This window comes from Patagioenas fasciata, chromosome 4, assembly GCF_037038585.1.
Source record: "Patagioenas fasciata isolate bPatFas1 chromosome 4, bPatFas1.hap1, whole genome shotgun sequence".
Lineage (NCBI taxonomy): Eukaryota > Metazoa > Chordata > Aves > Columbiformes > Columbidae > Patagioenas > Patagioenas fasciata.
This window is the reverse complement of record NC_092523.1, coordinates 9752807-9858222: the sequence shown is the minus strand read 5'-3', so window position 1 is coordinate 9858222 and position 105416 is coordinate 9752807. Positions and strand designations below refer to the sequence as shown.

General features: G+C 38.1%; 1 protein-coding gene across 1 annotated transcript; it reads left to right on the top strand.

Annotated features, from left to right (window-relative positions):
- Positions 1-880: 880 nt before the first annotated feature.
- POLN (DNA polymerase nu) lies at positions 881-87929 on the top strand. The gene is made up of 20 exons (XM_071808487.1): positions 881-2053; positions 3781-3938; positions 8053-8121; positions 9562-9622; positions 9823-9887; positions 10667-10750; positions 11182-11271; positions 13368-13424; positions 14262-14315; positions 14545-14610; positions 30991-31048; positions 33023-33137; positions 52877-52959; positions 57051-57182; positions 60431-60541; positions 64073-64151; positions 74848-74915; positions 84901-84962; positions 85858-86254; positions 87848-87929. The coding sequence occupies exons 1-19, from the start codon at positions 1870-1872 to the stop codon at positions 85978-85980; spliced, it is 1719 nt and encodes a 572-aa protein (XP_071664588.1). The 5' UTR covers positions 881-1869; the 3' UTR covers positions 85981-86254; positions 87848-87929.
- Positions 87930-105416: the final 17487 nt, after the last annotated feature.

Sequence of the window (105416 nt, the reverse complement as noted above, 5' to 3'; positions counted from 1 at the left end):
AATCAGACCGATTACCCTTGCCCTCCCAGTTACTCTTCAACTGACTGTACTTGGAATGCTGCTAATGAAGATGATAAATTAATTTATTTAAAAACTGAATGGTCATCTCCTTGGGAACAAGAACAACAGGCTCACAAGAAATTTGCTTGGTGAGAGTATGTAGGAAAAAATACTATTTTGCTTTACGTATGCATTTAGCAACAGTGGTGTTGGTTACATGGCACAGACTTAATCTCCTTATACATCAAGCTCATTGAATTTCATATTAACTGTATTAGTTCTGTGTCAAGCCTGGGCTAATATAAGCCAAATAAGAATAGACTGTTCATTTGGGTCAGCATATTACTAACTGCAGTCCTGCAGAACTAGGTTGGAATTCTGGTAGAAGCTGTTTACATTCACCTAGAAATCCTTTATCAACAGCTTACAGCTATATGGCACCAAAAAACATTATTTTTCCAGGTAGATCTTTCTTGTGTCTTCCCTTTCCCGAACTGCACTTCTTATCTAGTATGCTTTTGGTGGACATTATTACAGTAAATATCTTTTTCTTTTTTGAGCACAACAGGTTTTTTTCTAATGGCCTTTGAGATCCTGAATGACATTTTCCTAATATTGAGTAATAATGTTACAAATTGAATTTTTAAAGTAAATTATTTCTGCATCTGTTTAGTGGTTGGACTAAATTTAAAAAGTTGGATTATGTTTTAAACTTCCAGTTAGTATAAACAAAATCCATTTTTATTCCGTACTATTAACTTTGAAATAGTGTCCCATAAAGAGAGAAATGAGAACTGAAACTGATACTTAGATATCATAGCTGCATGTTAAAACTTCATTAGAAAATTTTATGGCTTTCAGTAATAACAGCTTTATTGTAAACTGCTGAATTGGATTATTAAGTTCCAAAGCATTCATTTTCGAGATGTTACACTTGATTTTTAGTTTCATCTCTGCCACTGCTCCACTGTGACTTGAAACAAATTACTTAACTTACCTGCACTTACCCAGCTCTAATATTGGAGTTATATGACAACTCATTTAATATTATTAACTTGAATATAGATTGTTCTGAATTGAGAATAAAATATGAATAAAGCATGCATATATGAACAGTATAAATTCAATAATAAACAAGTTGAGTAAGTGTATTAGCATTTAGATAAAACCTATAGGAAATTATTTATTGTAAGAATAGTGCAGTTGTTTAATAGTGGATCTACACTGCATACATCAGTACCTTATGGTCTGCACCATTTCTAATATGTCCAAAAAACTGAAAACTTGGTACTATGGTTGCATACTGTCCAAGATAGATAGACTTGAAAGCTCTATAATAATTATTTTTCTATATTACCCAAAATAGAGCTTATAAATCATTACACAAATAATTAGTAAAATCTATATACTAATATATATAATTGGTAAATCTATTTAAACCAGCATCAATTTGGGAACTATAGACACTTTCAAGAGGAATGGAAAAATGTGACAAAGATGAAGTGTACTAGATTTAAATAGCAGCATAACACTAGGCAATTATGGAAATTTAGATTGCCTAGTAACTTTGAAATCATTATTTTACAATACTACATTAATTCAGAAGCCTCTGTGATCCTATTTCGGTATATTAAAGCATTATGGGGATGCCAGTTGCTGTTTCAGATAAAGACTGCATTTAATTTTGAGTGTCAAATAAGGATTTGTTTTCTTTATGGATGCATGATAAGGCCTCTCTGCTACAATGTTTCGTTCATTATAGAATGAGGCTTCAGGTATTATTGAGCTGAGAATTTAATATTCAAATACGGTATTCTGGTCTTACAGGAATAAAGAAATGTGTTAACTGTAGTATTAGGTGCTAATTAAATGTATAAAGTAAATAGATTCACTAAATCTAGTAGCAGTATAGTGTGTGTTAATGAACTACTTCTGTGCAGGCAAGTGTTGTCTCAAATGCTACATTGCAAAGTTCCGATTATTTGCTTCAATGCAAAAGATTTCCTAAGGACTCTACTTCAAGTTTATGGTAATGAAATGAGCTGGAAACAAGGTAACTATCTAATCTATGATTTAATCCTAAAATCTCTGTGCTTTTGATGTTTCTGTTAAAGTCACTAGATGTACAAGTAACTAGATAGGTGGTTAAATAATATATTGGAAAACAGAGTTTTAGTACCGTGGAAAAGAACACCCTTCTTGGGGAACGTTGTGACCAGAGGCTTGGCATGTCAAGATGATGTATTTCTTCTGAGAGTAGGAATCCAAATAATTGAATAATTTAAGGATAGCATCCAGTGGAAACAAAAGCTGTCAACACAGTCCTGGCTATAGCTGAAAAGATCAAACTGCTTCATATTTCATGTTCCCTAGAAAAACTTTCTCTGCTCAAGGGAAAAGGCTAAAATAAATTCCAGAGGTGCTTGTTGTCAGAATTAGGAATTGCTTGAGTAAATGGGTCCTTGTTTTATTGATAGGAACAAATAAGTCACTTTTGTATGGATTTAAAAGCAACTACAATAAGAAAAATTAAGATGTAAATATATAATTTTTTTTTCCCTTGGTTCTATATATTGGTTTACTGCTGAGTGAATTACAAAAATGTGTGACCTTTCAGGAAGGACTCCCTATACGGAGAGTCTTCAGCTTGTGTTCAGCATCTGAAAAGTTTCATCAATAAATCACAGTAAACCAATGATAATTTAGAATCTGGTGCAAAGATCTACACAAAAGACACTTAGCCCTGGGAGTGCAAAGTGCAGGAAAAAATGTTGTGATATTGACCCTAGTGACAGTTTTGTAACCTGTACATACAGTAAATACTAGATTTAGATTATATCTTGTCTGATGAGTAGGATTTACATCTGAAGTTTCTAGTATCCAAAAGAATTCTTTTTCTAAACTTTGGAAGTCGATGCTTCTTCACCTATTATTTCTGCTATGGTAAAAAACCAACCAACCAACCAAAACCACCAAAAAACCCCAACAAAAATAAACCAACAACAACGAAACACAAACTCCCTGCCTTTTTTAAGGTAAAAAGTCCCATCATTGTAAATCCAGCAAACACTGAAATTTGTGTCTACGTCATTTACTCCAATCACTTGAATGACTGATCTCATTCTCAAACTAGTGTCCTAACTGGTACCAGTAAAATATGGCATGCTTTGCCATTGGGATTCACTAATGTTTCAGAGTAGAAGGTCAGGACTTGAGAACAATCTCACAATCTTGAGGAAAGCACGCTTTTATCAGCAGACTCTTCCATTCACTTCATCCCAGCTTGAGCTGGTTTTGCTTCACTCCTTCCAGCTTTGTTCTGTCTCAGTTCCATGTGTCCCTCCTCATCTTGAAGGTGTCACAAGAAAAACTGCAGTTTGAAATTTTTCAGTGTTGAGAGAAAGAAGCTTTTACAGTTTATCTTAAGAATGAAAGGTTTACTTATGTCTTAATACTTGTAAAAACAAAACCATGCAAAACCTCCCCAAAACCCAAAGAAAACCAAAATAATAATAAAAAATAAAGTAAAACCAAAACCACCCCCAAAAGCTCCCACAAAAGATGCTCTTCAAAAATACTCAATATTGAACTTAATGCTATACAGTTATGATATTGACTGTTTGTTCCAGCTGTGAATTCAATGTTTAGCATTTTCATAATGTAAACGCTTGTCTATTTACGATGTATGTCTGCAGGAAAGATGGGCAAAATTTTAGAGGGATTTCTCAGTATGGGAGCTAATTTAAATATTCTGACTGTCAGAAATAACTTTTTTTGTAGTTGCTGATAGTGTTGTATTAGATCCCAGGATTGCAGCGTGGCTGATAAACCCAAGTGACACAGTTCCCTCTTTTGAATGCTTAATACAGAAATATTTTGGAAAGCCTTTTTCTATGGAAACAGTAAATACGGATACAGCCCCTTTGAGAAACACATCAGTAAGTAGTTTGTTTGAAATGGTGGTTGGGTTAAAAGGGGAAGGAAATGGTGACATAATTGCTTTTGCTTACGAAATATTGCAAAAAAATTACAGATAATGCTTTTCTGATGGAAGAAAATTATTATATTAATGCTACTTTTTGGAGATCTAATTTTAAAGAAAGGGGAGAAAGGAAGGGTTCATTGCATTCTACCAAGATGAGATCATATTCTCCAGGAACAGCTGTGAAACTCTACTTCAAAACCATGAAATTCAATAACAATTGATATATAATCTGATCTTTTTTCTTTCCACCTTCCTGCTAACTGATTTCCAGCTTTTCTTTGCAAAACTGACAATGCCTTGTTCTCTAATTCCTGTGAACTTCTAGCCTATACTTAGTTAATTGTTATTAATAATTTTGCTGAATTTTATATCTCTTAAAGATAATACATGGTAGGCTGAGGAACAGTAGGGAGTCAAATATGAAAAATGTGTGAATTTTTGTTCTCAATAAGAGAGAATGCTTAATGATTTTTTGAGAAGTTATTCCCGCCACTATAGGAATGTCTTAATATCTGTTCAAACTTGTATACTGTTATAAATGTCGGCATTTGTATTTTGGGCGATGGTGATCTATTCTGTCTGCATTAGCCTTCGGAGGTCATTTGAATGATAAAAATAGATTTGCAGCTACCTGACAGGTGTTTTTTTTTAAAAACTTTTCACTTTTCAGAGGCCTTGGCTGTTCAGACACAAGTATTGTAATATGATGATAGGGCTTCTAGGATACAAATCCACTGATGTCCAGTGGGCTTTAAGCGTGGTCAGTTGTATCAGCATATACACACATTTCTGAGAAAAAACAGCCTATTTACTGTAAAACACCAGATGTAAACTGCAGTTGTTCATGAATTAAGCTATTGGTGTAGGGAACAGACAGGCAAACAGGCAGGAACTATGAACTTGTTGTATGTGATATCCCCTCCTGTGAGTCAGCATCCTTAATCTTGTCTCTTCCCTTAACTTGACTTTAGTCTTTTGTTCTTCATATATCACATCTATTCTTAGTTATCATTTCTTAACTTCGCCATCCTGATTCCCAGCTCTGAGTTAAATAGTGAAATCTTATTTCCTTCCCACCCTGTTTCAGGTCTAGTTTGTTTCCTTGCCCCAGTCATCTCCAGAGCCTTTATGCTGACTTGTTCACCCAAGTCCTGGTTAACACCTCCCCCTAACATCCTGTGTTTATTCCTCCCCATTCCTTATGCAATTAATTTGTTCCCTGGACTCTTCCACTTTCTTTTTGGCTTCTCGGTTTGCTCAGCAAGTCCCAGGTCTTTCTGTGACTCCTAGCTCTTTGCCAGATTTATCCCTTCAGCCTTCTTACTCTGACTTTACTGGTAGGTTCCTCACAGTTGTCTGTACTCCCAGAGGGTTCCAGGCCAGGTGATATATGTCTTGTGCCCCACCACGTCAGTTAAGCTCCCTCTGTATTGTCCTAGTCTTGTCCACCCAGCATAGTACTTGGAATGACTGCTGGTTTTTTCTGTGTTTGCTGCTCACCCGCACACCCCTCTAGCACAGAATAGACGCTACTTGCTGTATATTTGGTGCTGTGCCACAAGGCTCTGTGAAAGAGGTCATAGTACATATACCTTGAAACCTTTGCTGAAACAGGTGCTAAACATCATGCTGCTCTTGTCATGGGTGCATTTGCTGATGAGGAATCTTGGTGTCAATTGAAGACTGTCGTTGGGCTCACTTCTGCCGCTAGAGTGGGATCAAATGAATTCTCTGCTGAGAGTGTAGTATTTCACAGGCAGCTACTTTGTTCCAGAACCAGTGGGTATGGACAATGTTTACTGGAGACAGGTTGATGGCTTTTCACTGCAGTATGGCCCTGCTTAAATTAACCTGCCTGGGGTAGAGAGAAATCCTCACTGACAGGACTAGACTGTTATAAACCAAGGATGATCTCCAGTGGATCTAGATATTTCAGCTTTAAAGATAACTTTCTGCGTCCTACCTTCAAGGGCTGACTGTTCCTCAGTCTTGCAGTGTTCAAGCCTGCTGTAGGCAGAGAGAAAGCTTGTGCAGTGTCTGTATTGTCTGCTCACAAATGACCAACACGAACAGTGCTGAAATTCTATGGACTAACAGCTCTTGAGCAGGTGGAGGACCTGCATGGGCTGTCAGGGGGATTCATTACCCTGCTGTAACTCTTTTCTGCTGCTGAGGCTGTGCTGGGATGTGCTTCCCACTAGCAGACATCAGCTGATGTCAAATCTATTTAGTTTTGTCTGCTATTATCCTGAGTAATATGGTCATTTCAAGATAAAAACAACTATGGTCCAGGCCTAAGTGTGTTCTGAAAGACTGCAACACTAGTGCCCTCGTTGTTTTATGATATGTGGTAGGAAAATGTATCTGCAGCAAATATTACCCCAGAAGTGGGGTAATTCTGGTTTTAGCATGAAACATAACTTCCTGTAGCTATTGTCTCCCACACTTCCGTTACGCTCCGTACTTCTCCTCTTCTCCTAAAAATTAGTTGGACCAATATGATCAAGTTCCTATGATGGTTCTTCCCCAGCTGTATGCCAGAATGCTTGCCTTAGTAGCAATAATGTGTTATAATTTGTCCTAATAGAAACTAATTTTCAGTCAGTTCTGGTTCTATTGTGTTTGTGCAACAGCAAGTAATTTGGATTCCTTTTGCATTCTGTTTGGATCGAATAATGGCTGAAGTATTGCTCTTGACAGTCTGCATCTGTGGTAATGCTTTGGTTCCAGACTTCTGTTTTTCTTGAGATAATAGGGCTGTTTTGCAAACAGTAGGCCAAAATTGTGAGTTTTGTATAGAAGGCAGATTTTTATACAGTTTGGAGAATGAATTATGTTTATGTGTTGATTTACAGCTGACTTTTCCACTGTGAGGGAACTGGATTAAGTGTCTACATATGCTTGTGTCTCAGTCCGTGCCTGCACTCACTCCCTAGAAACACAACCAGGAGGTTCTAAGAGTCATCCTGAAGACAAGGAGGAGATAATGGCATCCAGCTCAGGGAGTAATTCCTGAAGAAGACCCTATTCAGCTGGAAAAAGATCTCCAGAGATCCCTTCTCACAAACTCAGAAGGGTTCTTACCTCCCTGAGGAGAGAGGAAGATCCTCCCCTGTCCGTTAATTTTGATATTAATTTGTTTTTATTTTAGAAAAACCTTTAATTTGAAAGATCTCTTTAGACTGTATAGATCTTCCTGTAGGAAGGATTTTGTAGATTTTTCCAACCACTTTGACTATTCTTAGCTGCTTTTGTTTCAAAACAAAATGCTGTTCTGGCCGGGCAGATTGAGAGCCCTGGAGGACCATAATGTTCTGACATCAGACCTGTTCTTAAGAAAATGTTCTTGGCAACAATTTCAATGGCAATCTTTCTGGTTTAGGCCATAATTCGTAGCTTAATGACATCCAGTGTAGCAGAGTGACATCACATCTAGATACATTGCATATACTCTACTGGATGATAGAGTCTTCATTTTGTTCTTTCCAAAGTATTTCTTTGAGGCTCAGGCATTGCCTTCATTTTCTATGCAATCTTAGAGGGGAGAGTAGACCTGATAACAAGTAGAAACTTCCCTTTTGTTTAGTGATCGTGTTCTTGGAGCTAAAAACTGTGTTCTCAGTGTCTCTACACATTTCAAAATGGTGTTCTAGCCAACGGAATGAGGTGGTGTGGCTGTGTGCAGAACGCCTCTAGAACTGAAGGGAAGGGAATAGTTCAGGCGCAGGAGGGCAGTGCTGGTAGGAGAAAGAAAACAGCAAGGAATTTTTCTACATTTTACAAGTAGTAGTAGAATTCTGACTTCAGTGTTGAAGGCAGTGTAGTGATACTATTTCTTCACACTCAAACTGTACAAAAGGCTAGAGAAAATCTTGAATATTAATGATCTGTGCTGCTCTGTTCATTAATTGTTTGCAGAGGTCTAAGAACATTAGTAAAATGTTAAATATAGCATGAGACACACAGAAAAATGTACTTATAGAGTTTAATCCCTTTAAAAATATATAACAAATATTTTTGTTAGCATTAACACTTGACTTTTTTTTTTTAAATTTATTTATAATCAGTATCAAAACTTAGGTGTCAACTTGGAGAAGCTTTATAATGTAATGATGGACCTTGCTCATGACTTACAGGTAAGACAGAGGAAGTAATTACTCAGATATAACTTCTGAATTATAATTAATTATAGAGAGTTAGTGATGTGCTTCTCATTCAGATCAGAATCTCTACTCAAGTTAAACAGAAGGCTTCAGTCCTTATGGGTTTACAGTGCTGGTCAACATTTAAAATAAAGTTGTTGATCAAATTTGCCATTTTTCCCAGCAGGAAGAAATAATTAGTCTGAAGGTTAATCTTGACAGGAAACTTTTCCTCTATAATAGTTAACTAAATATTTAAATGAAGAGTCAAATAATGGGAAATATTGGGAATATTGTGACTTTTGGTATTTTAAAGCTGTATGAAACTGTCAATGAAAGTGTTAACAGAGTTAAGACAGAGTGTAGCTGAGGTTTTTTTCGATGTATTCCTCAGGTACAGAAGCTCTCAGCACATCTATTGCTCTAGGTTATATTAGCCCAGTGCTGGCCAAACACTGGCACAGACTTCCCAGAGGGGTGGTCGGTGTCCCAAGCTTGTCAGGGTTTAAGAGACATTTGGACAATGTTTTAACTTTTGGTCATTCCTAAAATGGTCAGGCAGTTGGACTAGATAATCATTGTAGGTCCCTTCTGACTGAAATATATTCTGTTCTAGGCCTCATTGCAGTTCAGAGCACATCTCAAGATTTTTGTGTGTGTGTGTGTTTATTTTCTCCCTGTAATCACATACCTGGAAAAGTGTCAGAATTCAGGGACATGGAATTCTGGTGGAAGGTACATCACAGGATCAGAGGGGTTTTCTTTCAGATTGGTGGTATCAAGTGTAGGACTTAGGCCATTAGTTGATGGAGCCACATTAATCTGGATACCTAACTGGCCCAGCAGAGTGATGAAACAATGTGGGAAGGCAACAGGGAAGCACCAAAAGCACAGAGACACCAAGAGCCTGTTTATGGGAGGAGATTTTAGACAATTGTTACTGTCTGATTGCTTCAGTGGTTGGAGAAAAAACATGCTTGTTCTTGGTAACTGAATTATGTATATAGCCCCGTCATCATTCATTTTCTTCCTAATGAAAACAAAATTGTGAATTCCAAATGGTTCCTTAATTGTTCAAGTGAAGAAAGAGGGATAACTGTATTTTCTATTATAATGGAGCTTGCTCTGAAAATAAACTGTTTAGAAAAATTAGTTGTGTATTTCTTTATTACTATTCCTGTACAAAAATTATTACTATTACAAAATGTATTGCTATTCCACACAAAATGAAGTGATAATGAGCTACAGCATTTAGATATTATAATTCACACAAAGTAGTATTTCATTCCACAAACATTCTTGACATATAAAAAGGGATTGTACAAAAAGTGAAATACTGCTTTCTGGAAAATAGATCCACATAATGACACTACTATATGTTTGCAGGTTGAAATTGGCCGATACTGAAGAATTTGTTTGTATCTTGCTTTACAGGTTCAAGGTTTGTGGAAATTATTTTGCACATTAGAGCTTCCGCTTATCAAAATTCTGGCAGGTAAGAGATTTCAGTTCAAAATTTGAATCTTCACCATTTTTATGCAGCTAATGACTATGCTCAAGTAGAATGTTATACCTAACAATACTAAATGTTATTGTAGCCTCATAACGGTTTGAATTTCCATTTTACAGCCTAAGAAACATGTAAGATTGAAATTGTCAGTTTTAAGTGTTCTCAATATATAATTTTATTTACAGTGATGGAAACACACAAAATACATGTGAACAAACAAGAACTGAAAAAAACATCAGAGGTTCTAGGGGTAAATTGTGCCTTTATTTTTCTTTTGGAAATTACATAGCATCATCTTTCTCCTTTTACTGAGTACAACGGATTAAAAAGAGGAGGAATCTGTTTTATTAAGTTTTACATGACCGTTTGGGGTTTCTAGTATTTTTGTTATTATAAATATAATTAATGCTATTTACATTTTAGGATACTTCTGTGTTTATTTAGAGACATTTAAAAAGAGACCTTTGCTTCTTTAGCCTTGCCTCAAAACTGAAATTGCTTTGCAAAATGCACAGGTCCTTTTGGGTTGTGTGTTGTAAAGGTTGTAACGACCCTTCTTGAGTAACTCTGTCTCTCTCTGTAAATAAAACACTCTTTACAATTTATGTGTTCTGAGAGTTCAAGGTTTGCCATTTCCCTATTGATAAAAATAGCTACAAGAGAACCCTATTTTGTAGCATAAAGTCTGACTAGATAATCATAGTGCTTTGGAGATTATGAGTTTATCAGAATAGTTTATGTAGGTCTGTTTCTTGCAGGTCTCTATAGTATTCAGTAACCTAAATTATTTTCCCAGAAATTTTGGTTCTTTTTACTGCAGTAAACCCCCTTCCCAGATAATGAAGAAATGTAGATTAAAGAGTATATAAGCAGTCTATTAAAAGAAATGTTGGTAGTTAGTGATGACTGCACATTATCAAGTACCCAATACTGAAGTATAAGTCAAATATACTTGTTAACCCAGGAAGTAGCAGAATATTAAAGAAAATAACAATGTAAACAGAATAATTCCGATGTACTAATTTATAGTTGCGACTCAAAGAGCTTGAGCAGGAAGCTCATCAAGTTGCTGGAGAACGATTCCTTTTGACCAGCAGTCATCAACTGAGAGAGGTAATGTTTATACTACTGATAGTATGTAAGTTGTCAGTTCTGTAAATTGTTATTGATATAGAAGAATTATAAAACATATAACATAGTTCTTACAATTTCAGAATTCTTTTTCTTTCATAATAATTATCTCATTTTCTGATCTGAATGGAGGACATACCAGTTTTCCATGAATCTGGCAGTGTTGGATAATCTCTATTTGAATGGATTTACATAAGTTATGCGCTTGCTTTTAGTCAAAACGCTACTTTGTCAATAGCTCAAAACTAAAGATCTCGTCTTTTCAATTCTGTGTTAGTTCTCTTTACCATAGCATGCTCTGTTTTCCTTTAAATCTGTTTTTAGACTTAAGTGCAGGCACCAAATAATTTTCCTTTCTCTTTTAGCACTTGAAACACGGAAACATTTGTCTTATGGGCTTTTTCTTACTCTAGGTACTATTTGAAAAGTTAAAGCTGCACATGCTGTGCGAGAAAGTTCACAGAACTGAAATACAACAACTCGTGTCCACCTCGGAAGTTGTGGTGAGATGGAGAGGGGGTTTAAAACCTTCTGCAAGATTTAGCAAAACTTTTAAGTTACATTCCAGTGAAATTGTCATTTGTCTAGAGTTTTCCTAACACTCTTGATTTATTTTTCTATTGTACTAATCACGCTTCATTTACTTATGCCTGGAATGGAAGTTGCACTCCATGATGGGAAAAACAAACTAGCTACTGAGGCTAAACTTCAATTAAAAATTAGGGTTAAAAACCCTGGCCTGTATGACCATCCTTGTACAAGAAATCAAGTGTATCTTCAGATTCAGCACAATAAATATTGTGCATATGAAGCTTCTCCACTTCTTTCTTCTGTTAGTGTTGGAGCAGATAATTTTCAGCAATGCAGATGTTCATGTGTGATCCTCCACAAATGCAGAAACCTGCCAAAAAACATTTATCTAAAAATGATGAAGTCAAGACCGAGCTGCAGACTTCTTAGTAACTTGAGGCAAATGTGGATGCCCCTTTTCATAGAATTATAGAATCATTTAGGTTGAAGAAGACCTTTAAGATCATCAAGTCCAACCATACACTTAACACTGCCAAGTCCACTGTTAAACCATGTCCCTAAACACCACATCTACAAATATTTTAAATGCTGTCAGGGATGGTGACTCCACCACTTCCCTATGCAGCCTGTTCCAGTGCTTCCCAAGCCTCTCTGTGAATAAATTTTTCCGAATACCCAATTTATACCTCCCCTGGTGCAACTTGAGGCCATTTCCTCTTGTCCTGTCACTTCCTACTTGGGAGAAGAGACCAGCCCCCTCCAGCTACAACCTCCTTTCAGGCAGTTGCAGACAGTGATAAGGTCTCCCCTCAGCCTCCTTTTCTCCGGGCTGAACAGCCCCAGTTCCCTCAGCTGCTCCTCATCACACTTGTTCTTCAGACCTCTCCCAGCTTCGTTGCCCTTCTCTGAACTCCCTCCAGCACCTCAATGCCTTTCTTGTCCTGAGGGGCCCAAAACTGAACACAGGATTCAAGGTGAGGCCTCACCAGCGCTGTGTACAGGGGGACGATCGCTTCTCTAGTCCTGCTGAGGTAATATCAACAGTATAACCATAAAACCCACATGCTGCTCAAAGAGAAGGAGGTTTCATAGATCAAACGTAATCTTGGAGAGTGACAGAGAGCCTTGGGAGATGGAAGGGGTCAGTGAAATAGAATGCATGTCATCTTTTTGTGGGAACGTAAGATTTGTTGCTGTAATCAAAGCTTTTATCTGGTCCAGTCCTCTCTTTCTAACAAATGCTGAGACTGGGTTATTTAGGAAAAGGTAGCCTGAAACTTTCCAATAGATAAATACTAGATGATTAATCTTAATATTTTGTCTCTCCCTGGTAGCAAGAGAAAAACCTATGCTTTTAAATCTCTGTTTTGGTACAGTTGTGTCTGTTTTTTCACTCTGAACTGATGTAATTCCAGATATTTTTGTTGAATTTATAAATAACCAATCTCTATTTTATTATTTTCATTCTTTTTCTTAACAAAGTTTTATGGCAGTTTACAATCAAATAATCAGAAATGTGCTTTGTTTTATTGCTTTTGGATTTGACAATTTCAATTTTTGTTAAAGGTCTCCTGGAACTTGTATTAGGGGATGTACAGGAGAAATTATTCTGTTGGATTTCATGTGTGTGTATAAATACGTGTGTGTGTATATATGTATTATTTTGTATACTTCTATCATGTTCTTTCTTGCTTTGGTGCTGTTTAGCACAAAGAACAAACAAAGGACCATAAATAACTCCTTCCCCTCTCTTCCCCTCTCCCATGCCCCAGTGTTTTTAAAGCTGTTGTGGAAAAGTTTTTGTGTCTGCATATTTTTTTTGTCCTTGTCTGGGGCAGGAAGGGAAATGAAATGGGGAGAGGTCATTTCCAACCCTCCTGCTGAAAGCAGGAAAGAATGGAGGTTTTCTTGGGCCTAGGGTGAGATTGCTTGAAGCACATTATTCTTTAGCCACTATTTTGTCCATTCAGCTTGGCAAGAAAAAGTCTTCCTCCAAAACTGATTAAGATTGTTAAATAATATAACATAGCAGAAAAGTAACCAGAAATTCACATTATTTATTTTGCAGCTAAATAAATTGCGAGATCTTCATCCTTTGCCTAAGATAATCTTAGAATACCGTCAGGTGAGCTGATATTTTTCACTTAATGTAGTTGCACTGAAGGAAAATTAGCAAGAAAGATAACATATTCACAGCTAAATACATTTTAAAAAGTTGACTCTAATGTAAATTCATTCAATTTTTCATTTAAATTTTGAACTTGTAGGTATTCAGTGTTTTCAAATGTCATGTTTATACTTCTGTTTTGCACTATGTTAGATTCTAGCTAGCAAAAAACTTTCTTGCAAAAACAATTAGAAAACTTCACTGTTAAATTTCTTTGGTGCTATAAAACAAAGTCTTAGGGCAAAACATTTATTTTTTTAGTTTTGAGGAAATACTCTGCAGAAAATAAAGGACATATAACTAGCGGTGGTTTTTCTAAGGTGACGAGCCTCCTGAAAATACCAAATGACCTAGTTAGTTTGCGTTCACACATAATGTTTGGGTTTTCAGTGAACAAATATTCAAGATTTAAAAGAAATAATGAAGTGGTGGTGGACTTTTTGATGTTTTTTGTTGTTGTTGTTCTTTTTGGTTTGGTTTTTGTGTATGTGGCTTTTTTTGTGTAGTTTATTGACCTGGGGATATAAGATGTAAACCAATAAATTCCAGTAGTTAATTTATTAGTAACTGCAAACACTTGGCTTTAGTGTATAACACATGGCTTTAGCACCTACCTTACTTATGCTACTAGATCAAGCTATTAGTTAGTAGACATCCATTATTTACTAAGATAAAACTGTCTTTAAAAAAAAGGCTGCAAAACAAGTTAATATGCATTTGGAAATAAAGATCTGTAATCTGAAAAATCTGTTATTTTTATAAATGAGCATTTACCTACATTTTTATGGAATTTAGGTCCATAAGATGAAATCAACTTACGTGGATGGACTGCGAACATGCATGAGAAAGGTAGAAATATAAAAAGCAACCTGTAAAGTATGGTAGTTCAAATAAATCATAAAAGGATGTGAAATGATTGCAGTGTTTGCAGTTTAAGAACTTCTATGCATGGAAGATTATAAAGTATTTATTTTTGATTGCAGTGAGTTTATGTTACTGATACTTACATTAAGTAAAATTTAGATGCATACATTCATTTTTTTTTTTTTTTTTAATTCTGTACTTTACTTGACTACAGGGTTTTATTTCTTCCACGTGGAATCAAACAGGAACTGCGACTGGCAGACTTTCAGCCAAACATCCAGTAAGTGAGACTAATAAAAGATTTACATTTTAATTAGAATTAGAATCATAGAATGTCCTGAGTTGGAAGGGACCCACAAGGATCATCGAGTCCAACTGCTGTCCCTGCATAGAACAACCCCACAGTTCACACCATGTGTCTGAGGGTGGAGTAATATTACTTATTAAAGATTGATATTACTTCTATAAAATATGTAATATTTTAACACATGAAATGTTTGTTTTCATTGAAGTCTAGCAATTATATTGTATGGAAATGGTGGACCTAAGAAGCTTATTAAATGGATGTTTTACTCTAGAACATTTATTCTTATGAATATTTTCTGTTATCTGTGGAACAGAATTTAATATTTTTACCTGAAGCAGAGGGCTAGAATTGCGAGCCACGCATGTACCCTCTAGACTTCCACTGAGTACTTGGTAATGAATTCCTGGTGGTCATGAACCACTCCTTGTCAAGGATTGGTGAGCCCTGGAAGGTACCCTGGGGATTGTGGAAAAAAAGGAAATACTTTTCTTTTGGAATTTGGCTTCAGGCCTCAGAGCAGCAAAGGGCTGAGCTGGTTTAGGCTGTTGCTCTGGAAGCCTCGCTTCTGTGGCTGTGACACTTCAGCTCTTTGTGCTTCCCCTCTTGTCTTTGGCTATAATCATTTCCATGTACCCACTCGTGGCTGGAATGTGTTTTATTTGACTTTTTGGACTGCTAGAGGCTTTTTTTTTTCCATCAAAGTGACCTTTTAAAGGGCACATTTGAATATGTTTTATTGTACCATTTTACTTGGACTTCAGGATGAAGCATACTGACCTTTGACTGTAGGGACTGGTGAGGACTTTTGAGTTCCACTCCTGTCGCAGCCCGCAGCTGCATGGGTGAGCATGTGGAACCTGCAGGATCCAGTGTGAGAGGGTTGGGCTTGCTGGCTGCTTCAGGGGCTCAAGTCAAGGCACAGGTGAGGGAATAGCAGTGACTGCCTACCTGTGGAGATGTTCTGCTTGGTTTAATCATGGCCTTTCTTAGCAAAACCTCGCCTCTGGCCCTGTGGAGGAGTGGGAATAGATGCAGAAGTGGGACATGGCTCCTGAAGGCTAGAGGGAATCCACAAGGCCGCTGTCCTTTAGCTTGTGCCCAAAAGTACTGTCAGTTCTGATCCACGCAGGCTTGAGTGCTGCTTACCTGTCTGTGCAGGTACTAGTCTGGAACTTCGTGGGTACAAATGGCATTAGAAGCTTTCTGCAGTCTTGGGAGGAAGATCATGGTCTTTCAGAGCTCTGTGTAGGAACAGAGATGTCAAACATAATGGTTGTGTTGTGACCACCTTGCACAGGTGGCCTCATGTGGGTCACCATGACTGGATGGTAACCTTTGGAGTTCTGGCAGAAACCTGTCCTGGGAGGTTCTCATCCTCACAGTGCTGGTGACTTCCTTAGCTCTTCTTTTACCTGTCACAGTTCAGGTTTCCTTTATATCTTCCTACCCTCATGGTACGTACTTCCATACAATTCATCACCAAACAATTTATAGGAAGTGCTTGTGCTTTTTGCTGAGTGAAAAGCAGTGTCTAGGATTCTGAATTAACAGCAGAATGCAGCAGTATCACTGCTGCTCCCACTTTTCATGCACTCAGATGGGGGAAAGCGATGGGGGAGAATGGAAAAGGTGATCATGAAGGTCACAGTTTGCTAAATATTCTGTTGTGGTGTGCAGGCATTTACGAGTCAGAGCTGAACAGGCAGCTGTCTTGAACAACCCCATACAACACAAGGTGACCTTTGGCCCATCATGCTAAAAATGGCATGAAATCTACTTTTCTTAAAGGTTGTTTTTCTCCAAAATAATACTGCTAAAGTTAGCACCCGGGGTTGCTTAAGGCTGACTTTTCCTTATAAGGAAAAACATTGGCATGTTTTTTTTTGTGTGCAATATTTATGAAACTTATACCATCTGTTTTTGAATCATTTATTGATATAGGAGATATACTGCAGTGCCCAGTCACTTTACTAAGTGTTAAAGGATTGGGAAGATTCTTGCCAGGAATCATAAATATTGTAGATGTTTTTGCAATTACTATGATGTTATGTCAAATTTTAGCTGAATATTTGCTGAAGTACTTTATTTTTAACTGTGTTTTAAAATGCTTCAAGGACTGATTAAAGCAAAAGAGAAGTGTAAATCAGATAAAGTGAGAATTCAAATAGGAAAAAAAAAAATCCCATTTGCTGCAGTGCTTGTGGGAGAGGAGGTTCCAAACAAGGGTTTCTTTACCTTTCATTTATTTTGTAAAGGTAGGGGATCTATCTGTCCTCTTTTCTTTCAGGCATTAAATGGAGTCAAGGAAGGATTTACTTGTAGGTTTAAGGGGAAATGATCAGACATTGAGCACAGAAAGGGATTTCTTTTTCAGATAAATCCTTCTGTGATTTGTCTTTCAGACAAATCCACCTCTGATGTATGGATGGTGTATATTTTTGGCTTTATGTGGGTTTCTCTCAATAGATAAGCTCATTCACATGAATTTTTGTGACTTCTGTGTTGCAGCAACTTAGAAGGGGTTTCTTGGTAGAACTTTACTTCAGTGCCTCTTGATGTGTGCATCTATTTTAGTTTAACTGTGCACTTGATTTCTTCTCATTTGGCTGCTGCTTCTGTAATACGTGTGTCGCATCATTAATGCCTTTTTCACAAATAACAAAGTGTTAGATAATAATGTACTGCATCATTAAACAGGGACACATTTGAAAATGTAGTCTCCTGCTATGGCATTGTAACCGCTACTCCGTGAGAACCTGTGTATCTGAAACCTAAAAGTAAATCTAAACACTAGAATTCTTCAGTAAAATTAGTTTGTGATATATATGTAGGCTAGTTTTCTACTTGATGATGGATTGCTTTTGACTCTTAAGGGAAATTAATTAGGTTTATTATTTGAAGATTTTTTAAATTAATTTTTGTATAGATATGTTAATCTTGTCTACATCAGGATACACCTTTATTATATTGCTCATAATATATATTATATATATATTATACATACATTTACTACATTCATAAAGACTTGTTTATGTTCTCCAAACCTACCTTGAAATACCACTTTCCAGCCTCTCACCTTTTAAAGCAAAAATAAGTCATGACAGAAGTAGAAAGGCATAAAGCCAATTAAGATCAAGCCTCTTTTAGAATGAATAGAGAGAAATCCTAACTCAAGATATAAAGATTCATATAATTGGATGTTATAATTTGTTTTAAGATGTAAACTTCAGTGCTTATTCTATTTATTCTATTACTCTGTCTTATTCAGATATTCTGTATTAATTTTTCTCTCCCCCAGGCTCCTTCAGCAGAGAGAACCAAAATGCCATTAATGAGTTTACACTTCTATACCTCAGAAGACATTTGTATCATTAAGCTAAAAAGCATGAAGTGTTGGGCTTCAGGGGGCATTTCTTTCCTTTTAGTAACAAAAAGTTATGTTGAAGATAAATAATTTTTTTCCCTTCTCAGACTAAGTGAAAAAAAAAAAAACAAAATCCTGTTTCTCCCCAGGAAAAATTATTTTAGCAGCTTCTCCAAAAATGCAAAGAAATAAGATAATTTGATCTGTCATTCAAAGGAGCATGTTAGCCTTTAATTTGGAAAGCAGGAATGTAATTTGAAGGCAAAACTAATGAGGGTATGTTGGATGTTAAAGCACTCAAAGAAGCACCATAAAAAAACTGATATATTGAATACACCTCAGTCTATCCAACAGATATAAGTAATATTTTATGATAGTGAATGTATGACAGAGAATTGCATGTGTGTTACTAATAGTGTTTGCAATATGAATAACAAATTATTATACTCATCTGGTTTTCATTATAATGGGAGAGCCAGTCTCCTGAAGTAGAAACTGTTCTAGAGCAATTGCCATCAAAAATGAGTCAGTTCTGTCAGTTAACTCAGCAAACCAGTTTTTCTGATTATCTGTAATACATCCCTTCTGGGCTGTCTTCTGGAGTGAAGGAACTAATTCTTTCTAAGATAAAACTCAAATGTAGTTTTCAAATAGTTTTGGGATCATTTGTGGACACTGTGAATGAGATGCTGCCTTTTTGTCTCCCTGTCACGACACCATCCCGGTAGGTTTTACATCCGTGGATACCCATACATGCACACCAGGCAAGGTGGGCTGTCAGAATCGTGCTGTCAAAACTATTCTGACAGCTCTCAAATTTTGGGCATTTTGTCCCAGGCCTCGTTAAGACTAAAGGCTGATTTGTGATGCTACCAGTACTCTTTCTGAAAATATGTAGTCGCAATTGGATTCCAGCACAAAGAGGATACTCTACAAGGTGTTTCAATAATGGTGAGCTGCAGTACAAATTCGAAGTGTCCTGTTTTTCCCCCATCCTTTTCCTTCACAGCTTTTAGAAGGCGTTGGCAGAGCTGATGCAATGTTAGATGCCAGACACCAAGTCTGGGAGCAGGGATGTGATCACATCTTAGTGGTTTTTTATTTATTCTGTTTTTAGAAATATACCAATGCTTTGGCTGCTTTTGAAGCTCCACTAGTAGGAATATAATTTTTGTAAACTTGTTTTCATACACTGTCCTACTGAAATGAATGTTGACTTAAAAAAGACAGACAGTATGGGTCTTAGCATTTGCATTGATCTTTACTTGAGTGTGTTTCCAATTTTTTTTAAAGAAGTGAGTTTGTTGGAAAACACTGGGGATAGAGACAAGTCAGATGTATTACAGGTTCATATAAAACATCTTGTCAAAAGTCTTCTATAATGTCACCTAGGCTAACAAAATCATTCTTAAGTAAGTGTGCTCTGATATGGCCTTCACTAAAATAATTGTAGGTTGTCTTAACAGGGATGAGAATGTTTGTGTTGTCTTGGACTTTTGCATCAAAGCAATTTAGTGTCATGTTTTCTAGTCAGTGCAAACAACTATCACTCCTATAAGCTGATACGCTATTAGAGAAAGAGTGTGCAACGCTATTTCTTATGGTTGGTCTGTGCTCTCTGAGTATCTCTTGCACTCGGAACATATTTCTGTACAATGTTTCTTTCAGTATATTTATTCCAATACTCTTGAGTCATATGCTGATTATGACTGCATGAATAGCTCTAAAAAAGTACCTCATATTATTAGTATTTAGAGTCATGATGTTTTTGCAGTCTCTGTTCTTGCTTTGTGTTTTTAGAAATATATTTTAGTGAAGGCTTTGGCATTTAAAGAAAGCATGTTTACAATGTCGGAGAAAGAAGCTCTCCATTTCCTCTCTTTCTTCCTCATTCATCACAGCTTTTGTTTTGTGATAGGGAAATTTTATTGAAAAATGAGTGACTGAGCACTTTGACAAGACTTTAGTTCAACTGCATTCATGATGAAAATTTACACTACATTTACAGTACAAAAGGATAGAGTGTGAAAAGTCACTGTTAGTGATATCATAACACTGATGTCTGATGCTCCAGAACATCGTCGTGTTAATTTAATATCCAGATGCAGAAATAAGGTTTCTGCATCATAGAGCTTTGTTCTTTTAACATCTTGAGTACACATACTATCCTTTTCTAGGATACATGCATGTATATATTCTCTAGTAACAAGAGCAGTTCAATCATGTATATAACTTCTCTGCTATTTGGGATTGTCTTTGTATGTATATATAGAAAGATAATGTGTAGCTGGTAGAAATCTGTTTCTGTGCAGGAATCAACATACCAACTGCTTGTGTTTTATTTCTTCAGGATAAGATAGGGAGTCTGTCATTATTTCTTCTACAAACTAAACATAGGCCCAGAAATACAGAGAGCAATTAAAATTAACAGCTCAAAAATTAAAGATTCTATACAACTCAGAACAATATCAACTAAAGTATTTTTAGTAAATTATGAAATATTGACTGTGGAAGTTGAGTTCCTCCTTCACTCTCCCTTAGTTTCTGGCTAAAAGCTCCTCAGAGAAGCTTGGGCTTGTAGAACTGGGAGAAAAATAGTTGCTGTAAAATTTTCCTGTGCTAAAGAGATGATAGCACTGCATACTTCCACTTGTTTCACTAACATTTGAAGATACTACATTTCAATACACCATGTATAAATTAAATTGTCAGCACTTGAACGCCCGCTGCTGTTGAGTGCACTTTGTTAAAGCAGTTGGTTATATGCCGATTCACTTTATCCTTTGAATGGCCTTTACTAGTGATGTTTTGGGAATGCTGCAGGTAGAAGCTGAAGCTGTGTCCTGGTCACATTTTAGAAATCCACACTGAAATACAGCCAGTGCCACTGCCAGGTTATTGTTCTCCAACATGAATGTGTCTGGAACACGTAGCTAGGAAGAAGCATAATTAGCATCATCTTTGATCAACCCAAGTGGTGTTTTAGCTCTGTAGCTTTCACTACCTATGAATTAAAAGGTGTTTTAAAGTGAAGTAATTAAAGTAATATCTATTACTTAGAGTATACTCTTATAGACGTTAATCTATATACTGTGTGTCTCTTGGAATTTTTCTGTCTGATTCCATGTGATTTTTCCACCAGTTTAAGTGCAATGTTAGCATGGTATTTTGGTTACAAGAAACTAGTGGTATTCACTTGTAACCTATCACAACCAGTGCCTTCCAGTGTTTATCTGTACGAATTTCAACTCCTGGCTGAGCATCTTTCATATACCTGACACTGGCATCCACCAGCATCCCCTGAAGTCGCAATGTGGTCACAGCCGTTGTGCCTCCCTTCTGAGGAGGTAAATAATGCCCATGTCCTATGGATTCCGTTGTCCTCATCCCCAAGACAGTTGCTCAGATTGAATTGTCAGCAATGTACAGAAATGCATTTATGATCTTTATATTAGTTTAATTATTTGTGTGCCTGTTTGTTATGAAGTTGTCTGTTTGTACCTCTTGTGAGTTGATTAAGATTTTAGATATTCTGCTTGAAGATATTCTTATTCTTCCTATGAAGTATTCCATTAGTGGGATTTTTAGATACAGACTTTTAGGAAAAACACTGAAAGCTTAAAGACTTATGTTCTGAGAGAACAATTTAAAAGAATTAAAAAATCTCAGGCATACAAGTTATATCTTATTTTACAAACTCTCGAAAGTGAGAGCTATTAGTGTATTCCTCTAATGGCTGAATTCCTTTTTGCAAGGACAAGTAAAAGTCTCTTTCTCATCTCAGCATAGGTTTCATTATGTTTTAATGTAACAGGAGTATTTAAATAGTTTCTTTTGCTATACAGTGTTCTCCTACTGTACCTCATGCTTCTCCTGTTCTGTATCTCAGTCAGCAAAAATTGCTTCAAAAATCTGAGAATTCTGACAAGACAATAGAAGGAGGAGACAGAAATGAAGAATGATAAAAATAGAATGGTTCATAGGGCAAGATCAGAAGTTAGGTACAGCAAAAGAGACTTCCTGGGTGGTGCAGTTTTCAGACAGTACTGATTTTCAAAAGCTTTGTCATGGGCATCCCAAAGAAGTTCAGGAAAATTATCTCTGTGTCTATTTATCCCTATCACATTCAGCTTTCTCTGCTGACAGGTTGTTTTTTTCTGTGTCAATGAGTAGAAAATTTGCCAGTTCTGTATTTCCTCATCATCCTTTCATAAAATATCAGGAAATTTTACCCCCAGTTTTGAAGATGGATGCACTCAGATTTGAACGAATGATAAAGAAAAAAAGTACTGGTTTGTGTAAGGGTCACAGAAGATAGAACAGGACAGAGGTCATCTTGTGACTCCCACGTGGCCTTGTTGTCCTTCGTTCTCCTGCGCAAACATGATCATCTGCTGGCTGTGGCTCTTAGGAACTTCTAGTTAAGGATCACTTCTATCAAATGAAAAACTACCCTTTCCTCAGTGTGAGCAAAGAAAGAGACATTGGTTATTTGGGTTTCCTTTAACTCCTTCAGTCAGCCTCGTGTTCACAGTCTTTTGTAGCCTTTTAAGAGGAATTCCCTGGTAACATATGCTCAGTAAATTCCTCAGTATGTGGAACAATCTTGTTTGAGATGCTAAATTTTACCCTTTCGTGAAACAACTGTTACATCTTTTCTTTAGAAAGTACATTTCCTCTGTAAATCTTGTCATTTTTCATGTCTTTAAAGGTCTAGTATTTGTGCTTTTGGGCGATGTTCACTTGACACTGTTTACTTTAAAGCTATAATATACAGCTAATTTACAACTAGTACAAAATTTACTAGCTCAAAATGCCACTCAAGGGGTTGTTATCTCTATGTCTTAGTCCTGTTTTTTCATCGAAACCAAATCACATCTTGGAGTTCATCCCAGAGTGTAATAGCCTCCCATATTAATGAACATTAGTTTAACAGAGCTTATGTTCAGAGCATATTTTCTTTCAGGAAAATCAAATAAGTAATTAAACTTATTTTATATATGGGAAATAAAAGTGGTCTTTGTCTCTTTCAAAGATGCATACAGCTGTGTTATATACAAACTTTGCTTGCAGTGCAAAGGTCAGTTATCTGTCAGTATATACCCAGGCATCTGGGCTGTACCCATGATTTGACAAAACAATGTGTCACAGAACATGTCAAATCCATAACTTAAAATAGCAAAAAATATTTTATTTTCCTAAAAATCGCTCATCAAGTCCTCTCTCATGTGCTACTACAGCAGTGTTACCTGAGGTCATTGCCAGATCTAGATTTCAAAGAATATGGCAGAAAGGAGATTAGCCATAGGAAATCAAATACGGTATGGCCAGCTCTCTAAACTAAGAAGTCAGTATTTTTGGTTGCCCTTTTCTTCCTCCCTTGTTTTCGCTTTGAAAGGTGCTTAAACTTGTAGGAATTTGATGACTTCTGCGTCTCCTGCTTGACTGACATCTAAACCCTGGATAATTCTGTGCTGCTGGGTAAGGCAAGAGGGGAGTGCATTACCTTTCAATGATTGTTCATTGCTGAAAAACAGTAACTGGTACCAACAATTAAGAAATCCTTTACCAGAAGTCTGTATGATTCTGTGTTTTTTGACAAGGAAAATAGATGTCTTTCCTTTGTAACTAGCCACTAGGTGGCAATTGCAGACAAGTCAAGATTTGCTTAGGAATGCATGTACACACACATACCAGGCTTGTATTGCTATGGTGATCTCGTTCATTTTCATTTTTTCTCTGTTTATTGAGCTACAAGCTGTATTTTAAAAATCAGATCTCCAGACTGTCTTGAAATTGTGTCTAATACAGAAGTCACGGAAAATAGCTGTTTGTTCCTTTACGACAATAAATAAATGTTGCTGTGGACAATAATTAAATATGACAATTATCCAAAAGTGAAATCATGAAGGTGTTTTGTTTTGTTTTTTTGTTTGTTAGTTTTGCTTTTTAAAATTTCTGCTGTGTAATTTCTCATGTGTGAGCTGCCACCAGCTTTGGAGGTGACAGGCAAATTGAGTGAATTTCATGTTGTGAGTGCCCTCGGGGACTGAAGCCCTGTTGTTGTGCATTGCAAGAATGCTCCTCTGGGCAGTGCGCAGTTTCCCTTGCTGTTTCTCCAGCAACTTTGGCCTTTAACAAAGGGGCAAGCAAAGAGGTGATGGTTAAGGAAGTAGCTCACTGAACCTTCCTTACATTTCCTTTCAAATTGATTAACTGAGCTATGAGAGCACAATTTGTCAGTAGGTGTGGTCCCATGTAGAGCAAAAAAAGAGAACTGAAGAAGATGAAAAAGGAGTGAGAAAATTTTGAAGCAGCAAATACATGGGAAAAAAATCTGCAACAAGAATAAAGATAAAAAAGTAATTAGAGATATAGAATATGAAGCTCAAAGGAGGTGTCAACTACCTATCTATCATCATTTAATGAAGTCTGGTGTTACAGAACAAAGTATTACTTATTACTTATTACTTATACAGTGCTAATCATCAAAGAGATGCCATGAATTTAAAAGATTTCTTTTTGTTTCATTGCGTATAGGTGAGTTCTTGTTCAAACAGAACAGTTGTGGACTGATTATTTGCGTAAACTTTCTGGAAAAGAAAATATTAACACAAACTCCAGAAACTTTTTGACTTGTAGTCCTTCGGTTTTTGCTGGATTGCTACATTTCATGAGATAAAGTAGAATTTTATCACTCTGAACTTTTTTCAAACAGAAGAGAAAAATCTTTGTTTTTCTCAACTATTTGGAAATGATTGATTTCCGGAAGCAATAGCTATTACACTAATAAAATCAGACAAGATCACAGTCCCAGCAAATATTCTTACCTACAAGAAATGCAACTAGTTTTTGCTATTTGCTGGCATTGGGAGCCACAGTGAGACAATATTTAATTCCTCTTTCGTCTTTATTTTACTCTGGTGTTTGGCACTATGCCTCAGTGTAACAGCAGGTGGATTAGTTGCCACATCAAAGGATTTATAAGATCATAACTTTACCCAGTCTGTCTGTTTTCTTAGATCTGTTCAGTCTGACTCCGTGGCTGCTTTTGATCTTCCCGCATGACACATCCATACTGTATACATTGATGAATGAATGCTCTTATTACAGTAGTAAGTTTTGTGTCTGTTCTTATTTTTAAATAAGTCTTTAGATCAATGCAGGAGTTAATCAGAATCAAATGTCCATAGAGTAGTCTGCAGCCACTTACTGAAATACATAGGAATGCATGTAACTTACTGTTTCTGTATTTGTGTTTTGTTTTATTTTTTTCCTGTTCCCCTCCTTGCAGTGTGTAGGTCTGCAGACAGACATATTCCATAGATATTTAGAAATGCAGATCTGGGCAGTTAGTGTATTAATGACCCATTTTCTTGTTAAAAAAAAAAAGAATATATATATATATATATTTATATATATGTATGGCTATAGATGACTTTGTATACATCTACAGACATCTGTTTCTAGGGAATTACCAGGGTTGACTGAGGTTATTTGCTCAAAAAATAGCAATTTATGCTACTGAAAATGTACATGGAGAGGAAGAGGGAGGTATGGGTTAGCCAGATCAGTATAAATAACTGAAAGGGGAATTTAACATAGGAAATATGATCAACAACCCTACTTGACATAGAGGAAGAAATTATTCAAATGTACCACCAGCCTCTGTGACTAGGTGAAGTCTAACTTTCCTGAATCAAAGGTGGTTTATCCAATATATATCTGTATAACTGTAATCCTTCGAAAGGACCAAAATTATATATTGGTTTTAAAAATCAATTTAAATATCAATTGCACATATAGATGTAGAATTTTGGATACCAAAAACAGAAAGCTCAACAGAAAGTGTAACTGATTGAGAATAAACTCATCAAACTGGGAACTGTCTATTCAGTTTCATTGACAACAAAAAGGTGAAAAAAGAAAAGATACAGCTGTAAGAGTGTAGGGTGTTTTCAGCTTTCTACCAGTCATGATCTGAGGTTCAACAAGGCCAAGTGCTGGCTCCTGCACTTTGGTCACAACAACCCCAGGCAGCGCTACAGGCTCAGGGAAGAGTGGCTGGCAAGTGCCTGGCAGAGAGGGGTCTGGGGTGTTGATTGACAGTTGGCTGAACATGAGCCAGCAGTGTGCCCAGGTGGCCCAAAAGGCCAACAGCATCCTGGCTTGTATCAGGAATAGTGTGGCCAACAGGACTAGAGAAGTGATTGTGCCCCTGTACTCAGCACTGGTGAGGCCCCACCTTGAATCCTGTGTTCAGTTTTGGACCCCTCGAGACAAGAAAGACACTGAGGTGCTGGAGCAAGTTCAGAGAAGGGCAGTGAAACTGGTGAGGGGTCTGGAGCACAAGTGTGATGAGGAGCGGCTGAGGGAACTGGGGCTGTTCAACCTGGAGAAAAGGAGGCTGAGGGGAGACCTTATCACTGTCTGCAACTGCCTGAAAGGAGGTTGGAGCATGGAGGGGGTTGATCTCTTTTCCCTAGTAACAAGTGACAGGGCAAGAGGAAATGGCCTCAAGTTGTTTAGATTGGATATTAGGAAAAAATTCTTCACAGATAGGCTTGTGAAGCATTGGAACAGGCTGCCCAGGGCAGTGGTGGAGTCACCGTCCTTGGAGGTATCTAAAAAAAATGTGTAGATGTGGTTCTCGGATACATGGTTTAGAGGTGAATTTGGCAGTGTTAGGTTTACAGTTGGACTTGGTGATCTTAAAGGTCTTTTCCAAGATAAGTAATTCTACGATTCTATGAAAACCATGAAAAATTGAAATTTCCATTTATAAAATCAGGTAGTTCTTATTAATTGTGTTGCAGGTTTACCAAAAGTATTTATGAAGCTCGCATGTTCATTTTTTCATGCTTTTTCCATAGTTGAGACAATACAATTATTTTTCTCAGAGCTTGCATTTTACAACATGCTACACAACTGACTGTAATTTCTGCAGAATGTTTGTTTCTGTCTTTAATATTTGAATTTTAATATTATGCTAAAAGTGTAGTTTTTGTATATATTTATACATATATATAATGCATGTATTTTCAAATTTAAAAATCCTTGGAAATGAAACCAGAATATTTCTGTGGCTTTCCACTGCCTCGTACCGTTGAAGACTTCAAGTCTATCTCAGTCAGAAATCATGTAAAGTAGAGAGAAGGCAATGGGTTGTCACTGGGATGATACACAGACTAATCAGTTACAGTAATGTTATAAAACTAGAGTAACAGAATCACAAGAGAGTTGAGTTTGGACAGAGATAGTCTGGTCTAACCCTGCTCAAAGCACAGTCCACTAGAGCAGGTTTCTTGGGATCATGTCTAGTCGGTTGCTTCGCAACCTCTGCGTGCAACCTATTCTGAAGTTTGACCACTCTCAGAGTCTAAAAGTGTTTTTTTTTCTTATGTTTAAATAGAATTTCCTGTGATTTTTTGTGACCACTACCTCTTGTCCTCTCAATGGGCAGCAGTGAGAAGAACCTGGCTCCATCTTCTTTACACCCTCCCACCAGGCATTCTGAGCAGAGTGGAAGGATCACCTCTCTTGACCTGCTGATGACATTTTTTCTTATGCAGCCCCGGATGCCATTAGCCTGCCTATGTACAAAGGCTCATTGCTGGTTCATGTTCAACTTATTTTTCACCAGGATCCACAGTTCTTCTGCAAAGCTGCTTTCCAGACTGTGAACTCTAAGAGATCCTGATGGCCCATTTGTCCAGACTCTTGAGGTCCCTCTGAATCACCGAGCAGCCATCTGATGTATCAACCACTTCTGCCAGTTTTGCATTGTCTGCCGTCTTGCTGAGGTTGCACTCAGTCCTGTTACCCAGGTCGTTGACGGAGGTGTTGAGCAGTATTGGTAACTCCAGTAGCGCCTGGCCTCCAGCTGGTCTTTGTGCCACTCATCAAAGTCCTTTGGCAGTTCAGCCAGTTTTCAGTCCGCACCACTGTCCACTTATCCAGCTTGTACTTCATCAGCTTGTCTATGGGGCTTTTATGAGAGATTGTTTTGAAAGCCTTGCTAAAGTCAAGGTAAACAACATCTGCTGCTCTCTCTTCATCCACCACCACTTCATCGCAGAAGGCTACCGTTGGTTAAGCACAATTTCCCCTTTGTAAATCCATGCTGATTATCTTCTTGACTTTAATACATTTGCAAATATTTTCCACAATCATTTGCTCCATCACCTGCCCAGGAACTGAGGAGAGGCTCATTGGCCTGTGGTTTTCTTTCTTCCTTCTTGCCCTCCTGGAAGAAAGGAGAGACACTTTATTTCTTCCAGTGCTCAAGAACCTCCCCTGATCATCACAGCCTTTCGAACGTAATTGAAACTGAGACCTTGGCTTCATTTATCCTTCTAACCATTGGAACCTCTGGAAATGAATTCTGAATTATGGTGGTTTATTTTTAATTTTTATTTATTATTATTTTAAATGGTGCTAGGGTTTTCTTGTTAATCATCCACTAGAATATTTTGATCAAAAAATTGAGAGAAGTATTAATATTTCACGTTCACAACAAGCTTTTTCATCACACTGTTTCCTGTGTATTCCTTCTTGGTATTAAAGCGTAGTTGTTCAGAGAGAGCAATTTTGTTTCTCTGCAACTTCTAACAAGGTGTGAATGCCCTTTTCCAACAATAAGGGATAGCAGTCCTATCTCAGATTAGATCTGTGAAGGTTTTGCAGAAATGTACTTGAAATAAATACATAAAAGCAAAAATATGGGATGTATTATGTAGTCCAAGATGGTAATAGTCATTTACCAAAGCCACATCAATCTTCTCTTTTTCATCCATTGAAATTCTCACCTGATTTTCAACTCAAGCAGAGGAAAGCTATCCATTTGGAAGACTCTTGGGGTTGTCGCTGTATTTCTGCATCCTTTAAAATATCTAAAGTAAATTTATCTTGTCAAATTTCATAATCTAAATCTTAGGAAACATTATCACCAAGGGAATCTTAGGTCAATTGGTTATAAGCATGTGTCATATACAGATAGATTGAACTACGCACTGGAGATTCTTTGTCCACTGACTGTGGAGGGATTCTGGACAGCCAGTTTAGGCCAACAACTCACTTAAAGACATCTACAATTAGATGAGGGGAATCTATTAAGCTATTCCAATAGCTTAAAGATGAGCATTACCAGTTTCATGTTTGTTGAGTTACTTCTTTTCTGAAGATTTATTCAAACTATGAGTTGTTAACTAATTAACAAGTGAAAGTACATTTTGCACTTGCAATTAGTGTTTTCCATAATTATTAGTAACACTCCTAAAACTGCATTAAAAGCAGACTTTCTGTATATGCTGTCAGTGAAAACCAGATGGCAATATAGTGATTTATTTTTACCATTGTAGATAGATTTTGAAATAAATTCTTATTCAGTTGACTTTGTTCAGGATTTTGAGGATAATGGGTTAAGGGACAATCATCACTGACAGTAACTATAAACAACTCTTTGACCTGTGCTGGATGTTTTCTTCTTAAGTATATGTCAGTACCAGTATAGAGACCAATGAAAAGTCCATACAATGATCTCTACCATTGAAATTATTCAAATCAGAATTAAAATGTTGTGATTTTTGGATTTTAAATGTGTAAAATTAGGCTACCACATTCATATGCGGGTACATAAGGATCTACTGGGTTCCATTTAAACTGCACATTATTCATGCAAACAAGCACAGATCCTCCCCAATGTGTTATTGATACAAATCGATAGTTATCGATAGTAATGGTAGTTTCATGCACAAATTAAATATCCACGTATTTCAAAATATGATTACTAGCATTACAGTAAGCATCGCCACAGCTATATTCTAGAAACTGAAGAGTAGAGTACAAAGGATGGCAAGGGTTTCTTCTGGGTCAAACTTTGTAGTGATGAATCGAGAGCAGTGTTCCTAGTTTACCCATGCTGTGAAAATATTATGTATGTTCAGTAGTAGTTTCCTGTCTCTCTGTGTATGGTGCTGTGGTGGGTGTTCAATACCTTTGATTGTAGACCTTTAAGGCTGATACCAAGGCTGGAAATGATACTGTTCTGTTTCGTAGGTTTTGTTCTTTTACTACTGCTTTAAATTTCAATGGCTTTTGCAGTGTGATTACATCCCTCTCAAGTTTAAAATAGCAATTTTGACTTCAAAATTACATAGAAAATAATTGTTCTGATTTGGAAATTATATGGCACTATTCCCATCTCCTGAATTCACAGTATTACGTAATATTAGTATGCTCATCTAATTCTTGAACCACTTAAAAATTAATTACATGGAATTATGAAAATTGAGCTTGATACACATTATCTGTTGTCATGTGTTACCTTTCTAGATTAAGAGGTATAATGACGCAAAATAACAGAAGGAAGCTATGGTGTGTCATGTGTCTTGGTTTACTGGGGGTGTATGAACACAGACTTTTAAAGGAACAGCTTCTGTTATTCCTCATCGTGCATGTTTGTTGATAAGCTTAGTTCTCACCTTTAACCTTTACTGATGTGCTGTAGTTAATAGAGAGCTCCTTCTTTATTTTATCATGCATTTCAAAAAAAGTGGGAATAGGTATTAGAAACATTTCTAGAGGCTGAAGAAGAATCTGTTCCCTTAGCTTAAGGCAGGGTTCACGTGCATTCTTTTCTAGAGAGTAATGCACCATATATAAAAAACACAGGTTACAATAAGAAGAAAATTATTTTTGTTTCGTTACTAATGAAGTTCTATGGTGTAGCCAGTGATTAGGATTTGGAAAGACGCTGCCAGTGAGAAATTGCTCTTACAAGCTTCCAGTTTTCAAGGAACAGCAAATATTCAAAAGTACAGGTACAGAAGTGTGAAGATTCCTTTGAAAGGCAAAGTGGTTAATCTTATTTATCATGTGGGAAAAAGTTCTTGGCATTAGTATCACTAATGTTCTTATGCTGCTTATAAACTGTTCATAAGCATGTTTGCATAAACTTACTAAGCATATTTTTTAATTCTTATTTTTAGAACATTCAAGGTATCTCTAAACATCCCATTAGAATTACAAAGGAACAGTACATAAAAGGTAAACTATGTTTTGATTAACATGACAAGGCAATTTTATCTAATTATTTTACCCAGTTATATTAGATTTTAAAGCAGAGCAATAGCTTGAGCATTAAAGAATAGATTATTGATGCTTAATTATAAATTACCATTTAAACCAATTACTTTTTGCTGTTTGTTCCTGTGAAAAGTGCCTTTTCAGCACCGATCTGAATAATCACAGACTCTTAGATTTCTTTTTTGTTTCTCTTGACTATCTCTCTGTTCCTTTTTCCAAATGAAATTATGCATCTTAACTCCATTAAATATCCTAGAGGTGATTTTGTGTGCATTCAGCTCATAAGGCTTCTCCTGAGGAGGTGTTAAAGCTGCATCATTTTAATCAAACTCACAGCTAAACACCAATAGATGTGTTGTTTTTGATAACAGAAGCGGATTTAAACTAGATGATTCAGAGAGAATCAAAGTAAAGTCTAGAAAAGCGTGACCCAAGTGATAAAGGGAGAAACCCACAAGAGTAAACTCAAATATTAGAGAGATTTGCCAGCATAAGCTCTCCTTGAACAACCCCTGCAGCCATACCTGGGAAATGCTGCTCATTTGTCACACTTGGTTCTCGGCTTAGGGCAGGCTTGACTTGTCACAGCTATTCGCTGCCTGCGTTTGAAATATTACAGATGATAAAACACGAGTCTGTTGAAGACGATGTAAAACTTATACAGCAGTTTTGTTTTATCTACCTGAGTCATTTTTTATAAGTATTTTCAAAAAGTTGTTATTAAAAATGCTAATGATCTTACGATTTCTGCTTCTCAAAAAATGGTTTCTTAAGTTTTTTCATTTCTGTATAAAGACACACTTACTTTTTCCCCGTTTACGCTGATGGGATTAATTCTGTTGTTTTTCAAATCACCATCCCTTTCTACACCAAGACAAGTGATATTCTCAGATGCACTGATTTTCTAATACCTTCTCAAGACACGTTATTGCTTTGTGATATTTAGGGGATTTCTGTCATTAGAATTTCGATGCCTACATCAGCTGTATGTTCTCAACATTGCATTCCCCTACCACTGTAACTCAGAATTTGATTATTAGGACATTACTGCAGTGCATTCAAAGATAAGAAGATATATGTTTTTGTTCATCTCTATAGACCCTTCCTTATTTGAATGCCTCCTTTAAGTGACCTGTGAATAATGTTAGTTATTGTTGGTATTTGTTAGCTGGCATTTTGGGAAGGGTTTGGTTTTGAAAAAGGAGGAGAAGTAAGCGGTACTGAAAGGATGGCAGAGATAAAGACATTGTACATGACTGATAAGGCAAAATAATTGTGATGCTGGCAGCTGGTGCTCTGCTACGTTGCCTATATTGCCATTTGTGTGGTTTTAGTTGTATGTTTGGTATGTCATTTATAACCTCCTGTGGTTTGTAACACAATGTTTTTGGACTGAGGTTTGGGACTTAAAAGTCTGTCTCTTCTCTAGGTAAAGAAGAGGAAATAGTAACTATTTCCCCAAGAACATTGTTTGTTTCAAAAAAAGGATACACATTTTTAGCAGCAGGTAGAATATTATAGATTATTATTCTTATACATATTAAGGTTCGCAGTTCTGTCAGCTCTCTTTCTCCTCTCCTTTGGATGACATTATATTTTACAAGGCTGTCAAATCCCTTCATATCAATTAGTATTGTTATAGGATGTATACTCCTTAGTGTGCTCTGGAAGTGGATGATATGTAAGGCTTACTGATAGAAGCAAAGAGCTAATAAGATTAATTGACACCTGAAAATAATGAAGTAATCAGACACCTTGTGATCTGTGGCTGGAATGCAGCTTCTTCAGGATAAACTTTTTACAGGCATCTATTTTTTTTTTTTAGTGGGAAGAAATTAACAGTCCAGGGTTGCATTTAATTTCTGGTAGTTTGGTTAAAATGCAGATATGTTTTTATTTCTGATAACAGATTTATGTTAACGCTCTGTTTTCTAGATTTTTCCCATATCGAGTTAAGGATCCTTGCTGGCTTGTCATCTGAACCAGAACTTTTGAAACTGTTCCAAGAACCTGAAACTACCGATATCTTTTCCTCACTGGCTTCTCAGTGGTAAGAAAAAATGTTGTGGGTTTTTTTGACAGTACTCAGACAAAGTAGTAAGAATAACTTAAACTATTGTATTACTGCATAATAATACCAAAATGCAGGATTTTGCTATCGTATCTATTGTTAATACTGTTTTAACACTGTGGATTATAATTCCTTTCTGTCTTTCTGAACCTTTTCTTCTCCATAGCGGTGATTATCGTATGTCAAAGTGTTGCAGTCCAACTGACCAGTATGAGCCTTGTGACTATAATTGGTGCAATAATATATTGTGAACAGTGCATACTGATAACTTTCTCATTGTGTTATTGTTCACCAATTCTTTCTAAAAATCCAGAGCAGCTGTTAAGTAGGTTATCCATCTGAAAAACTGCAGAACAACTTTTCTCTGTAGAAGTAAAAGCATTTTTTTGAAACCTGCTTGGTTATCCAGTAGAAGTATTGGGATCAAATTATGCATGTACAAGAAACAGAGAGACTAGTGGTCATGGGGTTCCTTTGAACTCATAGGGTTTAGTGCTTCCATCTTCTGATGGATGATATGATACCTGGGAAAAGTGGTACTTCAGTAATTAAAAATCATATTTCTTATCTCCATTCATAGGTTATTATTTACTGATCTCTTCAGCAGAGCAAAGATTAACTATCAAAAAAGATGGGATATAAGTTACTTAGCTATTTAAAGTTGTTCCTTATTTCTGTTTGTATCATGGTGAAGCCTAAAAATCTCACTTCAGACTGGGATGCCCCTTCAACTCAAAAGTGCATGAGCATTCAATTAAGTGACGGAATAGATGTCAAGAAGCTTACAGTTTGAACAGATAGGTCAGAAAAAGATTGAATAAGATGCTATAGCATATAAGCAGATTGAACAGAATGATGTCCTGTAAATGTCATGCACTTTTCATATTTTCCCATTCCTCTCTGTCTTTTATCTCAATTTTTTATTGGAAGTTTTAGCTGAAAATGAAAGCAAAAATAGGTGTGATGAATTCATCAGTCCTGATCTAGCTCGTTACTATCCTACAGTTTCTAAATTTTTGCAGGCATAGCCTTCCCAACCACAGTATTTCAACTCACTGCAATATTTGCTGATATATTCTGAAGTAGTACAAAGAAACTAAATGGAGCTCAAATTATAATTATCCTGCTACTGACAACTGAATCAGTGCTTGAGCATGGGCATTGTTGCGAGGACACAACTCCAGGTCACAAACATCCCAACAAATATAGCTATGGAAAGATCAGCTTTCTCTTTGGTGTCACTTAGAAGCTTCTGTGGACATTGTAGTCAATTCTTAGCTGTAACATGATATCACTGGAACCTCGTGATGGAGTTAAATCCTTATTTTAGTTTGGAGGTATATTGCAAATGTATGCATGAAGATGAGTCAAATTTTGTCTCAACTCCAGGCAAGGCTCCAGGAATACCATTCTATTCAGCAACCTCACAGCTCTTGGCAGCCGTCAACCTCTTATAGTTGCTACACAGTAACTTTAAATTTAATGAAATATTACAGGCAAATATTTTTATCAGACAGAATTGTCATGATGTGTCTACAAAATCATTACATAATGATTTTGCTGACTCTTCTTTTAAGCTTCAGGAAAGCTGATGCTTAGAAGTAACTTTCTATCAAATCTATTATGACTGGTTTTAATTATAGAAACACAAAGGGTGTGTTTAATCTCATCTAACCTTGGAAAACTGTTATATACCTGGAAAGATTCATTTGACCTATTGTTGATGTTCCTTGTGTAATAAGATAAATCACACATTAAAAGTGTTGACTTCTTACCATTGAGAACAAGGTATGTCTGGGATGGCCACCTTGCATGCAGACATGGGTATTTTTTCTGACAACTTCCGTTCCTCCTATGGGATCAGCTCTGGGTGAACTCACCTTGGGTGCTGGAATTTTGTCCTTATTTATTTAACACAAAGGGAAGAAATAAAATCACAAGCTTCAATAAACAACAAACTTATTAATCTCCTCTTGACCTCCTGATTTTCTCTGGGTCTTAATCCTTTAAAATCTGTGCAAGTGCTATACCAAGTGGCATACTAAATGCTTTATTCTGTTTGGAGGAATTGTGCTTTGTCGCTATTTGTGAATCTTTTCTAACACATTTTGAGCAATTGGAAAACTTTGACAAAAAGGGTTTTTTCTCTAAGAGATCTATGAAGAATGAATTCATTTCTGAAGCTGCCTATCAGAAGAAAAAAGTTAATATCAGTGTCTGTTGGCATTCCGCCTTATGAGTGCATGTCAGTTGGTATCTTTTAGAAGTTTTCTGCATCTAAAATCCTTGGACTAATGATTATTAAATAATAAATAGTAAAGAATATATTATTGGACAAAATATATTATTGGACAAAAATCTGAGCCACACCCCAGAGTCAAGCCAAGTTTTATACCAGTTTGTTCCCTCTTTTTTTTTTTTTTTTTTCCCCTAAACTTAGTGGCTTCTCCACCGAAATGCTACTGTGTTCCTTAACATGTCCTTCAGGCTAAAGCCTTCTATCTGAAATCCAGCCTTTTGAAAAACCTTTACAGGCTGTTTATAACATTTGGCAACAAATACACATGGTGGGCAGTTTCTGCAAAGAGGTTGGCTGTATGAGTTTCTGATTGAATTAAGATCTCTTATGCATAAAAGCTTTCCTTTCATTATTTCATTAGGCATGACTCAGTCTATTCCTGGGACCTTAGAGATGCATCTCTCTTGGGAACCTGTTGGATCTGTGTTTCTGTTAAACATCATTCATCTACAATCTTTACACTGGTCAACACTGCAGTTTAGAGATGTATAAGTGTGTGTCAACCCAAATTATGGCTGTACATTACAGCAGAATGCTGAATGGAGGTACTAAACTTCATGCTGAAGTTCAGTATCTCGTGCAACCCAACAAACTGGTGTGACCAAGCTGGTATTACCCAGACACTCAATGCGAGTTTCTGGGTCACGTCATGTTTGGTGTCATGTGTTTTATCCTTAAAATGCTTTTTTTTTTCACACGGGAATAAATTTCATGGAATTCATGGATAAAATTAAAATGGTGTCTGTTAGCCACATTGCAATAGATTTGCTTCTATTGGTTGTTTTTGTCAGTGAAAATTCCAAGCTCATCTCTGCCTTGTACATTTGTTGGGCACTGGAACAGGCTGCCCAGGGCAGTGGTGGAGTCACCATCCCTGGAGGGGTTTAAAAGAGGTTTAGACAAGGTTCTTAGGGACATGGTTTAGTGCTAGAGTTAGGTTATGGTTGGACTCAGTGATCTTGAGGGTCTCTTCCACCTGAAATGATTCTATGACTCTATTTTCTGGTCATCTAACATAGTTCTCTCAGCTAAAATTAAGATGATATAAATAGATTTCAATGTTTATTGATATATGCTTAGTACTATTCCTACTGTTATCCTGTCCTGTCTGTAATGATGATCACATGCTATTACCAGCATTATCTTACAGCAAGTACTGTGTTATGACCTACTTGCTACTGAACAGGAAAGTTTCAAGGCTTGCCTAAACTTTTGAAAATTCATGATATAGTGGATTCCAGCTACCTGCTAGATCACCTTGTGTTATATTGTCTTGATGTCCTGTGACAGTTATAGTCCTTTGAAAGCTAAATCGTCATCCCAGTGCTGAAGATGATGAGAGCTCTCTTGGCAGCTGTCTGACCAGCGGAGAGACATAACTGCCGTGAGACATCCAAATGACAACAAATCTCAAAATGAAATTGCTCTCACTTTTAAGCCTAGTTTTTACACAATAAATAAAAAATAAGTAATTGTATTTAAAATGCATTGATGGCCTTATCTTAAAATCATTTTCAAAGACAGAGGCTGAAAAATAAGTTTACAGTCTTTTGGGTAGTCTGCAATTTCTTTCTTAATGGGAGGTACAGTGACTACTCATCTCTTTCAAACTGTTCATTTATCACCCTTCTCAGTAGCCTATTGTTCCTTTGTCATAGTATATACTCATATTGAACTTACTGGGTCAAAATCTGCGAAAAATATCTTGATTTAGCTAAGCACCTAAGCACACCATATATATGTGATTTTGTCCTACCTGACTGATGCCTACTTTCCTGTCTGAGTGCTTTTTTGAACTGGGATAGTGCTGCTTCAGAGTTCCTGTGGCTCAAGCGTTAAGCTCTATTTAAAATATTTGAGTAAGTCCTCTCCCTACTGCTGTAGAATCTGCCTTAGAGAACTGGAGATCCCTGGTTGTGATGAGCTCAGCTGCCTCCAGCAGAGCACAGGTACCTCCATCAAGGGTCATGAGAGCAGCATGGCCATACAAATGCAGCTGTATTATTTATGGCTCCGGAACTAGCTTAGTCATTTAAATCTTGAAGATGTTGTCACAGTGTTCCAGTGTTTAATACAGACGTCTCTGATATCTGCAAATTACATTTGCTTCCTATATTTTAGGGTCCTGAACATGAAACAGAATACAAAACCCCACGCTGGGTTGCCAAGCTCCAAAGTATGCATCTCCGAGAGTGAAAAAGGCCATGTGCTGACGCAGAGCCATCTAAGAGAAGTTAATGAGAAATTCTAAACACAGAAGTTTGCATTTGAACTCCTCTTAGAAAACTGAAACAGAATGACAAGGACAGCCAGTGGTCCAAAGTCCATACCTGCTAGATAGGTAGTGGTCTTTGGAAAAAGGGAGCAGGATTCACTCTTTTCAAGTGGCTGTGGTGCCCAGCTTTTACAGGAGAGCTAAGGTGCTTGGAGACCTCTGTTCAACTTTTTAAATCTTAGACTCTTCAACTCTACATCTCTCTCCACCTAGGGAAATACAAAGCAAGGTTAGAACTTTCTACATTGCAACTGAGATTCTGTTCGGCAAATATTGTAAAGTTGAAATAATGGGATTTGTTTAGTTGGGAGAAGATATGATTTAGGAAAAACATGATAAAAGTCTTCAAATTTATAAAAGCTTATTGGAGAGAGTTGGGCGGAGAGAGTGAGCTAAGCATAATGGACTTACGCTGTTGTAAGAGATGTTTCAATTAAAGAAATCTTTTGAGCTCTAAAGGTAGATAAATATGGAGATGGGTTACCTATGAAGAGTGTGGAATTTCCGTCACTGAAAGGAATGAGACAAATAGACAACTATTTCCAAGGACAGCTGAGGTGACTCCTTAGTCTCTCTCACAACCATGTTTTTATGATGCTATGATTTTATTGCAGATTTCTCAGAACATTCAATTAATAAAGGGCTTTCTTTATTTCAGTGCCATTTGGGGGATTATTTGTTTTTTACTTAGTGATTGTTTAGTTCTGTTTCTTACTATTAACTACAGGGACAAAAGTCAAAGACCTATGATTCTCACCTGAGTACTCTAAATAGAATAGTGAGCACATTCATGTTTGCTTTCCTTCTGAACTCATGAATTATGCTTTTTTTTTGTTGCTGTTTTGGGGTGGCTTGCAGTTAGAGCATTCTTTAATGGCATGTCACTGCAAGGTGTGAATCTCACCAGGTGAAGAGGCAGCTGAGTTGCTGTCCCTCAGTAGCAACTGTTTCAGGATGGTACCTCCTCCATCTTGTATTAAGAAAAAACAGTAAATCCAAACCTGATAGCCAGAAGCTATCAGTGTGAATAATGATGTAATCAAATTACATCTCCTAGATTGGGTTCTACAGGAATCAAGGGGGAGGTCAGGTGGGCTCAGAATGGGTCTATGATGAGCATGTCTACAATGTAGAATTTTGGGAGCCTACTTGAACAGGGTATTGTTCCCTGAGGTACCCAGAGATTTCAAGGACATCCAGGATTAAGGGGCCACTTAGTAAAGTGAAAGGCGCTGTTTCACTGTGTTGGATTTGAGCATCCATATTAATTTCTTGAGTTTTGTCTAGGCCTCACAGTAAATTGTTTGCAATATGATCTAATTGGGAACATAAAACTGTTACTACTATAAACTGTGTTTTCATTTCTGTGAGAGCAGAAAAACAATTTTCCCTGTGGACAAACTTTTCCAGGTGTTGCTAAATCACCTAAGCATTTTCTGTCACATATTCTGTCACTGGTTGTCTGTTGAACCAGTGTAATGGTCTGTGCCTCAGAAACATTCTTTTATAGATAAGTCGGTTGGACAGTTGTAACTTAGTATTTTAGCTTCTGTACTCTGTAACTCTTTTCAGTTATAGCATATTGGACTAGATGATCTTTTGAGGTCCCTTCCAATCCCTAACATTCTGTGATTCTGTGATATGAATCGTAGAACCCACAAAAAGTTTGCCAGCCCATATGCAATCAGTTTCCCATGTATTCTGCAGCTAAAGAATAAGAGAGTAGAGCAATTTTTATAATGTCTATAAAGAATACTTATGTAGTACTATGCAGTAGAGGAATAACTGTAATACTGTTCAATGTGCAGATGTGCTGTGTATTAAAATATGATTACCTGAATAATCTGTGAACTGCTGCCATTCCACTGTGAAAACAGGCATTATCTTTAGAGTATTAATTTTTACCTATAAACTATAATTTAACCTGTACATATTAATTGCTGATGGTTAATTAAAGTAACAGGGTAATTAGTGGGTACTCTTTAACCGTGATATTTACTCTGATTATACCAAAGAAAGGATGATTTGTGACAGTTGTGTACAATGCTTATGCACAAGGCTACGCTTGAAAGAAGGCTGGAGAATCTGATAGTCGCCTAGTTGCTGCTTTTTCACTCTGAGATCTGAGTTTTGAAAAACCAAACCACAAAATATTCCCTTCTGTCTCATCTGTCATCTGCTTCCTCATATTCATGCCATTAGTGCTTTTATTTGTGTGCTGGTGTAAAACAGAGTGAATACATATCCTTCCAGGTATTGAATTTACCTGTTAGTAAGTACTGGACATAATAAATGTTCACCTGAGTCTATGTGGCTTTCAGAGAGTTAAAAAAAAAAAATTACTGCAGAAGAAGAATACTTACATTGTTATTGCTTTGTAGCAATGGCAGTTAATATCTAAAATAAGGAAGTGTGTAGCTGTCATGGAATTCCAAGGGATTTATAAATTCTTTACCACTAATCATTTTGAAAAACATTCCTTTCCTTTTTATAATGTGGGCTCAGTTGGCTCACACTTTAAGATGTGGAAGAGTCTTTAGCTTATACTATTCTTCCAGAAAGAGAGGAGCTTGGACGCTTTATTTCCCATAATCTTGGGAACCGTAGGCTGTTTGTAGAATGTACTGAACATAAAAGCCCATCTTTCCTCAGCTGACATGTATGTGGGATCATGGTAATATTGGTTGTGAACCATTTTAAAAAGAGACAGACATGCCAATTTTGGAAATTACTTGAGAAATAGCCAAGAGAGAAACAAAGCACAGAACTACTTGGGATGACTGTATCGGAAGGACAAAAGTGTGTCAGTTTTGTTGGTTTTGGTTCTTTTTTTAACCAGATTTAAAAGGCCACGTTGCGGAAAGATTTGTTTTGTTCTTCGCAGACTGTCTTCCTCCAGGAAGTGGGGATATTTTACTTCTTTACCACATGCCAAGCAGGGGACTCAAGGAACTGATTATATCTAATCATGGCAAGGTGAGCCAGACTGTTGTGTGCTGGCAGTTGGTCCAGCAGGAACTATGGCAAAACAGAGACACTTGTTTTTCCAGCCTCTTGGCAATTCAGGATCCTTCCTGACAATAGCTCTATCTGTTGATATCCTGCTGAGTTCTGAAGAACACAGGAAATAAGCAGAGGTATTTTGGATATTCCTAAAATAAATCAAAATAAGTCCCCGTGGGCTGAATTATACAAAAAGATAGTGTGCAGGGTCTGTTTGAAAAAGATAAGGTCAAGTATGCACAAATGCTTGGTGGTAGGCTAACTAAATATATACGCACTTGCCCATACCTGTTTTATACAACCTTGTTTCAAATACATTCATTGTGTCAAATAGGTTAAAGATTCATCCTCAGCAAAAGACTGTCTTTTTTTTTATCTTACTGCCTATAAATGTTCGATATAGCAGACATTGAATTCAGTTAAGCTGCCTACTCCCTTGAATAGCAACAGCAAAGGCCCATAAATCAGGAATAAGATAAATATATTTTTGAGAAGCGAAAACCACACCTGTAGCTAAATGGTTTTTAAACAGATATGCATATTTGTGCTTTTGTATTAATTTTATGAAAATATTATCAACAAGCTCTTGAAAGATTCATTATTAATCAGGATATGTCACCTGGGTGTTTGTGAGGTAATTAAGGAATAATGAAATAATCATGTTTATCCAGGTGGACTTGTAGCAAGCAGACAGGAAGTGCTTACACTCTCCTCCCATCCCCGTTATCAGACCTGTGGTTACAAGATGCAGCTGCAGGTTTACACAGCTCCCTTTCCCCTAGTTGGACACCTCTCAATATTGTTAATTGTCTAAATAATGCGATATACCAATTTAGGACTCTTAGAACTCCATCTTTGTCTAAAGATTTTTAGGTAGCCCAGGTTCTTTAATACGTTTTTATCAGATGTTAGAACATATAGTCTATTGGATTTGTTCTCCAATTCTTATGAGCTTAATGTCAGGTCTAAAATGAATTTGGGTTAATTCATTTCACTTAATACATTGCAAAATAATGAGATCTTTGGTTTTTTTGAGTTGCAATGAAGAAGAGACATTCCATGCCATTGAGATATTTGCAATATTAAGACAAATTGTAAGCATACCTGCTCTTCACCATGGAGTACTCAGGGTTACTTCTAGAATCCTGCCTTTGAAGAGAGCAGAGAAAACCTTTCATGGTGTTATATGGCAGTCCACTTAACATCCCTGTGGGAGTCTCTATTTTGAAATATACGACTGTGTTGTGATCTTTTGTGATCTATTGTGTCTATTTTGAAATATACAACTGTGTTGTGATCTTTCACCTCTGAGGTTTGGCTGTGTAACTGAGCCAGTGTTGGTTTGCTGGAAATCTGGAGGTCCTCAACTTGGCACTACCTGCTAGGAGTCTCACTAAGCGTAAAAAGAACATTTCTCCCATTATCATTGGATTACCTGGTTTTGTAATACTGTTATAAATTTGAATTAGTTTCAAGGCTTCTGCTTATTTTTCTGTTGTGAAATAGATTCTGAAGAAACATTTTTTGCAGTATTTTTAACTGAATAATTATTAGTACTCATCCATCATCTCATTGTTTGTTTGTGTTATTTCTATGCTGATCAACATCTAAAATCTCTCATTTTGTATATATTTTTTTTTTAATTCAGAGTATTACTGATAGAAAGTTGAGGAATCAAGAATTTGTTCCATGTACGCAGTTCAGAGAGAGACACAATTTCAATTTGAATGGAAAGGCATGCTCTTCCAAATCAAGTCACAAGTATTCTGTGACAGAAGGTCTAATCATGGAGATACAACTCATTATGAATATGGTGTTTAATAATAACGTGTTTGGTAGAATGGTTGTGAGTCTGTACCACTTGCAGCTCCTGCAGCTGCATCATTGCGGATTTCTTAGGATTATTCTTGAGAAATTTTTTAAACCTATGAGGCACTATAGTATAAGCTTAAATTCCTGGGAGAATAAATGTGGTCTCTTGTGGCAGGAAAAGACCCTGGCAAGGTGACAGCATTTATTAAGAAACAGGCATTCATAAGAGAAGCTCTAAGAAAAAGTAAGGCAGAATTCCATTGCTGGTTAGTGCTTTATGCTTGGTAGGAGTATGTCTGGTCATATATGGGAGTATGAGACTAGAAGGACCTTTGGGGCCATAAAATTGGTGCAGGTGACAATGTCCTAAACTCCCTTTTGTAGATTGGTAGGTTCTTAGCTTAGAACTAGTTTTAACCTACATAATGCTATTGAAGAGCTGTTGAATATCCCATTCTTCTTCTGGCTAGAAAACTTTTACTTTCTACTTTAAATTTATTCCTACTGTTTGTATACCTACAATTATTCTTGCCAATGTTTCCTATTGGCTTTATTAGCTCTCCTCATCCCCGAGTGTTTGCTTTGCATGAATATTAATACTTAAGGCAAGCAATCAACTGTACTCAACCCTCATTCTTTAAGGAAGCAAGACAAGCTTTCCTAGGTCATCAAAATACCTTAACTGAACTAGTATTAGGAGCAGCTAGTTATGACTACATGGAATTCCATGTATGCTAAACTGTTTCTTCTTGGAAAGGAAAATTAACCTCTGTGGCACTGTTTCACTCAACTGCTTCAGCTACCAAAGCAGCTTGTTTAACTACAGCTCCAAAATCTCTGCACCAGAGCACAGTTGTGGGAATACTTGTATTGCAGTCTAGGAACGTAAGTTAATTTTGGAATAGCCATGAAACTGTGCTAGTAGAATGATGAGTGAAAAAAATAGCAACTTGAGAGGCTACCTTTATTCTAATGAGTGCCAGAGACGTTCCTGGTGCTGGCACTCAAAATCTGGGTTGACAGATCGGTCGTGATCATGGTTGTGGCTCTGGACCAAATGGTTCCTGGGCACAGTTCCTGAATTAGCAAGTGCCAGGGGTGATTATCACCAGGCTGCTGGATGCAGCACCATGTTTAGATGGTAAGAGAGTTTTAAAATATGGATGTGTGGTGGTGTTTTCCAGGTGATGTTTCCCAGTGCTGCAGAATATTTTTGGGCAGGTTTAATTTTTTAATTTTGATAGAGTCAGTCTCTCCTTTCACATGGTTACTTTTTTTAATCTATTCAGTATTCTGGTAGCCTACCACCACCAAACTGATTTTTCTTGAACATGGTAAGGAAATCCTCTTAACTACTCCAGATGAAGTTTCACCAGTATATTGTACAGCAGTACTAATATTGTTCTGTCATTGGAAATGTCTCACTTGACACATTCTGAAATTGCATTTGTTCTTCTACAGCCAAATCATGCTGTTTCCCAGTTGTTCCATGATCAATTACTACATCTTTTCTCTGTTTCCAATTCTTCTTCCCCTACTTCATGCAAAAGTTCTATACTTTAATTTTTCTTATTTGCAAATAAAGTAGCTTGCAGAAAAGCAATGGTCTCAATTAGCCTTTAGACTCTGTGACGAGGTTTATTTCCCAAGCTGTGCAGCAGGAAGGGTCCGTTCACAATTCCTGCAGTCTGGAGCGGGGAGATGGTGTCAGGCTGCTACCTCATGTTGTTCCTCTGCTGTGTTGGAGAAATTTGTTGTGAAACAGCTTGGAAGACAAGCACTAAGATCTCTGTTTATTGCATTTCTGTTTCTCATTTCTGTCCTATTATTATACTGACTTTGAAATTGGACAGTCTCTTATATCTGCTTGAAAACACTGTAGTATCAGCTGTAATGGTATCCTCAGATTATGTCTTCAGTTTTGGCCTAGGAGTATTTAGCTTAGTGTGTCATTTAGCCTGGTAAACTTCATTACTTTAATTTGCATTTTGTGAGGCTAACAGATTAAATTGTTCTGAAGAAGCATCATTATTTAAATCAGGCTTGTTTGCATTAGGCAAAAAGCACTAATTCTAGGCTGAGATTTTCATCTCTCCTTTTATAAACACCAGTTGTGAAATGTGTCTGTTTCTTAATGAATTATTGTAGTAACTGTTACATTTTTGCATAATAAAAGAATTGTACTAAAGGGTACTGCTCCAAAGATTCTGACAGGAAACACTTGAAAATTGTGGCATTCACATATATAGTGTGCATCATAGCTGTAATAATTTTTGTTTTGCTTTTGGAATACCCTTGTTATGCAACTCTGCCTCCACAAATGGGGGTTTAAATACATGTATATATATTTGAACGTCTCTGTTGAGATATAGGAGACATATCTAGGGTTTGGCTTGTGTTATTATATTTAATTATAGTATGTTTTTTCAAAGACCATTCATGTAGTTGTTTAATTAGCTATCGTTTTCTCCACCTACTCCCTTGTCCCATCCCTCCTCCACTCCCACCAATAACTAATAAAAATGCTGAAGTTTAGTAAAAGGGAGGACTGTTCAGTTTGCCTTCTCAGAATCAGAGTTTTAAAACATTTTAAGCTCTAAGTTCAACACCTCATGGATGTTGGTGTGGAATATTTTAACAGTTTTACTTTTGCAGCAAAGCATTTTCTATCTCTTTTGAAAGCTCACTTGCGGTAGTTGATATTAATGAAACTTAACACTTGTCATGCTTTGCACTCTGACAGACTGTCTGTATGGCAGCTTATGGAAATTTCACCTTGTCGTTCACAGTCCCTTGGAGAAGTGCAGCTGTGACATTTGTTTGGATTAGCAGATAATGAGGCTGAGGGAATAAAGTCTTCAGGAAGCATAATGGCTTTTGTTTTTAGAAGAGCTAAACAATAGCTTTAAATAAACCAGGTTGTTAACTACAAGTTTAACCAGACAGCTTAATTTTATGTCGTGCTGGAAGCTTATTGTTATTGCACATTAAATACTTTCTTAGTGTTCTAAAATAAATGAAAAATAAAGTTTTAGAATTGTCACCACCGCAACTAACACACAAACTACTGAAAAACCAGGCTCTGAGGAGTTTGTGCCATGGTGTCTGATAACATTTGGCTTTGCCAATTCCATGGAGATGCTTTCTTGTGCGTGAGAAACTCTCTCCAGATAGTAATCTCCTTCTAGAGAAAATTTGATAAGATAATACATTTTATGAGCACACTCTAGAGCTTGATAAAATGTTTCAGTTTATTTCATTTAGCTCAATTAACTTTAGCATCAAGGTAAATCTTGATGGAATCAAGAATGCAAAAGCAATTAATTCTTCACTTTTATTTTTACCTTTGATTCAGTGTGATCATAGGCATAGTACAAATTTAAGCTGCAAGAGGTGTTTTTAGCGAAGCTCGAAAGATATGGGATATGAAGTATCTCATCCCTCTCTCCAGAAGCCATTTGTTCAAGACACCCTCATATATAGAGTGACTGATTTCTCCCTCTTTTGATTGCCCTACCAAGATACTTCAAAGTCTGCTTCTTATTTTTTTTTCTGAACTGTGCAGATGCAGTTTGATGTGGTGTGACAACTCCTACCTTCTTCTCTTGCTTGTCTTTCCTGAACAACCTGTACATTGTTGTAACAGTATTATACCTCCACGTTTTGTTCTATGTGGTATCTGAGATGGCAGTGGCATTGAGATTGGATTATATAATAAGAACTCTGATTCCTTTTGTTTCACTTTTCTGGTATTTGTCTAAAGGCTGCTCTGAAGGTCCATCTATTTCCTATAAAGTTTTGAGACATCTGACAGGTCTAAGATGGGTAATTATTTGATACTCTGCTACAGCTACCTGTATCATCTCCCAGAATGGCTTCTGTTCCTTCTTAACTATCTAAAGCTTCTTACAGAAAAGCTTGAAAAGTAGGTGTGGTAAGTGAAGAAAGAACTCTAAGAGCATTAATTTGCGTTTGATACCTGACTTTATTGTTTTATATGAGTGGCCTCTGACGTGGTTTATGTCATCCCACTTTGTCTAGACCCCTTAATCAGTTTTCATGTATTTATTCTTTCAGTGGTGGTGCCCATCACTGCCGAGGTTCACACTGGCACCTGAGACCAGGATTTAGTTCCCCTGACTTCCTTTTATTCTGTGCTCGTAGACACTAAGACCCTAAAATAAGATTGTCTCTAGTTAATTAATTCCTTCAGTCACATGACTCAGAAATAAATATCACTTGTCCACGTAATTCACTATGTAAGAGAAACTATGGATGTGACAAGAAAGTCCTTTTTTTGTTCCTGTAGGAGTGAAGGAGAGAAAAAGTGAGGATTGCAGGGTAGGATGTGTTCTTACAAGCACCTTTGTTGATGTCAGGGACTTTCTGTTCTAATTGGTGGATGTCCAGAATTGTGCATCTTTAAAGAAAAATCTGCAAATGACCTTTTTTGTCAAGAGCACTGAAAAGAAGTGCTATCTAATTTATATCTTGAGTATTCAATATCTGGGACATCAGCATGCAGGTAAATATCTTCATAAAGATAATGGATCACTTTGCTCCTGAGTGAATCTTTCAACAAATTGTTACTGATGACAGCTATAATTTATGACATGACCTTGTTGAAATTTCTTTATCTGGTTCCCTGCTACTTTAAAATGCAACAGAAGACTTCTGGCCCACAGAGCAAACTGCAAAGACATGTCTTTATCTTCTGTAAAATATATGCAAGCCAAATCTCATGCTCCTTAAAAGAAGGTTGAGGACTAATGAAATAAATCTTCCTGCAATGGACTATAGATACTACTCAGACAAATTATTTTATTATTAACCACTGGAAGGATTTTAAAATCCTAAAGTGCTTCTGGAGTCTCGCAAAATAGTTTTATAGGGGTTATAAAGCTTTTTTGGTGCTAAATAGACATAAAACAAATAAATGCAGTCTGGTGGGGTGGCATACAAAGAGAGAAAAGAGACATGATGAAAATATTGCAGAGGTATAGGAAGGATGACGTCAAGCTGATGGTGCTGTAGTCTTTCATTCAAAGAAGCAGAACACAACTGAAAGCTTGCATAAAAACATTTAAACTAAATAAAACACAAATTTAAACTCCCTGAGTAGGAGGTTGTGACCGTCTCCCCTTTGTCGTTAAGTACATGACCCCTATATTTACAGGGGAGATTTGTGCCAGAGATTCTCCATCATGTGCAGCGGCCACTGGAAGACCACATGTTACCCTTTAGGGGGGAGGAATCTGGTGTAGTAGTTACGATATCCCAATGCCCTTGGTTGTTGATTCATTTATTGGTGCATATTGTTGGATGGGGGGGTTCTTCATGTTATTCTATGATTCTTATATTAATATCTCACGCAAACCAGGTTACAATAGAGATGTGAACACAAGCATTTGACATAACATCTGAATCAGACATGAGAAGTGTTTAAAAGTGACGCAGATAAATAAAGGAAGGTTACAGCAGAAAGGTCAATCTTTCTGTTAGCTGTTTCACCTGCTCTTTCCCTTCTGACAAAATGCTGGTCTGCATTTCAGTCTTTGTAGGTGCTGCTTCTCTTTCTTTTGAAAAATGTCTCAACTTCATTTCCACTCTTCTGGTCCTTCTAGACAAATTTAATTTTTTTTATCCTGATGTCCCTATGCTCTTCTTATGAGAAGGACAATCTAGCTGCTTTTTGGTTAGAACATAGTTGTGTAAATGCCTCATAGTTATAGAAGGCATATGTATGGTTATATATCTGATTTTCACTGGACATTCTGTATCAGACCATACATTAAAACTGCATATGATAAAAATTGGCTAATTACATGTACCTTATGCCTGGTTCTTGGTTGATATGTGAGGCAAAAGTAGCGACCTATTTTGATACGACAGTGGATTCAGGGAAACTGTTTCCCAGCCTCCTCCTTTTCTGTATTTTGAAACAGAGATTAGCCAGGCAGAAGTTGTTCCAAGATCACTTCCACATGTTACCTTAAAAATGTCTGAGACAACTTATGCTTGAGCCCTGTCAGCATTTTCCATTAGTCATGGAATAACAGCTTTCAAAAATTGCTTATCCTTGTGCATTGCATTAACAGTGAGCAAACTAGGTTATGTGTAGCCAATCTTTTCCATATGTTTAGGATGCTCATGTACAGTGTGGTCTGTATTCTGCTTGCCTTAGGTATAATAAGACCAATATAATTTGAAAAGTAAGCTTTCAGAACTGATGTCCTACGTGATCTGCATTGATCCATATATATGACACGTTCTATATATGATACCACTGTGAAACTGAGATTTTCTGAAGCTTGCAGTTGTCACTAATTGCTTTAACTGTCTGTACCAGTTTCATGTGCCAACACAAAGTTCCAGACACAAACTTACAAGATATACAACCCTCATCTGCTATTAAATAGCAACAGGTGATTAAAAATGAGAGATTTATAGAGTTCACTGATGAAATTTAAAAAAGCCGTAAAAGCAGTCAGATGAATGAAAGTGTATGCGCTCATAAATTCACTCATTTATTGGACATTAATGACTGTGTATAAAATGACTTTAATGGCAGTCCATCTTGTTTCCCACATCAACAGCTCACAGCGAGGACTTGGATTAGTTGGCAGATGCAGGAGAGCGGCCAAGAGCTTTGTGGCTGTTATGACTGAGCTCAGCTTGGCTCAAGTGGAATGGAATGCAGATCAAGGCAACGCGTGTCTGCCAGATATTGTGTTTGAGAAGTTTGTTCTGCCTTTTCCTGTACATAAACAGACAACTTCCGTCACCATACAACATTTCCCAGAAATGATGAAATGCCTTATCGCATTCTTTTAAGACTGATTTCCTCCCATTTCTACCTCTTCCCAAGGTTTTAATTTGGTATTGCTCAAACTTTATGCCCTGTGACCTCTTAGATTTTTGTGTGTGTGTGATCATATACTTCATGGTGTGTGTGCTCATTTCTTTATACTTAACTGTATGTACATTACTGGGTGAGCTGAACTCTGCTTCCATGTCAGTCTGGGCCCAGCAGCCAAGGCTTTTTTATGCCCATTCAGATTCCTTTTTAAGATTCAAGTTAATAAAAAAAATAATGCAGCTTCACTACAGATCTACTTTACATCACACCACAATTCAGCACCAGGTGTTTTTATTAGGCAGCTTGCTTAGTGATTGTAACTTGAAAATTTCTTACCCAAGTAAGCAGATACCAATGTCTCCTTTTCAATGTTGTGGTGTTCCATGATGATTCCAAAGCCAAAATAAAAGTTTTAACTTCAGATAGGTTCTCACAGTACCCATTAAAACAAATATAAGTTTGTTTGTAGATGAAACAGGTTGAAGAACAAAACCCACTGGGGATTTCTAACATGGCTGCTGTGTTTCTGAGAACTTACACCCGCCCGCCCCCCCCCCCCCCCCTGCTTTTTTAGTTCAAAGGAATAAATAATCTTTACCTTGCACTACAGGAGTGCCATGCTCTATTAGAGATGGAATCAAGCATCCTAGGTAGAAACCAATCATTGTCAATACAAACAGAAAAAATATTTTCTTTATTGGGATTTTTTTTAAAAAAGGAATAGTTTTGATTAATGACATTTGTTTGCTCAAGTGCTTGTGATTTAGGTGGCAATTTCATACTTTATTATTCCAGATTCTTGAATGTGGTACATAAATTTACATGTATACAGAGTGTTTGGTGTGGTGCCTCTCTGCTCACATTTCCCACTCCGACACACTAGGAGGTGTTGACTGACCATTTTGTTTTTAGCATTATATTAAAAGAAGCACTTCACACACAGCTCTGAAATTTTATTAGTGTCTCCTGTATTTCATGACTAACTGAAGATCAGGAAAAGCTGAGTGACTGTTGTGGTTTCCATGATCACACGATGCATGTTTATCTGCTCTGGTAACTGTGTTAGGCAAGGTTTTATTGTGATTGCTTACAATGGAAATGCAGGATCCTCCTCCTGATGCTGCCTATTGTGATTACAGCAAAAAGTCTATTTCTGTTTTTTCCCAGTTGGAGCCTGGGTAATGCAAAATCATCCTTAAAACCCTAGCAGTGGGTCTCACTGTGCACATAATCAAGTTCTGGTGTCGTCTTTCACTGTTAAAGCTTCTCTGGCATCGGCATTCCCCCCCCCCCAGCAAGATTCTTGTCTTGTGTCTTCCTCAGTACCATGATCTGATGGTGTGCATATTCCTCTACACATCTCCCTGACTTCTTACCTGCTGTGTCCTTTCCATCATAGCCCTTCTTTTTCAGAGTAGTGAGCCACTAACATACTCCCTGCTGACCCCTTGGCTCTCACTTGTCTCTAGCCTCAGACTTAAGTAAATCTGCAAGGCAACTCTATTGCTGTACTCCCATCTCTTGCCTTCTCCAGGCCTCCAGTCCAAATTATGCAGCCTTAGGAAAGCAGTATCACATTTTGTATTGTTTCCCTATTTTCAGCATTCTTCAATCTTTTTTCTTCATCTCAGAAGGTCCTCAGTTAAGATCTTATCTCTTATTAGATTCTGTTTTCCCTCCTGGTTGTGGAGAGGTGCTTTCTCAAGTGTATGTGTAGCTTTCTGCCAGGTTCTTCAGGAAATTCCTGTGGACTTTCTGCCAGAGGTTGCTTCAGGAAATCCTTAATGATGTCTAGTTTCCTAATTCTGCACTTATTAGCTCCAGTTGCCCCTTTGTCCTCTTATTCAGGTGCATTTTGGAATCTCAAGCTACTTTATTCAAAAGAGCCATGAACTTTTGACCTGGCTTAACTAAGGAGGGAAATTATTAGTCTCCAGCTACCAGAACAATTGACTGAAGTGGGAAGAGTCTGCATTACAGATGGAAAACACTATGTATTAGATTATTGAGTTCTTCACGTTTGTCAGCCTAAAGCGAGCAGTGAACAGTCTATTTAATCTCTGAGCGATTAGTAGCATTCAAAGAACAATGTGAACTTCTGCAAAACTGAAGACTATTTGCCCAATTAAGCTTTGAAATCGTGTTCAATTTTATTTTTCCTCTTCAAAAAATCTGCACTGCCTTAAGAACTTGCTTAAATCTGGTTTCACTTAAGGTCTACCTGTTAATCTTTCGGAGTGCCTAATTATACCAGCACTGTGCACAGACTTGGCTAAAATCCGTGTCTGAGCCAAGCAAGCAAAAATTTGTGGCTCTGCTGATTTTCTAGATGTTTGAATATAATAATAATGGTGAAAGACTCTTCTTAAAGAAGATACACAGAAATATATGGAAGATACACAGAAATATATGCCATTTTCTCAAAGCTCGTCAACCAGAACTTTCAGGGTAAAGCATCTTTCATGTGGAAAAAACTTTCATAACAAATTATAGCATACCTTGCTTTTAAAAATGCAACCAAATCCTCATGAGGAGATTTATTCACAAGTCATGTGCATGTCATCAAGTATCTATGATAGGAATACAACTTTATGTTACAAATAAAATTTGTGTAGGTGTTTGTTTTCACAATGTGAGTAGATGATCAAGATTCCTGCCAATACACTTCCATTTAAACCAAATTATCAATATTGTTCAGTGTTGTTGATTATCAATAATGTCAGCATTCTTTCTGAAGCAATGTTTCAATGGGGGAAAAGCACAGGTGGCACATACCTGCTGATTGCAGAGTCCTAGCTTTTTGTTTGCAAATTGCTAAATCCAATAGCCCTTTCACAGGACTGTTGTCATCAGCTGGTGAGTGAATGGGAACTGGGAAGGATGATATTTGCTGGGAGTAAATGAGCTACACTCGCCAGTTAAGAAACAGCCAGTGCTGTTTTATGAAGCATCTCTGCTGTGAAGTAAGATATATGGAGAGATTTGGTGCATGCTTTTATCGGTCATTATTCTTGATTAAAGGTTGGATATTGCTGTTAGTGAAGCCCTGATATAACCATGGTTTAAATAAGCTTTAGCTCAGCCTTATGCTTGGAGTCTATATACGTCACATCTTGAAGAAATGGTGTTGCTGGAAAGTTTTAGTTTTTTCTCATAGGTCGATATTGAATCCTCTTCAACCTAAAGAACTAATAATACAGTAGTAGGACTTTTCCTAGCCAATAATTTGATTAAAAGGGAAAGGAGAAGAAAAAGATTAAAATAGTTTCATTTACTATGGGCTATCACCACCAAAATTTGTAAAGAAGTTGTGCGTTCCTGGCTGAAAACAAAAGCCCTCAAGTGCTTCTATTTGTATATTACAAGTCTGTATTTATTAAATGGTTGTTGACTTTAAATGCATTTTCTGTGGGGATAAAAACTTATGTTAGTTTTAACTGAAAATGTATGATGTTTGTTTGTTTGTTTAGGAAGGGGATTCCAAGTGAACAGGTGAAACATGCTGACAGAGAGCAAGCAAAGCGTATCGTTTACTCAGTGGTTTATGGAGCAGGTAGGGAAAAAAAAAAAAAACTACAGTAGATTTATACTTTATACATAACTTGTATAAGTAGACTGAATTTCTAAAGGGGAACAAGTTTGTCAGAATGTTGTATTTTTATTTTTATCAAGGATTATTAAATGATCTACTAGTATCAAAATTCTCAAAACTCATACAGCCACGTTGATATATACAAAGATTACTCTGATTTTGTATTTCCTTGCTGCTGATGCAACTGAAGCATTTGTCTTTATCTAAAATGAATTTTAAGCGGGCTTTGTATTCTGCCAGTATACAGAGAGACATGAGAATAATAACAATGAAGTTAAAAGAACTCCAATATTGTCTCAAAACGCATTCATAGAATCACAGAATGGCTGAATCGCGCAGAATCACAGAATGTCAGGGACTGGAAGGGACCTCGAAAGCTCATCCAGTCCAATCCCCCCGCCGGAGCAGGAACACCCAGATGAGGTTCCACAGGAAGGTGTCCAGGCGGGTTTGAATGTCTGCAGAGAAGGAGACTCCACAACTTCCCTGAGCAGCCTGTTCCAGTGTCTGTCACCCTTACCATGAATAAGTTTCTTGTCATATTTAAGTGGAACCTCCTGTGTTCCAGTTTGTACCCATTAGCCCTTGTCCTGTCATTGGTTGTCACCGAGAAGAGCCTGGCTCCATCCTCATGACACTCACCCTTTATATATTTATAAACATTGAGGTCACCCCTCAGTCTCCTCCAAGCTCAAGAGCCCCAGCTCCCTCAGCCCTTCCTCACACGGGAGATGCTCCGCTCCCTGGCTGAGGTTGGAAGGGACCTCTGGAGGTCACCAGTCAGATCCAACCCCCCTGCTCCATCAGGGACATCTGGAGCTTGTTGCCCAGGACTGTGTCCAGATGGCTTTTTAGTATCTTCAAGGATGGAGACTCCACAACTTCCCTGGCCAACCTGTGCCAGTGTTCCATCACAGAATATAAATGATTGCTGCCATTTATTCACAGCTGCAGAAAATCTGCAAAAATCCACACTGCTACCCGTTCTGCTTAAGTCCTGCCCAGGTCCTAGATAAGCGAAGACATCATGCGTGCTTTCCAAAACTGCCTACCACTTCTTAAATGATGCCCAGCTCTCCGTATGCTTTATACATGCTTAGAATTACCTTTTCTGGAAAGACAGGTGTATATGTATCATCAGCCTACAAGCTCTTGTGAATTTTAGTGAACAGCTAACTAAACATTTTGTAGGTCTCTGGAGAAATCAAAAAGCTCTCTTGCAAAACTCATGTAAGAAATTAGAACCCTAAGTGGCAGTCTTTATTTAGCTTGAAGAACTTCAAACTACACCTGGGGTTCCCGGCTGAGAATGCTTTCTAAACCATCTTTTGCAGTGAGTCATCAACAGTCCTTGAACCAAAGGCAGAGCTGGCCAAGGGCACTGAGTTTATTGTTTAAGGTATTCAACTGGGAAAGGGAGAAAACCACTTCAATTTCAGCTCTTCAGAATATCTGTTCTATGTGTAGAGGTGTGTGTAGATTATGAAAATGCCCCAGTTACTGGGGCTGGACCCTCCCTCCAGTGAGCCTCTGTCTACTCCTGCTATAGAGAACTTGGATGATGAGATTAATCAGAGTATTGGCATTTCCTCACTTGCTCTGTACCAGGCACTAAACATGTCAGTGCAACAGCACTTGATTTAAGTATCTCCTTTTACTTCTTTGTGCTCCAGCTCCCTCTCTCTCAAATGAGGGCAGCTGAAGCACCTGAAAGATAATAAGATGCTTCAGTTCATTAGCAGTGTGATCAGATATCCTATTTAAGACATAACATGGCATGATATTAAACTATTTAGAGGGGAACTGGGCTGACAAAAAATAATTGTTAGATACCTGGAAGTGGTGGACTGAATTCCACCCACAGGTTGTCTCCCTTCAAAAAATGGCTGACTTTTCATTAAGGGGACATTTTGATACAACTGAAGAACATGAATAATACTCATTTATTTCACTTCTTTTGGGATTGAAAAATACAGAAACGTTCCATGAGCAGTTTGCCTGTATTATACTTGCAGGAGTTACTGAAAATCTTTCATGCCGTAAATACTTTTTTTTTTTCACCTTTTTTTTTTCTTAGCTTAAGGTTACACTTTGTTCATATTTCCCAGGTCTTTTCTATAATCCTGGAAGGTAGAAAATAGTATCAAAAAGAAAGAAGAGTCTCGTTATGTCTAGGAGTTGGTACTTTAATAGATACACCAAATATCGAGAGGGATGACATTATTACTGTCTTTTCCTTGATTTGGACCAATTCAATTTTCCTGCTTCTGCCTCAGTCATCTTATAAAACTCAAGTACAGACAACTTAAACATCTGCAAAATAAGGAATTAATTCCATTTCACGGCAGATGTTCAAGCCCTGAATTGACACAGAGAGATGTCAAGGTATTTAAATGAAAAGCAGACAAACGAATGATATTTTCAGTTTTGAAAATCTACAGAATGGAGAACACTAAAATTCATAGGCTGCTGCTGACAATTCCTCTGGCACAGATGGCTCAAGGAGAGTGCTCAGGGAAGCTTTAGTCCACTCCTGAGCATTGCTTCGTGTTGCTTATGCTCCTGCATTGTGGAATGTGATCTAACACAACTATGTGGCTGTACATTCCCCTTTCTTTGCTTCTCAGGAACTGCATTTCCTTGTAACTTTTCAGACCTCCTAACTGATATTTTGGCTTTATTTTCCTACTATTTCATGCAATACCTTGTTCTGTATTTAAATAGTTCTTTAGATGGATAACATTGACAAACATAGATGTTGCAGTTCTCTAAGGAAGCCACAGCAGTCTCCCAGCTGTTAACAATACATGCTTTATCAGATAGACTTGTGATTTGCTGACCCAGGAAGAAAACCCAAATGAATTAGATGTCAAATAAGGCCTATAATAGCTCAGTGAGAGTTGTCCTGGATGTCTTGTGATGTTTTCTAGCACCTTGTCCAGACTGATGTTCCTGCAGCTCAGTGCAGATCCTGGCACGACTGAGAACAAAATGCTACAGAACTGTTTTGAAATGCACATCAGACTGACAGCGATGGCATTTAGGTGGCTGAAATCTTCTCTTTCAAAAATGCTAGACAATTTTTCTTGACAGTATTACTGTGACAAAAACTATTTTGTGCCTTTGGTGCTTATGTTATTTGCAGACACAGCACTGGTTTTGTGTTGCTGTGCAGCTGACATAAATATATGACTTTCAAACGTCATATGACTAATGTTGATATATGTTTTATTTTTACTGGAACTGTTTGGTTTATAAATGTGTTTAAAAAGCAGCTCTTAGTTTATATTTTCCCACTCTTGAAAACTGTCTTCAGCTTTTGTCCATCTCATCTGCTAAATGCTTTTAGTTTCAACATAATACATATTGTGCACCCATATTCTAACCAATAGCTATTATTCCTTTCTCTCTCTGTTGAAATACTTTTCACTTCAGTTTTTTCTTTTTCCAACCCTTTTTTCTCATAACTTGGACCCAGGATTTACAGACACTGAGGAGCCTAAAACTGTTTGAAATCAGGCTGCTTGCTCTGGTTGCTTCAGCAGTTAAGTTTTTCTGTGACTTCTACAACAAATCTAGAACTTCTCACCAAACCCAACCAGCCACATCTCCATCCTTTTTTAGATCTTTGCTCATGTTTGTGTTTCTTTAAAACTGATTTCAGGTTTTTTATCTGCTCCTCAAAGTTTGCACCTTTTAACACTGAACTAGTAAAGCGATACTTAAAGCGACAAAGTTATTCTGTGAACAAAAGAGATTTCAAACACATTATAAGTATAAATTATAACCAGGAATTTCTTAATTACATACTTTTTATATTGTTCTTACTAAGTATATTCTTAATCCAGTAACTTCAGTAAAACATTCAAGCTCAAAGTTAAACGTCTTTTGTTCAAATATGACTGTAGTATTTCTGATCCATTGTCCTTCACAGAGACAGAGATAAGTAAAGCTTAACTGATTCCACTAATTGTGAATGTAACAGTGCTATTGTATGTAGTGGATTTCTGTTCCGCTTTACTGCATAATGAATATAATTTCTTTACCACCAGGTAAAGAACGTCTTGCTCACTGCCTGGGAACTACTACTCTTCAAGCCAGTCAATTTATAGAGAGTTTTATGCAAAAATACAAGAAGGTATATGAATTTACAAAGAAAACCATTGAAGAATGCCGAAATAAAGGTAATCCAAAGTCTGCAAGCATTTTTTTTTACTGATTAGCTCTATATGACAGTGGTGAAAACAAAGATTCCACTCAACCAAAATTCAGATAGTTATAGGAGAAGAAAAAAGGTGAAATATAATTTCTTGTTGAATCAGCTTTTTTCTGTTTTAACCCTAAGAGGAGCTGATTCGTCGTGTCTACCTTTTCTCAGGAAGATGCTAATAGAATAAGACATCTCTTCTCAGAGTGAACATTACTTAGTGACAAGTTACACTGCATCATTTTGACGTATAATGTACTCCAACACAAAAAAGCCCAAGGAGTCTTTTACTTAATAAATATGCTACATGGCTGGTGGACCGTGGAAGTTCAGCCATTTAGTCAAAGAGCCAATTTACAGAGCCATTTTTAAAATGTATTTTTTCCCTTTATCAGTTAGGATTTATATTCTTGAAGTTCAGGTGGTGTCTGTGATGACAGGTGTGTGCACAGTGCTTCTTGGAGCCAGCAGCTGTAAATGCTTCTTGCATCAAATTTGTTGTTAGTCTACACGTTCGTTTATATTTAGTGAAACCTGGGAGTGCAGTAATTTGAGGAGAGAAAACATAGCTGCTTGAAATATTTTCTTTTAAAAGCTTATTAGCAGAACTGTCAAAATAAACTTCTTTTGTTTTTTAGTACAGTGTAATGTACCAAGACATTTTGTAGGAGTAAATAGTAAATTTGCAATATAATATTACCCATCATTGTATGGGTGAGTGTCATGATAGAAACATATAACTGACTTCTAGTCATGAAAATTATAGTATTCCTGCTTTCTAGGGCTTAAAAATCTACTGGAAGCATGAACTGTCATTGTGTGACACAACTGTGTTCTTTCATTTTTTGATATTATGTTGTGGTATAACCCAGCAGGCAGCTAAACACAACACACAGCCGTTCACTCACTTCTCCCCCTGCAGATTCCCCCTCTTGGATTAAGATAAAGACAGTTTAATAGGACAGAAAGGGAAAAAAAAATATATACATATATAGAAGTATATGTGTGTATATATATATGTATGTGTATATATATATATATGTAACAAGCGATGCACAATGCACTTGCTCACGGATCACCAACTGATACCCAGCCAGTTCCTGAGCAATGGTTCCCTTGGCCAGTTTGCCCCAAAATATATACTGAGCATGATGTCATATGGTATGGAATGTCCCCTTGACCGGTTGGGGTGACCTGTCCTGGCTGTGCCCTCTCCCAGCTTCTTGTGCACCTGATGCAGTGTGAGAAGATGAAAAGTCCTTGACTGCTGAACAACAACTGAACCATCAGTGCGTTATCAACATTATTCTCATTATAAATCCAAAGCATAGCACTATACCAGCTCCTAGGAAGAAAATTAACTCTATCTCAGCCAAAACCAGGATATATTACTAAAGAAAAGTGAAGTTACTGAAAATCTCTTTTTTAGCTATAATTAAGCCAAATATAACATATCTAGCAAAATATTACACATTTACTACATATTTCTTTGATCTGTTTAAAATAACATAGCATTCTTTTCTTGAAGGTGAATGAATTTCAGTAACCAGACTTCTGTGATAAAAAATCAGGCTTGTGAGTTTAGTCGACAAGAGTGTCATAACTACTGTCCTTGATTGTCATTGAAACACACTTGTCTAATTCGTACTTACTCCCATCTATCAACCACTGTTTTAACCATTAATGGCAGAAGAACAATCTGTTTCGGTTGCACAAGCTCAAAAAAATCTGCAACACGTCAACATTATTTAATATTTTTCTTGTTAATCCACTTCAGATTCCATCTTTCCAACAAAAACATTCCAGCCTAGTGAGCTAATTATAAGGTAGCTTTACTTATCTGCAGTTCGAAGGTGAACAGCACCCACCCAACTGACGTTATTTAATGCAGAGATGTCAAACTCATTTTCACTGGGGCCACATCAGCCTTGTGGTTGCCTTCAATGGATTGAATGTAATTTTAAGACTGTATAAATGTAATTACTCCTACATATAGCGAGACTGATGTGGCCCCAGGTGACAATGAGCTTTACGCCCCTGCATTAAATATTATGTCCTATACTCCATAGACATAAGCATATAAATATAAGCATATAAATAATAAGCATATTAATAATATTAATTTGTGATTAGTATATTTTTGTTGGAGTATTAGTATATACACTATTACATTGTTTTAAAATGAAATTATTGAAATATTAAAAAGGCTACATTAAGTCCTTATTCAAATAAGTATTTGCAGATTAATCTTTGACCACCAAAGCAAACTCTGCCACAACTATAAGAAAGATGTTTGGGGATGCTAATCTGCTATGAGTATTGCAAGGGTGATTCTGTTGTGGAAACACACTGCACAGGGTTAAGGATATTACAGTAAATTAATTTTTCCCTGAGAATTCAGTGTTTCAAGATTTTCGTCTTTAGATACTGTTCATCATGGCAAATCTTAGTTAAACCGGGAAGACTGATTTGCCAAAGAATACCCGAACTTCCAGATAATTAATTCCCTTGTTCCAAAACTGGTACTTTTGGTATCAGCGCTCCTGAAAATACAGGAAATACTCCCCAATGTAAAATTTTAAAATATCCTATATAATTTGCAAAAAGCTGTATTAATTCAGCATAGGTTTCCTCAGCCCCTGCACATAAGTCTGGGTATGTATTGTGCATAGTAGAGTTAAGGAAATTTGGCTGTGAAAGGGACATGAAAATACCACATAAAGAAAATGAAAAAAAAGTTAAACTTTTTTTTTTTTCCTTAAAAAAACCCCATTTGATAATTTTGGGAAATATTAATTAATGATGTAATTACTCTACAAATTGATTTTTCTTTCCTATTCCCAAGTAAACTATTCATTGCATGGAAATCCCTAATTATGGCTGCTAATAGATAGCTAATTCTGCTAGGTATTTATAGTTTCATCTCCCACAGAGAGAGTTTGCTGGTATATCAGTAGCGATTCCTAATGAAAATACAGCTTTAATGAACAGAAGTTTTACTTGTGTAACATGTACCAATTCTCTGAATGAAATAATTCTTAGACCAAAAATACAATAAGCATTTGAGGTTTAAGCAAGAGAAGATCCGACTATTTTCAGAGGGCAAAGTATTAAATTTACTCAGGCAGCATGTAATTACAAAAATCTATATTATCTTCAAAAATAATTTTTGAAATTTAATTTTAATCACTCTGAGAATACTAATTTTGATTTGAATCCTACAAGGTTATGTGGTTTCCATAATGGGACGTAAAAGACCACTGGCTAATATCAATGCACAGGATTACAAGCTACGCACTCAAGCGGAGAGGCAGGCCGTCAATTTTGTTGTTCAAGGTAAAAAATATGCCTTCCCACCTTCCTACTTACCTACCTATCTCTTTATCTCTGCTTGCCTTTAATGGACAACAACTCTGATCATCTCAAAAGAATAAATATTCTACTACATGTATACTAGAGTAGACTGCTGAGGTGTGAGTTCGACTGTAAAAGAAATGTTTAAATTATGCATTCTATCTACCTTTAAAATTCCCACAAAACAGTATCATGAAACACAATGTTCTAAGACACTATAATGCTCTGTGGTAGTTAAATATAGGTATAGATACGAACTATGTAGAGAAAAAAAGTATCTAGAATTCAGATGTGCTTCAGAAGTATCATCTTAAAACATTTTCCTTTCTGGTTGCTTTGATAGTTTATTACCCTGAAAGGGTTTCTGTGATTTTGCTGCTTAAAGATTCTAGCATTCATTTTGTCGGATAGCTTTAGTTTAAGAAATACAAAATATTACAAGAACTGTGCGTTATTGTTACTTGTTTTGAAATCCAACTCATACTTTGTAAGGAACATTCAAACATAATTCTGTAGGGGGCAAGAATAAACGTGGTTTTTTCACAGAAAAACATTGCAAATTTGCCATATAGGTTGGGAATGTGAAAATCAAGATAAAGTGCTTGACTGTTAGTTAATCTGATGCAGTAACATACTCTGTTTAAATCACTTGGGGCTCGGTCTTGTACAGAATTTAACCACCTAAGGAAACTGAACTGTCAGTCCAAAGCTGAGAGCCCTCCTACCAAGCTGCCCCTGGAAGAATTATTTCTTTAAGTGGATGATGCTGAAAGGGTTTTCATTAAGTTATATTGGAAGTGTACCATTTACAGGCAGGTAAAAAGTACTTTCTAGGCATGGAGATGGGCTGCTTTTTATAAAGTGACTTGGATATTCCTTTTGGAAGGATCATTTATGTTTTGTTTGTTTCGCTTCTCCAAATAATATTAATTTTAATGTTTCATTTAAAAAATAGGAAGTATGTATGACATGTTTGACCCTCCTTATAATTAGAAACTGAATTTAAGTACCGTCTCTGCAAGAATATGTACAGATCTGGAATTCTGATATACATCCCATTGCTTGAATAATAGTTGTACTATGTTGCTCTGTTAAGCTCCCAAATGTAAATTTTTAAAGTATCCTTATAAAATCTGCATCACAGCTTGCATGTTTGTAGCACTGGGCACGTCCGTACCACCTTCCATCCAGCAGCCTTTCCCGTTGGAGGAAAACGCTTGAGCTCAACAGTGAGTCCTGCTGAGTGTACGGTGTAGCATTAATAAAACATGACTTTCTGAGCAGCACTTGCTCATGTCCATCTGTCCAAGGAGCTTGGAGCTACAGCAAAGCTGTCACGAGGCTGTGTGCAACATGCTCACTTATAGGTATCATAACCCACAATAATGAGATTATGATATTTCATTGGTGGTTCAAAAAATATTGGAGGACAAATCTGATGAAACATAGTCTAACTGTTATTCAAAACATGCAATATTAGAAGGTGTGATGAACCGAGGATTGAAAACTCTAAAGTATTCAGTATTCCCAAATTTTATTAAAAATTTCCTTCTAGACCACAAGGATTTTTTCATTTCAGGATTTCACCTCTGAGATAATCTTTAAAGACTGTAAAAATATTCTAATTATGCTAAAACATTCTATCACAGTGTACTAAACTGCATATATGTGGTTTATATAATACTTGTATGGAATAGTCTAATTAATTTAAGCAGTGTGCATTTTGGCTATGTTAGCAGAAGTCTTCTGATGCATGACAATATTGAAACACAGAGTTCCAGCTTTAACTTCCTACAACTGGCTTTGCCACTGATCTTTTGTAGGGTTTTTTCTCTTTTTGAATATTTTCCAGTTCAATAGTTTTAACCAATGTACAGCATAATATTTATCACTTACAATTCAGCTCTGGATAACCTTATAGAACAAAGTATGTGTTGTATTAAGATATCACTAATCATGAAAACTGTCACATGTAGCTGGAAGAACTCTACTCTGGGAGTTTGCTGGTTTGTAAATTCCAAAGGCACTGGGAAGATAATGGAGCGCCATTCACCTGCATCTGCCCTGTTACGTTATTTGACCGTATTAACATTAAGGAATGTTTTAAATAAGGACTGCACAGCTAGTCAGAAAAATACAATCAAAATACTTTTTCTGAAGTATGCTGTGTCAATTAAGCTTCTACAAAATTGTGGCAAAGTCAAGGATATAATTATTTTATTGTAAAGTATTTTAAATGGTACATCTCTAAAAATCACATTGCAGAAAAAAGAATATTTTTTTTTATTTTGAGACTTCTGTTTTATTACTTTACATTGTTTCATGAAGAATATACATAGAACATATGTATTGTGGTAGATGAAATGCTCAGTTATATAATTTTATTCTACCAGTCACTTAGAAGACATCTACCTGACCTTTGGTGAAACATCCTTTCTTACCTTCTATATCAATGTGTCCCTTTTTGCGTTCTATCAAATCAGTTCGTCACATCATTTGAACAGGAAAACAAGATGGGTAGTTGGGGCGAAACCCTCAATTAGACACAGACGTCTCAATAGTCACCTTTTGATCTGCACTTGATATAGTCAGTGAGTAAAGCAGAGTCTCAGTATGGGGTTCAGGGGAGGCAGTTTGTCATAGAAAGCCATGAAGAAAGAAGAGATGGTAAGTGTGTCTCCTCAGTCTCATAGATATTCTCTCACATCTTCCAGGAGAGCACCCTCACTATTTCCCTGCCTGGCTGCTCTGTCTCCTTGCCCTGGGAGCTGAACCATTTGGAAAAAAGAATTAAAAATCCATTGAGTTAGAGGGTGCAAAAAGGAAGATGTCTGTGTTCAAGTACATTTAGTATAACGGATGGGACAAGGACAATTATGGCTTCCAGTCTTTGGTTAAAGGCTTATTTCTGTGTTTTGTCTGATAAATCTTTATATAAAATGTATTAAAACCCTGTTGCATGGTTCAGAACAGACCCTCTCACCAAACTGGAAGCCTGGACAATCGTTTTGTCTCTTGATCGCTAGAAATGCATAATCTATTATATAACATGACACTGTTTCATGCACCACTGTTCTTAACACTGTAATGTAATGCATATACATATGCATTACATACACAGGGAAATATGAAAATGCATAAAATTAAGTTTCCAAATGTAAATGTAGTTCTGAAACAATGTTCTAATTTTTAATTCCAATATAGAGTTTGATAATTTCAGACATTTTTTATAAAAAATAATTTTTAAACTCATGGCCATGACTAAAAAAATGGACCTTTAATTAACACAATTTTGTATAATAATTTTCTGGTTTTAGTTAACATGTAATTATTTAGTTTGTTATTTATTAATCTTCTTATCTGTTTCACATATTACATGAATTGAATCTGCTACTTTTGCCAATTCTTATAATTCAAAATCCTTGGATGCTTTTCATTCCTGTGCTGTAGTTCCAAGAAGAACGTTTTCCTTTTGCAGGCTCTAAATTGAAACCAGATCACTTTCTTTCATAGGGTCTGCAGCCGATCTTTGTAAAATGGCTATGGTGGAGATTTTTACCGCTGTTGTTGTTTCTCCGACTTTAACAGCCAGGTTAGTAATGAATGATTCCAAACCTGTTGACTTTAAAACAAAAATAGTTGAAATGAATGTGGTTTTGGCATTTTAAGCAGCTGTAGAAATGTCATGTGTGCCTCTGAATCTTTTAACAAGCAATGACTTGTGGGATGGTTTTATACATTCAGTTATATCTTTGTGCTTAAGTGGTTGGATCTGTAAATCCATCCCAAGGCGATGAAGCACCCTGGGGCCATTTAAATTCAGTCAGATCTAGTTGAGTGGTAGTTCTCTGTCTTTGAAATCAAGCCCACTGATCATATCCTTCCTGTATTTTGAGTGTATTGTACAATGGGGATTGAACATTCAATGGGCTGGGGAAAAAAAACAGGAATCAGGAAACCAGTGCTCAAGCAAAATAAATGCACATTTTTTTATTCTTGTATAGATGACTTTCCTTTGCTAAAGCAAAGCTGGATCATCATGATTCTCTTTGGTTGTAAGTGCTCATAGCTGGGTAGGTGATCATAGAACGTCCTCAAGATTTTTATGAAATAATGAAGTCTACTTTCCCTGTAATAAAGGATGGAGGGGATGCTGCAGAGAGTGAGCATTATTATTTGCTGCAGTAGAAAGATACTTTGAAAGCAAACATCGAGAAAAAAAAGCACAAACAAGATGGATTCTCATCTTTTGCAATGCTGTAGTGAACAGTGAAGTAGAACAGGAATTTTTGCAGTAGAAGTTCAGATAAAAGCAGAGATAGCGGGTGGTGCAGAACGTCAGCGTTTGTGTTGTCATCCAGGAATAATAAACACTGAGCTATGGCAACCTTGTTCTAGGGTCTTCAGTGGGAGTTTAGGTCAGTACAAAATAACAGGCTTTGGCCTTCCAAATAAACTTTACAATGATATGTAATATAATATTACGTATTGTATGTCATTATATGTAATGTAATATTACATATTGCAATATTATTGTAATGTAATATTCCTGTAAATACTCTGTGCTTGTGTGTATATCATTTACACACAGTGGTGTTGTCTTATTTGATCAGTGTTTCAAAATGTAATTTCTAATTACAAATCTAAGTTGTATGTGTTCAACCCAAAGGTAGGGTGATTCCCGTGTAAAGACTTTTTGAACAAAATAGCAGTGAACTATGACCAAAAAAAGATACAAACACATGGTCGTCTAGTATAAATCTGAACTGGGAAATGGTTCTTTGGTGAAGATATTGCATGCAGAGAGACAATTATACATTTATGTATTAAATGTCAGATGATGTACTGTAACGCATTGCATTGTACATTTTGGGGCAGATTCTTTACACTGATTACAATTCTTTCTGCTGCCTGAGTTATACGAAGAGGCTAGAATTTGGCAGCTGTGGCCTGGCTAAATATTTCTTTAGCAAGTGTAACTTTGAGTTAGATTAGCACTAGAGCAGCTGCCTTCTGAGGCAATCAGCCAACAGTCTTTACTGGAGGAGGCAAGTGGAGGGTTGAGAGGGCAAAGAACATGCTCCCTTCTTCAGATCCTACCCAGCACAGAGACCTTTAGGTTCAGTAACTAGTTCTTTGTCATGCTTCTGAGAAAGCCAAAGTTTTTGCGACTAATGCCATGTCTGATAAAGCTTGTGAATGTTTTCTTCTCTCAACAGAAGATTTTACTTGAGTAGTCCTTTCTCAAAACTATTTGTTTTAAAGGAGTAGTGTCATCAAGTGGCTAAGGGGGTAACAGACGTGGTGAAGTGTTGTTGAATCTCCTTGTGTTGTGAAAGAATACGGGAATGGCTACACCAGCCATCCGAGACGTACACTGCCCATCCTTCTTATTCACAGAAACACAGAATCATAGAATCGTTTAGGTTGGAAAAGAACCTTTAAGATCATCAAGTCCAACTGTAAACCCAACACTGCCAAGTCCACCACTAAGCCATGTCCCTAAGCATCACATCTACATGTTTTTTAAACCCCTCCAGGGATGGTGACTCAACCACTTCCCTGGGCAGCCTGTTCCGGTGCCTGACAACCCTTATGGTGAAGAAATTTTCCATAATATCCAATCTAAAATTGGATAAAAAAATCCAATTCCTATCATAAATTTCACAGCTAGGAAACACCAAGACTGCAAAGACGTATGAAAGAGATAGATGGTTTTAAACTGGAATTTTGAACTTCTGCCAGCCATTAACAACTGGATGGCTTTGCTGAAGGAGAACCCTTTAATAGTCACTAATGGCTCCTTGCTGTAATATTTAGTAGGTACTTGCAAGGCAGGCTTGTCAGAAAAGCACAATCAATGCCTTTATAAATTCTGTGAACATTCACCTGCTTGGACGGTGGCTCAGGCTTTTGAAAGCATCGCTGTGGTCTTGCCAAAAGAGTACAGGATAGCAACTTGAAAATTTGTATTTCCACTTGTCAGCCGGGTGGCATGCAGTTAGTTATTTTTTCAGTGGTCTGTTTCTTAATTTTCTTATTAGTCAAGTCAGAATAATGATCCTAGTATCCTTTTTAAAGCTCTTTGATAAATATCATTTAACGGAAGTGTATACATAATTGGTGCTGTTGTTGAAACAGTAGGAAGGCACAGTAGCTCTTACAGAGTGAGAAACATAATCAGTCTCTTATTATCATCACATCAGATCATATTCATTCTAAAGATAGCACACTACTATCTTTTCTTCTATCTTCACTCCCTTGTAAGCATTTTCTTTCCTATTAGGACTTCTAATTTTGGAAACAGGATTTTCACTTTGAGCAGCATTAACAAAGAAAAATATCTTTTATACATGCTTTAAAAGTCATTATGAACCCCGCATTTACACTGAGAGACAGTATCCTATGGGGCCTAGCCAAGCTGTGGCTAACACTCAACATTTTGTCTTCCTTACTTTGGAAATAAAAAAAGTAAATTCTAGATAAGGTCTTACAGCTTTTAGCGTTAGTTTGCAGGTGTGTTTGCAGCCTTCTCCACTGACAGCACTGTGTTCGTTTTGCTTATGCTGTAATGTTCAACTGTGAGCAAGCACTGACCCAGCAGCGTGAAGCTTCATTTTTGTATGGCTAGTACATGTTCAGTTATCGTTTGTGCATATGATATTGCATTTGGAAGTCAGGGAAAGTTAATAAAATCACATTTTCACGATGCTTCATTGGAGAGGCCCTCTTGAGGAAACAGTGTATTCCATTGTGCGTGATCAATGGCTGTTCTGTCAGCTAGCAGTCTCGTTTTTCTCTTTGTCTTTCTTCATCTTTTAATTCAAATGCCATCCTAGCAACTTATGCTGTTGACAATAAAAAGTCAATCAGTTACTCGGAAATAATTTTACACAAATGGATGAAAGCAGCATTAAATGTAATATGTATTATAAGGAGCTGATATTAGCATGGGTTAGCTACTGGCCTCAGTGTTAACATCTCTGCATTTCATGTGGCATTGATGAGTAATCAAAATTATTTCTTCAGACTTCTTCTGTATTACCCAGATCTTTGTTAAGATGCTGTTCTGTCACTGATGGCCAAGTTGCTTACTGAAAATTGTGCTGCTGACATAAATTATTCAAGTGCCAGCTTTTACCTGTCCAATGCAATTCACAGAACCTCCACAGTGTTACCTGCAGGCAGATGATAGCAAAGAAACTGAGATCAAGGCACACAGTAGCAGCTGCAAGAAAGATTTATGGAATGTATGAGAGTGGAAAGGTGCTCGGTGAACTCAGATGGACAATTGTTGTCATTTGCAGTGTTTAACACATCGTGGCAGTGGCAGAAGCGTGGAAGCTTGGTAAGAAAGAAGGATGCTGGAAGATTGTGGGAGAATTGCTGCCTGTAGCAATTCTAGCAAAAATTATCACTTTGTAAGCTGAAGGTGCACTGGTGTCACCTCAGTTCTACCTGGTGCTGCATGGACTTTTCAGAAAGTCATTGAAGATGATAATATCCCAACAACATGCCAATGAAATTTAACAAGTCTGCAGAACTATTGAGTAATTTGGTGTGAATCCAGCAATTCTGCTTTCTCACCAATTTATTGTTCCTTTAGCACTGGACCTGTGCCACAAACACACAGCTTTGCCGCTCAGCATGTCCGGAGCCCAGTTAAAGAGACAGGTTCAGCAATGGGCCAGATCGACATGGATGACCTGAAAAGGAGGAGCCACCAGCAAATAAGAGGACAAGGCATGGTCTAATTTTTTTTGGTCCCAGCTGCTTGTCAATAGCAGTGGATGTTGGAGGTTTTTTATGTCTTCCTCAAGGAACAAACACTTTAACCAGCCTAATGATTTTCTGAGTTGGTGAACTGTAAATGCAGCTCGCTTCTTCACAGATCACTAAATTAGTAAGAAACAGCTCTAATCATCCCAGGAACAAGCGTTGTGTTGTGTGACTTGGATTTTTTTCAGATACAAATCACGTGATGAATGGTAAATTATTTGTTTATTGGAAGTAGCTTCAGTTTTAGTTATACATAAGAACCTAGAGGCATTTTTATAAAGTGTGTAGGGATTCAAGCATTGCTACTTTATTGACTACTTATCATTTCTCAGGTTCATACAAAAGGACAGACTAACCAAACCAACTTCTTTGTTCCATCATAGCTTAACCAAATACATTCAGTAAACCACTTAGTGATGCTGCCACATGTGATGATTTTCTTTAATTCTGGGCAGAAATCTTATGCCCCTATATCTGTTTCTTCAGGAATTAAAGAATTGTTTTTAATCCTTTTTCTTCTCTAGCAGTTATCCAGGCTTTTCAAATAAATGCTTATTGCTCTGATACTCTGCCCAGAATTCCCAGTATATGGTTGCAGATCTCCTCTAAAGGATTAACTCTAACAAGGCTGTCAGTTTTATCCTTATCCTAATACTGGAGAAACAGAATCATAAGGAAAAGATAAAAGCTTTGGATTCTGCTTGAGAGGAATAAGATTTTTGTTTCACAGACATGTGCTATTGTTTCAGTAGCAGAAAGAAACATCCCACATCAAATTGCTGTGTCAGAAATCACTGTGAGCTCTCCAGAGCTGCTGTCGCCGTCCAGTGTGTAGCTTTTCACTTCCCGAAGTGGCCAAATAACCTTGAATTTCTAGGTGTGCTGTGACTTAGCAAAATCCTTTATTTCCTGGAGCACACAAAGCTGTATTTTGCATGTATCCACAAGATGCTGAACTGTTACATGAACACTTCACGCACTGTGAGCCAAAACAAGTCAGAATGATTTATTAATATATAAACTTTTTTCATATTCCTCCATTTATCCCATTTCAAAATATCTTGTTCATTTTGTCTTTTTTCCTAACAACAACTTTTATGCTATCTTGTGAATTTTAAAAAACTTTTAGGCACATTTTTTTTGAACTTTGAACCAAGCTTTGAACCATGCACTGTCCTATCTGCAATTTTGAAGACTCTCATAATGCATTTAGAGGTTTCAGATTCAAAATGAAAAAACGTGATGTTCCTAGCTGGATGATTATATTATTCATCAGGGAAGGCAATAACATAGGATAACAGACAAGGATATTAGTATTTGGAATATAAAATCTGATACTGTTTTATCAGAAAACATGATAAATTTCAACAATCAGGGACACAGCACTTTTTAAATTAGAAGAAAAGCATGCGTGAATAGAAAGTGACTGATTTTTTCAAGTGTTTCTAAATGTCTATTGTGCTACCAAGTGACCATTCAGATCTTTTTTAAAGTAGTGTGCTTTCAGTAACTTTTTAAATGCTTATACATTTTTATTGTACCTATAAAAAACTTACCTATTAACATTGTCTTATGCTCTTAAATAAAGCATTATAGGGTATTTTTAGTTTAACTAGAATTTTTACTCAAACAAATAATCTATGATGGATTTCAAGTAACTCGTCTTTTTTGCTCCTTCTCCAAAGAGAATCCTTTGGCGTGGGAAATCTATTGTTCAGTTATAATTTCATTCTCAGCTTGTCTTCAAACTAGAAATAAAATGTGTAATTTTGCATGGAAATTTTACACTTGAGCACTCCAGCTTGGGGTCAGACAACCTGATGGTACCACACCATTGTTTTTTTTCTGAAGGTGGAGAGCTAACCAACAGGAAACATTTTAACTCTCTTAATCTGGGCTCCTCAGCCTGATTCTTAGTTGGAATAATCTGACGTTAATTTCTTATTATGCATGACGATTAGACCCTCTTATTTGAGGTTTTCCCACTTACCCAATTTTAAATATTAATTTAATTGATTTTCTATTTAAACTCTTAAACCAGCCAGCTGGCCTCTCAGGTATGCTTTAAGAAATATACTTAGCACCTTACACCTAGCCTTAGCCTCATTCCCTTTGTTCGTGCTGCTTGGCTTAGTTAGACCTCCCATGGGAGGGTCAGGGGCTGTGGTGGGAGAAGTGAATAGGGACAGGAATTGAGACTGAGGTGACTTTTGAGTGATCTGAAGCTGGCAAGTGGTTGGGTCTGATATATCTATAATAGCTCATATCTCATATATCATACCTCGTATCTCATAGATCATATCATATATCATATCATAGAATGTCAGGGATTGGAAGTGACCTCAAAGGATCATCCAGTCCAGTCCCCCTGCTGGAGCAGGAACACCCAGATGAGGTTCCACAGGAAGGTGTCCAGGCGGGTTTGAATGTCTGCAGAGAAGGAGACTCCACAACCTCCCTGGGCAGCCTGTTCCAGTGTCTGTTACCCTCACTGAGATATTATATATATATAAAATCTAACATAATGTACTATATTATAATTTAATATAATACAATATAATACAATACAATAACATATTTGCCTGCTGCAAAACGATGCAGTAAATTAACCTGCAACTAGTCTGAAGGACTTCATCAGGGGTTTCTATTTTGTATTATTATCGTGCAGACCAGTTTGGAAAACTGGATCATATTATGCTTTGGATGTGTTGTTAACAGCAGTAAAAATTTCCAATGTGATACAAAAATGTGCGACAAAAATGTACAATGGGCTGTTCCCTCTGTCTAGCTTTAAGTATCTAAGATAGGTAGCTGTACTAGGAGGTGGTACCCCCATTAATTCAGTGCATAGAGATGGGTTTTTTCCAGATGTCAATTCAGAACCTCTAAGTGAGTGCCTACCTTGGCCCCTGACTATAGAAGGAGCATGAATTTAATTAGTTTGAGCATCTTTTGGCACGTTGCAATGGCCTGAAACACCACACATTGCTGTTAAAAAAACCAGCTTCTGAGAAAGACTAATATGACGATAGTATCTTTTTTCCCCTCTATCCTATGCTGGCCTCTTCTTCAGGATATTCCTACAATAGAGCCTGCAGCACGTCATGCCACAGCACTTTCGTTTGCAGTTTAGACAAAGTGTTGTTTCCCCTCTTGGTAAAGAAATACAATTGCTCGCCAAGAAGGTAAAAGCTGTTTTGTTGAAGTCATTTCAGTAGTGTATTTTTATCTTGGCAACGCATTTGAAGCAGTCGCAGAAAAACTTGCAATTCCGTGCTTTCAAACAGAGAGACTTAGATCTGGAATATATTGCTTTACAGTAACAAACAAAATCCTCTTCTGGTTTTAGACAAATTGGCCTGGTATTAGGAAAAAAATATACTGTATGGAGGCATGTACTCTATATATATATATCCTCATAAACAGAACATTATGAAAAAGATTTATTGATGATAGTTTAAATTGTTTTGGCATATATCAAGTCAATAGTGAGATTATGATATAGTATTGATAACTGGGTGGATCTATTGAAAGCTTGAGAAGTTTAGTCTCTGTTGTTTCATAGGGAACTGGACGAATGATGAATGTAGTGTTGAAGAGAATAAAATAGATTTTCGTTTTAATATTCTACAATGCAGCATATTGGTTTAAGAAGGATATTGTGTGTTGAGCACAGTAAACTGGTGACAAAAGCCATGTTCAGACTGGGAATCACAGAAATACTTCAGCATTTGAAGGTGCCGGTTGTAGCGGTGTCTCTGTTCCATACCACAGTCATACTCAGACGCAGGTTGTGTTTTTCAGTTAGAGAAATCATGTGTGTACTCATCAAAACTGATGCCTAACCTGCAGACAATCAAGAAAACAGTTAATAAAATATGAGGTTGTAAATCAAAGACATTCCTTTCATCTGTAGAACAGCAAAAATACTACTCTCTGCCTGGTTTGCAGTCTCTAATTTAGCAAGAGGTAACGAGAGGAGCTTGCTATTTCAGTATTCCTTCAAAGCGAAGATGATTCAATTAAACTATTAAGCAAAAGTCTAGGGATATTTTCAAACTTCTTTCACTCAAGATGTGTAATGGGTAGGTGGGTGCATGCACTGAAATGGTGAAAGCTATGAATTTTGAATATATAAATTGCTTTGATTTTTCTTTCATCTGTATTGATGTCAAATTGAATGCTTCCTTCTTTGGAACAGCGTATTGCGTGTCAGTGTTATTACTCTAACAACCCTGAACAAATACAGGTGGCCTTGTACTATAAACCTGCAAGAGTAGAATCTATGAAGTAGATGTGAGGTGGATAAGACAAGAAGAGATAAAATATCATTTGAAAAATCTGACTTGTTTGATGAACATTAAGGAGAAAATAGCGTGTACTAGTCCACTTTTCAGCACCAACCTAGGAAAGCATGTTTCGCATTAATTAAAACTTATGTACTATCTTTCATTTGAAAATAGAAGTGTATTTGAAATACTCATTTCTAGATCTCACATTTCTGAGATAAATATCATCCCTGTTTCCTATTCAAAAGTACATTGCTTGGCAGGAGATTAACAGGTGGAAAAAGAACCAGCAATGCCCAGCTGGAGAAGCAGCTGCAGTAGCGGTGCTGCTTGCAGAAGGTCAACTGGAGCATGTGGAGTTGGGTCAAGTCTGTGCTGCCCAGACAGAAATGTTGAGTTCGGCTCATGTTGGTTCCACAGGTTTTCTGAGTCAACGCTGATCTCTGGGCCAGCCCTGCTCCTCCTGAGCTTGGTTTTACTTCTAGTGTGGAGATGAGGTGATCGGTTGATCCAGTGCTGTCTGGTTTTGAAAATCCAGGTTCTTTTTCCTTCGTGCCTAAATCCTGATAATTTATGATAACATTTTTAATATCTGTTGTAAGCTCTTCTAAGAAAGGACTTTTCCTTACCGAATATTCAGCATATATGATGTTCTAATCGTGACTGAAGGCATGAGATACTACTTTGGTACAAATAATAACCAGTCTGTCACATTTTTATTGATCAGTGCAATTATTTTCACTTATTCCAATGATTCACAGTATATTCAGAGGTTTTAATGTTCATAGTTCTGTCTGATTTTTATCTTTTTACATGCCATTTCAATGATTATGATGGATTTCTTGCTTTAATTAGTTTACTTGCATGGGGAATTACAACTTTTCATATAACTGTATTCTCTTGCTATGGATGATCCTGGTCTTCTCATCTATTTCTTTTTTGTATCCCGTGTCCCAATTACCTATTAGAAATACGTTAATCTGTTTCACTCGGCTTCTGACTGTGTTGTGACTAATAATTTAAGATCTATTATTAGAGCTCACCACACTGTTACTCAATGTCACATTGTAATTTAAGGCAGTGTGAAACTATCTTAGGATATTTTTCTGAAAGCTGTGAAAAGTTATTAGTACTAACCATATTGATGTTTCAGCCCTTTGTAAAGAATTATTTATTTGAATAACTGCTAGGTGTTAAGAAAAGTCTACAATGGGCATTAATTTAAGTTTTATATAAAAATTGCAAAGCAATTTGGAAATAGGTGGTACAGTGTCATGACAGACTCCCAGCTACAGTGATTAAAGAAGTAATAAAATAAACCTAGTAGAAATACAGTCTGATCAGGCATACAGTATTTTTCCTTCCTGAGTAAGAACTACAATCAAAGATTATAAGTGTTGGATTATAACTATTTTGCTGTGGACTTGATTCAATCAAATACATTTATTATTTCCATTGTGGAAGTACTTTTGCACCCAAACCAACAGTTTAGGGTCCCATTCCTCTAAGCACTGCACAATTAAGTCACAGTCCGTATGCAAGAGATGTGTTGATATAGAACTAACACAAAGAGCAAAACAAAGCAGCAGTATAAATTCATCACAAACCAGCTCTAACAGGAGGGCTCACGTGTGTGGAGTTGCATGGGTTCGAGATGTTGCTGCTTCCAGCTGTACGCTCTGTTCTTAGGAAGGCAGCAGATCCCATTGTGTCTCTGTGCCTACGTTTTCCTTCTTCAACCCACTTGTTTGTCAGCGTGAGGACACCTGCTTTGTATTTAAGTGGAAAGAGTATTTCCTGAAAAGGAGAGTAAGCCAAGTACTCCTAGGATTGACCTAACTTGCATTAGTAAAACTGCCCATTTGTAACCACATTTATTCCAGCTCAACCAAACAAAAACGAGCTACATTAACAAAACACAGCCTGTGTCTATAATTTCTTGCTATTTTCTGCAAATCGGTTTTAAGTAATACCTTATCACATCATCAAATCCCTGAATTACATTTATAATCTGGCAAGCACAGTTTTGGTTTACAACCATGGCCTTTGTGTTCTCAGACTATGTGGAGTGGCAATCCTTTTAATTGCATTGATGAATTTTTCATTTTCTTAGGGTCTTTATTTTCACTTTAACTTATCCATTATGCAGATTGATTGTATGAATGGAAAACCATGTTAGAAGTTTCTTGAATATTATCTAAAACCTCTAAAATTTTCCAGGTTAATTGCCCAGATTCATGACGAGTTGTTGTTTGAAGTAGAAGATTCTCAAATTCAGGAATTTTCAGGTAAATGCCATCTCTCTCTTTTTTCCCCCACCTCCTTTTTTCCCCTATAACCTGTGATTTCTCAGAGAATAAAGAATTAATGTAAGGAGAAGCAGCACATTGATTCTCATGATTAAGAAAGTGTATACTAAGCAGATTTTTCTGAATGTTTTCCACCACAGGCTCTTACGTAGATTAAATGTGATATACGCCTCATCTGGAGTTCATCAACATGCTTCTTTGTATTTAGTTTTCTTATTAAGATTCCCCCATCCAATGTGCGAGTCCTGTAAAGCTAAATGATAATACTTTCTCCAAGGTTTCAAAGAGTTTTAGAAGAAAACAAATGAGCTTAAAAAGAATGGCTTGGAAAGTAACTTCCTAAATACTTATGACTGGGGCTTGTTACTTGAAGAAGTATGAAATTCTTAATGTAAGAATATAATATACTGTAATTTCTAAGTTAGTTTAATGCTTTTTTTATACTAAGAGAACTTTATGTCGGAACTTTCAAGGTTAAGGGTTAGTAAAATTTCCTGCCTACATTTTCATCCTCTCACTTGACTTACTTCCAGACACTATTTCCTAAGCCAGAATTTGTCTCAGCATCTGGTGCAAATTTAGCTGGCAAACGAGGACACATGGGAGACTATTGGGTCTCTTTTATCAGTAAGTAGTGGATTTATTCCTGTAGACATCAAACATCTATTCACAATCTTTGGCCTTGTTTGAATCTCAACAATATCTTTGGCTAAAACAATGAGCATGATGTTGCAATATTTTAAATGAACTAATCCAAGAAATATCTTCTATTATAACCTAAGCATCTAAAAAAAAAATTCATTTCACCTTCCTGTGTTGCATTCATTTAAACAGTACAATTTGGCCTATTAGTCTCTCTTCATCACTGATCCCTCTTGTGACTATTAGTTCATAATGAGAACATTAAACCTCCATCTAATCAAAACAGAGAACCTGGGAAATATTTGAGTTCAATATATTAGGGGCACTGTAATGAATTAGGTTAATATATTAACATTTGACCTCTAAATACAGGAGTTCAAATCTGGTTTAAATTAAAAAACATCACACAATTTATCAGAGATTGGAATATTTACTCAGAAAAGGCTAATGTCTAAAAGCGCCATAGTTTAAGAGTTAGAAAGTATTGTATATTGAATGAGATCTGTAAGACAACATAGAAGGATTTTTATTATCTTATTTTACATTAATTTGCCTTACATATAAAGCTAATATTATACCCCAAAGACAAAAATCATTCATGGTTGATCATAGATACAGAAAATCACAGATTCTGCCCTCACCAGATCAAATTCTGATCTCTGTTACTGATATGAATTTGTAGTAAATTCAGCAAAATCAATACTTTTCCAGTATAATGGAAAAAAACCTCCATCCATCATATGAATAGTAGTAATAATTTGTCTCACTATATAAACATGGTGACTAGAGGCTCTTTTCTGAAAACACAGAGAGTCCAGTTCAAATACTGAAGTTGTGTTTGCTCTGCACACCACAGTGTGAGCAGTTCAGACACCTCCCTGTGGAGCTGCAGCCTGCAGAGCAAATGTACCTGGAAATGCCCTGTTTGGCTTCCACGCTACCACCATGGCATTCAAGTTGCTAGGATGGCCTTTAGAAAATGGACCTGGGCATTCTAGAGTCTGAGACACCTTGGAAATTGTTGTTGCGCTTAACATCAGCTGCCAAGCTTGAGTGCTCAAGATGGAAGTTTGTTTCATTCTGCTGTTTGAAGACTGATATTTAAGTTTGTCTCTACTTTGCCTGAAGAGGCAAAGAAAAAAAGAGACTAAAATTCTGCATTACAGTAACTTTCAGATATAGTCACTTGTCTCAAAACAGAGGAGTGATAAAATGTCTTTTCCTTAACACTAAAGACCAACCTAAGACATTAATTTCCTTCTTCATTTGTTCATTCATTCATTTCCTTCCCCTTTATTCTTCGCTGGTGAGGCCACACCTGGAGTACTGCAGCCAGTTCTGGGCTCCCCAGTACAAGAGAGACTTGGACATACTGGGAGAGTCCAGTGAAGGGCCAGAAGGATGATAGAAGGGACTGGAGCATCTCTGCTTTGAGGAAAGGCTGAGAGAGCTGGGGCTGTTCAGCCTGGAGAAGAGAAGACTGAGGTGGATTTTCTTAATGCATATACATACCTGAAGGGCGGGGACGTAGAGGATGGAGCCAGGATTTTTCCAGTGGTGCCCAGTGACAGGACCAGCACAATGGGCACAAACTGAAACACGGGAGGTTCCCTCAGAACATCAGAAAACACTTTTTCACTGTGAGGGTGACCAAGCACCGGCACAGGTTGCCCAGAGAAGTCGTGGAATCTCCATCCTTGGAGATACTCAAAAGCCATCTGCACACAGTCCTGGGCAACTGATTCTACATGTCCCTGTTTGAGCAGGGGGGTTGGACCAGGTGGCCTCCAGAGATCCCTTCCAACCTCAACCATTCTGTGATTCTGTGCTTTGTGAATAATTCTGCTACTGGTAAAAGAACTAATCCAAGTCATATAAGAAGTGACTGAAGATGGCTCTTCCTTCAGTGTCATTAATGAGGATTTCACTTGATCTGAATAGGCAGAGAAAGGGCATGTCTGCATCAGTGTGTAACCTCCAGTCAGAAGTAAGATGATGAAGCACGTCTCCCTATTGTCCCCAGTCCATGGTGCGAACAGTTTTGGTTCACATCAAGAAGCAGTCTGAGAGTAGTTGACCTAGATTCCTTTCAGATAAAACTAAATAGGAAGACTCTTTTCTCCTAATCTTTTCGAATTATTTCAGGAGCTGCTAACTGAGGTAACAAATTAGGTGTGTGAGTTTTAAAGCAAAGAAGGAATGTCAGTAGGAGGTGTACTCCTAATTTACTTCAGTGCTTGAAAGTCCAAATATGGGTTTCATCTCTTTACCCAAAATTCTTTGTCTCTTTTTTTTTGAAAGTCCTTACTCTTCTTACTTTTACGTGCAGATATTCTTTAGCTGTCAGCTTTGTCTTTACATATTTAATGAGCTTTTGTCCATTCAGAAACTTTAAGTTGCAGAATCTGCAGACTTGCAGATTCCAGCGTGCAGCTTAATGATCCAGAGAGAAATCTCAGTTGTACGGTCACAAAGCCCGATAAAGGGAAAGATGTGGACTTAAAACTGAAGAGTGCTGTTTGGTGGCGCTAATGGGCTGCAGGTCAGTGCTGTGTTAGACGCCTGCTTTTAGTGTGATCCAATAATCACTGACCTACTATTCAGCAGGTTTGCATTCTGATTCCAGTCATGCTTCTGATATACTTTTTCAGGAAAGCAACAGCAAATGTCTCCGTTTTTTTATTTGCGAAATGGATATGAAATCTTAAAATACTCCTAAGATTTATAAATTAAGAACCTAAAGGTAGATAGTATTATTTCAATTAGATCATAGTGCAGTAAGTAAGTAAGAAAGACTTCTCAGCAGCATTTCCCTTATGGAAGTGTCTCTTTTGTATTGTTTTACAAGATCACGGAATCACAGAATGTTAGGGACTGGAAGGGACCTCAAAAGCTCATCCAGTCCAATCCCCCCGCCGGAGCAGGAACACCCAGATGAGGTTACACAGGAAGGTGTCCAGGCGGGTTTGAATGTCTGCAGAGAAGGAGACTCCACAACCCCCCTGGGCAGCCTGGGCCAGTGTCTGTCACCCTCACTGAGAAGTTTCTTGTCAAATTTAAGTGGAACCTCTTGTGTTCCAGTTTGAACCCATTACCCCTTGTCCTGTCACTGGTTGTCACCGAGAAGAGCCTGGCTCCATCCTCATGACACTCACCCTTTATATATTTATGAACATTAATGAGGTCACCCCTCAGTCTCCTCCAAGCTCAAGAGCCCCAGCTCCCTCAGCCTTTCCTCATAAGGGCGATGCTCCACTCCCTTCAGCATCTTTGTTGCCCTGCGCTGGACTCTCTCCAGCAGTTCCGTGTCCTTCTGGAACTGAGGGGCCCAGAACTGGACACAATATTCCAGGTGTGGTCTCACCAGGGCAGAGTAGTGGGGAAGGAGAACCTCTCTCAAACTGCTACTCACCCACCTTCATTTAAATATCTGTTTGCTTCTAAGACTCTTCTGAGTGGTAGTTGAGAATTGCCACAAGGCAATCATAGTACTGGTGCTTTCTCTACTCCTGCTTAGGATTTCATAGGTCACAATAAGGATTTTCGGTACTTTTCAGCGTACAGAAATCCAATTTTTAGTACACCTAATAATCTTTGCCCAACATATACTTTTGAATCTTTTGCATCTGATAAACAAGGGGCAAGCAATAAGGTGTTATTTTCTTCTAATGCCTACTTTCACACAAATTTCTGCATGTAACTTAAGTAAGGGGTTACCTGTGCTTTGGAAGAATATCTGCTTCAAACAGAATCCGTCACCCAGTTTTATAGTATGCATACAGTTCACTCTGAATGAACAAGGGAAAAAAAAACACTTATAACAAGGCTTTGAGTTTCCAAGCCTTGACATACTTTGAAATACAATAAAGCACATATTACTCTGAATTGTGTGATTTTCAACAAAGATATGACACGTTATTTGCCTCAGTTCTCTGTTTTGGGCAAGAACAGGACAGCAAAGAGCTTTTTAAAAATCCTCATTTTCTATTAGAGGGTGTCTGGAAAGATCAAATCAAAACATTTGGCAGAAAATGGTTTGGTTTTGGCAGAAGACTCTCAGCTTTACCATCAATAATCTGCCTGGTTTCTAGCCAGCTTGCCTGTCTGGCTTCCTCACATCCTGAGCTCTCCAGCAACCCAGGAAGCAGAAAGGCAGACGATATTTTGGGAATGCCAAAAACTGGGCTCAGCATCTCTGAAGTCTGTGTCATCAGGTAGACAGACTGTCCCCACATCGAACTGGGCGTCTGTCTCGGGAGGAATTGCAGAAGCCAATTTTTCATTTTGTGAAGTCCATTTGTAAGACTACCTCTCCATACTCTGTTTGAAATGCCTCTCCACCCTTGGATTATTCTGAATACATTACTGCTAAAAAGGAGAATACACTTTGGGGTGAAGAAATGCAGAATAATGTCTTTTTACAGTACAAGGATAGCCGTAGTTACAACGATGAGCTCTGACTCGTGATGTGCATTCCGTATATACCTGGTGGCTTTGAAAGGTGAACTTTGCCACTGGTGGTTACTGCGGATTGTTCCTTGTCCCTATGCTTGCTTAATTGCATCCATTAGTGAGAGGCATAATTAAATGAGAGACACTTGTTACTTGAAAGAACATATTTTTGTAGAAATGCGTGTATTCCAGTACTTTCTGTTAGACCATTCAGTATCACAGTACGTTAGGACAATTTTTAAAGGTGTAGCTTTTTTTAGAACTCATTTAGAATCACATATTATTGATAGAATTAAAGAAGATCATTTCTGCATCTGTTCTTGTATTTGGTACATATAAAACATACAGTTTTAAACATTTTTCTCTGATATTCTTCCAGATATAAAATATTTCAGCTGAAATACTTAACACCCAACCAACCAAACACCAGAATAAACTAAGCCTATTAAAATTATTATTACCTAAAGAACAAAATGTAAGGTGTTTTTTTTTTTTGATCTGCCACTATAAATTTTTGGCTCCTATAGGAGTTCCATGAAACTTCATTTTATTCTGCTACAATTTCCCCCTTACTAGGTACTCAAGCAGCTGCATTAAAAAGTGCATGTGTTCAAAAGGGGACTCAAGTAACAGAAGAATGAAAGAATGAACTAGCTATCACAAGTTGGTGGCATTTTCTGTTCTCTGAGCTGCCTTTTTCTGACTTGAAAAACACTGGTGCATAAACTAAAGATGCCTCCAGATATCTTTCAATTTGCAAAAATCCCTGTTCCATAGATCATATGTCTGGCCAGCTTTGACATGTTTCTGGAGTCATAATTTCATAGGTGAATGAGCTTGAAAAATGTCTTCAGTTCAACAGGGACAAATAAGCTTTTGTTCCACAGCAGGCATGCGTCTTGTCTTTGCTTCTATTCACAACACTTGCAATAAGCATATTTATTCTGGCCAGTAGCAAGAAAATCTAATATATGTTAGAATATAGGTTAAAATTTTGGTTCCTCTATGATCTCTTCGCTTTGTTGTTATCGTATTTTTTATATGTAGTATTTCAACATGACATACTTAGCACTCACAGAACACTCCAAGATGAGCATCATCAACAATTCCCATAATTGCTGACTATGGGTTTTGAGAGTAAGTTGCAAAGGTTGAGAAAATAGCATTTTACAGATGCCATTGCAGTGTATGGCTGGCTGCAAAGGAACATTTTGAAATTAATAATTTATGTGCCCTAGATATGCTAGATTCTTGACTGAACAGAAATAATCATTACCTCAAAAGCCTTCAGCCTAAATCTTAGAAAAGAAACAAGATTTGTAGAGACAGATCTATTTAAACATTGCGGTCACTTTTGTTAGTGACCACACTGTATAATGTGTATGAGATAAAGAAGATACAGAAGTTGTGTCAGCCTGGATTGTTTATTTTGAGCCTTGTGAGAGAGGAGGGTTATCAAAGAGATTTGAGAGAGTAGTGGGAGAATGCAATATTATATACACAGGACTAAAGGGGACCTCTCTTGTGATTCCATACCACCATGCCATATGGTCTCTTTTATAAACCATCATCTCCATGTGAAAAACTATTCCCACTGGGAGACTGTTCCAGAATTTCATCTCTCCATAATCTAGAACTTTAAATTTCCAGCCAAAATGTATTCAGCCAGTTTACCTATTTATTTTTGTGCAAAAATAGTCATTTAGTTTAAATACTTCCTACTTCACTGGTTACTCAGCAGACTACTGAACAGGAGTGGTAATCCAGCTGCTTTTTCTTGATATTTTTGTTACCATTATATATTTATTACTTAATTCAAAATCCATTTTCTAAAATACACATAGGCAATTTTTTTTGATACTTCCAACGGTATAATATCAAAAGGCTGAAATACAGGCAAAACAACTTCAGATTGCTTGCAATGAATGGTTTTACTATGCCACCCACTAAACTCTGGGAAGTGATGCAGAAGTCAGTGTGACATGAGAAAGAGAACAGGGAGCCCAATTGACATGTTAAAAAACAATGAAGAAAATGGACCAAACCCATGCAGACTTTTTAATGGGTCGTCAAAGTGAATAAGGCACCATTAGGTTTGTTCACTGATGTGGCCACTTTAATCTGTACTGTCTGAAATTCTGAGCAGTTAAGGATGCAGCAGAATTCTGATAGTGCCAGATGCCTTGAAGTGGAAACTGTGTGAACCAACAGAAAGGTGTTGCAATCATCACTGACGTCATGAATCCCCTTTTGGAGACAACGCTTACATGGGAGAGAGCTACTCCAATTCAGAGGTCTGGAGAACTGGTCTAACTCACTGCATATGCAGCCAGCACCTTTTGTCACACCGCTCACATCTTTCAACTCATGAATCGATGCCACTGACTCATGCTCCATCTTTTGTTGTCATTTGGAGCTCTTTTTGTCAAAAAGACCTGTTCCTCCCACTGCCCTGGTGATTTCCTGCTGTTTATTTGTCTAACAGCTCAAAAATGTTAACTTGCACAGAGCTGAGTGTGTCTTTAGGTTCTTCACAAGTGCTTTGGTGGAACATACAGGGCTGAGGGATCCTGTGTGAGACGTGCAGGATCCAGATGTTACGCTCTCACAACAGCTGTGTGCGGTCATAGCCTGGTAGGGAGCTTACCAAGGGAAAAGATGTTTACCTGGGGGTGACTGGGGATGCACTCAGCAGTCTGAAGCCAGGCCACCCATCTGGAGTGTCGCAACATCTGCTGCATTGCTGACCTCCTGGAACTAGCAATATGTTTAAATTCAGAGTGGGCTTCCCAAGACAGAGGCAGTCCCACGCTCCTCTATTAACAGCTGTGTTGACTTGGACTGGATCTTAAATGGATAATTATTTAGGCCAGCATTTCCCCTTTCACAGTCTGTTATGTTTGTTTCTGCTATCCAAAAACAATTCTGCATCCTACACTGGACCATAAACTACCTCAAATCTAATGTGAATATTGGGTTCAGTTTTGGCCCCTGCTGTACCGAAGAGATGTAGAGAAGCTGGAGAGGGGCCAGGGAAGGGCCACAAAGATGATCAAAGGACTGGGAAGCCACCGTGTGAGGAAAGGCTGAGAGAAGTGGGCTTGTTCAGCTCTGATAAAAGAAGGCTTAGGGGAGACCTCATCACATTTTGCAGTATTTAAGGGGTGGCTACAAAGAAGATGAAGACTCCCCGTTTTACAAGAAGTCACATGGAAAAGATGAGGGGTAATGGGTACAAATTACTCCTGGGGAGATTTCAATTGGACAGAAGAGGGAAATTTTTCACTCTGAGAACAATCAGCCATTGGAATCATCTCCCCAGAGAAGTGGTGGATTCCCCAACATTGGACACTTGTAAGACTCAGCTGGCCAGGCTGCTGGGCCATCTTGTCTAGACTGTGCTTTTGACAAGAAAGGTTGGACCAGATGATCATTGATGTCCCTTCCAACCTGGTATTCTATGATTTTATGAAGCAAATAGAAGGTGTATCTGTACCTAGACATGTCAACAAATGTCTCTATTTACTCATCCTTGGCACTGCAGCTGCTGATCTTTTGAGTTGCTGCATAATTCGACCTTCATGAAAAATCTTATGACAGCTCATTAGCACACAAGTCTGAGTGAGCCAGCACGCTCTGAGCACCCCGCTGCTGTTCAGGCAGAAGCTGGTTGTCATCATTGCTGTCAAGCCTGCCTCAGCGTCACAGATATGAGACAAAACATTAACATACTACATAGCATCGTTAGAAGATTCAGCCACAGCCAGAGCAACAACCACATGCAGCTTCTTAGAGTTCTTGTTGCTCCTTTGCATCCAACCTCAGCTGCAAAAGGACCACAATGTGCACTGAGGGATAAGTTTAAAGAATGCTTTGGAGTCATCGTGTGGGTTTCAGCCGAGCAGTTATCACCACGTATTGCATACCCTGAGATTTCTCAATTCTCTGAGGCACATGGCGACAAATTATCTAGTCAGCCATCCTGAGCAATGGAGGTTGCTCAATAACTTTTGCTCTGGGGCTGCCTGGTTCTTCTATTTCACTTTCACTAGCCAAAAGTTACTTCTTTTTTAAAAGCCATTTATCCATTGAATCTCTCTTTGATTTTTATTAGAACCATATTGTGTTGCAGCAGCGATCTTTGTCAAGCTAAACACTAATTGGCATGACCAAGGATGACAAATCTGGTCCCAGATGATTGATTTGGAACAATTATAGATGCATTTTCACAGTAATAGTGAGCATAACATTATGACGTGATGAGTTGTTAAGTTACACAAATCATGCTAAAGTTTAATTGTTTAGATTCTTGATAGCTCCACTATCCCACAGGGAAGTTTATTTTATTTTTTTATTTGGCCCAGATCTTTTTATTTGGAGAATAAAATATTTTAGATAGTTCAGACTTCTAGTATTTTTTTCCTTCTTTTTCTTTTCTTTTTTCTTTTTTTTTTTTTTTTAAATAGATTGAGTTTTATGGCCGCACAAGAATATTAAAAGATATAACGTGTCCCCAAAGATATAGTTACGAGTAATGAACTTGGAAACTGGGAAATAAGGCACTCAAGACATCCGGTACATTTATAAATATATTAGTACTGCACTTCTATATTTATGAGATATATAAGTATGTTAAATAACTCTCCCAATTTCACCCTAAAATGAAATTTAAAATAAGGAATTGAACCTTCCACAAGAGATAAATTTTAACTTTAAAAAAAGTCTGAAAAGATGGTAAATGGTTACTTTTTTTCCCCTAATGTAGATATGCAGATGTTATATAACAGAATATAGAGCATATGATTTTTATTTCTGTATAGCAATTCTAACATGGAAAATAAAGCTGTGGGTTTTCAAATTTACCTTACAGCACTGGTAAAAAGAACAATGGAGTCCCTGCAGCAAACCACAACCTTGGAAGTGCCACTAAAGGTAGAGACAAGTCTGAATTGGCATTACTGTCTCAGGCATACTTAGTTCTGTATGTTATTGTCATCATATGAAGAATCTAGAGATAGCTATTTTGCCTTTCACTTCACTAGTTTCATTTTGATAGTTGCAGGTAATTGCTTTTTTTTAATTGCTATAAAAATTCTAAAGGAAAATAACCAAAAGTAACTCAACCTCCATTTTGGAAAGTATGATTGTCGTCTACTTTTTGTCTTAGCAATGCACTGTGATAATTTCAAAATCCATTTCATTTATTGCCATGAAATTTCTGTTGGGTGTGGTAGAGTGAGAAATATGTGCCTTTAATAGGCTTTCTAAATGTGCCAGGCATTCATTAATGCTGAAAAATGATTGCAAAAGATCTTTCTTCAGTAATTTTCACTTAGAAAATTGGTCTTTTTAACATTTTTGTGTGAATACCTAACATCTAAGGCAGACAGAGTCATTGGTCGCTGTTTAAAATATAGGACATCATCTATGGGAACAGTATCTGTAAAAACTGAGTAGATAGCTGCACAGCTATTGGATCTATCTGTTGTATCTCATCGTAAATATTTTATAAAATAATAACATTTTTCTCTGTACGAGAGTAGTACCCTCTGCTGCTAGCCTGCTGCTCGGCTTTTGTTGCTTAACAAAGGACAGTCTCTGAACTGATTAAGTGAGCAACAGTCCAAGGGGTTCTGGTTTCCTGAGAAATGGAGTATTTGGTATTGCCAGGTCCCTCACTCAGTACTACTGCCAAACAAGATTCAGGGACAGAAAAATGTTTATTCTATTTGTTTCAGAAATGGTTACAACATACAGATTTGCACTAATGGAAATGGTTGAAAAAGAAAACTACTATATAATTTCTGTCTTATATTTCTTCCTCCAGATCCTTTGTCTCCATTCCAGTATCTCAGCCACATGTGAGGCTTTCTCTGGAGCTCTTGCACTTGCAGATTTCTGGGTCCTTATGGAGCCCGTCTGGCCCACAAGAGCTGAGAGAGGAGAATGAGGGGCATCTGAGATCGAAACTACTCTTTCTCCTTCCCACACTGGAAACCGCCCCCGTTGCTTTCCACTTAACCATTGTAATAACTTGCACCTCTGTTTATCAGATTTGATCAAGTGAGACCTTTTGGCCGTGCTGGGGTTACACATTTCTTGCATTGATACTCCCAGACTTTATAAACTGCATTTCTATAGGTTGCTTACATTGAACACCTGTGCTTTCCTAGCTTCTTTTGTTACAAATGCCTTGAAGGAAGGAAGCAAGACTGTTTTTCAAGGTATACTACATCTAAATATTTCTAATGACAGTATTAGACACCTGGCACTCATACTGCTGTAGAGTTCATTAAAATAATCAAATATGGTATTACTGATAGTATATGAAGTGTGTGACAGCACCATAGTCTTTCCTTGATAGTTTTAGGAGACTTTTTGGTGACTTGATCAGAGACATCGTTGTTCAGCCTTTGCCTCAGGAAGTCATTTCTGTGAAATAAAATATGGACATTTTAATAGTTTTCTGAGAAAGACAAGTGTATACATTGTTAATGAGAGCATTCATAGTTACATGGGCAGAATATAATTTTAGGGTTGTATATTTCAGACTAACTGGCAGAAGGTTTTAATGTCCTATGAACAAAATGGGGCACACCATCTTAGAACACAGTTTCTTCCACCTCTGTCTAAGGTGTCTTCTACCACATACTGACAAATTCATCTCAACAATGAATTCAATGTGTTGTTCCTATGAGAACAGCAAGTCTCTGTTAAATGGCAACTACATTTTAATAGGTGAAAAGAAACTCATTCTTGGGCACTAGGGAGGTGTCTGGGGGTTTGAAAGATTAGGACTTTTTAATAGTCAGTAAAAGTATTTGGAGGAACATGTTTTATTACCCTTGTTATTTCTCTTCTTCCTGAGCAAATTGCTGTGGGAGCCATGACATACTTCTACTCCTACTGCACATTAGACTACATGTGTCATGAAGATATTTCATCTTCCTCTGAAGCATCATGAATGGATTGATAGCAGAGGCCAGATAGAAAACATAAGTACCAACAGCTTGATCTCAGAGGAGATGTTGAAAGTGATCTTTTTAAAAAAATCTGTTTTTTTGTTGGTGTTGTTTACTCTTCTATACGATAAGAATATCTCTGCTAGGATTAGAGATGGTGAAGATGAAAAGATTTTTGTGAAATGCTTCTGCTCTCCTTCAGCACACTTGCTTCAACTAAATATGTATTATGTGCTCTGTTAATATAAATATGATTTTTTAATATGGAGAAAAAGTGTCACTAAAGTAGAGCACTTATATAGTCTTAATGGGGAGAGACTTCTTTTTCTTCTTTGAGGAAAAAGATGGTTTATCTTTGAAGTAGCTTTTTTTTCCAAAATATAGTCCTTGCTAATGAGGCAGCTTTCATGTCAGAAAATGCACTGTGTAACAGAACACCAGTGACTGCAAAACAAACTGCGGTAAGACAACAGCAAAAATACCCCAGAACTGGAAAAGTGGATGGTAAAAAAACCCACCCCAGTATCTTTATGCGTTACTGAAAGTTGCTTGTTATAAACACTCTGATTTTGTGGCTCTTCTGAAAAGCATAAGATTGATTTTGCTTCAGCATTTCCTTGCAATTCAGTAACACATATTTGCAATTTCAAAACTGAAAGTTAGTCTTGATGGTTAAGGTATTTTAATCAAAATGGTAGCGATAATTAAGCATTAATAGATATGAAGAACATTTCCTATTGGATAGGCATGTAATTTAGAGCAGTATCAACATCCAAAGGGAAAAGCAAAAATAGTAATCTTGCTGTATGTGATGTGTTTGTTTAATTTTTTTTTTTCCTTCTTCTTTGCTGACAGGTTCCCTTGAAAGTGATTCTTACCACTGGGAAATCATGGGGGTGTATGACAGAATTGCAGGAGATGTAAAGCAGCCATCGGGGATGTTGTTCGGTGCCGTACACCTCATTGGCCTGTGCTGATTCCTCGCTGGATCACTAGGCAACAGCGCTGCTGGATCTTTCATAAGCACCTAATACTCTGCATGTGAATTTTTTTACTTCATTTTGTCTGTAGCCCTGGGCAACAGCAGTGAGATAAAACTGGTTTTTACCAGTTCATTGTGTTTCCTTTAGCCAAGGTAACCAGCAGGGAGCTGCTTTTGTTCAGAGCTAAATTACTACATGTAAGAAATGAAGCAAGACAATATTAACCCTTTGGGAATGCAAAAAATATATTTGAGTTATATAGCTGTTTAGACTTTAATGTTAAATATTTTGTGAAGTGCCAGTGTAAAAATACTTCTAATCCGGCATTAGAAAGATGCTATTTGAACTGCAACAGAAGTGCTTAACTGTTGTGTTCAGCTTATTTTATAATTTGTGAGTAGAAGGGAGCTGCTTGGTTTGCATCACATATTAAATGTCATGTTCCACAGACTTAGCAAGAGTTCTTTGGAAATGAAGAGTTTCCACCTTAATTTCTATTTAGGATTTTGGAGCAAAACAAATGAACAAAACTGGATGCCTAAATACATTAAAAATAACCAGATTGCTGTCAAGTTAATTAATTTCAAAATGAATTAGTATACTGTAGCCTTAGCATACTTTAGAGGGAGGATTATAGTTTTGTCTAATCTATTATTTTTGTTACTGATGTAACACTAAATTTTAGGATTCAGCCTTATACTTTTTAGGATTTAGGCTCCTACTTTAGTGTTAGGATTTGTTACTGATATTTTGGTTTTCTGGAGAGTTTATTCTTTAAATGAGTTTGTTTCATAACTTTACTGGTTGCCAAATTCTGCCTCTGTGCCTATGGAATGTGAAACTGTCCTCAAAGTTTACTAGTTATTTAGAAGTTAAGTCAAGCACAAAACTTCTAGGAGGTGCTCAGTATCTTTCCGCATTAGACCTCAAGTGATTGAAGAAATAGAATTTAAATTTTCAAAGTGTATAGTTACAGAGATTTGGAGCAGTTTTAACTTGTATCATTAAAGATTTTGCACTGTACTTAAAGGCATTAAATTATTAAACATTGTTTTCTTACATTGCATATTAATCATATGTAACCTGTCAGCTGAGGTGAGTCAGTTGTTTCTAAAAATTGCTTCTTATGGTTATAAAATTAGCAGTGGTCATGTAAGCAAAGTCTGAACCTTCTACACATCAGCTGGATCTCAGCTCTTGGTTGGCTGTTCATGGCTGTGACACTGTGCCGGGAAGAGATGGCATGAATTTTCTTCTGCTTTTTGCCGTTTTTCAGGCTTTTTGTGTTTGCAGTGACACTGAATAAGGGTGAAATGTTCTATTCTCTCATCCGTTCCACTCCTTTTGAAGACCTACTCTTTTCAAGAGAGCTGTACTAATTAAGCCGTGCTTCTCTAAGGCTACATTTCTAACCTTACTACTATATTAAAGAAGTCGACCCTTTTTGTACATTTCCCAGCTGATTTCTGTCTTGCATGTGTTTCTTAGGATGCATACATTTAAAAGAGGTAGACAGTAAATAGCATCTGCTGTACTGTGAATTACAAATACTGGAACATGTTCTCTGATTTTTTGGCTCTGTTTCCTTGAATAGCCAGATGAATATCTAATCTTCACTATCTGCCCCATGCCACTGTGTTCAGCTGTAGATTTTTGAGGATTAGTAGATTTCTCAGACGTCACTGAAGTTCTTTGGCTTCAAAGTTCCTCAGCTTTTAACTCATAAGATCCCAGAAACTGAGAAGATTCCTGAGTGTTTAGGACCATTTATTTTACCTCAAAATCCATTCCCAATGCCTTCCATGCTGTATGGCCGTATGGGTTTTGGAAACTGTTGTATGTTTTCAAATTGTGGAATTGCAGAAGTATGTATGTCTTTAGCATGACAGTCATTTCCTCACACAAGCTGCCTGAGGGTGGTGTTTGCTGTTCATTTCCCAACAAGGTCCTCTGGATGAGGCATCAGTTTTACCACATGTGTGCTAATCTATGTATACCTATAAAATCAGGGCAGTGCTGTTTTTCCAAGCCCTAGGCAAGCTGCCCTGAATCTAAAGAGCCATTGTAGGGATGCTTGACCAGTCCTGACCACGAATTTCCTCCCAAAGAAATGCAGATGAAAATATTCTGTATTTGATGATCGCCAGGTATTCTTTTTGGGTGGTACAATAATTTCACCCAAGAGAACTCAAGAGCCTTATTATAATAAATGGCCACCTTTTCAGGTTTTTTTGGTTCTGCGTGAAAGGGACTGTAAAATATGGGTAGGCTGGAGCAGGAACAATCACAAGAGCCCTTTTCGATCCCTAAAACTCTCAATTCGATCTCTAAAATTATTCCCTTTTTCTCACAACCTATGAAGGGGTTGTGGGAGAGCAAGAACCAAAACTTCTGTTTGAAGAGCACAGCCCTACAAAAACATTGATCAATGAGTGTCGGAGATCACAGGATAGATGGGGAGGCGTGAATAGCTGATTCTGCTTAGCTTCTGTTTAGTGGGCAAAAATTTCATTAATTGATATCTGAACACAGTAATAACCCCTTTTGAACGGATGCGTCTGGGTTTAATGTCAGCTGTGTCTTTGGTGGCCTGAGTCTTCCCTGAGATCATCGGTAAATCTCTTCCTTTGCCATGTGGAGTAGCGCAGAAGGAATGCTGTTTGAAAACGCTTTAACCCAGTGTCTGTGAGGAATGGAACAGCACAGCTGTTTGTTGGTGTTTGCATGGACGTGGTACGACCAATAGATATCTGCTCAGGACTTGAATCTTTAAATGTCCACGTGTCACTGTGGGACAGCAGGACTCTGATCTCGAATGTTGGTCCAACTTGATAATAACCGTAGTTCAAACACTAGTCTCAGGTTTTATCTGAGATACATGAAGTGTGATGGGGGGGGAGAGGAGAGAGAAAAGTTCTCCATTTTTAAAAACAGAATAGATTGAGAGAATGCATCTGCTGGGGTATCCAGGACATCATTTGTTCTTGGTAATGATGAAGAAAAAGCCCTTAAAAATAAACATGTTTCATGTTTTGGACTTCACAGAACCTGATGTCTCATTTTCTTGTTTAATCTGATTTGAAAAAGAGGCCAAAAGATGGGTTGAAGGTTGTATTACACCTTCCTGATATATATTCTCAATGGCCTAGCATATCTCTCCTTGCTTCACCATTACAAGACCAGATTGGATAAACCCCCTAGCAACCTGGTCTTGACCTCAGAGCTCACTTTACTTTGTGGAGGACGTTTGACTATGGACCTCCTGAGCTCCCACCTAACCTGAATTTTCATATGATCTTATGTCAGTCTTCAGCTGGACAACCACAACCATCTGCTTGAAAGACGAACCAGAAAATCCCTTTGAATATTCTGCTGTATGGCATCGAAGTGTGCAGTGCCTTACCAGAAGAAGGCCCAGAAATGTTTCGGGATTTCATTCCTCCTTCCCACCTGTGTTGCCTCATTCTGTGCCAGCATTTACTATATTCCTTGGCTCCCGGGCTGTCTTTTGGCTGGCACACTTCCTTCTGGGATTAGCAGGTTGTCAGAAGCATTCGGTGAGTGGAAAGGAATCAGTTTGTGTTTCTGCCATTCTGCAATGGCTTTAGTAGGCAGGGTGTCTCTAGGATTTCAAATAAGTTCCAACCACATCCTATCTTTACATTCTTGAGAAGCCTCCCCAACCTGGTCAGCTCATCTCCACCGAAAACAGCAGCCTACAATCAGCTGGTTCTCCCGTGACATCTTTGAAGTGCCACCCATTTTTGTATGACCCTCTCATGTTATCAAGCGTGTCTTTGTTATCCTCTGTAAGCCCAGGCAGTTTGTCTTCTCTGCTCTCTTGATTGTACAGAGTTGTGTCTTGAATTCCAGAGGTCCGGCTTCCAGACAACCTTTCCACATTTTTGGGATGCATTTTTCCACGTCACCTTCTTCATTCAAGACTAATTAGCTGGGTAACCTCCAGGTTATTCCTTCCTCACCTTTTGCTATCTACACTGGTAATTTAATCCATTGCCAATATTTCATCTGCACTTCGTAGATACTGTTATTATTGGTAGTAAAATTCTCACTATTAATTGTCCACAAGTTAAAATAAGAAGTTGCATATCTTGCTGCCTCTAACCTTTGAGTCCTCAGCTTGCTTCCCTCTGCCATTTGGCATGGCATATACGAGACTGTTTTCTGGCTAACTATATTTTTACTGTAGTTGTTCATGATCATTTTTTCTATGGCATCAAAATTTATTGCAGAAATTCTCTCTTCCCCCCCCCCCTTCATCTTTGGCAGATTCATCTGCTGCACACACTGAATTTCTGACTTCCTAATTAATTGGAAGTGTCATGCATTAGATTACAACCCCATTTTCCAATTTGTGCGTTGAGCAGAGAACTGAACTCCTGACAATCATCCTCCATCCTCCCCACAAGTGGCTGCCACCTCTTACTCTGCATTTCTGCGCAGAATTGGCTGAGGCAAAATTAAATATCTCCCTGGATTACCTGGGCCTCTTTGCACTGGTGCATTAGTCCTCATCCAGCTGAGGCCAGAAATGAATTCTTTGCTGATTTATCCTAAACTGATGTCTGCTTAGGTGAAGAAAACAAGTCTCCTCAGGATGTCTGCCAGAATTTGGTGTTTTGTCTTTTTTTCCACTTCTCCCTTTTAACTTCCAGCTGGGCCCCAGAGCCAGTTCAGGTTGATGACTGACTCCAACCTGCACGTGAGGGACACCTGTAAGAAGTTCATTTCTTTACAATGAATAAATTCTGCATCAGTTTGAAAGCTGGGCCACCCTACTTGCCTGCCAGCGATCCCCATCTCTGTTTATCTTCCTGTCCATTCATTTGAACCGTGATGTTAAATTAAATAAGCTTCCCAGGGAGGTTTTCCTTCAGATATAATGAGCTTTTGTAACACTTGAGCTGGGAGAAGTCAACATCTTCCCTTGGGGCCTCTGTGGGTCACAGATGAGGTTAAAAAAAAGTGTTGTAAATATTGTGCTTTAGTCAAATTCTCTGTCCATGTTCTGCTTCCTCTGATACTGGGGCTTGTGATACATTTGATTTTTGGTTTGGAACTGAATATTTTTTTAATTTCTTCTCATACCTGATCTAAATCTTAACCTTTTTGTGGCATTCTCCATATCCCTTAACACCTTCCATTCCCTGGAAATCAGATTGATAATCACCTCTTTAATTCTCCTTGCCTTTCCAGCCTGCACCGTTCGTTGTTCAGGCACTTATAATTGCACAATAAAACAAAGGTTTCCTGATAGTGAGCTTCTGAGTCTTACTTATATTGCTTTTGTAGAATTTAGATCTTGGTTTAAATCCTTCTGACCAGCAGGTTTGTCATTCAAAAGGATTTTAACACCGTGGAGTGATAGTATAAAATGAATAAAATGAAGCAATTCAGTGATGGTCAGTACAAAGCTTCACACACAAGCGAAACCAGTCATCTACCCAAATGTAGGCAACATATTCCCCAAAATGCAGGAAACAGCCGGTTTAGTATCAGTTTCAGGAAAAGGCCTGGGAATTTGTAGGTGTTTGCATAGTGATCATGAACGATATAATCAATCCTTCCCCTCGCTTCAACCCCAACAAGCGCTCAATTGAACACTCTGCCCAATTTTCAGAACTACGTTTCAGAAAAGATGTGAAGCAACAGGAGAGCAACAAGAATGGTTTGAGCTACAGACAATATCACCTGTGGGGAAAGACTGAAAGGATTTACGTCATTTAACCTTGAGAAGACTGAGGAGAGATCTGAAAGCCATCCTCCAGTATGAAATGGGCTGTCATAAAGATGGTAATAAACTGCTTTATAGGTCCCCTGGAGATAGAGTAAGAAGTCAGGGGCTTAAATTTCAGCAAGGTGTAACTAGGGAGGATGTTAAGCAAGCCTGTCAAAAGAAGGCTAGTGATAATTAAACATTTGAAAGGGCTTGAGTAGAGCTTTTGGAATCTTTATTGCTATAAATTTCTCGAACACGATAGAGAGATATCTGTAAGAACACGCTCATGCTTAGTTGACTCTGCTTTGGAACAAGGACGATGAGTAGAATCCAACCCTAATTCTGGCTTCTGAGGTTAAGGCCTTGACAACAGAATGCACAGCACCAGAAATGTGCCCTTGGCTCTTCGATGACACCAGCAAATCAGACCCTCCGGTTACTTCTCTACAGCAAAACAGTGGTGTTTCCAGTACAATGTATGTTACTCCTTCTGGACAAGCTCTGTACTAAGGAAAAAGAAATATAGCTCCCTGCTGTACCTGTCTTTGAAAATGGCCTCGCTTTGAGCTGGGGCTTGGAGCAGATGGCCATCAGAGACCCTCACCAACCTCAGTTACTCTGTGAGCCTGAGTAGTGGCTGCAGCAGACCCGGAACACCCTGCTGTCCTCCCAGGTAGAATCTCCCCAGTCCAGCTCTGCAGCCCACCTGGGTGACAGTGTCAGGTTCTAATACGCATTAGGGAAAGAGTCCATAATGATATTTTTTATCACTGGAGTTTCAGTGTGATGGAGAAACTGGAGTTTTCTGATGGAGTCTGTCTCAACTACTGCAGATAGATTTTCCTAAGGGTTTTTGTTCTGACCCACTGTTGATCTTTAAAGGATCTTCTTGGGGAATGAAGCTGGTGAGGGGCTGGAGCACAAGTGTGATGAGGAGCAGCTGAGGGAACTGGGGCTGTTCAGCCTGGAGAAAAGGAGGCTGAGGGGAGACCTTATCGCTGTCTGCAACTGCCTGAAAGGAGGTTGGAGCATGGAGGGGGTTGATCTCTTCTCCCAAGTAGCAAGTGATAGAACAAGAGGAAATGGCCTCAAATTGCACCAGGGGAGTTTCAGATTGGATATTAGGAAAAAATTCTTCATTGAAAGGGTTTTCAGGCACTGGAACAGGCTGCCCAGGGAAGTGGTGGAGTCACCATCCCCAGAGGGGTTTAAAAGGCGTTTAGACGAGGTTCTTAGGGACATGATTTAGTGCCAGAGTTAGGTTATGGTTGGACTCGATGATCCTGAGGGTCTCTTCCGACCGAAATGGTTCTGTGATTCTTTTGATCAAGCAAAAAGATAGCAGTGTTCAAGATCTCCGGGCCTCTGTTGTTTCCATTTCTCCCTGCACATCTCCCTACTTGCCACCAGCTGCTCATTGCCCATTCCCTATGGATAATGGTGTTGCAGCAATGTGTTGCTGAACAAGGTTTATTGGGACCTTGGAAATGGGGAATATCTTGATCAAAAATCTCTTGGACAGGATGGGTGGTCACTGTCTGAAGTCTCGAGGAGGCATCTCCAGTTGGGTAAGGAGAAAGTCCACCTGAATTGGGAACTTTTATCTGTATCTTTGTACGTGACTCTTTCCAGCTGGTCGAGGTTTTGACGCATTCCCTTACCCAGTGTCACTCCTTTTATATGTAAAACATAAACTATATGATCGTTTAAACACGGCAATTTACAAATTAGGGTCTTTTCCCTAGAAAGAAGTTACAAGGTCAATAAGTCATAAAGACATAAACCACTATTCCCAGGTTGATTTGCAGACAGCTTCTTAAGACTGGGCAGGGAGTAAAGTGTGTGTCTTCCGTTAGAAACTGCTGCGTTTCTTTCAAAGTTGGGCAACACCTAAATGTCTTCAAATATTATTTCCATATATCCTAATATGTTTAAGGTACATGATTATGACTTAGAGTATTTTTTTTCCTTACTTCAGTTTTGATAAAAACTCTGCAATCTACAAGCTCCAATCACAAAAGTGGGCTCAAAGGCTCACAGTACCAAATACTGCACGTGGTGCATCTAGCAGAACTCATCACATCACTGTGAGCCATAGATGGGTTGATGTTTTTTTTCTTTTTGGCCTGAAACACAGAGCTTTTTCTGTCTGAAGACTCTATTCAGGACAGAGCACCCTGCACTTCCAGTTGTCCATAAGCTGCCAGTTTGTGCATCCCACCCCAGACCCAGCGCTCTGGTTCCTGCTCATGCATTTGGCGTGTCCGTCCCTGCCTTGCAGGGAGTTTTTCCACTTTGCAAGTGACCTACTGAGCTGGGTAATTTATCTTTGCTTATCTAGAAGTCCAGCTTGGGTCAAACGAACTACTGACCTCTCATTTCATCAGCTGTTAATATCAGGATTACTCAGCATTGCTCAGCCTGGCAGGAGTAGCGGATCTGGCAGACTGTTAGTGTCACGTAGCATTTTTAGGATCAGATTTGCACTTAGCACTCCATAAAATGCTTAAGATGTATCTCATGTTTGCCAGCCCTCTAAATACCTAAGAATCCTGCACAAAAACACCCCTGTGCACAGGGCAGTGTAACTGATTCTGCCTCTCTGGGATTTAAGTGCCTTCTTCTGGAATTCACCTCCTTACAACTGATATTCGTGCCTTTTTGTTCCAACACTTAGGAGGCAGTTCCTTCGTTCTAAAGTCAGCCAGAGCGATGGATGTTGCTGCCGCTCCTGTCCTTTTATCTACAAAGTGTAGGAAACCTCTCCCCCTGAAATGCTTTCAACATCCATCATCCACAGGAATGCGTGAACCACCAGATTACAGGATGTTCTGCTGAGGAGCTTTCTGTGCTCCCCCTTGGGGCTGCCCACTGTATGTGAACTGATCAATATTCATTCTGCCAGAGAGCTGGGAAAAAAAAGAGAGAGAGAAAAGAAAAAAGGAAAGAGCCTCCAAGTTACTGTATCCTGCAGAAGAGCCCAGACTGGTTCCAGCCTCCAACCCGGGGGATGCTTTGCCTTTTAAACATGTCATTGTGCATAAATCGGAACAAAGCAGAATTAACTCTCTGTTGTGTAACTGCCCTTAGGTAAAAACCCAGTGAAATGCACTTTTTTTTTACCCTTGAGCTCGAAGGTTTTTTTTCCTTTAAAAATCACTCCTGCATCATGCATCCTCCACATCCTTTTTCTCCAAACAAATGGTACGGAGACAGAGGTGCATCTTCTTGTCCCTGCTTCCCCTACATCGCCTTCTGACTCGAAAGTGAGAATTTCAGCTATTTTTTTGTGATCTCTTGGCCTTAAAACTCATTGCTGGTTTCCTTATATTTCAGTTATTTCAACAAATTTTCTTGGCAGTAGATGTTATTCACTCCCTGCTCCACTCCACCTCCTGCTCTTTTTTTCCACATTGGTACTTTTATACCGAACAGCTGCCAAGGGCTTTTTTTATCTCTTAGCCCAAGGACATTCTTTCCCCAGCAACCGTAAATTCTCCTTTTATACTTTTTTTCCCCCCAAATCTGCCAGCTTTAGTATTGTCCTGTTTGTGATGCAGCTAAACACATTAGTAATAGTGGGAAACTGTGGAACTGAAATCCTTTTACTGCCTACAAGGACCTCACACTGTACACTAAGTGTTTAATCTCCAGATGTCTTTCCCTGCCTTGAAGAAATTGGGATGCAGACCTTCCTGTTGCCTGGTGCATAAAGCTATTGGACCAAAAGTCAGTTTTGAAAACTCTTCTTGATACACAATTGAAAAAAAATGTGTGTTCCCTTCCCCAAAGACCAGTGATATGAGAGAATCCAGCACGTAAAACAGCAGCCAAAGGAAATCTTCATGGGAAAGACTCAGCTCAGAAAGCATCAAGATGCTATAAAGAAGCCTATGTCTTTCTGCTTCCCACAGTTAAGCAACTAATAGGAAGTTTTAAAATCCTTTGGTACTGATAATATTAAACTTGGGCATCAGTGCAGGGATCCAAAGGCTCAACCCTCCCTCGTAGCTGTAGCATCAGCAAGAGGTTTAGAGAAGAACCACAGTGTACAATTTACAGCAGCTCTTCCAATGCATCATGATTTCTTGCCTGAGGTTGTTTGGGATTTCATCTGAGCCACCAGGTGTGTGCACCACTGCTCCTCCAGACACCTCATTGCTTAAAGGCCAAGACATTCCTCCTGACAGTGTATGTTTGGATAGCTCTTGATTTTTTTCTTACAGAGAACCGACGTTTTTGGATCAATTCCTTGTGGAACGATTAAGTGGTCCTCTCATTCCATCAGGGTATGGCCTTGGATTGTGAAAAGTGCAGCCTCTGGCAATGACAGTAGTCAGGACACAAGCTATTACCAAGGCAGGTTGTTTCAAATAGATTTTTATGGGAAATGGTCACGCAGTTCTTGTTTTCCTTAGACTCTGAAATGCCTCGTCTCTGAAGACTGTTTTGGACTCACCTGCACTGAATGTGACCTTTGACGGTCCATCCCAAAGAACTCCAGTGCCAAACAGATGCTTCATCTGCTTGTAAACTAAGTGAGGGCTGCAAATGGAACTGACCCACTTGAAGCCTTGGACTTGGCCTAACTGGAATGGTTTGTAGGAGAAAGTGATAAATGGGTTTTATTAGACTGAGCAGGACTGATAAAACGCTTGGCATTTACAAGTTAAATGTCTAACTCTGATAGCACTACCAAAAATAAAGACTAAGTAGGAATAAAATGGCTTTCATTAATTAAAACATTTTACCAGGGAAATAACACCGAGATAGGCATCTCACTTCCAAGAATTTCATGTCACAGTAAACTAACCAAAAAGTTACTGTACTGAATTTCAGCAAGTCCCTCTGTGCTCATAACAAGAATCCATTCTCGCAGAGTTTGGGTGGCTCAGTGGGGTGACAGTGGGGAGCACGGTGGGGGCGGCAAAAGCCATTGGTGAGTGTAAGTGCTCCAGCGAAGGTCCCGTAGGAACCTCTGCGCCATGTTGCTCCCCGGCCATAACGCGTCCATCAGATTCACAGACCTAGGAGAAGCCCTTGAAAGCCTCACTCTGTGGGTATTCCTGAAGGAAAGGTGGGAAGAGGGGCAAAGATGCTCTGGCCCATCTCTTAAAATGCCTGTAGCTGGCAGAGTCAGTCTCACTGTGTCACGGGGATCTGCACGCTGAAGACCATTGCAGCTCCAACCACGCTGGTTTAGATCATCGTGTCCAAAGCTGGATGCATGACAGTGAAAGTGGCTTGAACATGTCTTCTTCAGCTCCACAACACGTAAATCCCACCACCTTTATTAACTCATTAGTGGTAAAGTGAATGTAAACAGATGTGTGTAACATTCTCTCATTTAGTGGGAGAGGAACAAAGAAATCATCTGGAATGTTGTCCCTTACCTTGACATCATTCTCCACCCAACACAGATTTTTATGCAATAATATACAACACCGCAAGCAATAGCTCTGTGACCTCTGGCCACTCACCCAGATGCTTACAGAATGAGCTTTATAGCTTGCAATTAAACGTGGTGGTTTACATACAAGGACTATGAGGCTATTGCACATCGATAAAAAAAATATTTCTTCAGTTTAATCATATAGCTTCTAAAAATAGGTTTGTAAGAATGAGTTTTAGAGGACAGGGAGGAAAATAAGACAGATTTAGGTATATTATTCTATTTTAGCATGCTCAAAGTATGTTAAATTCACAGCTCTTACACATCTGACTTGGCCTTCTGTAGGGCCTGAGCTTCTGTGCTGTTTTCCCTTAAGACTTCTTTACTTATGCAAAAAAATACTGAAAATCTGTGCAGAAGCTCTGGTGACAAATCCTTTGACACAGTGACATGATGAAGTAACAAACCATCTCAATGAATAACTTTGCAGTTTATTAGCGTATTGAAGTGTTGTGATTAATTTTGCTAAAGTGAATGACAAAGGAACTGTTTTATCATGTACCCTGTTCATCTCGCTATTATTTGTCCTATTGAAATCTATCTTTATTTTTAATTATGCACAGGCAGTGCACATTCCTAGGACCAGAGGTGTCATGACACTGATATTAATTAAAATGTTGCAGTAGAAATAGTAGATAATCATGGGATTGAGTTGTGCTTTTCGGATGTTCAGAGTCAAGATATACAATCCCTTAGAGACTAAACAATATTTATTTTTTAGGTTACTTAACTTGCAAGTGCTCAAGCTATCTGTGTGACTGGTTGCATTTGCTATGCAAACATAACATATAATAAACCTAAATGACTCAGCAGGAGAGTAAGGGAGAAGACAACAATATTGCTTCTCTCTCCAGGTTTTTAGCTCTCCCAAAGCAATGCACAGTCTGGTTGGACCCACTTCAGGTCCTCTAAACACAGGGTGTTTCAAACGCTACTACATCCTTATGTTTAGCCAGCTGAATCACGTCCTTTGTATTTCTAGACAGAATTACTATTCATATCAAAATCTACTGTGTTTGTGTTTGCTGGAATGAGAGTGAAAAACCAGCATCTGCTTTCACTAAATGCAGTTATTTCTGCAAGTCACAGTGAGGGAATCTTGCCAAGATCCCAAAATCTCAAATATTGGTTTTGAACAGGGCGTAGACCTGAAGCACGAAGGGGGATTGCAGTTCTCCCCCCGATGGCCAGCCTGAAGGAGTGTGTGTGTGATGATCACAGGTACGAGCTGACATTTAGGAGACTAATATTGCAGCGACAAAGAGTTCAGATCTAGCATCAGCAAGAAACACCTCAGCCGTGTGAATATTTAATAGCGTACCAAGGCCATTTTTGCTGCAGTCCAAGTCCCAGCCACGCAAGTTTTTGCTGCCTGGGAGCCAAAGTAGAACAGCAGCTTCTGGAAGTTTTCACACAACCACATTTGCAGAAATTAGTTTTCTGTGTGAGTTTTGGTTTTTTGGCTTGGCTATTAATTTTTTCATTTGCTTACCCTTTTGTTTCAGCTCCTCACCCTTCCTAAGACCTCCACATCCCATTTACCCTCATCTGAAATAGATGCTGATGAACAGTTAATTTATTTCTTCTGTGTATAACACCTGAAAAACTTAATGGGAATGGAGGTAGTGGTAGGTCAGTGTAATTGTCCCTGTCACTTGAACCCCATACAACATGCTTTGTGAGGCAAAAGGAGTATTTCCAGTTGTGTTCTTTCTTACAGTGGATTCCATGGGAGGGGTGGATGTATGATATACACCTATATATTAGTAAGGGAGAAATGCTGGCTTTGTTATAGAAATACGCACATTTTTATGGGTTGTTGAGTGAATTGACATACACAGTCTAATAATCACAAAGGCAGACACAGCCCTGCATTGCACACACCATGCCTTCAGCTTTGAGAGCTTGGCACAAAGTCTCCTGGTTTTGGTTCCTCTCACCCACCTTCTGAGCTGGAGCAAAAATTTAGCTATTTGTGCAGTTTTTACATGCAGAATGAGATCATTTTTACAAGGCAGGGGGCTTTTGTCAGACCAAAGCTGTCCGAACAGGACTAACTGCCCTGCAAGCACTTCTTGGATTGAGCAGCTGTTCCATACCCATGAAATTTAAAAAAAAAAAAAAAGAAAATCTGTGTCTAAAGAGAACATCCAATCCTAAATTCATCCTTTGGTGTGATTCTCTTGGGTTTGAAGCCTTGACCTTCCCTTTAGCTGGAGTGCAGCAGCCCTGAGAGCTCCCAGCCTTTAAGAGCAGGAGGAGAAGCTGGTCACCAATGGGACACCTGAATGGACCGTTCTCCACTTTGCACGCTAGACAAAGGCCAAGAACAAGTATTTGTAACCATCTGCTTATCTCTTCCCCAAACGCTATTTGATGCTTCTAGTGAGAAGAGCCTTCCAGGGGACCCACCTGGTGGGTTCTGCTTCAGTACTGAACCTTCTTGCTCTTCCCCTTGATGCTCTGTCAAAACACATTCCTTAAAGGTTGTTTCTTTTTTTTTTTTATGGTCCACTGGCTTCTAGTTCTTCTCTTCCTTAAAATATTCCAAAATAAGCCACAACCTGTAAGACTAAGTTTCTACTTTTTTCTTGGATTTCTCTGCCATTCGACAAAGAAGGGAGCACAAAAGATGAAGCTTGGAAGCCCATCTCATCATACAGACCATTCTCTCCTGTACTTGAGAAACAAGGTTTCTTCAGCTTATGAGGCTGTAGGAGCTTTTCTTACAAATAAGCCTTCCAGATGAAAATCAAAGTTGTCCCTAAACAGCTGAATTGAAAGAATGATCCCATTTTTTTGAAGACTATTATTCAGGGTTCCTGCAGGATAAAATATGAGTCATAACATACAACAAATAAAGAGGAATCAAAGGTTATTCAGCTTGCTGTGGTCTTCCTGTTCTCCATCCCACCTACCTGTCTGCAGAGGAACATAAATCAGCTATTTATTCTTCTTCTCCTACACTATCAGTTCTTTTCTGTTTAGGAAAAAAAAATCCAACTAAGTAATTAGATTGCAATATAAATATTACTGGTGAGCAATTAATTCCACTCTTCTGTCTAGTAGATGTAGCCACAGTGCAGGTAACCAACGCAGGAGGTGTTGGAACAGATTATAGACCAGGTGAGTTTTTGCAATTAATTTATCTTCACCACATCACCAAAACTTTGATTCTTTAACAACAATTTCAGATCATTTTTAGGAGCGTAGTTCACTGTTCAGGCTTTAAGTTTTGATGACTGAATGCAAATACAAACCTTTAAAGCCCAAATTAATATTTGCTTAAAAAAAGTGATACTGATTCTCCTTCAGCTTCCCCAAATCCTCAGGTACAATTAAGCTTCTCTGTAGAGACATCGTGCTAGGATTTATCTCCCCTTGGGTGTTGATAGGATAGACATCTACTGCTGGGTTGGTCTAGACTCACCTTGGACTGGTCATTAGTGGAGAGAAATGAGCACTTGTAGAGCATGATCATCTGACCCTGCCTCCAACATCCAGATGAGAAGATTCATCTCTCTCCAATGCTCCCTCCTCTTCTGTTATAACTGGCCTCAGGTGTTTAATTTACTCTATTGGCTTTGCAAATGCAGCCAAGCACAGAAAGAACAAAAATGCACCTCAAAGAAATTAATAGGTTAATTTCTTGACAAATTTGACACATTTTATAAGAAATCATATTAGCACACATGACTATAAACATGAAACCTTCAAGCTTCATCTTTCTCCCATACCAATAGTTGACATTCCTGCATTTTATACACAATTGCTGCTAAGCAACAGAGCTGAAAGCTCTACAGACTTCACCCCTCAGGAAGATCAACCTGGAAAACTTTGGTGGTGAGAACTGCCAGGGCCTGAACATATCCTGGCAATAACATGCCAGTGCTATGCCAAACTGTGGGCTGTTGGGACTCCAGGGAGCCAAGCAAACGTCCTGTGGTGCCTGAGCCTGCTTGATGAGGAGTCCCTTTCAAAAGGAAGCTTTTTCCAAGGTCTTTGCTTCCCGGAGGAGTGTAGCTATATCTTGAGATGACAGGGAATTAAAAAGAAGAGGCTTTGCTTTGCTGTTCTTGGTCACTGAGGTTGTAAATAACCGTGACACAGAATAATCTTTGGGAAGGGACACATTCATCTTCACTGGAACACATGAGGTTTTTTCCTATCTATTAAAACCAAAAGAGCTGTTAATTGTGGTACTTACATTCGTGTAACAGAAGCCAGGTGGCTGTCTGCGTGGTGGTGGGAACCAGGGAGAGGCTTGAGGGAGCAGAGGTGGAAATGTCGCAGCGAGCTCAGCGAAAGGCTCCAAACAGGTGAAGGAACCATCAGGTTGAACCCTGCACACCCTCAGGAGCACTCCAAGCAGATGATAACTCTGTTAGAGTTAGCAGTGGCTCCTTGGCTGAAGCCAAGTAGATGTCTGAGGGCTTTCTGTGAGGCTGGCAGACGGTGGTGGGATGGCTAGCAAAGGGGAGCAGCCCAGAGCAGTGAGGCTGGGTGTCCTGCTGCATGACCAGACCATGTCCCACAGAGGTGAACACACTCACCACATTCACTGCTACAAGGGCATTGTGTCCAAAATATACCCTGCTTGTCATGCTCACAATACACCTGTACTAAAAGAAATGCAACCATAAGGTCACAGAAGCCACCTTGCTGCTGATCAGCTCTTGCTGCTGAGATAAGCATAAGAAAGTCTAGTTTAAGCCTCTGGTAAAGCCCAGATATGAAATGACCCCCAATCCCTGGAGCTGTGGGGAAATGGGGAGGACTGGAGGAACCCCAGAGCTTGACATAGCTCTATTTTCTTGGCCTAGCTGTTAAACAACACACAGACTGCAGTCAGGAGCTGCCTGGGGGGCAGTAGGCTTGTGGTGGAGCATGGCTGGGAACACACGGGTGGGGACTTCACAGCTCTGTCCCTTGGCAAAAGGTTGGCCAGCATGGAGGGATGGATGGATTATAGGTGGATAGATAGATAGACAGACGGAACATTTTGGTGGCTGTTTGGCCACGCTAAAAGCTGTTTTGTGGGCTTTATGTGCTCAACTGTGTCAGACCCAGGAGCTTCCCTGGCCACCTCGTCTCAGCCTGCCTACTTTTTGGCAGAGAGGACAGCTTGTGGTAGGTTTGCTTTGGCTTTTTAGGAGGCATTAGGTGTACATGGCTAGTGCTTGTGCTGGGAGCCTGCAATGTGGGGAGGGATCTTGAGGTCCTGTCTTATTTAGAGCATGAGACGCATGTGGGGGGACACACGGCATGGGCACAAAGTCCTTGTCCCCAAGAATTAAAATTTTTTATCCGAATAACCAGTTAATTGAGGTGCTTTAAGGCACACAGCACACCCACAATACAGCTTCTAAAACTATCAGCTTTTGTTGCCACTTTCCTGTTATTTCGCTAAAGCAGTTCTGAGGTGGGGGCTTTTTGGTAGCTTTCATACAAAACAAAGCTCCTGCACGTGAGTGAACTTAGAGCTGTTAGCCCTCAGAACCCCACAACACAGCACTATCAGTCCCAGAGGTGTACTACATATGCTTCCTCTGAGGGAGATGCTGCTGCTGGGTGTCTGCACATCTGGATAAACCAGAGAAGTAGCAGGGGCTGGATCTGTACTGCAAAGGCATTAACCTCACATGGCACATCCCTGCCTGGCTGCTCAGCCAGATAATCCTGCTCAGCCCAAAGCCTCAGCCCCCACCCCTGGGAAGATGACTGAGGCTGGAGCCCCATCTCCCCTCCCCACATGGGAGGTCAGGGCTTCCCTGCATCCCAGAGCTGCTCAATGGGGAGGTATCACAGCCCCAAGCCCGACAGTGTACAAGAAGAAACTGGACAACACCCTCAGACGCATGGTGTGAATTTTGTGGTTGTCCTATGCTGGGACAGGAGTTGGACTTGATGATCCCTGTGGGTCCCTTCCAACTCAGGACATTCTATGATAAGAGGTGGCCAGAATCAGCCTTGCAGAGGACTAACAAACAGTGGGGAGTGGCCCATTTGTCCTCATTTTTACCTGCGGAAATGCAGAGATGTATGGAACAGAAAGGGGTTTGTGTAGCTTGTGTAACCTGCACAGATACACCTCCACCACAAAAATGTCCTCACCGATACCACTTACTCTATCTCTCCATGTGGTTTTGTTTGGTCCTCTGCTCTGATGGGACATCTCTCAGGGCTATCTCCAGTCTCCGGTGGGATCTCAACCAGCAAGTGAGGACATGTGGCCTCAGGCAGATCAGG

Excerpts from the sequence above, each read along its gene's own strand:
- POLN (XM_071808487.1), top strand. The coding sequence starts at position 1,870 with ATGTATAAAGTAAATAGATTCACTAAATCTAGTAGCAGTATAGTGTGT. Across the intron at positions 8,122-9,561 it reads ACCTTGCTCATGACTTACAG|GTTCAAGGTTTGTGGAAATT; the intron begins GTAAGACAGAGG and ends CTTGCTTTACAG. Across the intron at positions 33,138-52,876 it reads TCCTCACTGGCTTCTCAGTG|GAAGGGGATTCCAAGTGAAC; the intron begins GTAAGAAAAAAT and ends TTGTTTGTTTAG.